Source organism: Ictidomys tridecemlineatus, chromosome 7 (assembly GCF_052094955.1).
Source record: "Ictidomys tridecemlineatus isolate mIctTri1 chromosome 7, mIctTri1.hap1, whole genome shotgun sequence".
Lineage (NCBI taxonomy): Eukaryota > Metazoa > Chordata > Mammalia > Rodentia > Sciuridae > Ictidomys > Ictidomys tridecemlineatus.
In genome coordinates, this window is record NC_135483.1 from 177,333,681 (window position 1) to 177,455,576 (window position 121,896).

At 35.4% G+C, this 121,896-nt stretch overlaps 1 protein-coding gene and 3 long non-coding RNA genes across 5 annotated transcripts; 2 read left to right on the top strand and 2 right to left on the bottom strand.

Moving 5' to 3' along the window:
* Nucleotides 1-23,399: 23,399 nt before the first annotated feature.
* LOC120892805 (uncharacterized) lies at nucleotides 23,400-31,519 on the top strand. The gene is made up of 2 exons (XR_005737579.2): nucleotides 23,400-23,675; nucleotides 31,085-31,519. It is a non-coding gene; the product is annotated as an uncharacterized LOC120892805 (long non-coding RNA).
* Nucleotides 30,088-31,163, bottom strand: LOC144365623 (uncharacterized). Its single transcript, XR_013424292.1, has 2 exons — nucleotides 30,991-31,163; nucleotides 30,088-30,368 (listed from the first exon to the last, which is right to left on the bottom strand). It is a non-coding gene; the product is annotated as an uncharacterized LOC144365623 (long non-coding RNA).
* Nucleotides 31,520-43,051: 11,532 nt separating the features above from the next.
* On the top strand, nucleotides 43,052-49,806 carry LOC144365622 (uncharacterized). Its single transcript, XR_013424291.1, has 2 exons — nucleotides 43,052-44,360; nucleotides 46,068-49,806. It is a non-coding gene; the product is annotated as an uncharacterized LOC144365622 (long non-coding RNA).
* On the bottom strand, nucleotides 46,471-119,173 carry Bard1 (BRCA1 associated RING domain 1). 2 transcript variants are annotated; one of them, XM_021730732.3, is made up of 11 exons: nucleotides 118,897-119,173; nucleotides 109,005-109,061; nucleotides 103,609-103,757; nucleotides 92,460-93,421; nucleotides 82,834-82,914; nucleotides 81,079-81,251; nucleotides 72,496-72,604; nucleotides 67,306-67,438; nucleotides 66,675-66,767; nucleotides 50,110-50,207; nucleotides 46,471-49,147 (listed from the first exon to the last, which is right to left on the bottom strand). In XM_021730732.3, exons 1-11 carry the CDS (start codon nucleotides 119,037-119,039, stop codon nucleotides 48,815-48,817), a joined length of 2,331 nt encoding a protein of 776 aa, XP_021586407.2. In that variant the 5' UTR covers nucleotides 119,040-119,173; the 3' UTR covers nucleotides 46,471-48,814. The 2 variants fall into 2 exon arrangements, with proteins under 2 accessions (XP_021586407.2, XP_040123694.2); XM_040267760.2 differs by lacking the exons at nucleotides 103,609-103,757; nucleotides 118,897-119,173 and having other exon boundaries at nucleotides 109,005-109,062.
* Between the last annotated feature and the right edge of the window lie 2,723 nt (nucleotides 119,174-121,896).

Here is a 121,896-nt window from a genome sequence, read left to right on the forward strand (position 1 = left end):
CTTCAGTATTGTTGTAAAACAATCAAATCAGATTCAAAATATTAAAACAAGACTTCTGGGCTGGGGCCATAGCTCAGTGGTGGAATGCTTGCTTGCACATGTGAGGCATTGGGTTCAATCCTCAGCACCACATAAAAATAAACAAATAAAATAAAGGTATGCTATCCATCTACAACTACAATTTTTTTTAATTAAAAAAAAACCCAAGACAGCTATTTATAAGCACTACTCTGTAAGCAAGAATGCACACTGAAGGAAGGAACCAAACACTCCTTCTTTCTGATATCAATATGACAAGCTTTGGTTGATACAATGGTATAGTCTGAGACCCTCTAAGATTTACATTGCGTTCAGCAGATTAGGAAATGGCATGATATTCATGTAATGATAATGAAATTTCATGGTGTTCTATAGGGAAGGAAATGGGAGATGGTATACGTTACAGCAAGCAAGTTGCACAGAGGCTATAAGAAAGGAGCATCGGTGACACACATTTGAAAGAGGGCTCAGGATTGTCCAAGAAACATCTAGTATCTATTAAAGGTCATTGTGATTGCCAAGACAAGAGGATACCACAGAGGTACAAAGGAGTCTTGATGTCTGTCCAGGAGGATAATACTAAGGATCCCTGTTACTTGAGATTCTTATCTTTTTGAAAATACAGTATGGAATTCTGTAGCTTGTGAAGTCTGCTTCTTTCTTCAGTTCAGAATAGGCTGTGAAGCTCATTTGATTTCTGAAGGGCAACATGTCCTCTCTCCTTTCTCTAAAGGAGACAGCTTCCATGCTCACTGTGTTGGGAGCTGTTTTGCTTATGATGGCTCACCCTCCCACGACCCACCCTTCAATCAGAGAGCGGTTTCAAACTGTCATTACTGAACTAAAGCCCCATTAAAAGACAGACAAAACTTTCTGTATATTTACCTGGCTGTCTAAATTGAAGTTATATTAAGAAATTGCTTCTCTCTTTCAAGAAGTCATGTTTTTGCCATTTAGTAATGAAACATAATTGCACAAATCAATGGTAATTTATGACAATGCAACAATTAAATATTGATGAAATAAAAATCCCTAGACTTTAGTAATGAGAACAGGCATTTAAATCAATTCTGTACTCTTACACCAAAGCACTATTTCCAAAACACTAACCAGTTTGTATTTCTTACTGAAAAATACATTTCTAGTTCTCTACCATTTGCACAAAAAAAAATTAATAATCCAAACTAATTAGCAAGATCAAATTTACCCTTAGCAGTTTTGTTCTTATTGCTCATCTCCCATACTGAAATACCGAGCTAACTCTTAGTTCCCAAATGACTCCATGCTATTTTATGGCTTCTTGCTTCCATGTTTATATTACGGTGGAATTTTCTTCTCTGATATGCATTCAGGAGGATGCAATTTGCCCTGAAAAAAAAAATGCACCCAGACCTCACTTCCTTCAGGAAATCTTTCAACTAACCCTTCCCTCAGTGCTTCCTTCACCCTGTCCTTTTTCCGCCACCTCTGCATTTCAATATGGCACCGTATTGCTCTTTTGTTTCCTTTACCCACAATGTCTGTCTTGTGGACTCTTTGGGAACAAACCAAGTTTTGTTTCACAATACTTCAATGACTCTTTAAATGCACTCTATAGACATTTAAATCAGATGGCACAATTTATTTGATAAACAAATGCTTAATATTTTCACAGAATCTGCAAAATCAACGCAAATACTAGTACTTCATGTTACATGGCTCAGATTTTATCAGTATAATAATTTACAAAGTGCGTAAGACAGATATTTTCATGGCATTAATACTTAACAGCCAGTAAGTAGAAATGTTAAGAGTCAGGGGCCAAGATTTGGACTCCTACATTGTTCCATACATATAAACTATTCTGAAAACAAAACATTCAGAGACTTCTGGTCAAATGCCCTGATGAAGATAATCCCTATGGAATGAATCCCCAAATAATGATGCTGACAGAATGAAGTCGTACAGTGAGGTTATACACCCTACAATTTAATTTGTAGATGACTCTGTGCTTCACAATTCCCTGCCTCCAGCTCCCCCCACACGCACACCCACCTAAGGAATATATAGTAATAACTGAGAATTTTTGGTTCTTAAATTGGGGTAGGGGTGGTACTTGCATCGGGTGAGTAGAGACCATGAATGGTAAAAACCTCCTGCAATGCACAGGAAAGCCCTGTACAGCAAACAATTATCTGGTCCAAAATGTGAATAGTGCCAAGACTGAGAAACTCTGTTTCAGGAAATACAAACTAATCTACAGTGATGAAAAGAATATCAGTGATTGCTTAGGGGTGGAAGACCCAGGAGGAACTGCAAGGAAGGAATATAAAAGACCTCAAGACAACTTCAGGAGTGATGGATACATTCATTATCTTGATTTTAATGATCATTTTATGGGTGTATACCTATGCCAAAACTAATAAGTTTGTGCATTTAAATATGTGCAACTCATTACTTGTCCATTATACCACAATAAAAAAAATTAAAATCCTAGAACAAAAACTGTGTTAGTCAGTTTTTCTATTACTGTAAAAAATACATGAGGTAATCAACTTATAAAGAGAAAAGGGTTATTCAGACTCCTGGTTTTAGAGGTTCCTGTCTATGACTCATTGGCCCTTTTGCTTTTAGTCTTGAGGCAAGTCAGCCCATCATGGGGGAGGCATGGGGAAGAGCAAAGCTGTTCACATCATGGCAGGGAAATTAAAGGTAAAGAGGAAGAAACTGGGGTTCCACGTTCCTCTTCTAGGTCACATCCTGCAACGATCTAAAAACTGCCATTAGGCCTGACCTCTACAAGTTTACCCTACCTCCCAACAGTGTGAATCTGGGGACCAAGCTTTAAACACGTGGGACTTCAGGGGACATTCTAGATCCAAACAGTAGCAACAAGATCAACAATAAAAGTATCTCTATGATTTGGGTCAAAGGTCTTGATAATCCTTCTCTTACTCAAAAATATTACACTTACAGAAGGACAACAATCAGGCTTCAAGATATCATCATGATCTCTTGAATAATCCATAAGCTTCCTTACCTGGCATCATCCTCAGCAAGGAATGACCCGACACTACTTCAGATGGTGGGGTGAAGTTGAAAACAGAAGAGTAGAATTATAAGGAAATTTCAGAAGCCAAGATGTGGGTGTGGTTTAGACACAAACAAATAAAAACAGAACAGAGATAATGAACATTTAATAGTGTTCATCTATCACTTGGGGTAAAGTCTGCTCTTCAAAAACCAAGTATTTTGTAAGTACCCATCAGAGTGGGTGAGTATTGTGAATTTAAGAAGGGCTCAGCTGTGGGAATACTCCATTGTCCCCTTTAGTTGGCCAGGATTTACACAATTTGACAGCTGAATAAAGCACTGAATGGGAGTAAATGATAAATCTCACAAAAATTCATTTATTCCCTTTTTGCTTGATCCAGCCCAATTGTGATAGCCATTCTCCAAGATGACCTTCAATAGTCTCACCTCCTAGTACTGACACTCTCATGTGGGCTCTTCCCGTGTTTGTGTGAGTGCTGATCTGTGTGATCAATAACATACAGCAGCAATGATGGTATATCACTTCCAACACAGCTTACATCTTACTCTCTCTTCCTCTTCTTCTTCTTCTCCCACCTCCATCTCCTCTCCTTCTGTCTCCCCTTCCCTCTCTGACACTTGCTTTGGGATAAGACACCTGCCATGTCATGACCACCCCTATGGAGAACCAAGTCTGCTGACAAATAGCTAACAAGAGCTGAGGCCTGCCCACACCCAGATGAAGTTGGAAGTAGAATCTCCAGCCCCAGTGGAACCTTCAGATGACAGCTTGACAAGAGCCCTATGAGAGATTCTACCAGGTAGGCCCATTCTACATTCAGGGCCTTCAGAAACTCATGAGATAATAATAAACATTTGTTGTTTTAATGTTCTAGATTATGGGGTAATTAATACACCAACCTACCCCTGAAGGCTGGGAGTTGGATATGGCCTACATTTTCTATTTCAGTGGTCTTAGGTAACCACACCTTGACCTAGTAATTATTTTTCAAGTGACATCCCATGGCCTTAAGATATCCAATATGCACTGTAGGTGATGGAAGAAACAGAGGAAGAAAATGAAGGTGGTTAAAGGAGCAAATATAATTCAGCGTGAAATTTCTGCATTTGTATAAAGGAACCAGGTTAAAACAAACAAACAAACAAAAAAAAAAACTGTCCCTCTGATCCAGAACAAGGACCTGAGCTGGTTGAGAAGTACAACATGGAACGCAGGTCTTTCTCATATTCCTGTCTCAACCAAATTCATAAAGCAAGTAGAGATGATTGCCAAACAATTTGTTTAGAATCTACATCATTAGATCCTCAGCTGTGGATAAAGGGGAAGGCATTATTTCCTGAAGATCTCATAATCCACACAGGCCATCTGGACAGGAGTAAGAGGCCTCTTCCATTAACCCATAGAAGAGGAGTTGGCTAATATTCGTTTTCTGCAAAAGACACAAAAAGAGGAGAATACAGATAAAGGTTTCGTTTCAAATGTAGTGCTATCAGGGACAGTTGATGGAAACATAGACAATATCAACAGCAAAACCAATATGGTAGTTTCCAACCTGATTTGCTTATGAATTTAACAAATTTGTCCTGCCTCTTTGAAGGTTAGGCCAGGCCAATTTAATGTTCTGGCTGTCTCTGTTTACTTGACAACTTCATCTCATCAAGCTATCAGTATTGTATTCCTCATTTCTCATAGTATCAAGCATGATGCTGACATTCTGTAAAGGCTAAAACAATAAAAGTTATTTGCTGACTGTTACTTCTTTTTTTTTAATTGCTTTTATTTTTTAAATACATGACAGCGGTATGCATCACAATTCTTATAACACATATAGAACACAATTTTTCATATCTCTGTTTGTATATAAAGTATGTTCACACCAATTCATGCTTTCATACAGGTACTCTGAATAATGATGTTATTCACATTCCACCATCATTGCTAACCCCTGCTCCCTCCCTTCCCCTCCCACCCCTCTGCCCTATCTAGAGTTCATCTATTCCTCCCATATTCCCTCTCCCTACCCCACTGTGAATCAGTCACCTTATATCAGAGAAAACATATTGTGACTTCTTTAAAGCTCTCATGACTATAGATCTGAATATTAGGGCAGAGGCTTTGTTCAGCAAATTCAAATTATTTGGACATCATAGTTGCTGGTCAAACTCAAGTCTCCCACAGACAAGTAGTGATGGTATAATAGGGTATCACCATTTGCAGCCACTGTAGTGCCACTTATTTTTATTCCCACAGCTATGTGACTCCATTAGCTTTCCAAAACACCCAGGGCTCCATTCCTCTTCTATATCCCTGAACCCCAAACCTGACAGACTTGTCTGCAAAGAGCTGGTCCTTTGGCTTTCCTCCCTCTTTCAAGACATTCCTAAGATCCTCAATTCTGAATGTTTGGGGATGTTGTTATAAAAAGAACACTGGGGAGTAAGCAAGATTGGGGGAACTTTCCAAGTCTTGAGAAGGAAAAAAACAATTATGAATCGAAAACTTAAGAAAATTACAGTTTCAATGTCATACAAAATGACCTTTAATTGTCAGGAGTGAAAAATTATTCCACACCCAGGCTCTTGTGTCTTTCAAGAATCTTTACATTGCAAAATCCAAGCTTCTGCTCTGTTTTAATAATGTCTTTAGACCTCAATTGGGAATTATTTTAATATACAAAGATGTTAATTGAGAACAAGGAAAGTATTTGAAGGATTTCATGACCCACAATTACTCTTTGGGAAAGTTGGATTTTTTTTCTCAATATATGAAAGTATATTTATGCTCTTCTTCTCTGGGCTAACTTCTTGTAGTCATAATTCTATCAGCATGAGCCTATTGTGCATTTTAGAAATTCAAAAGAGTTTCCTGTCAGAGGTGATGTCCCAAGACAACTTAATGAGGAAATAAAGGCAAGAGAAATGCAATTCTCTTGTGAATGCAAATAGCCAATTTAATGAATTACACAGTAGATTAAAAAAAGGAGAAAAAGCAAACAAGAATTGGGCTTTTCATTTAAGGAAGCACTTATACACACACACACACACACACACACACACACACACACACAGGCTCAGAGTTTCAAGGTTTTCTTTTTATCTCAGAGATAAAAAAGTACAATGATATAATTTCTTTTCTCAATAAAAGGATTTCTATCATAGTAATACCATATATTATTACACAGAGACCATTGAGAAGAGACAGAGGAAACTTATAAAGCAGTGTTAATTTTGTGGGGTAACATTTTATGCCTAAAATTTTATATTATAATAATTTGAACAGGGAAGATGCAAGTATTATGCAGTAATAAAGAACTGTTTTATTGAAGGATTACTTGTTCATATCCCCTGCTTGGGGTACATTTTTATTATAACATTTTACAATTGTATAATGAAAGTGTGGCATAGGACAACAGGACACACACAAAGCTATTAATTACTGTCTGTAACTGCAAATAAGTATGCAAAAACTTAACATCCATCCAACAGGAAATGTTTTAAATAAATTATGAAACACCTAGTCAATGAAATACTAGGCTACTATTAAACTAAGAAGGTGGTTTAACTTATTCTTATACGCTGGAGGAGTAGTTAATATTTAAGTGCACTAATCAGCAATCAGCAGTGAAATAACTATTAATAATAATTAGCATTTAAAAGTGTTGATCAAAAGCCCATTCTCCAAAAATAGGTTAATATAATTACATCATCAGTCTTATTTCCTGGTCAATAGTAAGGTCAAGTTAGTTTTTAAAAAATAGATTTTATCTATTTATTTATGTATTTAACAAATATTTATTGAGCAACTGCGTAATTATAGTTATCTTAGCACTTGACTGATATCGATGAACAAAACAAATATTCTTCTTACCCTGGAAGTGATCTAATATGTATATGTGTTTTATATCTTTATTTATTTTTATGTGGTTCTGAGGATCAAACCCAGTGCCTCTCGTGTATGAGGCAAGCGCTCTACTATTGAGCTATAGCCCCAGCTCCATAATATATTTTTAAAACTTTTTATTGCTAAGATTAGAAGGTATAACCTTTCTGTCCAGCCATGGGGGATTAAATAATATCTAACTTCCAACCAGACAAAAGCAATTGGAAAAGTAAACAGAATGAAATCAGAATTTATATACACCAAATAACAGAGAGCCCAGCACAGTAAACCAGAAATTCACAAACATGGAAAACGAGTGTAATTGAACTCTACAATCACCCTGCTTTCTTCACAGAAGCATTCGTTCCAGGCAGTAGCACTGGAATGGAGAAAACCCAAGCAAACCACAGTGATCCTGCTGACCAGAAGAGACAAAGAACAGGGTTCATGGAGACAAATGAAATTTGTAAGCAGAAACTAGAGAGTTATGCAAAAGAGCTTGGGAAATCTACATTGGAGTGTCTGAGTCAGTAACATTACAAGACAACTGCTAATTCCCAGTGCTCACCCAGAGCTGAGAGATGTCCAAGTTCCAACCCAATATTGTAGAGATTTCATTAAGGACACAAGGACATTCAATGGAGACTCCATAAGGGTCACACCTTAGCGATAGGGCTAACCTAGGTCTACAGGAAAGGATGCTTAAGACCCACATGAAGAAAGACAAAGAGCAAGCCTCAAAAGTATGGCATTATCTCAACTATCTGATAAAAATTAAAAATTCCTTTTTAAAAAGAAAACAAAAATCTTGATTCCTTTTTTCTTTTCTTTTCTTTTTTTTTTTTCAGTCAGTGCTGGGATGGAACCCCAGCCTCACCCATGCTAGGCAAACTTCTCTTCCATTGAGGTGTGTCTTCATCCCAAAATCTGGATTCTTGATGTGTCTAGCATTCCATCAAAAGTTTCAACTATTTGGAAAGGAGAAAACTACAACCCATAACCAAGAAAAAAAATATTAATCCAAAGTAAAGGTAACAGTAAGATGCAACGGAAAACATGAATAAAACAAAGAAATGGAACTCACAGAAAAGACCTAAATAGAACTTCTAGATATGAAAAGTACAGAGTCAAAAATGACAATTTTTGTTTCTTTGCTTAACATTAGGTCAGATACTACAATGACTTGAAGATACCGCAAAAGAAAATATCTAAACTGAGTCATAGAAGGGGCAAAATCCTGAACAAAATAAGCTAGCACTTATTTACTTATTCAACAATACTGAGAATTCTAGAAAAATTAAAACATTAAAATTCAAGAGTCAGAAAAAGGGTGGAGGAAGGTGGATTGAATAAATCATGGCCCCAAATTTTCAAGTTTAATGAAAGCTATAAACACACAGAGATCCAATGTGCTCAACTAATTCCAGTCACATCATAATCAAACTGCTGAAAACCAATGATAAGAAGACAATATTAAAAGCAACCAGAAGAAAAAAAGATGCATTATTTAGAGGAAAGCAAAATGAGAATTATGTGGACTTCTCAGTAGAAATTCAAGCCTAAAATAGTAGAATGACATTAAAATGTGTGTGTGTATATATATATCAAATTCTAAATCCAATGAAAAAAAAATTCAGAAATAAAGGAAAAATAAAGACAAAAACCAGACAGAATTATCACTGCCAGACCTGTACAGATATAAATGCTTTCTGAAGTGCTCCTGATTCCAGTTAAAAGATAATCCATGAAACTTAAATCTGCATCAAGAAATGAAGACACCTACACAAAGCTAATATGTGGATGGTGTATGGTTTATATTTTTAATATTTTAATTTATTAAAAATAATTATAAGACAATAAGAGTATTATTATCTCATTATAATAATAACATGGGAGTTATAAGAAGACAGAATAAAATAATTACAAAATAATAGTTTTTTATAATAATAACATGGGGATTTATAACAGATGAAGAAATGTAATGATATCAACAAAAGTAAATGAACAGGAGAAATGAATAAACACTCTTATAGAGCCTTAGCTTTTATATATCAAGTTGTGTAACATTTGAAAGTAGATTCTGTATTATAAGTACTAGAATAGCTAAGAAAAAAAAATATTTAAGTAAACCAATAAGTTAAATACTGGTGACACAGTGAAATAAAAGCAAGTAATTTATAATTTGTCATTATATGAAGAAGTGGCCAAAGAATATTGAGCAAAAAAGAAAATTATTGGGGAAAAAACTATCATAGTGATAAGCCAGGATGTTATATTATTCGTCTGAGTTTTGTGTTGTTTATGGGATCTGTCAGCTCTGCAGAGTTTGATTTGTTATGCTTTCTCTTCTCTTTTTAAATGAATATTCATTTTTATCTCCAGTTTTGTATTTGGAACCTTGTATTATTTTTTTTTTCTTAAAGAGATCTCTCAGAATTTAGGCTTATGGCTCCATCAGACCTTTAGACAGGGTGCTGCCAGAGGGCCTGTGACAACAAAGACCTGGCCCTTCTTCAAGCTTCCAGAACAAGTGGTGTGGGTGTTTTTTTGTGCCTTCTTGCTAATCTAATCTTTTATATATCACAAAATTGGGTCTAAGCCTTTTTACAATGTAAAATATTCCCTGGTAAAGAGATGGAAAGGGAGGAGACTAAAGCAGGGTAGCCATATAATTTATCCATCAAACAAAGACACTTTTAAGAGTTTAAACTACCAAACTGATGGGATGTAGGCAGGAGGCACTAGTGAAATCCAGCCCAGACACATGGACAATTATAACCCTCACATCTCTCTACTTACTAGATACTCCAGAGAGCTTCCAAAAAAGGATTTTTGATGGACCAAATGGGCTTGGGTCACTTTTCAATAGTTGACATTTAAACATGTACAAAACATGTTCATACTGTATAATTGTGCGTGTGTACACATAGAAAAGTAAATACACAAAGTCTAAGTTACAAACTCTTTTATGTAAGTATGTATATATGTATGATTATGTATATACACACATATAAATATGAACCATTACAAACTGTTTTGTGTATGTATATTTATGTTTGTATGTATGGATAAATATTTATTTTTCAGAAATCAAAAATCTGCTGCCAGGGCTTTTAAGTAGTAAATAGATGATCATTTCAGATACACAGTCTTTGGAAACAACTGAAGATGTGTTTTTAGCATTATTTCATATTGTGAAAAGACACAAATACTCAAGAACATGTTGAGGGATGCTTTTCAGGCAGAATAATTGTATTACTTGTGCATTTGTTTTCTTTATAGAATTCAGTTCTCTGTTATTTGTCACAGTAAGAAAACTACAGATCTCAATGCCTTTTCAAAGTACTGTCAAGGCAGAGGTGAGAATAGGTGGTAGAAGACTGTTGAGCCTGAAGGCAGGAGGTACATTACATGCTTTTGGCTATCTTCTCTTAATCCCAAACCTCCCTCTTTGTGTGTAATAATCCCCAAAAGGAATATATTTCAGGAGCACAACAAAATTCCCTTCACTATCATTTCATGAAATAACTAAATATGACTAGAATTCTCACTTTCTTCTATTTTGGTATGATTTCCTTAGAGTCTAGAAATTTTTTTAAAATAATTTTTTAGTTAGATGGACAAAATGTCTTTCTTTATTTTTATGTGGTACTGAGTTTCGAACCCAGTGCCTCAGGCACACAAGGCAAGTGATCTACCACTGAGCTACAACCCCAGTCCCCAGAGTCTAGAATTTGATACCAAACAATTGCCATCAGAATTTCTGATAATCTAAAAAATCATGAGATTTTTTTTTTTGAAAATCACATGCATCACTAACTGATTTTCTGCTTCTATGTGCTATCTGGAAAGAAATCTACCACCTAAGATTTCCTAAGAGTTGTCAATGGGCTTTCATCACGAGCTTGGGCACATGTCAGTCACATCCATGTTTTCAAATACAAGGTGACGGCAGAGTCACTCATAGAAAACACAGACTAGGTGTGATTTTTCACTCAAGTCGCTTGCTGATTTCTAGTGAGACAGGTCTGTAACTGGTGGTGAAGGGTGATGAGGGAAGACAAACCGGCTCAGCTCCTTAGTGTCTGTGATTGCATTAACATTTATATTAAAAGTGATTATTTTTTCAAAAAACTGATTCTTTTGCCTATGACTGTAGGGAAAAGAAAATTCAAAAGTAGCTTTCTCTTCGTAGAAGTTGGAATGCAGTCAACAGAATGATATGACAGTTCTTGAGGCTTTAATAAAAAGTGCAATGCATTTACTTCCTGGTTTTTTTTTTTTAATTTTTGATATTTGCTATTTCTACCAACACTACCAGTTGTTGCCATCCTGATTATTGGCATTGACAATGCTGACGGGAAGTTTTCTGCTGATTGAATGAATGAACAGGTGTAAGGATGATGGGGAGTTTAGGGAATTGAAAGCTGGAGACCTGCTCTGGGGGTTACTGCATTCCTGTGACTCTGCCTCCCTCCTCCCAAGACCTTTCTCCACTCTCTCTTTTGTTCTCCTTTCCTCACTTCTCTGCCCACTCATTTGGCAAGGTGCACAGAAACAAGCTAATGAGACGCTCAGCACACCACTGTCACTAGTTTCTGCACTTCTTAATTTGACTTCATTACCCTTTTTTGCCTCCCTGGCCCCACTCACTGTCCCCCTTCCCCTATATTTAGTCACCCATTTTGTTATCTTTCAAAAGTTCTCTCCTATACCCTCCTTATGTGTATGTAGATAAGTATGCATTCTTGAAATATGTTTGGAGGTGATATAACATTTCATTCATGATATTGAATTGAAATCTCATTTTAAAAATACTTTATACTGTTCTCTATTCTAGCCATATTGTCATTTGTTGATGTAGTTGGTTAATCCTGATATCAGTGAAGTAGATATCATAGCAGAGCTAAATGCCAGCTCCCCTAGAGATGGTCATTATCAAATCTTGCCCAACAAAAAGGTTGCTGTGAGATTCGTCCAGCATATCTCCTTGTGTGGTCCTTGTGGGAGTTTCTTAAACAATGGATAGGCTAGTGGGATCCAATATACATCCATATTTGATGTCACTAAGCACTGCCAGGATAGCCCCCAAATGACTGTGCATGAGAATTTCCTTCCCACAGTTTCCATCTCCTCAATGTGACTTTCTCATTTTTTATATTTGGCAAAATTAATGATAATCACAAATTCAATTTGCATTTCTTTTGAATATCTCTTTATGTACTTACTAACCATTTGGTTTCCCCTTCTCTAAATCACATATTTATTGTCTTTACCTAATTTCCTACTCGTTGTCCTTCCTTTTACCTGTTAATTTGGATATTTTCTCTGTATTCTAGAAATTTAATCTTTTCTTATATTTTAGACATTGCAATTATTTCTTATATTTTAGACAATTGAATTCAATCTGTACTTCCATCCTTTCTGATATTTTAGACACCATATCTTAACTTGGTTATGATAAACTTTATTAAACAGAAAAAAAAACACCCCATTTGTGATAAAAGGCAAATGGATGAAGTTTTTTACCTAATGGACTATACTTTGGAAATCTGATTTAAAAAAAAATATATCCTTTCACAAAATACAAGATCATAAAGATGTTTCCATGTTTTATTTTACTTAAACTTTAACATTAAGTCTTTAACTCATCTGAGAGCTGCATGATATTAAATTGTAACCCAATTTTTTATTTTTCTCTTCATAGAGGAATAATTTTTCCAATTTCTACTAAGAATCCACCCTATACCTACTGATTTGCACTGCCATGACCACATCTACGAAGTTCCCAAACGTCTGCACATCTAGGCCTTTCATACTGTTCCTTGGTGGTCTCCCTTCTCTAACGCCGGGTCTATATTGTTTTTGCTTCTCTGTAATAAATCCCAAGAATTGATATGATGCATCTCCTATTTTTGTTCTTTAAAAACAAAAATATTTTCCATATAAATTTATACATATTTTTTCATATAAATTTTAGAAAACAATTTTTTTTTAATTTCATGAAAGAATTCTCTAGGATTTCTAATATCAATAGCATTAAATTCAAGATTACTTTGGGGAAGAAGTTGGATCTTTTTTATGTTAGGTGATCTTATTCTTGAATATATGTCTCCCTTGGCTCATTTAAGGTTTTTTTTTATTAACTTTAATAATTTTAAGAATTTTTTCTACTTAAGATCTTACATTTTCTGTTGGGTTTATTCCTGAAGATTTATAGTTTCTGTTGCTACTAAGAAAAGTATCTTATGTTCTTGTATTTTCTAGTTTGGTTATTTCTTGCCCAAGAATGCTATTGATTTTTATATGTTGAACTTGTATTTATCATTATTTACTTAGAAATTTTCTCCATTCCATTTTTACCCATTCTGGGTATTAAAGAGAACTGACATTTCTAACTGAGCCCTTCATATCTCTTAATTTTTCTCTCCTCTGTCCATTTTTTAAAATCCATCTCTGATGCTTTCATGAAGAGTTCTTCAAATTGATCTTCTAACTTACTCTTTCTTCAATTGAGTTCATTCTGCACTTCAATCCTTCTACTGAGTTCTTAGTCCCAAACTCCAGACTTTAATTGAAGACCTAGTGACCCTAACTGACACCTCACAGTGTAAAACAGTCCCCTAACTGAGCTCTTCTAGAAGCTCTCACCCACAAAATTGTGAGATGTAATAAAATGTTTTCTTACATGTACCACTAAATTTAACATAGTGTGTTAACACAACATCAATAGATATCCAGATCATCATACGATGGTAGTAAATGAAGTTCCTACCTTGGGAAACAGATGACAAATGCCAATTTGGTTTTGAAAGAAAATAAAAAATGACCTAAAAATGGTATAATATACACTTTTAGAAAATAAAGGTGGCAGCCTAGACTGGTCCCTGTGTGGACCACATCCCTGCTTGTACTGCTCAGTGGGATCATAGGAGCCATAATATCAGAAAGATGCTGAGCTCCCTGGGGCCTTTGACATCACTAAACTGATCTGTGTAGCCCATTTGGGGGGCACTTCTGTTCATAGTGCTGCAGCCTGTTTATTAACTGAAGTGGCAAGCTCATTATGAACACATCAAAATGTGCTTGGGTTTGCTCTTTGGATTCGCAGAGCGATTTTTAAAACACCTTTTTGATATGCTAAGAGCCTCTAATGAGGACAGAAACTATCAATTCAAAAAAACATTAGGCTGCAAAAAGAACAGCTATCTCTCTTGCTGTTAGTTAACAGTCTACACATAGGAATTGAAGAATGAATTTTCATTCACCAGGAGGCCTCACTAAAGAAGGAAACCATCTAGTGACCTTGAAGGAAATAGACATGCATTTGCCTTTAATTTCCCCCAATTTTGTAATATTCAAAATCTAGTCACTCAGAAGTGGAGAAATAAAAGGGTAAAAAGTAAAGTTTTTCGATACAATAAGCTCAATGTAGCATCTTAAAAAGAGTGAAGAGATACTGGCAATTTTGTTTGTTCTCCCTACTTAGCCTCAGTTTTCTCATCCACGTGAGGAAGATAATAATGCCCAATATTCAGACCAATGTAAAACCTTATCTCTAAATTGCCTGCACAAAGATGCACTCAATAAATAGTAGTTGTAATTTTTATTATTATCATCATTGTTATCTTTTGCAAGGTGGGAATGAAGGTCAGTAATGCAAAACAGGGTTAAAACATAGATCACGGAACAAAAGCACTTGGACAAGTCGCCACTCCAAAAGCGGTGAGACTGGATATTAACTAGAAACACACATGCAGAGAAATAACAAAACTAAGTCACTTGGGGTAAAGGATCAGAATCCAGTAAATCAGTTTAAACAAAGTACTCAAACAGAGTCAAGTATACAAAGGGCTTGGGCTGGGTTGTGGCTCAGTGACAGAGTACTTGCCTAGCATATGGGAGGCCCTGGATATGATCCTTAGCACCATAGAGGAAAAAAAAAATGTATAAAGAGCTTACATACAGATGGCAAATTTTGACCTGTATAACCTTCCATTCTTGACACTATTTTTAAAAAAACCAGTGTGCCTTAATTAATAACCATTTAAATAATCAGGAGCAGGAAAAATATTTTTTTCTTTCTTTTTAAATTTTTAATTTACTTTTTAGAGCATTATAATTATACATGGCATTTGAGAACATTTGACAAGAAAATACACGCAAGGAATTTTATTTCAATTCCCTCCCTCACCTTTTTCCTTCCTTCCTCCCTCTCTGCATTCTATTCTGTTTCCTATCTTCTATTAATCTTCCTTTTACTTCTTTATCTATTTATATTCAATTAGTTACATATATATACACATATATAAAAATATATGTGTGTGAAATTTATTGCAATATGTATATGTGTATGAAATTATTTATGATTCATTCATATATGTATGTAACAAGCTATTACTATTGCTTAATTCATGCCATGGTTTTACCTATTTCCCTTCTTTGCTCCCTCCTCCTTCTGCTCTACCATTTTGTCTTATGTCTTTATGATTTCCAATCTATAGGGGCAGGAAAATCTTTTGATGAAGAGAAATAAAAGTAAAATGGAAGGGGAGATGCTGCCATCACTCACTATTTGGAAAGAATACTTGATAAGTGTAGCAGGCTCTGTCAAAGTTCATCCAAGGTCCTCTTGGATCCTTCTTTCTGATACTTCATGTCTCTCCACCTTAGATTTATTATGCAGTTGCCTTTCAGGGTCCACAGAAGTACCACTTCTTTGTGGAACTGCCCTCAGGTGACTGGAGCCCTGTGTCTATTCATTTCAAAAGCCTCAAGTATATGAAGGTTTCTAACCCTCTGGTTGCACACGTGACCCAAATTGACAATGCCAGAGCATAGAGGCCCAGCTTTCATTTCTCAAGTCACAAATTTTGATATGCAATTTATACCCCCTGTACTATCAAGTCAAGTCTAGGACTTCACCAGCAGATACCTTTGCTTGTCTTTCCTCCTTTTGCATTCTGCTTCCCTCACTCCTTTTCCAGCTTCTCATAGGAACACCTTAAATAAATTGCCTGCACTTGAGTCTTCACCTCAGAGTGTGCATTTGCGGAATCCAACCTAAGACAATGAACCACTTAATGTTAGCGGCAATTCTAAAGGGATGCCCAAGTAACCAAAGGTAATCACTCTCTGCTTCCTGAAATTGGCAGGTCCTGTTAATCAGAAGACCCTTTGTTGAAGTGGGTTTGAGAATATAAGTATCATAGTAGCTACTGAGACAGAGCTGGAAATTGTGTAATTACCATCCCCACCCCCACACATATATAACAATCACATCCTCTGTGAAGTACCAAGTAGAATGTACTTCACATTCCAAGGTGTTCATTCACACACCAAGTAGATTCCTTCATAGAATTGAGCCAAATGCTGAGTTCTTCATTGGTTGGGTAAGAAGGATAAACAGAGCTGGCTCTTGTGAGCCAATACAAGGACAAAGAGCAAGAACATATTTCACTGGGTTACTTGATAAGAAAACAAGATTTAGCTTGTGATCAACAAGGCAGAATGGGAAAATAGCAGTAATAATATAAGTTGAATTCTAATTCTAATCTTTTTTTGTCTATTTCCATCAACCCTTTAGTTAAATAAAATTCTTAAGCCATTTGTGCCAAGTTTCACATTCTGTTATTTAAAATTTAATATAAGTAAAACATTTCCTTTCCTCCTTCATTCAATGATCAAATGTGACGCTTGACCTTCCCAACCCTGGGCAACACTTTCCCACCTTTCCTGTCTCCCCTTCCTTTGGATGCCCTCCCATCTTCCCATAACCTAAGGCTGATGTCATCTTGAAAGAACATGCATTCTATTTTCAGAGGCTCTGTCATCAACACAGCTGCCTGGCATCCTGTCATTGCCCATTGCTGTCAGTTAATACAGAAACACAAACCTTCGGTGACATTATGCAAATGTGTAACCTTCCCTGGAGACTTTCTGCCTGGATGCCAATGTCTAAGTTGCACTGAAATAGCACATTGTCCATGTAGACAGCTGTAACCTAGTCTAATGGGTGTCACAAAAATAAAGAGGAATTATCTTGACCTTTTTTGCTAAAGGAATCTACAATTTCTAGACTGGAGTAGCATTCTAGACCAGAGGTTCTACAAGGAAAAATGACTTTAGAATTCTATAATCCCTACCATCTGGTAGGAGCCCTCAATAAAAGTAGAATTTAAAACTCACTGAGTGAAATTGCCACTCCTAGTGCTCCAAGATGCAATGCAGACTTTCCATGATCCATACCACATTCAAGCTGAAGAAGTAATGGAAAGTCTGCTCTTCCCATTTTAATGGAGTTCCCACCTCCTCTCTGCTTCTCTCCTTTCCTGCAAGAGGAAAAACAGAGGTGGCTTTTGTCATCTGATGGACATCAGACTAATGCAACTCATCTAGATCTACTGATTTCCAAGATACCAAGACATGTATTTATTCTTTCATTATTTAAGCATCCTAGTAGATTTACCTACAATTGTTCCTCATGGCCATTTTGGCAATATCCCTAGTATTCCATTCTATCCCTTTTTTCTTTATTCAACATATATTTCTTCACTACTAACTGTGATCAAACACTTAGTATGTCCTACAAAAAAAAAACCACATTAAATAACAAAGGGCCTATTCTCAATGAGCTTGCAACCCAGAGGGGGAACAAAGACATACAATTATTAAGGATCAGTGAAAGACTGTGCAGTGTTTTGGTAATCCAGAGGTATTTCACAAAGAAGGAGGTTTTATAAATGAAGATAGAGAAGGAAGTTGTAGTAATTTATTATTGCAGCTGTGACAAGTTACTGCAAATATGATGACTTAAAACAACACAAATTTATTATCTTACAGTTCTGGAGGTCAGAAGTCTTGGATTTGTCTAAGCTACATTAAAAGTCAGGGGAGTTGATTCCTTCTGGAGAACAATCCTTGCCTCCTGCCACTTAGAAAGGCTGCCTTGGCAATCATTAACTCATAACCCCATCAGCTTTTCCTAATCTGATCTCCTCTTCATAAAAAGACCTTCATGATTACATTAGGCCCAATTGGGTAATACAGCATAATCTCCTCAGCTTAAAATCCTTAACAAAATCTTAGCAAAATCTTCTTTTGCTATATAAGATAGTCAAAGGTTTCAGAGAGTAGGACATTGACATTTGTGGGGGTGAGGGGGAACAGATGCATCATTCATTCTCCCACAAAAATGTTTTTTGATCAACTTCATGCAAGCAAGTGGTGACGCCATCACCTGAAGTATGGCAAGATAAAGGGTGTAATAGTAGACATACGGAATTTCCATGTATGTAATTAAGCAGAATTCTGCTAAGGAGGCAGGAAATATTATTAGAGACACTGGAAGCAACCCAAAGTGTGAGTGGGAGATTCTTTTTAAGAGTTAACATGATAGCAGTATACAGAATGGTCTCATATGTAAATATTACAGAGGCACAATGGATACCTTAAGTGAGTGAAATGCTTTTAGTGTAAGAACTCAGGCTTGGCAGCACGCGGGAGAATAGAAGAACACAGACTCCATTCTAAAAAGGACAGTACTGGGCAGCACAAGCCAATCACTGCCTTGAAGAATGTGGATACAGTTGGTATCATAGCAACAGATTTTTCAGAAGAAATGGGAAATCAGAATTTTTTTGTATTTCTTGATATTAATAATTATTCAACATAAAAAATGTTCTAATATTGAAGCAGCATGTCTGTGGGCCCCGCATAGCCACATTTGGTACTCTGCAGACTCTGGCTTAAGAGAAGGCAAGACTAACCAACAACTTTTTCCAGTGCTCAGGACCCATCTCTGCTCTGTAGGCAGAAATGCAACTGAGATTGGAAACATGGATATACACTTAGTCCACAAATAGCCCTTTTCTTTTATTTTCACCCTCCAAAATATCCATCTGGCATCCATGTTGGGAAGCAGAGCATAGACATGAGAGGACAATTGACTCTAAAAGGTCAGATGTGCTAAGTGTCAGTGAGCATTACATCAACAAGTGCTACAAAAATCGAAAGGACACTATGACAGTTTTGGCTCAACCAAAGGCCATTTGGATAGATCTCAGTGACTGGGGCCCAGTTCACACATGGACAATCAAAGCCCTTCAATTCTGTAGCAGATGTGACTGTGGCCTACCCTATAGCCAAACCCATCCCTGGATTTTTCTTGTTAACAGGACCTTGATTCTGCACAGGAGTCTGTGTCTCTGTGTTTCAGAGCAAGCTCAGGCTTTCCCCAACTCTTGGGATTGAAACTTGTGTAGTATATGCCAGTTGTGGCAACTTCATTCCCTTCCCCTGAAAACAATTGCAGAATTGACCCAACAATGCAGTTCTAACCATAGACATGTGAAGGGAGTAATATTCCATTGTGTGTATATACCACATTTTCTTTATCCATTCATCTACTGAAGGGCATCAAGGTTGGTTCCACAGTTTAGCTATTGTGAATTGTGCTGCTATAAACATTGATGTGGCTGTGTCCCTGAAGTATGCTGTTTTTAAGTCCTTTGGGTAGAGAACGAGGAGTGGGATAGCTGGGTCAAATGGTGGTTCCATTCCCAGTGTTCCAAGAAATCTCCATACTGCTTTCCATATTGGCTATATTAATTGGCAGTCCCACCAGCAATGTATGAGTGTGCCTTTCCTCCCCCATCCTCACCAACATTTGCTGTTTTTTGTGCTTTGATACATGCCATTCTGAGTGAGATAAAATCTTATAGTAGTTTTGATTTGCATTTCTCTAATTGCTAGAGATGTTAAACATTTTTTCATATATTTGTTAATTGATCATATATTATCTTCTGAGAGATGTCTGTTCAGTTCCTTGGCCCATTTATTGATTGGGTTATTTGATTTTTTGGTGTTTAGCTTTTTGAGTTCTTCATAAATCCTAGAGATTAGTGCTCTATCTGATGTGGGAATGGTAAAAATTTGCTCCCAGGATGTAGACTCTCTATTCACCTCACTAATTGTTTCTCTTGCTGAGAAGCTTTTTAGTTTAAATCCATCCCATTTATTGATTCTTGATTTTAATTCTTGCTCTATAGGAGTCTTATTAAGGAAGTCAGGACCTAATATAAGTTGATAAAGATTTGGGTCTACTTTTTCTTCTAATAGGCACAGTGTCTCTAGTTTAATTCCTAGGTCCTTGATCCATTTTGAGTTTTGTGCATGGTGAGAGATTGGGGTTTAATTTCATTTTGTTGCATATGGATTTCCAAGTTTCTCAGCACCATTTCTTGAAGAGGTTATCTTTTCTCCAATGAATACAGATAAATAAGATAACTATAATTATGTGGTTTTGTCTCTGTATCCTCTATTCTGTACCATTGATCTACCAGTCTCTTTTGGTGCCAATACCATGCTGTTTTTGTTACTATTGCTCTGTAGTACAGTTTAGAGTCTGGTATACTGATGCTACCTGCTTCACTCTTCTTGGTAAGTATTGCTTTAGCTATTCTGGGTCTCTTATTATTTTTCCAGATAAATTTCATGACTGCTTTTTCTATTTCCCATGAGGAATATCATTGGGATTTTGATTGTAATTGCATTAGATCTGTATAGTGCTTTTGGTAGTATGGTCATTTTGACAATATTAATACACAATGGAATATTACTCAGCAATGCTGAGTAATCTGAATGTCTTCTCCGTTATAAAGAGGCTGATTCATAGTGGGGTTGGGGAGGATTAGAGGAACTCTAGATAGGACAAAGGAGTGGGAGGCAAAGGGAGGGGGTTTGGGGGTAAAAAAGATGGTGGAATGAGATGGATATCATTACCCTAAATACATGTATGAAGGTACGAATGGTGTGAATATACTTTGTATACAACCAGAGATAATGAAAAGTTGTGCTCTGTATGTGTAATATGAATTGTAATGCATCCTGCTGTTATATATAACAAATCAGAATAAAAATAAATTTAAAATAAAAGAAGAAATGTGAAGGGACTGCTGGGTTAACTTATATAGGTGAGTTTTCTAGGCTTTTGTAAAGGGATTGAACACTGGAACTTGCCTTGCAAATTCTTGAGTTCTAGAAGCCAGTTTTTGTGCATACCAGAGCAAGTATAAGAACCACCATATGGAAAAGCGGATGCCCAAAAGATGGCTTGACCCAACATCCTCAGTGATGCTCAAAATTAGACATGGGAACGCTACAAATGATGGCAGGTGCTTGTTCGATTCAACAGAAAGGAAGGAAATACACTGACTTTTTCTCAAACCAGATTAATGGAAGACCAGCAAGAAAACTGAGAAAGAACATAAAAGTAGAGGGGAGGTGTGAAGGAGGTATTGAAGAGTTTTGAGGCATCAGTAATGGCAGCAGGTCCAGCACTGGCAGGAGGGTGCCAACCATAACACAGAAAAGGGGTAGGCATGCCTGTGTCAGACCATGGGAGCATCTCCAAGAGCAGCCAGTCCAGCCAGCCTGGCAATCTGGGGGAGTGGTTATTGAAACGAAAAGTTTGTTTTTGTTTGTTTGTTTTTAAAGAAAAGTCCATTAACTGCCTAGAGAACCTGAAATGAGTGTCACACTGAAACTTTGCTACCTGTTAGCAAAATGTGTAGTGAATGGGCAAGTTAAATTCTGGTCATTTAGTAGCAAGTTAAAGTCTATGAACTCAAACTCCAAAAGAGCTAAGATTATGGTGGTTAAAGAGGTCACCGGAGGTGATATGTTAAATGATAATGCAGGGTGATAAAATAATGGGGTACACAAGTGTATGTTCAAAGTACCAAAGCAAAGACAAAAAGCCATAGAAGCTGTACTCATCTAAAATAGAAACTTGAGATAGTTATGCTATTTAAATAGGATAAAATGATTTATCAATAAAATATGACCTCTTTGAAATGATCTATAGATAGAAGAAAAACAGCTAGTCAATCTGTGAGAATTATGGCCAAGTGAAGGTAACAAGAAATGGTCTATCAGAGAATTTGAGCACCTTCGCCACATTTTTTATACATGATTCTCAATATAGAGTAATACTCTTTGACCCTGCTTATTGGTAAATAGAATTATAAATTGTGCTTTTATGCATTTTTCCTAATATGTACTTTCTAAAGGTGCTGACAGCCTGAAAGTGCAATACAATTTTAAGAAGCTTTATGTACTTAGAGAGGGAACTATTAGCAAACTATGACACTGCTAAACCGTTTTTCAACTTCAAACAGAAACTTAATACTCTGTGGTCTGTCCATTTCGCAAGGGAAAACGCAATCTATTTTAATGACTACTTTGCCAAAATGCTTCCCTAGCAGGGATCAGTGAATTAGGGAATTTGACCAACATGAAATGGTCACTTGCTTTAGGTGTCTCAAAAATATAATTTAAATACTTAAGAAGTTTTCATGACATAGAAATATTATATTTGTATTCACCAGATAGGTATTATCCTAAATGCTTATGCTAGTGGGGTTCTTTCTCTCATTCTCTCGCTCTCTTCTAATATACATACGTATACACAGACACACATATGTAGATATGTATAGTTTAAACATATGGGATGGATAATGTTCACATTCCCATGATTACATACATTTTGTTTAAACAAAGAAATAGCTGGGACCCAAAGTATATTTAAAAATAGTCCCATGGATGGAATGTGTATATTTATTTTTTTCTATTTAATTTCTTTCTTATTATAAATTTACCCATTTGGCAAAATTAAAAAAAAAAAATCAAATTAATTTGAATTTCAAGTTACATGAATTTAAATGATTCATAGTCCCTGAAATAGTATCTATATATTAATAACAGTTGCACTCCAAGGAGAAAGTTTTGAATTGTGTACAATTTCCACCTAGGTAACTAATAATTGCAATTCAAACTTTATTGTCCATACCATAAAATAAATGAGAAAGATACCCCTGAGTCCACCTTAATTTTTAACAAAAATTAAGTATTCTCATTAGTAACAACTGAGCTGTTCTTGGTTTACAAACTATTTTATCATACATACACAAACATGGCTTGACATGATTTTTGAGAATGGCTAGCCTATTAAATAAAAAGTAGTATGTGTTTGCAAGGGGAAAAATGTGCAATTTTATATGTTTGTTCCTTACTGTGAAAAAAATTTGCTCAATATATTAATTCTGAGTCATTATAGAATACCAATTTGGATAGTAGGGTCAGTGCATATTAATAATTTTTATGGTTTTGAATCTCCCAAAGTCACTGCCTTGATTCTCTCTGTGGATCAGAGTTTAATAAAAATATGAAATGTTATTACAGAAGAAACTGCATAAGAAAATTCACTCTTCATGCAGGTCCCATACATATTTTTCCAACCTTATTATGACCTTATGTAATTTCTGGGTTCCTTGTGCTAGGTGATAGATAAGGCAAGAGGTGGGAGGAGGGAAGCAGGGATAGTGGGGAAGAACTGCCTTCAAGGACTGGGGCATTTGACCTTACAGTGAAGCTCAGTATGAGTCAACAGTGGCAGGGAGTGATCAAGACAATCTCACGACCTTTATTAGAAATGTTATATCCAGAATGAATTCTTTTCTCTGCCTCTTAGACAACTCTTTGGATTAATATGTGCTGTCCTGGGCCTCGCCTTCTTGAGTCGGGTATGAGCAAACAAGATTCACAAAAGATCACCTGGGATTGGGGAAAAAGCCGAAAATCCTGTCACCAAAGAAACCGCTTGAGAACATTATGCCAAGTCAGTCACAAGAAGACAAATTCTGCCTGATCCAACTTCTATGAGGTACTTAGAGAGGTTGAATCACAGACAGCAAGCAGAATGGTTGTTGCCAGGGGCTAGCGTGGGAGGATGGGGACTTGCTTAAGGGGTTAAAGGGCTGCAGTTTTGTAGGATGAAAGAGCACTGAAGATTGGCTGAACAACAATGTGAAAATATTCTAACACCATTGAACTATGTACTTTAAAAAGGTGAAGATGGTAAATTTTATGTTATGTATATTTTGCGAAGATTTTAATTTTTTTTTAAGAAACTGCAATTTGTATTTGGGGTAAAAATGGGAGTTCATAACCCACTTGAATCAAATGTATGAAAGATGATATGTCATGAGCTTTGTAATGTTTTGAACAACCAATTTAAAAAAATAAAAATAAATAAATAAATAAATAAATAATCAGATCTGTCCCCCCCCCAAAAAAAAAGAAACTGCTGAAGGAACCAAGAGTATTTAATCAAGAAAAGATAATCGGGGAAAGAAAATAGAAGAAAGGGGACAGATCAGTTAATGAAGAGTCATTAAATAGAAAATAAATATCTTTATTTTGTGATTTAAGGAAAAGCTGGCAGTAACCTGTGTTAGTGGCTAGGCTACAATTTCAGCTCAACATAAGAACAATTTGATAGAATATAAGAATAGAAGATATGTAGAATAAACAATGGATTGTGGTTATTAGTAGCCCCCAAATAATGCTTTATTCCAGGCACCAATTAGTAGCAAGACAGGTGTCATGTAGTAAGAAAGAGCTACTTAAATCAGAAATCTTTCTTATAGGGAGCCACCTCGGAAAACACTATAAGTTCAAATTCAAACAAAAGAGATCTTTATTTAACTGGCCAGGGACTGTCTCCCACCGGTAGACACTGATGCTTTGTGGGAGAACACCAATTTCCTGGCCTGTGTCTTGGGAATTTAAGGACAAAAAAACCACAACTCAAGGGCTTTTCTCAGCATCATGCAAGCAAACAAGGTACAGAAGCTTGAGTTTCAGCTGAATGGGGGCGATAATCTATTTTAAAGTCATGTAGACCCATAAATGTACTCAAACCCAGGAAGGAGCTCACCACGACCACCACTGTATACTGAATTGGGTACATTCTGTGGGGTACAAAGTACAGAAAAACAGTTTTTTAAAAGAAGACAGCTTTCGTTTCTGTTTCTCATAAATGGGTCATGCAGTTCCCTCTTCACAGGAGCAGAAACAGAAAAACTAAGATGGAGTCTAGAATAGCTAAGACAGAGTACCTACGGCCATGCTTTTTGTTCATATAGCCACAGTGACTCCATTCCCGCTATCCCGGTGCTAGTAACCTATTTGATGCTTGCAGTTATCTCATTTACTCATCATTTTTACTACTGATACCTATAAGCCCTATGTCTGCATGATCAAGCTAATCCAATTGTTCACAACTATATTGATTTAACCTTGTCTATATCTATATTAACCTATCAGCCTACATTCATCTATAACTATACTGGCATATGACTTAACGCCTTTCACTGCTCCATATCTTTTTGCCAAGGCTTAAATCCTGTGTCTTACAGTTACATGATCTTATTACTATTACTTAGGCTTATTCCTGATGAACTTATCTATGAACTTATGTCTTACTGTTGCTTATCTATGTTATCTTAACTTATTCTAATAATCTATAACCTATGTCTATGACTTATTGATTATATTGATCAGTTCACACTACAATATTCTTCAGTCTATTTTGGTCACTTTCTAGTGTAAGTCTTTATCACTTATCACATCTGGAGGCTGGACCTCTGAGATCAAGGTGCTGATAAAGTTGGTTTCTTCTGAGGTTTTTCTCCCCAACTTGCGGAAGGTCACCTTCTGTGACTTCCCTCTCTGTGCCTATGTCCTATTCTTTTCTTATAAGAATGTCAGTCTAATTGAATTCAGACCCACCCTAATGACCTCATTTTAACGTTATTACCTCTTTAAAGCTGCTTTCTCCAAACAGTCACATTCTGAAGTACTAAGGGTTGGGATTTCTATACGTGAATTGCTGGTGGGGAAAACACAATTCAGTGCATAACAACTTAGAAAGGATTTCCAGGTTAAATGGCAACAGAGATGGACATTTAATTCCACTTCATACAGATCTATACTCAAGAGATCTAAAGAAAGAAAGGGGTATGGGAGTAGGAAGGATAGTAGAATGAATGGGACATTATTATCCTATGTGCATACATGACTACATGACTGGTGTGATTCTACATCATGTATAACCAGAAGAATGAGAAGTTATTCTCCATTTATGTATGATGTGTCAAAGTGCATTCTATTGTCATGGAACAAATTGTTTAAAAAGAAGGAAAAATATAACTGTCAGAAATTAGGAAACCTTTGGCAAATACAGTGAAAGAAGATTCCAGATGCTTCTTGGTAAGAATCTGCTTCTTACCAGTTAGCAAACATCTTAGCAAATAGAAGCCGTCTTGGAAAATCTCATTATCAAGCTAATTTAAAGGAATCAGAGCAGAATTCACAGCTGATTCTTGGGAGAGATCCACTTGGGATAAACTTAAAAAAAATTGGTGCCTTATGATTATACGTAGCAGTGGAATTTGTAGTTGCATTCTTGTACATTCACACTGGAATAATTTTGTCATTGCAAAACAGTCATAGGTCAGCTGTCCAAGATGGAATTCAATTATGCATTTGCTTGTCTCCCCTTTTTATTGGCCCCTTTTCAAATGACACTAAATGATTGAAGGGCTATGACACTAATTGAAGGCTTCAGCCCATGAGCCCTTTCAATATATTTGTAGAAAAGAAAAAAGCATATGAAATAGAATTAACAAATGAGACAAAATTGTGACATTTGTAGTTCATGAATTGAAAGATCTAATATTGTTAAGATGACAGTACCCACTGAATTAATCCACAGATTCATAGCAATCATTACCAAAATGCTAGTTTTCATATAGTTTTTCATTTTTTTCTTTTTTATTCCCTCCTTCCTTTATTTTGTTTTTCTTTTTGCAGAAATGAGCAAATTCATATAGAAATGTGAGATGTAGAATAGCTGAAACAATATTGAAAAGGGAGGACAAAATTGGAATATTCACAACTTACAATTTCAAATCTTACTATAAACCTATAGTAATTGATACAGTGTGGTGCTGGCCAAAATAAAGGGAAAACTAGTCATATAGATTAAGAAATAAAATTGAAAGTCCGTGGATAAATCTTTACTTTTACTTTTTTGGTCAATTTATTTTGACAAGAGATATCAAGACCAGTCACTGGGGAAAGAATAATGTTTTCAACAAAGAGTTCTGAGGCAACTAGATAACTACAAGCCAAAGAAGGAAGCAGGATCCATACCTCAAACCATATGCAAAAATCAACTCAAAATGAATCACAGACCTAAAAAGATAAATAACCCAATCGAAAATGGGGCAGGCAAAGGATAGACATTTCTGTAATAAAGGTAAATAAATGACCAATAAGCACATGAAAAGATGTTAGATATTATTAATCATCAGGGAAACACAAATACAATCAATGAAATACCACTTCATATCTACTAGAATGTCTAAAGGCCTGACAACAAGTATTATGAAGTATATAGAGAAATCAGATCCTTCATGCGTTGCTGTTGGCAGTGTAAAATGGTATAACCACTTTGGGAAACAGTCTGACCATTCCTAAAATTATCAGCTCATAGCATTAACATATGACCCAGCAATTCTACTCCTAGTTGTATACCCAAGAGAAATGAAAACCTATATCTACACAAAAACATCACATAAATGTTTGTGGCAATATGATTTATAAGAGCCAAAGAGTGGAAACAACTCAAATATTTATCTTCTTCTTTTTAAAATTTTTTTATTCTAATTTGTTATGTATGACAGCAGGAAGCATTACAAGTCATATTACACATATAGAGCACAATTTTTCATGTCTCTGATTATACACAAAGTAGAGTCACACCATTAGTGTCTTCATACCTGTACTTGGAGTAATGATGTCCATCTCATTCCACCGTCTTTCCTACTCCCATGTCCCCCCCTTCCCCTCCCTCCACTTTTCTCTATCTAGAGTTCATCTAATCCTCTTATGCTCCTCCCAACCCCATTATGAATCAGCATCCTTATATCAGAGAAAACATTCGGCATTTGGTTTTTTGGGATTGGTTAACATCACTTAGCATTTTATTCTCCAACTCCATCCATCTATCTGTAAATGCCATGATTTTACTATCTTTTAATGCTGAACACTATTCCATTGTGTATGTATACCATATTATTGTTATCCATTCATCTACTGAAGGGCATCTAGGTTGGTTCCATGGTTTAGCAATTGTGAATTGTGCTGCTAGAAGAGCAAAACAGGTGGCATCAGTATATCTGATCTCAAACTATACTACAGAGCAATAGTAACAAAAACAGCATGTTTTTGGCACCAAAATAGACTGGTAGACCAATGGTACAGAATAGAGGACACAGAAACAAATCCACATAACTACAGTTATCTTATATTAGACAATGGCACCAAGAACATACATTGGAGAAAAGATAGCCTCTTCCACAAATGGTGCTGGGAAAAACTTGAAATCCATATGCAACAAAATGAACTTAAACCCCTATCTCTCACCATGCATAAAACTCAACTCAAAGTGGATCAAGGACCTAGGTATTAAACCAGAGACACTGACTAATGGAAGAAAAAGTAGGCCCAAATCTCCATCATGTTGAATTAGGCCCCAACTTCCTTAATAAAACTCCTATAGAGCAAGAATTAAAATGAAGAATCAATAAATGGGATGGATTCAACTAAAAAGCTTCTTTGCAACAAAAGAAACAACCAGTGAGGTGAAGAGAGAGCCTACATCTTGGGAGCAAATATTTTACCACTCCCACATTAGATAGAGCACTAATCTCTAGGATATATAAAGAACTCAAAAAGTTCTAAACACCAAAAACAAAAAAAAAATAACCCAATCAATAAATGGGCCAAGGAATTGAACAGACACTTCTCAGAAGATGATCAATCAATCAACAAATATATGAAAAAATGTTCAACATCTCCAGCAATTAGGGAAATGCAAATCAAAACTACTCTAAGATTTCATCTCACTCCAGTCAGAATGGCAGCTATTAAGAATACAAACAACAATAAGTGTTGGTGAGGATGTGGGGAAAAAGGCACACTTATACATTGCTGGTGGGACTACAAATTGGAGCAGGCAATATGGAAAGCAGTATGGAGATTCCTTGGAAAATTGGGAATGGAACCACCATTTGACCCAGCTATTCCACTCCTCAGTCTATACCCAAAGGACTTAAAAACATCATACTTCAGGGACACAGCCAAATCAAATATTTTTCTTCTAATGAATTGGAAAATATCCTATATCCATACAGTGGAACTACTCAACCATAAAAAGGAGCAAAGTGCTGATAAATACTACAATATAGATAAAACTTGAAAGCATTATGCTAGTCAGAAAGATCACGTTATATGATATATGTGATATGAAATAACCAGAACAGGCAAATCTATAGAGACAGAATGGATATTGGTGTTTGGCAAAGGAAGGAGTAGGTCTAAATGGGGAATGATTGCTAATGGGTAAGAATATTTGCTCTAGAGAGATGCAAATGTTTAGAAATTAAATGACGGTGATGGATGCATAGTTCTGTGGATATACTAAAGCTCAGTGATTTGTATAATTTAAAAGAATGAATTTTATGGTTACACGTATTATATCTTAGTAAGTCTTCTATTTAAAAAGAATGAGTACTATGAGTGTAAATCACAATTCTAAGTTCAGAGCAGTATTAAAAATATTACTATATATAAAAAATGTTGCATAATTTTCTTTGTACAAATAATGGATGTTATTACTCATCATACTGATATGACAATAAAAATACTTTCTGGAGATGTAGCCCAGGAGTACAGAGCTTGCCTAGCATGTACACTATCCAGGGTTCATCTCCAACAACACATACACATATGGAGACATACACATACACACATGGAGGTGCACGCATACACACACACATTCTACTTGATTTGAATTAGACTTAAGTCGTTTCCTGCTTCAGACCCTTAGTAGTGCTGTGATCATCAAGGCAACAAACACAAGAATCAGCTTTCTTTGGTGTAGTGTTTAGCCAATTATGACTTGGCAAGCAAGAACCAAAAACTAATCTGATATCAGTTTGGAAAAAAAGATTCCTTCATTTTCCTTCCATGTAAATGAGTACATATGCACATGATAGTGGTGTTATGGTTTTTTTAGTTTGTTTGTTTGTTCCCTTAAGGGCACTAAATCACTTAGTGCCAGGCCAAAAAGACCAAAAAAAAAAAAAAAAAGTATGTGTGTGTGTGTGAAACAACAAGAACAAAACCTGAGAACCATGTTTAACATATCACTTATAGAGAAGATAGTCATCAACACTGACTGGATTTTATTTAGTTTAAGTCCAGGATGGAGGACTTGCTTATCAGGTGGATCAATTTGGATTAGGCTTGGTTCCTTATAACAAAAATGTCCAAAGTTAAAGTAGTTTATGCAAAACAGAAGCTTACCTCTCTCACATAAAAGAACCTCAGTGTTGGCAGTTTTGGCCTGGCACAGATGCACCACTATGGCATCAGGTAACAAGATTCTTTTCATCTTCCCACTGGGTGACATCTGGACAGGATCCTTGTCTAGCAGTCCCCTCCCCTTTAAACAGTGACATGAGAGAAGACAAAAGGGGCTTATCAACACTTCCTATGACTGAGCATTGTCACTCTGTCACATAACTAACTCCATGGACACTTGGAAGTACAGTCTTAAGCTAAAAATGTATAAATCTACACTAAGAAAGGAGGAGAAAACAAATAATAAGAGACACCTAGGAATCTGTGCCATGAGGAGTATGTGTAACAATACGAACATTTCTGTCAGTCCACCAAGTCTAACTACATGGTGAGCACAAACAATTTGTATTTATAAACTGCACTTAGAAATTTGTTATGAGCTCTCATGAGTTAAAAGTAAAAGTTTGAAGTTTTCCTTCTATTTTTATGAACTTATGTTAATTATTCTGCAGCGTTTTTACATACATATGTAAATGTATGTGTGTGTGTGTGTGGTGTGTATGTATATATATATATATATATATATATATATATATATATATACACATTATTCCAAAGCCATGTGAAAGATCAAAAAATCATAATGTTCTATGTATATAAAGAACTCTGCTTTGAATCTTTATGCTCTGAGGTATGATAGTTAGTCCAAATATCTAAATGATAGGGTGTGAATCAATGTATAGGAGGTCATGACAACTTCTCACCAAACATAAAAGCTTTTATCCGGTAGCAGGTTGACACTGTTGTCAATTCTTTGGCCCCTCCTTCCATTGATCTTGACTCTGTTTCCTCTCTCAGGAACTTGTCTGACCCTGTGACATGCTTCAATCAACAGAAGGCAGCATAAGCCATGCTGTGTAGCTGCTGAGTCCTAAAAAAAAAAAAAAAAACATTTTCTTCCTTCACTGCTCAAAATGCCTACTTTTGGAAGCCAGCTGCCATATCTTACAAGTCTAAGCCAAGTTGAGAGACCACGTGGTGAAGAATCAATGTACCAGGGGCTCATGCAGCCAATACAACTGCTGGTCACACGTGTGAGCTACATGGGATGAACTTGCACAGTCAGATCTACAAATGTCAACCACCCCAGTGACACCATATGGAGCGCAACCCTCCAGCTGAGCCTGTCAATCCAGGTTCGTGAAATACAATATATTTTTAAGACATTACTTCATTATACAATAATATATAACTGATACACCACCACCACATTAAATCAGTGATAAAATATAATTTGTTTTTTTCTGACTTTAACTAAAGTATTTGTTGTCTTTTCAAAATAATTTTTTAAACTTGTCAATTCATAAGGAAATGCCAATTTCTTCTCCTGAATCAAAACTATCCCATCTCATCTTCAAATTCATACTGCCTTGACTATCAGTGGACCTAGTCATTATGTAAATATTTATTGAGGAAATGATGCTTTTCAAGAGATATACATTTATAATGTCAAAAGTAAGTGAATGTATAGAGAATGAAGACTTTTTGATAAGCAGTAAGAATTTCAATAAAAGATTTATTCTTCTGGAAATTATCTTGAGCATTTTAAGAAGAATGACATTTACAGATAGAATGTTTTCCTCCAATAATAAAAGAAAAAAAGGAAGGAAGAAAAAGAAAATCACTTTTGGTAATCTCTTATTTTGTTAGTCATATTGAATTGACCTTTGATTTCCGACTACTTTTCAAAACATATTTCCTGTACTGTTATGTAGCATTTTGCAAGTGTATAAGTTCAGAGCCAAATTTGAATTTTACATATCTTTACTACCTTGTAAAGAACAAACCTTCAGAATATAGACATTATTTAGATTCCTCTCATGTGATTACTTCATGAATTTAATAGTCTGTGCCATTTATAGCCCCCCTTTCTAATTTGTAAAAGTGATAGGGAATCTATGCATGCCTAAAAATCTACTAATCTTGATAGCAATTTATGATTCCCCTAAACCACTGAAGTAATGTAACTATGAAGAATAGCTCAAGAAAATATTCTCTATCTTCTGTGAGACTAAAAACATTATGAGGCTTAGGAATAAAAAGAAATTTCATCTAAGAATATCTTTTTTATTTAAGAATGGAAACCATCTCTCTCAGGCAATTACTTACTACTATGAAATCATCTATAAGAAGGATAACAAACACTTCAAACTATTATCTGAACTACATAATAACTATGCCTTTGTGTACAACAAAAACATTCCATGATTTTAATACAGTGTAAGGCATTTCCTAAAGATACTATTGATTTTATTTACCTTCAATTATCTGGTGTCTTTGAAGCATTTCAAATATAGGTAGGTTGTAAATATTATAACAATAATTTCAATTATTGCAAATCTATACTTGACTTTGGGAGCTGCTAGAAATGCTATCTACCTCCAAGATATCAGACCTCAGACCTATATGACATCAAAAACTCTTCCCATTTCTCGCAACAGCCATTTACTTTGTCTGCCTTGACTGTGTACAGCTATCAGCTACATTTTTTTAGCTTAGTTGGAATAAGCCCTGAATTTACAAAGGGTAGGAGAGTGTCAAAAGCCTCCTAAGCCATAATTTCATATATCTATGGAAGCCTAGCAATTTATACATGCATTATCTTACTTGACGTCAAAGCAACCTCATGGGATGCCTAGAGATTGTTATTTGTGAAATATAAGTCAAGAAAATGAGATGCTGAAAGGCCTGGCCAAGCCAACAGTAAATAGTCTAATGGGGATTCCATATAATTTTCAACAACTGGTCTACCTTGCTTTCAGCTCTACCAGTCTGCTTTAGAACACACAATACACTTTGAATTGAGGGATTGATAGCAGAGTCCACAACTGCTGTCTTTATAAGGAAAGTGTAAATTTATTTTATGTTGTATTAGAAATTACAGAATATTGTAAAAGACAGGGATATAAAGTGTGGTTATTGTCGAAAAGAGCCTTTGCAAAAACAGCATCTCAGAAGATCATATATTTCTTTCCTGTGTGTCCTCTGATTCATGTCTGCTTAGTTTACTCAGAAAAATAAATATTTTACTACCACCTCCCCTGCAGAACCAATATTGCTACAGAAGAGCAAAATGCCTGCTATTCTGCCTCATGAATCAAAAGTATTGCTGACTAAACTCTGATTTCAGAGTCACCATCATCAGCAATGATGCACAAGGCAAAAGGAACTTTTCCTTGTTGGAAAACAAAACAATGTTTTAAGTGTCATGCTCTAAATATATAAGATAAACATAAATACTGGGTAAAATGTTAAATTTGAACCCTGTTTCAGAAATGCTGGGATTTATTCTGATAGAGACAGAAATACTTGACATCTCAAGTCGTGGATATAAGAATGTGCTCTGATATAAGAGTGGCAGTCACAGATCTCATTATCAGGAGAAAGAGATTTAATTTAATAAAATCCTTGACTTTTATGTGGCAGAAATATGTAGCAAAGCTCCAAGAAATTGAGAAACATTGTGTTGGCCCAATCATGCCTAGCAGTGATTTAAAATTAGGTAAAGCAGAATTCTTCAAGGCATGGAGAGTACATCTACATAAATATCACGGGCCTAAGGATGATTGCATCGGCCCTTATCTTTATAATGGCAAAAACCCAGCAGCTGGAGCCGGCAGACTCAATCACTGCCACAGTGAAACAGCTCGACTCTTCACTGCAGGACACAAGTACTCCTCCAAGGGCAATGACAACTCAAACCTACACACTTAAGACTTGGTTCTGGGCTTCTGGAAAAACCCAAAGATTGCCCAGCACTTGAATACTTCGCCAAATTATCTAATGTTCCTTTTGAACCAGATGGAATACATTATTTTTCTGCATATTTTGGTAAGTAGTCTAACTTAATAGACAAGGTAGATCTCTGGAAAGGCCCATCATTTAAAAAGGCAAAAATAAATACCAGAAGAGAGAAAAATGTGTATTCTTTCTCTTTCTCTCTCACTCTCAGTGGTAGTGTGAGCTTAGCATGCAGGAGGCAGAAGGCCCTGGGTTCAATTCAGAGCACCAAAAAAAAAAAAAAAAAAAAAAAGAAGAAGAAGAATACAGGCAACTATACTTTCTTAATATCAGGTGTATTGAAATCATTCTACCTTCATGTTTTAAAGAAGATGAGAAGAATCATAGTTACCCTTTTCATCCAGTTCATTTCCCAACATTATAAGATATTTACTATAAGCAGTGAACTTGAACAGTATCCTTCATAGGTTATATTTTCTTTCTATTTCTATTTCATCCATCTTCCATTGGAATGCATATAGTTTCTTTTATTGAATCCATTATTTGGGTTTTAAAAATCTCATTTACCTATTATGTGTAACCGTAGCTATTAAATATTGCCAACTGGATTAAGTGAAACTCAATATTATTAAAATGGCCTTGCTCTGTAAAGTTGCCATTTCCCTGTTTTATCTTAACCTTAGAAATGTGCTTAGAATAACTGAATCTGCATTTGTCGTCAGGAGAGGCTAACTTCATAATCACAATTACACCTAAATGCAATGTAAATGTGATCTGATCATGTGCTCAGGATGAGACTAACCAATGAAGCCTAGGCATTGAAAGTCTATTTTCCAGCATAGATCAACTAGGCTAGTTGCCACAGACCGGCTGCAGAAAAATAACCGGGGGGTGACCAGCAACTTGTGTACATTGATATAGCAGGAGTGGGAGCCATTTATTGTAGGACATTAGGGTATATATATATATATCTTACACACAGTATCTTAATTAACATAAACTAGATACAGCAGTCAACCAATAAGGAATCTCCACACTTAATGGCGTTACTTCACAAACCACTCCCTCTGGCAAAATGCCAGGCGCCATCCTGACTTGTTTACAAACCCTAACAGCTAGTGAAATCAACATCCATGGGGTGAATGACAACAGATTCACTAGATCACCTTAGGGCATAGGACACCTTCAAAGAAAGGATAACTCCAGAAAAGGATACACTGATGATAAATGGGTTCCTTATGACCCCTATACTCCAAACCGACTATATGAGGTCCATCATCATACACTAGCTCTTGTCTTTTATAGTAAAGACAAGGCTATGGCCATTTTCTATTAAGTGAGTGTTCCGTAGTTTTGCTTTGCTTTTCCCATGGGAGTAGGAAAGGTTGAGAGAAGATTCCACATTATTGCCTGAACTATACTCACTTACAAAGTTGTCCAAGGATAAAGGATAAGGTGACAGGTAGTGAATCGTTGTGGAGTTCAAGCCCAGCACAGAGGGTTTGTTATGTCTCTGTCTAACCAATTAAAGCAATTTCCAAAGACCTGAATGTAGCCTTCTTTTTTCCTTCTTAAATATTTGCATGTCATTCTTTTGAAAGGACTGTGATCCTTTTTTTTTTTTCTACATTAATTACAGTTAACATATGTAGCTGAAGCATCTTCTCATTCTCTTTCCAACTTACTCTCTCTGGCCCCTCTGTCCTCTACTAGCTGCTGCTACTGGGGCTGGTGGTAAACCTGTTCTCCTCCAGCTTTGTGTTTGTTTTTTTTTCTCCTGCTCTTCTGGAATATAATATACATGTACAATCATCATGTGCATACACATCCAGACATGCACACCCACGCTCTCTAGCACATTTCTTCCTTGCTAACAGCTCCATTTTTTGTTGTTGCTGTTAGAGTCAACACTTTGCAGATGGAATGACCATGTGACTTTCTGGCCAATAGACATAGGAAGCAGTTTTGAGGTGTGACTGCAGAGTTGGTGGGCTCTTTAGACCTCTCCTCCTAAAATACAGAAGTGACAGAATTTTAGTGGGGTTCTTGTAACAGTGTCTAGGGTTACCCTGTAACAATAATGAAAAATAAAGAGGCAGAGCCACTGGACCAGCCTTGGACCACTTGCCATTGGACTTCAGGTTACATAATAGAAAAATAATTCCTTGTCTGGTTTGGCCACTATCTTTTAGATCCATGTGACTGATCTACTCCTTAAACAGACACCATGTTATTTATTGATCTCTTTATGCCACCCACTTTATAGGTTCCATTTAATCTTTAGGGCCCTTCAAGACATCATTTTCCCCTTGCACAGACATGAAGTTTCTTGCCATGATCTTTCAAGTTAATATTTCTAACTTAAATTTTGCCCATCATTAACCTCTATGCCTGTTTTACTGCCTTTCAGACTCTTGAGACCTTGCGCCGGAGAGCACCAAAGACTCTTTGATAACCACATCTAGGTTCAGAAATGTTGTCGATAATGAAGGTGGTAGTTCATAGTTTGGGCTATTGAGTCATCTCTTGGCACGACTCTGTGTGACTTGTGTCAAGTTACTTGAGTCTGTTTTCTCATCTTTAAAACAGGACAAAAGAAGGCAGTTAAAGTTGTGAGAATCACTATCATATATAACAATGAAAACAATATTGGTGTTAGTCAGCTTTATGTCACTGATAGGAATAACTTAAAGAAGGAAAGATTTATTCTGGCTCTTGGTTTTAGAAGATTCAGTCCATAGCTGACCAGTTCCCTTGCTTTGGGCCTGAAGTAAAGCAAAAATCAAGGCAGACAGGTGTAGTGGAGGAAAGCTGCTTACTTCATGGCAGCCAGGAATAAGAGAGAGAAAGAGGTCAAAAACAAGAAGTACCCTTCCTGGAAATGTCCCCAGTGACCCTCTTCCTCCAACCATACCCCAGTACCTACAGTTTCCACCACCTCCCAGTAATGCCATTAGATCATGAACCCCTCAATAGATTAATCCATTGATAGTCAGAGCCCTGGTGATTCAATCACTTCCTCAAAATCACATCTCAGAACATTGCCGCCTTGAAGACCAAGACTTCAATACATAAGCTTTTAGGGGACATTCCAGACCCAAACCATAACAGTATCTGATCCCAGCAGACCCCTGTGGGGAAAACATCCACTGCTATCATTGCTTCACAGTCCTTGCTTTAAGAAGCTTATACCAACTTGATCACAGAGCCAAGGGCCACTGATTCTCACCTAAAAATAAAAATTTTGGTAAAACTTTTGAGAGCAGTTCTGAGTGAATGTTGAAGTCAAATTCTGGGGAGAAGTGAGGGAGAGAAGAAAGGAATCTAATAATTTAAAAGGCAAGTGAAATAAAGAAGTAGTAGTGTTCCATTCATGGAAGTAGGTTAACTTCTGAAGGCAATGCCAAGAATCTTGTAGAACCCTTTTTTCCTCTGGGATGAAAAAGCTGAAAATGATTGAGAGAATATAAGCTCAGAATTTTTGAGACTGACTGCCATTGAACAGTCAACAAGGGTTTAAAAAAAAAAAAGAAAGAGAGAGGAGAGCAAGGGAGTGGTGGTATTAGTGTGAATGGAAGCCTAGCAGAAGCAGAAAACAACAGTAAGCCCAGGACAATGCAATCAGCCTCCTATTCAATATGTAAGGACCAGCATGAAGGCAAAACCCTTTCTATTAGGGAAGACCCCATTTAAAATACCTAGTGACTGAATTAGCAAGAAGAAAACACCCCAGTACAAGATGGAGAACAAAAGAAAATCCAATAATCAAAGGAGATAAAAGTTGGTGCTCCAATTGTGTAGCCTTTTAGCTTACATGTGAGATAACATTTTAAACAAGATGAGAACTGAAGCAGTATGCTATTTTTAGTGATCTTGATGTTCACCTACAAATGGCAATGATTTATAAAGGAATACAATTTTGGAAAAGTTTCAAAACAAGAGAAGGAAATGGCTCAGGATCAAGAGTTTAATTCATTTTTTCCTGACACAAAGCACAACCTGACAATTTTGGTCAGAATGATCCCATCAAGGACATTTGCATCCTTGAATTCCTCCTTTATGCTCTATGGATTCCTTTCTTTCAAAAATCATAATATAATATTTATAGTATTCCCCATAGATTACCACCTAAATATATTTTTTGGGGGGTGTGGGGTATTGGGAATTGAACTCAGGGGCACTCAACCACTGAACCACATCCTCAGCCCTATTTTGCATGTTATTTAGAGACAGGGTCGGACTTAAGTTACTTAGCACTTTGCTTTTGCTGAGGCTGGCACTTTGAACTCATGATTTTGTGCCTCCACCTCCTAAACCATTGAGATTACAGGCCTGCACCACGGTGACTGGCTTAAATATGATATTTCTACAGATTATTTAAGACCTAAAACAGGCTAATTGGTTTATTGCTCATAACTCCCACAATGTGCACATATAATGAAATTTGAATGGCTATATTTTTTTTTACAGATGAAAACCACGAAACCACAAGTTTATCTTGCAGTAAAGAGAAACGGCTTATTTGCCAATTCTTGAGAAATTAAAGACTAGCAGTTATACATACTTCAATTTTTTTGTTCCTCCTTCTTCTTTTTCCCCTCTAGTAGGTTGGTTAGGTTTCTACTTGATAATCCATTTTCCAAAATGTCCAGCTGGTCATCTACTGATTGACTTATCTTTTTGTGTCATCATTAACTGAAAATTTTCTCCTTTTATGCTTTAAAAAAAAAACCCTTCATTTCTTACACCTAAATGACTTACATTTGCATTTGATCAGATTTTCTGTGAGTGCTTCCTTAACTTTTGAGTTATAATTACAAAATTTATAAATCTCAACCCAGTAATATTAGCTCAAGGAAGGTAACACATCAGAAAAAAGGCATGCTACTAAAAAGATTACTATAAACATACTGATATTTTGTATGAAGAATATGACTGATATAATCACTGACCTTTTCTTTTCCTTTTTAAGAGACAGAGAGAATTTTTTAATATTTATTTTTTAGTTTTCGGTGGACACAATATCTTTATTTTATTTTTATGTGGTGCTGAGGATCGAACCCAGCGTCCTGCGCATGCCAGGCGAGCGCACTACAGCTTGAGCCACATCCCCAGCCCTATAATCACTGACCTTTTCTAGGCGGGGGATATTTCAGTCATTTACAACCATCATGCAAAGGTCCAAATGTTTGCTAAGATTTGTTAGCAAATTGTCCCAAGCCCCATATACCTAACTTGCCTTGTTTGGTCAAATGTTATTTTAAATAAGTCTATGCCAATTATTTCCAAATGGCAGAAGTAACCATTAAATACCTAAAAAAGGTAAAAATTTCTGATTTTCAGAAGAATGAGTATGAACATTAAAGACATTGTTCCTCTACTGCCACTTTCTCTGTCTGAAAACTGTACTCTAATAAAATAATAAGCAACCTAATGTAATCCTCCACATCCAGTGGATAAAAATAAATGATGGCAGTAAGGTCAAACCCAAGTGCCAGCATTGGGTGGGGGAACACAGATAGGAAGAGGTGATTCATCCTATAAAACCCTACCATGAGAAAAAGTAATTGCCCCTCAGAATTATGTAAAGTCAAACAGATGTGATGACAGAATGAAAACCTTTTTCACATAAATATTTACTGATTATATTCTTTCTCATGAGCTACTAGAAAATAAACTCCAACAAAATACAGATGTAAAGTAGAAAACAAGAAATCCAATAGAGAAGAGAAGGAATTGATTCCCAGGGTCTGGGAAAGGGGAGTCCAAGGAGGAAAAGTAGGCAACAGATCTCACAGGCAGCCAGTCCACATGGGAGAGAAAACGGAGGGCTTCAGAATGGATATGTCCAAGGAAAACTGAAAACAATCTATTATTTTAAAAGATTTGTTTTGCTAAAAATAATGAGACTTTTTATAGAGATGTCAGAATTAATAAAGGAAGATTTAGATATACATTCAAACATTGAAATGCAGATTTAAAAATTCAAGAAAAACAAAGGTTTACAAGAAATAAATGCAATTATCACAAACAACCTGAAAGAATAATATATATTTCCATATATACCCATAGAAATAATGATGAAAACTCTGAAAAGAGATTTATTTGAATTACCTCTTGGTAAGACGGGAAGACAGAGAAGGAATTTTAGAGTGCCCAAACCATCTACCACAATAAGGAATCAACAGGCATCTAAAACGAATGCATCAAGAAAATATAATAGAGACATACTTACTATGTAGAGGGTTGTTGAGAGCCACAGACAAGTCAAGATGGCACCTGGCACTTTGCCAAGAGGAGTGGTTTGAGAAGTAATGCCAGGGAGCCATTAAGATGATAGAGATTCCTTAATGACTGACTGCTGTGTCTAGATTATGTTAATTAAGTTAAGCTGTGTGTAATCATTAAGATGATGAGGATTCCTTATTGGTTGACTGCTGTATCTAGTTTATGTTAATTAAGATAAGCAGTGTGTAATTAGTTAGGTATATATACCTCTGCTGTCCTGCAATAAAGCGGCTCCCACTCCTGCTCTATCAACCTTCATAAGTTCCTTGTCACTCACCCTCCGGGTTATTTTGCCCAGCCAGACTGTGGCAGAGGGTAAATACCAAAACAGACTATTAAAATTGTACAAAGTGGTTGTTTCTGGGCTCAGGTTATGAGAGGTATAAGAGATACATTTTTAAAATATCTTTATTTTATTATTAGGTGGTGCTGAGAATCGGACCCAGTGCCTCATGCATGCTACGCAAGCATGCTACCACTTGAGCCACATCCCCAGCCCCAGAGACACATTTTTAAGTTTAAATCTGTATGCATTATTGGACTTTCAAAACATGTACACAAATTATTTTATTACATAATAATTTTTAAATGCCAACAATCCATTTTAAAGCTATTCTGACATTAAAAAACCCTTCCCTTCTAACAACTATATCTGAATTCATAGAAAATTAGTACGAATATTAAAAAGATGCATTTTTTTAAAGTAGATGAAATAAACCTGGATAGATTTAACTACTGTTTAAATCATCATCAAATTAAATTTGCTAACTTAGCAAATTAAACATGAATAGCAAAAAAAAAAAAAAACCCTCATTTTAAATTCAGTTTCAGCAAGCTGCAGTTCCCATTTCTGACTTGAATTCCTAATTGAAGGAAAAAAACCTCTAATAAAATATTGATAAAATGTCATTCTTTTCTGCAAAAACTACAAGTATCATTCAAGAGAAAAAAATGTTTAGCCCATATTATGGTGAATATTAATTTACCTATTTTTAAAGTAAATCTTAGGTACCTTTCCCAAAATACCTGATTATGTCCAGAACAATCACCTGTTGGTTCTTTTAGCTAGTGCATCAGGTACAGCAAGGTAGACTGCTAAGGGTGTCCTGACCCACTAGTGTGCAGGTCTCTTACAAGGCATTCCTCCTGGCTGGTTAACTGGGACGTGCTTTACCCCAAATAGCACCTATTGGAGTGTAGTTAATCCATTGAGGACTGTGGCCATGTCTTATGTAAGTCTGATGATACCCAATAGGAGGTTCTTGATAAATATTCAATGAATCAATGTACAAATTACTCAGTGGATCATTATCAGACTCTTATTCAAGTTCCTTTTATAAATGTAAAACCAGGTCTGTCTTTTTTAAAAGGATAAAATGCATATGTAAAATGACACATGAATCTCTACATGGCACTTTAAATAAGAGGACACTTACTGAAAAAGTCAACTGCTTGCTCTTTATGCTGTCACCTATCTGCAAAGGAAAGGTCAACAGAAAAAAAATTATCTCCATAGACTTCATTTACTTTTCAGAATTTATGAACTCTTTTAATATAAATTAAACATCAAACATGATAATCATTACTTCCACAGCCAGAAAAATAATCTGAATTTACCACAAGGTGTCAAAATTTCAGCACTCACATAAAAGGGGAAATGATTATTAAAATAAGAACAGTAATGACGTTAAGGCATATCATCACATTGTACAGCAAATTCCATATATCTTCACTTTAGATATGTCTTGGGAATTAGATGCTTTGAATATATAATATGTGGTTATATTTAGCCAAACACACACACATTTTGCATTGCAACCAATGCTAGAATCTGAAATGTAATTTCTAAATGGTGCAACCATTTCACAGGTAATTCCAACAATAAATGAAAGTATCTTGCAATTGTGGTTAAGAACAGCCATTAAGATCACCAGGAGAACTTTTCAAACCATATCCTTCTCTGCATCCTCTTAGCTTTTGAGGGTGTGTGTGTTATGGTTTAAATATGTGGTGTCCCCCAAAAGCTCCTGTGTAAGACAATGCAAGAAAGATTAGAGGTAAAATGATTTGGTCCCAAATAAGTGCATTCATTCCCTGATTATGATTAACTGTAGGCAGTAGGATGGGGCTGGAGGAGGTAGGTCATTGGGGACACATCTTTGTGGTACATATTTTGTTAGCTGAGCTTAGTCTCTGCTTCCTGGTGCCATATCTTTCCTCCACCACGCTCTTCCACCATGATGTTCTGCCTCACCTCTGTCCCCAAAGAATGGGGTTGGCCATATATGGACTGAGACAGCTGAAACTGTGATCCACAAATTAAACTTTCCCTCCTCTGATTGTTCTTGTCAGGTCTTTTAGACATATAAGTAGAAAAGCTGACTAAAACAGTTCACTGTGCCTTCTACCAACAACTAGGGAGCATGGCCTCCTATGTGAGACATTTACTGCTGAGTCACAGTAATTGAATGGAGTGTATTCTGTACTTCCTGTGAGTTGCAGAGGAAAGCAACACACACAAAAACCTAAAAAATTGAGTTTTCAAAGATGGCTTAATTTAGTGATGGTAAATAAATTCTAGCTAATAAATCATCAGTTGGTTGTGTCTGAGCAGGTTTTTTAAAAAGTTCTAGTTTTTTTCCTCATAATCAAAGTACAGTGTTTTTAATGTTTATTGAAATTGAGATGAATTTACAGCAAATATGGAATACCATCTCCACTTCTTACTGTCCCAGGCCTAAGTTCATGCAAGTGGACATTGGATCACAGACTCACTTGATTGCAAATGCTTTTAAAGACCCAATATGGGGCTGGAGATATAGCTTTCCTTGCATGCATGAGGCCCTGGGGTCAAGTCATAACACCACCACCAAAACAAAACCCAATATCCTCTTGGAGGTGGTGTGGCAAAGGGAAGAGAAACCTGTATTTAACACAGGCCCTGGCATTAGTGAGCAGCCCAACCTTGGGCAAGTCACTGGGGGTTTTTAGGCCTAGATTCTCATCTTAACACAGAAGCCCCTCAGGGGCAGATTGATTTGCAGGTCACTACCAAAGAAGATGATTTCTTTTCTTCTTTCTGATTAGTTTCTAATCTATAAGGGCTATGGTGTTCTGAAGCTTCCAGGTAGTCTCATCAACTCATGGCAATCAATTAAGGCTCATTTTCTAATTTTTATATTTTAAACATAATTATAGGTCTTAAAATGTGTAGCACATACACTGCATTCTGCACAAATGACAGATGCTGACTTTGGTTAACATTTAAAATTTATTATATAGACGTTCTATACAGATTTACTATAAAGGAAATAATCCAAATATTCAATATCAAGGACTTGGTTAAATAAATTAAGATACATTCTTTTGATAACTTACTATTCAATTATTTGAAAATTATGTTTAATTACATGATAAAATACAGAAAATAAAAATGTAGCCGGACATGGTGGAACATGCCTGTCATCTTAGTGGCTTAGGAGGCTGAAGCAGGAGGATCATGAATTCAAGGCCAGCCTCAGCAAAAGCAAGGTGCTAAATAACTCAGTGAGACCCTGACTCAAAATACAAAACAGGGCTGGGCAGTGGCTCAGTGGTCAAGTGCCTCTGAGTTCAATTCCCAGTACTACCCCCCATCCCCCAAAATAAAAGTTTTTTAATCTCTTAGTTATAAAAGCTATATGATTAGTCCTCCATATTCATGAATTCTATACCCACAGATTCAACCATGGATGTAAAATATACAGAATAAAAGAACCCATCTGTACTGAACATGCAGACTTTTCCCTATCATTATGCCTAAACAAGACAGTGTGACAACCATTGCCATTGTACTGGGTATTGAATTAATCTAGAGATGGGTACAGTATATGGGAGAGTATGCACAAGATAAATGCAAATACTATGCTTTTCTTTTTTCCAGTATTGGAGATGTAAGGCACTTAGTTATGTTGCCAGCCTTTTTGAGACAGGACCTACTAATTTGCTGAGACTAGCCTCACACTTGCAATCCTCTTGCCTCAGCCTCTAGTCACCAGGATTACAGGTACGTGCCACCACATCTGTTCTTTTGTTTTTGGAAATAGGGCCTTGCCCAGGTTGGTCTCAAATTCATGAGCTCAAGTGACTCTCCACCGGACTATGGACTATGCCATTTTCTGTAAGATACTTGGACATCTATACATTTTTGTTTTCAAGGGGATCTTAAAACAAATCCCCAAAGATACTGAGAGCTGACTGTATAAATACTTTTTTAAAAAGACAAGAATGTTAATTGTTGTTATTCCTGAGTTGTGGGTTAACGCAATATTTAATTAAATAAATAAATGGAATGGAGAGAGTAAGCAGTGGTTGGGACTGTGGCATGGAGTATCTGTGCCCTGTCAATGGTGTTCAGTATTTTTAAATACTATGAAGGCCACACAAAACTATCAGTTTATGATCCCTGGACATGGGTTGGCCACATTATTTTAGGCAGTAGGCAAATGGGGAGTGGTTTTTGACAAACTAGTATTGAGTGAAAATGCAAGTCTCACAAATTATAAACCAGAAGTAGGAAAATAAATAAATCAACCTGCTTTATTTATTGTTAGAGGGAAGTATAAAGTCAAGTCACCCCAAGGGCAACCATCATAATAAGGGCTCAAGCTGAGGTGGCAGAAAGGTTTTGTAACTATGCTGACAAAAGTTATCACAGGGCTTCCTAAGGTACATTACTCAAGTACGGAGGCCTAAGCCATCTTGGTGTCCACAGTAAATATTTTCAGGGCATAAAAGCAACAGAATTTGAGTTGAATGGGCAGAGGAGGCTACAGATGGCTACAATAGCACAGATGGATGAAAAAACATCAGAGATAGAAGCCAACCAGACATCATGAGCTGCTTCTAGCGACATTTATGAACTGTCCTGGTCTCAGAGTCCTGAAGGGTGATCCTGCAAGTGCCTTGGATGTGCTCAGCATAGAGGACAGTGCATCTTCCACTTTATAACTTTAGACCCAAGTTAGATAAGCCTGCGCAGGAAACCCCCACCTCAGAAGCTGGACGTTAGTAGTTAATCATTGAAGCCAAGTCAAAGTCAGAATAACCCAGGGCTTTTTTTCCCACCTCACCAGCATCATCATTTAGAAATTCTCAGGTACCAAAAAGTACACCTCATACCTTAGGAAGTAAATAATGGTCAATTCCTAATTCATAAGGGAGCACGCAGCTTAATTAGCCAAACATACTAGACAGACTTAGCTCTCAACTGAGCAACTGCTCTATCTTCACTCAAAAGGTAGTCTGATCACATATCTTTGAAAGAGGTTGAAATAGACTCATACATTAAGTTTATAATTTGTATTTCACCCTAACTTCAAAAAACTAGTGGCTCTTAGTTATTAAATAAGCATTATTTCTTGTCATTTTAGTTTTTTCTGGTTAGGAAACAGAATAGACATTTGTGACTATAATGAGTTCCAGGATCCTTTAAAACATAAATTATCTCTTTTTCTACCCCGACCCACTCGCCTACTCCTGAGTCTTATTCCCACAGGAAATAACAGGCTTCCCAAAACATAACCTTCATCTATGCAGAGGTCACGTAACTATTTAATTCACAAAACAGGCTCAGAAGAAGTTGAGACAGATGAAATAAATGGCAAGATATGTCTATAAAAATTCAAGTATCTAGCTCAGGTCCATCACTACACCTTCATATTATTTTTGTCATAACTCTAATATGCTTCCTATCTGGTTTCCATTATTTTAGCAAGTCAGAAGAAAAGAATTACCAATTAGATATGATAAAGCATTTGTAGAGACAGATGAATAATTACAAAGCAGCGGTGGTCAGGGGAAGAGGAAAAGCAGCACAAGTCGGCAGAATGCACGTGCAGGAAGCCTTGGCAGACAAGGTGAGAGGTCAAATGACTCCAACGGAACCAGGAAGAAACGGCTGTGTGACTGGTGCTCTTGAAGATTCCAAACCATCAGTTACACTCTACTCAGAATAATTTATTTAACATAATGAAGGATCTAATATACTTCACTTAAAAAGTAAAATTACTTAAAAAGTATTAACGTTCAAGAAGCTAAAAGATTTCCTCACAAGTCACGTTGAGTCTCAGTCTTCTCTAATAGTGCAGAATAAATCACTTTACAGAAGACATACACACATGGAAACACAAATAACTTTAATGATTTTTGGTAAATAAAAAGGAAGCTTAGATATGATTGAAAAATGAAAATAATTACAAGTATATCTATACAATAACTCCAGGTTTCAAGAGCTTAACATAAACCAACTGCTGTCAAGATAAATATTTAAAGAAACCAAAAATATTACTTATTAGAGGAGGAGAAAGAAAGCAGAGAGGGAGAATAAATCTAGAAAATGAATGAAGGAATGTGAGCAGGAAACTCCAAAGTGTTTTCACAAAAAAGGAATTCAGATGCGAGGAACAGATACAAACCTGTCTGGGAATGTGACCTAGGATCATAAGCAACAGAAAGTGACTTAAAATAAGTTATAAATCCAAAATGACAACCGAATCCCAGAGTATAAATTATTTAGGCCAGACATTATCCAATTCGTCAGATTCATTTGGTGCAATGATGTTCATCATTCTCCATCAGAATGAAATGTGGAACAAACACATTAATGGCCGTAGAAAGAGAGAGAGCTTCAGAGCTAATTCACCCTGTAATGTCAGGGTCAGAAAAATATTATTTTTGTTCACCTAACACATATGTTGACATGAAAAAAGTAATATGTCAAAATAGGAACTGACATAAAACATATCTTCAAATTATCAGCAGAATCTCCAAGTTTCAAATAAGTGGTCTCAAATCTTGATTAGCCTCATAGATTCTCAGTATTTAAAAATTAGGAATATTATATTCCACTGTTATCAAACTGTTCTCTTTGGCTTGTGAGACCAAAGTGGCAGTCTCATAGCATCTCCTTCTCCAAGCCTGTAATATTTTAAGTACATTCAATTTCTAAGAAAGATTTCATAAAGAATCCTGTTTTTTCTCCTTTTTCTTTTGAGACAGGGTCTCACTAAATTACCCAGGCTAGGCTGGCACTTGAGATCCTACTGCCTCAGCATCCTCAATAGCTGGGATTATAGGTGTATGTCCCCATAACAGGCAAAAATTCTGCTTCATAAAAAATGTTTTAAAATCATGTATTCTATTCAGACTATATAAAGCAAGCTCCCCAGGTTGGCCCTAACCCTGACCACTATGCAAAACAGACTGTTTTGGTATCGGGAGCAATCCCTTCTCATGCTTACCTACACATTTAATGCTATGCCCTTTCGTATTACTTGGGGGGAAAAATCCATTCTAAATCAAATAATCTCCAACTTTTACCCTACATGCCAACCTAAAATTTTTATTTAGACTGGGCTGGGGGTGTATCTCAGTGTTAAAGCACTTGCCTAGCATGTTCAAGGCCCTGGGTTCAATTCTCAGCCCCGCAAAACAAAAATAAAAACAACAAAACACAAAAAATTATTTTAGCAATACCTAGCAAGGTCTTCCAGGAAAAAAAAAAATACTTCTAATCTAAGGTAATGACATCTGATTGACAATTTTGTGGATTGGTGGCACCTTCTAAGGAATGCTGACACTAAAATATGTCAGAGAAAATACTCTATATACACATAGACAATAGATAACAGATAGCAGATAAACAGTTATAAAGTGATAGTTAACAATATGTACAACAGGTTTAACATTGATTTTCACTACCCAAAAAACAATGCTGCCATGGTTCAAAGCATGATTTCCTGATGAATATACAAGATTTAAAAAGGGATAAAAATTAAGAAACAGATATTCAAGAAAATTATAAGAAACTAAATACACACAATATAAAATGAAGACAATTGCAGATCGAAGGATTTAACACCTATGATGGCATATTTAGACCAGGTACTCTCTTTTAAATGCAGAAAAAAAAATCATTTGACAATATTCTGCTTAATAAAGGATGGAAAGTAATTTTTGGTGATGTCAGGTGTGGACTTTTTACATCAAAGAATATTAAAAAATTGAGAGTATGATGATATCATTTACAGATTTAACCAACAGTTATCATAGTCTCATTAATCTTTGACAGCTGATAGAGTAGAAGCACATGATGAATCAAAAACAGGCATCTTAAAAAGAAAAAAAAAAAGTGTTTTTCAATGCTAGGGAATCAAATCCAGGGCCTTGTGCACACTAGGCAAATGCTCTACTACTGAGCTACTGAGCCACTGAGCTATAATCCTAGGTAAAGAAAGAAAAATTCTTTAAAAGTGGTCCCAGCATCTAAATGCTAAATACAGAGTATGAATTCCTAATCTGGAATCTTTTTTTTTTTTAAACTAAAAAAGTAGTAGTAGTAATAGTAGTAGTAATAATGTGAATGACTCTACCTATCTGTAAAAATGTGAATGATCAAAGATTGTGCTAGGTTCACACAACTGTGCAACTTCAATTTGAAATGTTCATCTGGTATGATATTCAGCTGTCAAGAGGAAGCAACTCAAAGGACATCACACAGTCTATAAACCAGCTTGAAGGAGCCATCCAGACTTTGCCCTGACGAACCCTTTCTGGGCGATAATTAGACAAATCCTCATAGATGATATACTGTGTGCAGAAGCGCTGATCAGAATCGGGCTTGGCATGGTACGCAACTGTATTGATGGTTTGAGTCACATCACTGTCTGGCTTAGGTTTTCTACTGAGGATCTGGCCCCCTGCTGCAGTGACAAGCTTTATAAGGTTGTCTTTTGGGTGATGTTTGAAGGTTCCCCCAAAATAGAAGTAACATCCATCAAATAGCTTTGGCAACTGAAATAACAAGGAAAATTTTGTTAAAAGCTGATTGAAATATTTAAAAACACTGCACAGGAATAAAGGATAAAAATAATAGTCAAGAGCAGCTAAGATACTACTTAATGAGGTGCTGGTACAAGCTGTATTTCAACTGAACTAATTGGATCAAGAAAAATACTTATGCAAATAACGGTTTCCTATTTATAATTTTTTCTCTAACCAATCAGTCACTACCATCTCAATTCCTTTTCACTCTCCTAAAAGCTTAAGTGTGTTTTGTATTTTTTTAAACAATGTTCATCAAACCTCTTTTATCAGCATACTTAGGCCTAGAATATCTGAGATATGCTTCAGGGACACTGGACTAAACTATAAAGACCATCCAATCCTGCCCACTCATATCAGATCCCTGCATAATTCCAACATCAGATCCTTAGGACAGCCATAGTATAACCTAAGAGTTCCAGAGATTATGAAATGATGAAATGATGACTAGGAACCTAATTAGTTACACGACATACTTCTGTGTGCTTTATAGAAAAATAGTTTCACAATTCCCTCCACTAAATTTTTTTTGTCATTTCTAATACATTTATATATATATATCAATATGATAATGGAATATTACCCATTAAAACTGCAATATGTAGCAATAAAGACATATGGTAACTAAATCCGAGCAGCAGCTGTAAGTCTTCTTTCAAGCTACTTCCTGTATCTGAGATTTACCTCAGATTCTGAAAGGTTTATGGGAATGTTCAAGATGCCAAAAATCCATTAACAGTATGAAATTATTACCTTCTGGATTTTACTGCACATCGTGATCATCTTTCAGAATCAAGTGCTTGAAATAAGCACAATTAAAATTTTAATCAGTCACCTGTACTTGCTGAAAGGGCAGAAGAAGTTTTTCTTGATGGTGATAATAATATGAAGTCATAATAAGAACAATGAAAGTAGTATGGAAAGAAAAATACCAGCTGTTCTCTGTTGAGCCTGCTTCTCTGTGGGCCTTCAGGAATTTCATACTTTTCTTCTTGTTCACATACTTTGTTTTGTAGAGAGACCTTCACCCCTGACAAAATATAAGAACAAATCAAAATAAATATTAAGTGAACACTATTTTTCTCTCATTGAAATTAGACGATTTACTAAAGTTTTTTTTTTTTTTCCCTTTTCATGGTTGTTCACAGTATTATTCTGAAATAGAAACTTCATTTAGGCCAAAATATAGCAAAAATGATATTCCATATAAAGAAAATATAAGAAATCCTTCCTTCAGGATTAAGCAATGAGTTAGTACTAAACAGTAATTTTAAACTCCTTTGTGAACAATCTAAACCAATACACAATTTCAAAAACAAGAAAAGATATAAACAGTTTTACTAATAGCAATTACCCAAATTAATGTGAATAAAAAAGTCCATCACACAGCTATTCAGAAGGCTGAGGCAAGAGGACTGCAAGTTTGAGGCCAGCCTGGGTAGCTTAGCAAGATCCTGCCTCAAAATAAATAAAAGGCTGGGAGTTCACTCAGTAGCAGAACATTTATTTATTAGCATGCATAAGGAAGGTCCTGGGTTCAATCTTTAGTACCACAAGGGGGGGTGGGGTGGGATGCAGAGGGCTGTGGCATCATTGAGTCCAGCACACAATAATCTGAACTAAGCACTTATCATCTGACTGCTCATTTTGGCTGTTAGACTGCAAAGAATTCAACATCAGGAAAAATGCTTAAGTCCACAGAACCTACATAGCTAGTCATATGACAGAGGTTCGACAGTACCTGTTAAAATAAAAAAAAAAAAATAAGCAGCGTTTATTGCCTGGGATTTGACATTGAAGTCACTAGTTTAGAGAATATTTGGTTGGGCTTCACAAGAAAAAGAACAGTCTTCTGATGGCTTGCATACGTGTGCTCAGATTCAGTTTATAAAGCAAGGGCAACCAGTGCCCAGCATGATGCTACCTAAAGTCATTCCTCTAATGGGCTCCTGGGAGGAGAAGTCCTAAGCAGGACCACCTGCTAACAGCCAGCACCAACTGTCTAGCTAAGTTTGGAGATAACAGGAGTCTTCGGGTGCCAAAGATCATCAGATGGGAGTACCCAAGCAGCTTAATCTAAAGACCACATCTTAGTGTATTGAAAGGCACCATCAATGATAAATATATATACATCAATGCCATGTATATATATTTACCATACTCCTAGGTTTGATGGCACAGAAAAAACTCAATTTAAGATTTGAAGTCAAATGACTTTGTTATCCCAATCATTTTCTTTGGAATATTATTTAAACTCTTTAACCTTAGTTTCCTTGCCTATGAAAAGAGAAAAAATGAAACTAACAATATCACCTACTTCATTCACAGAGCTTCTTGTGGATAAAAACGCAAGAAGTGTTCTAGAAACTAAATTGTGTAATAATTACCTTCATGATAAAAATAAATCCTTCAAATCATTTGTTATTTGTCTTTGACATTATTGTGATCAATAACCTCAATTTTATCATTGAGGAAATTCCATGAGGATTTGTAGGAACAAAATTAAAAAAAAAAAACAGCATCTATAAGACTTCAGAATTATAGTTCAAATTCTTAGCTATTTTTAAGTTTTTTTTATGTAAAAATGTTGTATCTTTTATCACTTGATATCTACTAGCTTAAAACTTAACCAGAAAAAACTAACAGCTACATAAATATCTACTTTCAATTGTGAATTATGCATATATGCTGGAAACAAATTGATTTAACATCATATTAGAAAACCTGAAAAATGTTGGTGATAAAATTCTGTCCAGGTAATCCCTACTCAATTCAAAAGTAGAGTAACTCCAATGTAGAAGAAGAATCTCTTAGCTTATAAATGGTATATATCTGTAAAAGGGCTCCTTTCTGAACTGAAGGGTGGCCCAGCAACAAAAGATAATCACTCAAAGCATCAGAACTGTCCCAGATTGCATTTGAGTATGATAAAAGGCCTCTTGCCCTATGTTACCTTAAGAGCAAATCTGATGCTAAATAAGACAAACTCAGTGCTTTGCAAAAGTCAACATCTCACTTTAGGCTGGGCTCGACTTTATGAGACAACTCTTTTTAAACTTTCTTCTCTATTATCCTAAACTCACAAAATAATGAAACTTCATAAATGTCTACATGAATCAATCTGTAGAACTTGCAGTAAGAGACAAAAATTGAAAAAACTTAATACGTTTTGAGGAAAAATGGGATATTTGAAACCTATTTATTATATTTATTCCAAAGTCTTCCTTGAACACTTGGATTTTGAAAATATTTAAAATTATGGAATTAAAAGACCTAGAAAATATCCTAATGGTCTTGCCTAACTTTCTTATTTTATTGATTTGAAAAGTCAAGTGCAGAAGCATAAAGTGATTTGTTAAGATCACTGGTAATATGGCCAAATTGAAGCTAACTACTTCCTAACAAAATAGCTTTTCACTGTAGTGCTCTTCCTGTACCTTAATTATTAAGTGCCTATTATGTACAAAAGAGTTAGTCTCTGCCCCTAAGAAGGGAAGTGTTACTCATTTTTTATATTCCTATTGTTTCCTGCCACTCTTTAATTCCATAATCTAACTGATCACTTCCATTAAAATCGAAAGGCTTTATTTTAACTGGATGCTTAAAGTGAAATTTTATTGCTTTATTTTCATTTATTGGTAAGCAATTAATCCATTATCAAATTTAGTTTTTCATTAAAATTTGTGCTAAAGATGTTAAGGATGCCACCAAGACAAGCTCAAGTCAAGGTACATAAAACAGCAAAGGAAAGAAAGACATCTGAGTGTAAAATCGTTTCTAAAAATAATGTAGGACCAATTTATCTTCAATATTTAAAATATTCTAGAAGTATTAGTGATTTGGATGTAGGTCTTTATTATTTATGGTATTAAACAACAACAACAAAAAATTCAATGTTGAAAGAAAAAGCAGAATATCAGTAAGAAAATATGGAAAGTCAAGTTTTTTTATTGTTACTTCTCTAGGCACAAACAGTAGAATGTGAACAAAATTTACTTGCTTATTTATTAAGTTTATTGTTCTTACACTTGTAAATCCTCTAAGACAAAACTTTCTTTTTTTAAAAATTTTTATTGTTGGTTGTTCAAAACATTACATAGTTCTTGACATATCATATTTCACACTTTGATCAAGTGGGTTATGAACTCCCATTTTTACCCCGTATACAGATTGCAGAATCACATTGATTACACATCCACTGATTTACATATTGCCACACTAGTGTCTGTTGTATTCTGCTGCCTTTCCTATCCACTACTATTCCCCCTCCCCTCCCCTCCCCTCCCATCTTCTCTCTACCCCATCTACTATAATTCATTTTTCCCCCTTGTTTTTTTTTCCCTTTCCCCTCACTTCCTCTTGTATATAATTTTGTATAACCATGAGGGTCTCCTTCCATTTCCATGCAATTTCCCTTCTCTCTCCCTTTCCCTCCCACCTCTCCTCCCTGTTTAATGTTAATCTTCTTCTCATGCTCTTCCTCCCTACTCTGTTCATAGTTACTCTCCTTATATCAAAGAAGCCATTTGGCATTTGTTTTATAGGGATTGGCTAGCTTCACTTAGCATAATCTGCTCTAATGCCATCCATTTCCCTGCAAATTCCATGATTTTGTCATTTTTTAATGCAGAGTAATACTCCATTGTGTATAAATGTCACATTTTTTCTATCCATTCATCTACTGAAGGGGATCTAAGTTGGTTCCACAGTTTAGCTATTGTGAATTGTGCTGCTATGAACATTGCTGTAGCAGTGTCCCTGTAGTACGCTCTTTTTAGGTCTTTAGGAAATAGATCGAGAAGGGGAATAGCTGGGTCAAATGGTGGTTCCATTCCCAGCTTTCCAAGAAATCTCCATATGCTTTCCAAATTGGCTGCACCAATTTGCAGTCCCACCAGCAATGTACAAGTGTACCCTTTTCCCCACATCCTCACCAGCACTTGTTGTTGTTTGACTTCATAATGGCTGCCAATCTTACTGGAGTGAGATAGTATCTTAGGGTGGTTTTGATTTGCATTCCTTTGACTGCTAGAGATGGTGAGCATTTTTTCATGTACTTGTTGATTGATTGTATGTCCTCCTCTGAGAAGTGTCTGTTCAGGTCCTTGGCCTATTTGTTGATTGGGTTATTTATTTTCTTATTGTCTAATTTTTTGAGTTCTTTGTATACTCTGGATATTAGGGCTCTATCTGAAGTGTGAGGAGTAAAGATTTGTTCCCCGGACATAGGCTCCCTATTTACCTCTCTTATTGTTTCTTTTGCTGAGAAAAAACTTTTTAGTTTGAGTAACTCCCATTTGTTGATTCTAGTTATTAACTCTTGTGCTATGGGTGTCCTATTAAGGAATTTGGAGCCCGACCCCACAGTATGTAGATCGTAGCCAACTTTTTCTTCTATCAGACGCTGTGTCTCTGATTTGATATCAAGCTCCTTGATCCATTTTGAGTTAACTTTTGTGCATGGCCAGAGAAAGGGATTCAGTTTCATTTTGTTGCATATGGATTTCCAGTTTTCCCAGCACCATTTGTTGAAAATGCTATCCTTCCTCCATAGCATGCTTTTTAGCCCCTTTATCAAATATAAGATAGTTGTAATTTTGTGGATTGGTTTCCCTGTCCTCTATTCTGTACCATTGGTCCATATGCCTGTTTTGGTACCAGTACCATGCTGTTTTTGTTTTTTACTATTACTCTGTAGTATAGTTTGAAGTCTGTTATCGCTATACTGCCTGATTCACACTTCCTGCTTAGCATTGTTTTTGCTATTCTGGGTCTTTTATTTTTCCATATGAATTTCATGATTGCTTTATCTATCTATTTCTACAAGAAATGCCGTTGGGATTTTGATTGGCATTGCATTAAACCTATAGAGAACTTTTGGTAATATCGCCATTTTGATGATGTTAGTTCTGCCTATCCATGAACAGGGTATATTTTTCCATCTTCTAAGATCTTCTTCTATTTCTCTCTTTAGGGTTCTGTAGTTTTCATTGTATAAGTCTTTCACCTCTTTTGCTAGGTTGATTCCCAAGTATTTTATTTTTTTTGAGGATATTGTGAATGGAGTGGTTGTCCTCATTTCCATTTCAGAGGATTTGTCGCTGATATACAGGAATGCCTTTGATTTATGCGTGTTGATTTTATATCCTGCCACTTTGCTGAATTCATTTATTAGCTCTAATAGTTTCTTTGTAGACCCTTTTGGGTCTGCTAGGTATAGAATCATGTCATCTGCAAATAGTGATAATTCAAGTTCTTCTTTTCCTATTTTTATGCCTTTAATTTCTTTCGTCTGTCTAATTGCTCTGGCCAGTGTTTCAAGAACTATGTTGAACAGAAGTGGTGAGAGAGGGCATCCCTGTCTTGTTCCAGATTTTAGAGGGAATACCTTCAATTTTTCTCCATTCAGAATGATGCTAGCCTGAGGCTTAGCATCGATAGCTTTTACAATATTGAGGTATGTTCCTGTTATCCCTAGGTTTTCTAGAGTTTTGAACATAAAGGGATGCTGTACTTTGTCGAATGCTTTTTCTGCATCTACGGAGACGATCATATGGTTCTTATCTTTAAGTCTATTGATGTGGTGAATAACATTAATTGATTTCCGTATATTGAACCAGCCTTGCATCCCAGGGATGAATCCTACTTGATCATGGTGCACAATTTTTTTGATATGTTTTTGTATCTGATTCGCCAGAATTTTATTGAGGATTTTTGCATCTAGGTTCATTAGAGATATTGGTGTCTGTAGTTTTCTTTCTTTTAAGTGTCTTTGTCTGGTTTAGGAATCAGGGTGATGTTGGCCTCGTAGAATGAATTTGGAAGTTCTCTCTCTTTTTCTATTTCCTGAAATAGCTTGAAAAGTATTGGTATTAGTTCTTCTTTAAAGGTTTTGTAAAACTCTGCTGTATACCCATCCAGTACTGGGCTTTTCTTAGTTGTAGTCTTTTGATGGCTTCTTCTATTTCCTCAATTGATATTGGTCTGTTTAGGTTGTCTATATCCTCCTGACTCAATCTGGGCAGATCATATGACTTAAGAAATTTATTGATGCCTTCACTATCTTCTATTTTATTAGAGTATAAGGATTCAAAGTAATTTCTAATTATCTTCTGTATTTCTGAAGTGTCTGTTGTGATACTGCCTTTTTCATCCCGTATGCTAGTAATTTGAGTTCTCTCTCTTCTTCTCTTCATTAGCATGGCTAAGAATCTGTCAATCTTATTTCTTTTTTCAAAGAACCAACTTTTAGTTTTGTCAATTTTTTCAATTGTTTCTTTTGTTTCAATTTCATTAATTTCAGCTCTGATTTTAATTATTTCTAGCCTTCTTCTTTTGCTGTTGTTTTGCTCTTCTTTTTCTAGGATTTTGAGATGAAGTGTGAGATCATTTATTTGTTGTTTTTTTCTTTTTTTAAGAAATGAACTCCAAGCAATGAATTTTCCTCTTAGAACTGCTTTCATTGTGTCCCATAGATTCCAATATGTTGTGTCTGTGTTTTCATTTATCTCTAAGAATTTTTTAATTTCCTCCTTGATGTCTTCTATAACCCATTGATCATTCAGTAACCTATTGTTCATTCTCCAAGTGATGCATGATTTTTCCTTCCTTCTTTTATCGTTGATTTCCAGTTTCATTCCATTATGATCAGATAAGATGCATGGTATTATCTCTACTCCTTTATAATGTAAGACAAAACTTTCTTCCCATAAATTCTCATTAGTGGAGAACCATCATGGCAGCAGCACTTTATATAAACTCTGAATCTGTTACATTAATACTCACGCTAGGAGCAGAATGCATTATTGTACTAGGAATGTGTAAACACTGTCTAATACTCAAACATTAATTGTCCACAAAACATAATAATCACAATCATAAGTTCACCCAAGTAATTTAAAAAGAATATATATTTTTTAAAAGTGTAGAAAATCTGCTTAAATCATATACTCATAACTTTCCGGTTAAATTAAAGGAAAAAAGGAAAAACAAAATTAAATCCCAATTTATTCCATTATACTTTCTTTTTAAAATGACTTCTCATTTAAAATGACCAAAGATACAATTATTTGTTCTAAGGAAAGACCCTGATAAAAATTATTACAATAACTGCTACTGAGTTGTAGGCATTTAGAACATTCCCCCAATCCAGCAAGATTGTTAAAGTAGATATTCATTATCTGCAGCAGTCATGGTTCTATAAAAATGCTGAGGACACTGAACTATTGCTCTTAAGAGTAAATACAGGGTTAGGCTCCTATAATTGGTCCCAACATTTTTGTTTACTGACCAAAACTTAATCATGTTTTATGTGCGTTTGCGATTTGTTGTTGTTGTTTAATATTGGGGATTGAACCCAGGGACACTTTACCACGGAGCTATATCCCAGGTCCTTGTATTTTTTGAGAGACGGCCTCACAAATTTGCTGAGGCTGACCTCAAACTTGAAAAAAAAAAAAAAAAACTCCAGAGGTTTAGTCTACTCAGTAGCTGGTATTACTCAGGACAATGTGTTTGTGTTTAAAAAAAAAAAAAAAAAAAGACTTAGTCATTCTATTTTTTTTTTTATCCATAAGTATTAACTCAAGCCAAGAGCTCTACAATTTGGACCGTAACAAAGTTTTTCTAACAAGTGTTTTCTCTGAAAGGTTGATTCTTGACTATAGGAACACTGGTCAGCATAGCAACACTATATTTAGGGGCCATTTTAAACAGTGAAATTATAAACAAAAATGAACAGAATTCTGAAAACCATGCACTGTTTAAAATTGTGAAAGGGATACTTCATTGTTTAGAGTAAGAGCTGAAGAAAGGTGGCAGAACATCTCTGACCTTAGCTGGGAACGTGCTCATTTGGCAACTCAAAAGTCTAAGCTACTCTGCCTATGCCTACAAAAGCAACGCACTGATTGTGGAATTACAAAATTTTAGAAGTATACAAATTCAAAAATAGAAAGAATTATTGAACAATGAGGATTTACTGTATATTATTTCTATTTCAGGGGAGAGAAATGAAGCAAAAGAAGTTAAGTGACTTAAACCATTAGCTAGTAAGTGGTAGAATGGGACTGGAACCCAAGTCCACTCAGTTTTCTAATGCTTGTGGCATTTAGAATTAAAATATAACTTTCTGGTACACAAATAAACCTTCTAAAAGACATGACTGTGAATATGTCCAAAGCTTTAAAGCTGCTTTAACTGACGATTCCAAAATATTGCTTAATATATAATATCAGAAGATTTAAAAACTTAATACAACATGTCTCAGAAAACAGAGCTCTGTCAAGAGATTGTTTTTCCTTAACTTGGAATGGTTAATATATATTCCAATATACCCAGGACATTCATAATTCCCTATCATGTGAGTCTTATTTGTTGGTTTTGCCTATGTCATAGGGCTCAAATCTGTTTCCCTCACTGTTTTTAATAGAATAATCATATCACCTGAATTTGCTAAGATGAATTTTCGAATCCTAGTATTTGCAATTTATAAATATTCTATAAATTGTTTTTTGCACATAATAAATTTTAGTATCAAATTTTTTAATAACTAAGTAAAAAACTAATGAATCTAATATAAAAGATTTAACTCTAACACATATTGAGAATGAAACTCAAAATAAAAATTTTAACAAGGTCAAAATACCATCCTAGAAATATTGCCAGTGTGCTCAATGACATTACATCATATACTGTTTCTATACTAAATACCAATCCAAAAGGTACTACCAATGTAGTAAAATCATTAAATTAAACTCATTATTTTACATGTGATAATAATTTTCACTTCTTCTTCTCTCTCTCTCTGTCCGTCCTAAGGATATTTACAGAGTATCTGCAACAGTTTCTTTAGGTGAATGAGTACACCAGCACACAGAGCCAAGGACCAAACACTAAACGCTGCTCTGATACCTACTATATCAGAAGTAGCTAATATCTAATTATAGAAATAAGAAAGTGGTTTGTACCTATGCTGGTTGCTTATCCATTTTATGGGTTCATCTGGTTGGTTATTTAAACTATCACAATTAACACATTAAAATGATGTCAACTGATCCTAACAACGTGTGCCACCAGCCAGTCAAAAGAATGTAGCCTGAACAAACAACAGAGTTTGGTTAAGTATGGCAGCAAGAGAAATAAAATGGCATACATCAAGAGAGCCACGTGGCACTTCCAATGGGAAGGCACTGCTACTTTTATAGTGTGCATATGCCTGCATTCATACAAATGTCAGCTCTGTGGCAGTTGAAAATTTTCTGTAAGGGTCAGAAAAATCCAGTACTCTAGTTATATTTACTAAACCAAAAAACTCTGCTGATACTATTTTACTATAAGTAACAATCTGTCAACTCCTTATGCTGCCTAGTAGCAACTAAAGATGAATGAAAAAAAAATAGTTCTTTCTTTCCCCCCTAAAAACTAAGAAACTATTTCCTAGGTCTAAAGCAACATGTTTGAATGGTGACAAAGTATTTTGGTAGAGCTGCTGTCATAGCACAGAAAATCTTAAAAATTTTTTGAAAAGTGAGAGTGAATCTAGTCCAAGGGTTGCAACTCGGATGCCTACAGGGATCAAATAGATTCCATAAATCATAAAAGATTTGAGCAGCTTTCCCAGTGAAACAACTGAAATGAAAACTCATATCCTCCAACTCCTGAGCCATTTTTTTCCTTAAATCTTTATTCTCAATCATAAAAAAAACAAAGCATCCAAGGAACTATTAACTTCTCTTACGATAAATCACATAAGTACTTAATAGAAATAAAAATTATTTTTCAGAGATTAGCCAAAAAGTATGCCAAAAATGGCAAAAACTGCTGACTACTTTGAGGGGGAAAGGATGGTAGTGAGAGGGATAATGCACTTGGCTTTGCCTCTGTGGATCAATGAGCTCATTTAACTTGACTGATGCCAAAGCTGCCACTCTAACTTACACCCTACAGGTTTCAGAATGAGGACATACTCCTCAGTAGACATTATCATAGTCACAAATCTATACAACTTCCAATGAACCTCCTTTGAAGTAAACCCACTGAACTAATTTACTAAGTGAGTAAAAAAAGAAAATGAGATGCTTTAAAATTAACTGACAACAGTTTAAATGATGACAGATTAATATTAAATGAAATGGAAGAATCTACCAGTCAAACACTACATATTTAGCAGGCCTAAATAATGGTTATTTTAAGGTTTTATTAACTCAGTAAAAGCTAAGCAATCTGTAACAAGAATTCTTAACCTATTTCCATTTAAAACAAAATATGAGAACTTTCACAAATTCCTAATAATTAACTCATCTAAGGTATAGTATAAGATTTTAAAACTAACAAAATCATTTTATACCAATTTAAAATACTTATGAAACTAAACTGAACTATTTAATATTTGTAATAAATGTTTTAATGAAGTACACAGTTATTCCATCATCTGCTACCAAAATATTTCAGCAGAAAGACAGACTCTTATTCTCCCTTTTGAAGGAAAAAAAAGCAGCAAATGCAAGGTCACATTTTTGTTAGCTGTCTCAGCTAGTGATTTCCAAAATGAAATGACTACATGAGTAAGTAATGTTATTTATGAAAACATAGATTTCTTCATATGCCAGAATGATACATACTTTAAAATGTGTCAAAAAAGCCATTTTCTTTATAAAATGTATGCTTTATTTCATCTTTCTTTTCACATGTTCAAAGATTTTGACTGAAAAACAAATAATAGTAGCAACAACCTAGCTACTGAAATGAAGAGATTCTTCTAGCCCAGATTTATTCCTTATCATATCCATCATTTCATGTAAACTTTCCTTACCCTGGGATCTTAATACTTTATATGTATATATATACAAACCCAACATACTACTTGACTCAAAGTCATTAACTTAAACTCATTAAGGCAGCTTTGGCTACCTTCACAAAGCCTAGAATATTTGCATATTAATGTAGCTTAGAAATTTCAGGGCTGTACAATTTTTTAAAAAAGAAACTTATACTGTACAGAGAGGTATTTGTTTATTCTATTATCACTAGTAACCACTCCTGCCTCCTACCTCATAAAAGCATATTTTCCATTTTAGCAGTGTGAATCACTAATGATGTTCTTGGATTTATATTAAGCCTGGTTACTTCTAGTTTTAGAAGGGGAAAACAAAAAGGAACATACAACGCAGAGGGAATAGGAAAAAGGAACTCATGAATCCACATCTATGCAATATGATCAGAGAATAAAATGAAGATGAAATAAAGCTTCAAAATAAAGATCTGTTTCAAGTATCCAAAAGGAAGGGATTAACCCTACATAGAAGGTCACAGAATGTACTCATTCTCTTCAAAGGCTAGAACAGTATATAAATATTTTAACAAATTGTTGTTGTTTTGGATCTGCCAGTTATTTGTAACTGAAATAGCATCAGTAATCAGAATTAAGTATCACTCTTGGATAACAACAAATGTCCTTTAAAAAAATTTAATCAAACATCACTTCATGGCAAAACCAAAAGTCCTAATAAAACATGTCATTAGATCCAAAGTAGGAACTTATGTCATTCAAAATAATAGAATATAAGTAAAATAAACAGGAATTTCTCTTCAGAGTCTAATCATAATCAATATCTGGGTTGTAAAATAAAATAATTTCTTTTTTTGCAAATGTTTTTACATTAGGTTTTTAGCCAAGTAAACTATGAAACCACTAAAGTTTAGAAAAAAGGAAAATCACAAGAAACCTACAATAAAGAAGAAAACAGAGAAAGAACAAATATACCATCACTGCAATTTCTGACAAATTGGGTACCAACTAAATGAATAGAGAAATAAACACAGTATACAAAATCCTGAAAGAACACAGTGTCAGAAGACAGTAAAATGAAGGCTGAAACTGTAAAATAAAAGCTAAATGTTCAATTCACTCCATCATAAACATCTAGTTTGAAATATCACAGAAATTATAGTCATGGATCAGTAGATTTTGTGATTCCATATAAATTCTATTGAACAATTATTTATTTTAGGCTACTTCTTAAGCTACTATTCTACTTGTACATATATTTAGTATATAAAATACATTTTCTTTTAAGATAATATGCTAAGTTAATTTTACTTAATGCATACTAAGAAGTAAATTGTATCACTAAAAATATATTACTATTATAAAATTTTCTAAAGCAAAACTTGAGTATCAGTTTTCCCACCTTATATAATAAATACTACCAAAATTGTCTGTTTAAAGATGTCATTAAAGTCTAATGACAACCTCATCAGTCTAATGTCCCAAACTCCAACAATTGAAAACTTATGTTCATGATTCTTTGGAGGTGATATATTAAAATTCTGAGTATAAATTTCTAATCTTAGATTAGTAAAATCATATGAAAATGTATTTCTAGGCCTGAATTAACAAGTATAAAAGATCTGGTATATTAATTAAGTTGTAGATATCCACAGATGCAGGTTCTAATTTTCCTTTTTAAAGACCAAAGCCCTTACCTATTCAATTAATTGCTGGGAAAGACTAAAAAGAAAATATATTATCTAATATATTAGAACTTGAAATTCTGAATTTATTTTTACAGAATTTGAATTTAAACTAATAGGCACACACTGTTTTCAAAACTCTTAAAAACAAATGAGCCTCTTTAGTAATGTTCCAACCTACTATACTTTTCTTCTTTTGCCTACAAGGATTCATAATTTATGCTGTAAGAAAGACATAATTGGTTTTATGTTTTTTTAATTTAAAAAATCCTGTTTTTATAATACTTTTGTTTTACTTGTATAAAAATACAAACTTTTCTCAAAGAATAACTTTAAAAAAAATAAAGAAAAAATTTAACCTTTTCATTTATTTGTTTTTTTTTTTTTTTTGTGGTGCTGAGGATCAAAACCAGAAAAGAATGAATTTGTTAAGCTGATTATGAGGTTAGTTATAATCCCGCGATGTAATGATTGTCTGTTAGGGTCCATTGCTACAAAGACAAAAACAAAAAACGGCCCTTCCTTGGTCAGACACAAGTCCAATGCAAAATGTCTGGCACATTCCCCTAGCAACTCCTTCAGGTGCTAAGACTTTTAAAACTTCCACAGCTGCAATTTTATTTAAACTTAGATGAGAAAAGGGGAAGAGGGAAAACATTAAAGATGACAGCCATCTGCTTGCCTTTCACAAAGAGGTGAGAAACGAAGACGCAGAATTCAATTTTTTTAAAAGAGGTTAAACCAGAGAAATGTTGAAAATAGTGTACTAAAGAAACCGGTGGGTAAAAAATACTTATTGAAGGTGTAGCCTGCACTTTTTGGTATGCAGTTTCAACTTATTATTCATAATAGATTTATAAAATATCTTATTTATGTAATTTCTATTCTTTTAGTCATGTCATTTGTTTAATTACCAAAATTCACCTTCTACAAAGGTGGTTATTAGAAGCTTATGAGGAATTAGCATCCATACTACAACAGAGGCAGAATCTTATCCACAGATCTGACATCTTCTTTTTCCCTCTTTTGGTGGTTCTAGGGACTGAACCCACACCTTGTACATGCTAAGTAGGTACTTTATCCCGAGCTACATCCCCAGCCCTCCCACAATTATGATCATAATGAAGGATCTTTCCCTATTTATAGTTTCTGCAAAATATAAGATAAAAACTATCCCGTAAAAAACCTGTTAAACAATATGATGAGACAGAATGGCTGGTACAACAGTATAATGAGGGCCTAGTCTCAGAATCTTCCTGCTAAGTCTAATGACTATGCCTTTCTAAGACACACACACACACACACACACACACACACACACACATACACAAACACATATATGGAAAATAGATATAATATATAAAATATTTACATATGGAAAATAAGAGCTATTAACAAAATAAGGCAAAACAGAAAATAGTTAAATTCTGAACTACTGGATCAAAAAGTTTTGAATAATTCTTTGTTAATTTGTAAAATTAGTCAAGTATCTCAAGAAAAAAAATTGATAATAAAATTCCTCTTGAATTATTTGATTTATGGGAAAATACAGGTTTCTCTACCAAAAAAGCTAGGGCCTACACTCAAACTCGAGACTTAGTTTTTATTAAGTCATACATCTTTACAATTAATTTTGAAAGTTTTTGTCCACTTCTTTTTCTTTTAATTTAAATGATTTTCAGAGAGTTTGAATAGCTCTGAAACACTTTTTCAAACCAAACTGAGATGCTTGACACTAAGAACAATATAGAAACTGTGAGAAATATATATATATATATATATAAGAAAAAAAGGTACTTGAGAGTTTTTGCCTTCTTTTTATAAACCCAGTGACTATTTAAAGTAATTGTCTCAAACCTTCAGCCTACTTCACTTTTGACTTTATATTAGAAAATATAAGAATATGAACTTCAGTAAGATATTCCAACTACCCTCTATCCTAAAAAGATCATTGATATTAGAAGATGTTAATCAGTACTGGGAGAATCACTACACAGCACAATATTAGGTGAGCTTGAGTTCATCAGCAATTTTATGAAAATAACATGGCCAAGCCAATGAAGTGACAAAACTCACATCTCCAAAAGAAGGTAGATTTTATAGAAATGTATTGTGTAGCCTGTTTATGTAACCAAATACCAATGTTCAGCATATTCTCAAAAACTAGACTCAAAGTGGAAAACATCTTAACACTCAAAATTTCACATGGCCTTTTTATTACTGAGACTTTATCATTATGCAACTCTATTTCTTCTTATAAGTACTGGCAAAGTTTCCAGCACAGGAGAAAAGAATACATAGTCATGGTGTCATTTTAAGTGAGTTTTTTAAACATTCAGGCTCAATAAGACCACAGATTTGGAAGAAAAAAGAAAGTTCAAATGTAAAGAGACATAATAAGAAATCTTTTTTTCCCCTATGCAAATGATCAATTAGTTCAATCACTTATTTCTCAAACTGGTCAGAACATGGAGGAATTAATAACAGAGACTAATGAGGATAGATGGAATGGAATTGCTAGTTACAAGACACTTTGGTGGGTTCAACCACATCAGCGGGAAACAGCATCAACGAAAAGAGAAAGTAGAAGCCTCATTTGAAAAGGACATGAACACAAAGAAAACTGTTTACAAACCAAAGAATTTCAAACTCAGATTAAATAATACAATTAAGATCTTTGGTAGCACACGCCTGTAATCCCAGGGACTCAGGAGTCTGAGAGGCACAAGGATCATAAGTTCAAGGTCAGCCTCAGAAATTCAGCAAAACTCTGTCTTGAAATAAAAAAAATAATGAGGACTGGGGATTTAGCTCTGTGGTAAAGTGCCCTTCGGTTCAATCCTGGTACCAAAAATAAATAAATATATTTTTTTTAAGTTTTTAAAATCTTGATAAATTAAGCATTATACCATGAAGTCTTCAAAGAACAAAGCCATAAAACAATGTTTTTTTAAATGAATTTTATTATACTATTTACTTCTTAGAAAGAAAGTTTCACTAATTATATCCATTATTCTTTAACTTTTTATTTTGAAATAATTAGTCACACAGAGAAGTTCCAAGCTACCTTCCCTCCAACAACTCTAGCACTATCAACAACCCTACATCAACACAATTCACAGCAACTACATATGCACTAGTGTGTGTGTGCATGTAACTATGACACTTTATCACACATGCAGGCTTGTACCATAAACATCACTATGATCAATATCCTAAACTGTATAATCACAAGACTTCCCATGGTATTCTTTTGCAACCACTAATCTTTTCTAAACAATTTATTAACAAAGGTAGGTTAATCCACTGTCCTACTTCAGCTATTACATCAAAGGTAGATACTTAGCTACTGAGGAGTAGAAAATAACCAAGTATGAGGTTTCATTTTTTTTTTAAAGTCCTACATGAATGCACAAAAAAAGCATACATGTGACAGCAGGAGAGATGGAGGGCAGCTTAGAAGTGCTGATGTTTGACTGACAATAACAAGGAAAGAGGGCCATATTTTCAATGGAGGTTCTGGTTACACCTCATGTATTTACCCCAGACCTGGTAGTACAATGCAGTCTAAATTTCTCAACAGCTACCTAAAAATGATGAATTAAAACTAAGAGAACAAAAAAGAGTCAGGTAGGTAATATTTTAGAAATCTTAAAGGGAAAGCAATAAACTACTTTCATTTCATAGACCTCTTACGCAGTATATTTAAAACAGGAGTATGTTAAGTTAAATACATCATTTAACAGTAATATGGAAAGTCTACAATGTACTCCATTTACTCCTTACTAAAAAGTTGGTATTATAGAAAAAAAGACTTGAAAATCACAATATATTTGTGGACATTTTATTAAAAATATATACATAATAGCATTAATATCAGAAGCTTTTTCAAAATACAGAAACTAACAAGAAGTAAGAAAAGTAGCATATGTTCCTTAAATAATTAGGCACATTAATAATGCACTTTGAAAAGTAAACTACATCGGTTCATGCATGTTGCAATTCTCCCAAATCCAATACTTACATTCAAACTTTAGAATCCAGCATCCATTAAGAATTCCAAGCATACACTTCAGAGTACTCTGAACTTCATCACCAGGTACAATGACATGAGTTACTAAAACACAAATATAGTAGTAAGAAAAACAGAGATATAAACCAAAGTAATTAATATCCTTTAAAAAAATAACCAGTTAGTACATTTTATTAACTTATACCTGAACTTTCTTCAAAGGTCACAATTTTTATACACAAATAAAGGACTTTTTATATCATTCTCTAATCTGACCATCAACATGAAAAATTAGATCAATAGTTTACCAATAGTAAAGTTGAAGTCACATTAGCAAATGCAAATTTTCTGTTATTTTCAAATTATAACTGAGGAATTACTGCATTACATAGCATTCTAATGTCACTGGCAAACCCATAAATTTGTTCTTCTGACATACTTTCCTAAAACATGTATAAGGTTTCAAACTTCACATTTTGTAGTAACATTAAACCTGTAAGTAATTTATTACAACAAAAACATTTTAGGTTGTTACAAGATACAAAGTATATATCTCAATGGTTAAAGCATATCCAAGTTAATTTTCCAAAGTGATTACCTATTTAAAATTTTTTTCTGCTAAAAATAAAATCAAAATCCTCACCTGTACTGTCAAACTCAGCACATTTTTTAGCCTTAAGAATTGTTGCAAGTTCACTGAGCATTTTCTGTTGTTCTGAAGAAAGTCCACTGCCTATAACCACAAGTGGTCCATCTCTACGCTGCCCAGTATTCACCTGTTAGTGAAAAAGGAAATGCCACAGCAGTAAAATTTAGAAAGAGACATTCAACAGGATGTCACCTGATAAAAGACTGAATTTCATTACTTCACTTACTCTATTTAATAATTCCCAAAAATGTCTAATGAATCTACACTCACGTCCCTGATGCTCAACATATTTGAGTAACTATTTTTCTGTTCCTTTATTTTCCTCCCAAGAAAACATAAATTGGGCTAGTTCTCTTTACCCAGGACATCGTTCTTCCTTGTTGTCAAACCAGATCTCTGTAGGGTTTAAAATTTTAGTCTGTCACTGGTAAACCCAAAGTATCAATTAAAATGATCAATTCTCTTTGCCTCCTCCAATTATTCAACAGAGTTAAACTCAATTTGCTCAATTTAGTTGAAATTGAGATTATCTATAAAGTCAAAGAACACGGAAGCTTTATGGCCTCAAAGAAGACAAATGTTTATTAAAGCTAAGGAAAAATGAAAATAGAAAAAAGAATTCAAGTTAGGAGATTGGATCCATAACAGTGAGAAGTCCATGTCACTCATGAGAGAGGAAGTAGTACTCTAACAAAGACTTACACTTTTATTTTAACAATTATATTTAGAGTTTAGGAGACAAAAAGATACAAAAATAAAGAGAAGACACCAATGTATGTCATTAAAGATTAGAAATGGAAGATGCAAAGAAACAATGACAAAGTGGCTAAAGAACAGCTAATAGAAATTTAGTAAATAGAATTAGAATGAATTTCCAAAAGCTACCTGATGAAACAGAAGTAATAATCCAGTGAAGAAGAAAAGTTAAATCAGTACTGCTGTATTAAAGGATAAAATGCCAAATGCAATACTGTCCTTTTCAAACATGAGACACAGGGCCCTTTGTGTATGTATGTATATTGGGCATCTGGGCTTTCCAGAGCTCTGAAGTACATGAGAAGAATGATGAAGGCACAAGCCCACAGAGCTGGGAGAAAGTCAGTATTCACTTCACACAGCACAACAGTTATAATTCATATTATACCTAAATCGTTGGCTACATCTATAAATAGGCTAATTTCAATAATTCAGTATTCATTCCCTCAAAAAAGATTAAATGAGATTCTACTATGTATTAAGCAAGCATATAAGTCAGTTTTTAAAATATTTGCATAGATTTTGTTTTAAAAATAATAGTATTCAGTAAGTTCAACTAGCATACTTACTTATTCATTGCAAATTCCAATAGCAACAGTTTTACTGGGCATGGTACATATTCCACACCAATTTACAATCACATTTCTATAAGCATTTTTCCTAGTCACTAAATTATAAAACAATGTAAACATGACTAAACACTGTAAACACCCTATAACATGAAAATGTTCAGTACACTCAATATACTCTATAATTATTCAATTACTATATGATGATAATATTAAAAAACAGTATGTCAAAAAATCTTGAGTTAGGCAAATAAGTGCCATAAAACTAGCTCTAAATAGAATACATTACTCTTCAACTTATATAACTCTAAATTAGTTCACTGCACAAAACACAAAAGTAGAAAGATATCATATCTAAATATAGCATGTTATACTATCTGTACCAAGAAAACTACCAAAGTGGGTCAAGCATTTTCCTATCATAGTTTTTAAAATCTCCATAAAAAACGGAAACTGAAACTAATTTCTCATAGTGAAGGAATGCTATAATAAAATATAAAGCAAACAGCTGCCAAAGCCATACGTTTGACTTAGGGAGGGACTGAGCATGGGGGCTGGGGATTCTATTTGAATAAGAAAGGGTCTCAGAACCATGAGGCTCCAAAGAGGTTCAAGAAATAATCCAAGAGCTCAATACCCTGATTTTATAGAAATTAGACATTTTGTTCAGCGGCATTAAACTCACTCTTACTCAAATAATAATTCAATGTGGTACTTTTCTCAGATAATTATTATTAGTGATGAGTTTATAAAAATGAAGTTAAAAATCTGGAAAGAATAAAAAAATAAATGTGCTGCTCAAAAGGGATCATGGGCAGAGAAATCCCCAAATGAACATGGCCAGCAGTTTTGTTGGTCTTTAAGATCAGAGAGTATTTCTCAAATTCAAAGCAATGTATTCAAATAGTTATTAACTAATACTTCTCAACCCTTCCCTTCACCTGATATTCCCTGAAGCAGCTTCTTGGAAAGGATTCCAGACCCAGCCACCAAGCACTTGTGCTCATTTTAGGGACAAGCATGCCTCTAACAGGGCACTACAGTGCTCCTGCACACAGTCAATAAATACTTATTAAGCCCTTAATATATGCCAGAAACTGTTTTCAATGCCAGAGTTAATATAGTAAATAAGACATTCAGTCCCTGCCTTCACAGAGTTTATATTCTAGTTGGAGCAGGGGGAAAAAAACAATTCAGTAAAAACATCTGATACCAGATAATCTGTGGTATGACAATACAGGGGGAGCGGAGCGGGTGAGCAACCTTGGGAGATACTCTTTCACAGGCAGTGGCACAGTCAGACTGGAAGGAAATGAGAAAATAGGTCACATGAACATCTGGCTCCCGACATCTGTTCCTGGCAAAGAAAACAACTAGTGCTAAAGACCTAACAGAGAACATACTTGGTGGACTCAAAGGCAGCCCATGTGGCTTAAAAAGGTGAGCAGAAAATGCCTGGGGGCAGCAGATCCCAGAGTTCACATCTTAAGGGTTCTACATAAAGAAGCTATGCTTTCAACTTACACTTGTGATCAGGTAATGGTTTTTCTTCAGCCTCGTTATCAACCATTAAGACAGTAAATAATGATACTCACAGGCCACATCCACATGACAGTACAGATTCCTCATATTCCATAATAAAAATCCTTATTTTCTGAAGGCATTGCCATCCTCAGACTCCAAGAATACCATAAAGATATCTTTATTTCTGACACACTTAATGTGATCCTTCTTCAGCTTTTACATAAAAGGAACACTGACAAATGACAACTTTGATAAGCTGTGTTCTGCCAGGAGAGTTCAAGTATAAATGAATAAAATAAGTAGCATTAAGTAGTTATTAAGTATGGTGGAACTGAATGAGAACTGACCTAAGACTTAAGAAATTTGAGTTCTAACTGGTCCATTAAGAAATATTTTTTTTAATGTCTGGTTAATAACCCCGGGCAAAGCAACACCTCTCTAGGTCTCAGTTTTCTCATTTGTAAAAGGAATAAATTAAACTGCTGACTTCTAAGTTCTCTTCTAGCTCATTTCCAAAACTATAATTTGGAGCACATTTATAAGGTTGCAATCTAAAGCAGAAGATAAAGAGCTTGCAACTATAAAAGAAACTAGCCTGTGATGGAACCTATGACCACATCAAATTGTAACTACCTCAGCCATCTCTGTAACTTCAACAAGGCATCAATCACTAATCCATTGCCCTTCCTAGACAGGAAGTCTCCTGGGAATGCTGTTTCCTTCAGTTTATCCCCTTCCCTCATCTGAGCAGTTACCAAGATACAGCAAGTCCATCAACTCTCTTTCTCTCTCAAACTCCTTCTTTTCTCCATCTCCACATTATTACCACCACCCTCAATTCCAGGCTTCACCATTTCACACCTGAACTCTACCACAACAGTCTCTCTGTCAGCCTCAATCTCTTCCTTCTCACAACTGGGTCCTCCAGACCACCCCATTCCAGTTAAACACAGTAAAGGTCCCCAGTAAGTCTAAAGTCCCTATCAAGAAATTCAAGGCCTTTCACAGGCTGATCCCAACCCAGTTCTTTAGCCCAAATTCCACTTTAACAAACCTTAGTTCCTCTCACCCTACACTGTACAGTGCCTTGAATTTCTAAGGTTCTTTATGTCTCCTTTCCTCCTAGCAGTTGCTCTTTACAATTGAACTACTTTCTTCACGATGTTAAGATTAATAAAAGTGAACAACGTTGTTGTCCAGACAAAACCCATTCCTCACTGCTTCCACACTACCAAAAGTCCAGGTATGGACCTTTTAAGATCTGACCCTATTTCCAAGCCCAAGGTATGTCAAAACAAATTTAGTACTGGTTCTGACAAATCAGACACTGGGGAAATTAACAATAAGATCCCTGGGAAAAGTTTTAGTGACTCTTTTACAGGTGGCCACTGTCACATCTGAAATTGTGGCGATGATCCTATGACCACTAAGGGGACACAGCTTACAAATATAGGATGGCAAAGCAAATAGAAAGAATTTGGGTCCTTGGTACAGTCCTTAACTGCTGTGTAAAACAATGCAGAGCTAGCCTATGGTGGGATCACCTTTAAGATAATAAATTAAAAACTTTAATCATTTGTGTAAAGTTTTTCTAATATTTGTATCTAACAGCATTCTAACAGATAGCCTGCTAAAACTCTTACCTTGAAGACTGAGACATCTTCTGTCATCTTCTCTGTGAAGTTCTTCCTGAACCCTTCTGAAGTTTTCTTTTACGTTCTCTATGATTCTATTGTACATTTTTAGTGCTTCTATTATAAATTTACTACAATGTGCAGTAAAATTTTTATATCTGTATTCCCTACTTAGTTGTGGGTTCCTAAGGAAAAGGCGTTCTTTCTACTTTATCTCTTGTATCTTTGTCACTTGTGCCTTTCTCCTTAGCTCCAAAATCACATATCCAACAACCTACTCTGTTTGATATAAAATTGGTGTACACTACTACAGATTCCCTTCCCCATAATACAATATTTACACATTCACAGTCTATCTTTCTTCTCTATCTCACACTAGCAGGTAAGTCCCCTGAACTTATCTATTCAATCTGTCTCTTTTCTGCTTCTCACTAGCAGGCAAGTTCTTTGAAGTAAGGGTTTTATCAGTCATATTCATTGTTGTATGAATGCTGCCTTAAGTACAGAGAATGTTCAATAAATATTTCTTGATAGTCTTACTCTGATTGTCTCTGAATCCACCGTAGCTACTACTAAGAAAGTGCTCAATAATTGTTTGGTGAATGAAAGCCATTTGCTAACTGGAAATTTTTCCATTATGTTCCTTTCATAACCAATTTCAATAAAAGATATAAATGTCCCAAAGCTAAATCTATACTTACAACTGAGCAATGGCTAGTTGAGGATGATTCATTCTTCTCTGGTAGCAGCAATAATGATTTCATATTTTCATTGTCTGTATAATCCACAGGCCGCAGACCAAATATGTTACTGGTAAAATAAATGCAGATGGGTCTAAGTAAATAAAATGTGTGACTTGATTCTTAACAAAATGGATGTACTGGTGGAATAATTGTTTTAACATCCTTAATGATACACAATGTTAATGAAAATAAATGACTCAGAACTCACATTAGGCACATGGATCCAGTATCAAAAGCTACTGAATTCAATGAAGAAAGATGTGAAATTTCAATATGACACCAAATCATTACACAGAGTATTTTTAATTGAATATGTTTTAACTCATATTTGAATTTTTCCACAACTCTCGTTTTCTGTATTCATATTCACATTTTAAAACATGGTTTCCTATTCATTAATCACTACGGGTGAGATGCTTTCACATGCAAATATACATCATTTACTATAGCTATTACAGGCTCTATAGTCTGTATAAACAAATATAAAATTAGATAACACAGCATAGGCATTTAGATCCATTAGAAGGAAAACTATGCTGCATGACAAATAATTTAATAAAGCAGAAAATATGGCACTTTAAAAATTAATTTTAATACATATATATACTCTAATCTATAATAATCACAGCCATCACAGAACAAACCATTGTGGTCCAGAGAGCAATTTGATGTAGACTTCTCAGCATGCACTGATTCATAAGATACAGTGTTACACTGAAGAGACTTTACATCACAGTAGGAGCCCCTTATTTTATAGACAGGAAAATAGAGAAGAACAGTTTCCAATGACTAGACTAAGATAACATGCTCTTGTTCTTTCCAGTAAGATTCAATGCTGTCCATCCACTTCTCTCAATTGTAAGTAATTCTTACAACCTCAGGACTCTTATCTATTCCACTTCTTTACATATGGTCTGTAATCAGCTTGGAAAATATTCATGCATTCAATTTCAATAGCTATTTTTTTTTTTTAATGTACCAAGAACTCTTGCAAGCTCTAAAGAACCAATGAGATAAAAGGTTATTCTACCTTCACAAAGCTCAATGGGCAAAATACAGAAAAGCAAATAGAAGGGACTTTGCAGTCTGGTGAAGGTTCCAAGGTCTGAAAAGGGAATGAAGAGAAGGTAGAATAAGAATAGAAAAGTGTATGTGAAGGCCTTTAAACAAGGTAGCACAGTAAATCAGAAACAGAAGATAAGAAAAGAGAAAGTGAAGAAAGAGAGTAAGACAAGGACCACAGGGAATGAATGGGGTGATGGGTAAACAGGCGCTCTGGAGTGTAAGCTGCAGCCACATTATGTAAAAACAAAGGGGTGGTGTTTAAGAACTGAACTTCCACCTCAGAACAGTTTCCTAAGCAGCCATAAGCAGGAGAAAAGGCACTACCAGAGTACGCTGGTTAAGTGCAGGGGTTGCAGAACCCGACTGCCTAAACTTAAATTCCAGCTCTGCCAATCAAAAGCTATGTGACCTTAGACAAATTAAGCCTCTTGTGCCTCTGTTTCTTCACCTGTAAAATGGAAATAATAATATAGCCTATTTTCTAAAATTACAAGGATGAAATGAATTAATACATCAAAACCACTTAAAACAGTGCTTGGCAGACATATTGTCTGCGTAACTGCCTTAACATTGTCAAAGTGCATTTTTAGAAGACAGATTAAAAAGGAAAGTAAGGGAACATAGTAAGTTATATCTGAAGTATATCATTTCCCTCGATTTTACAATATACTTCATATAGGATTTATAATGATAATTTGCATGTTTAGTAAGGGAAAAGTAAAGAAGCATGTGTTCTGAATACTACAATGAGAATAAATTTTCATTTTCTGTTTGGTACAATCTAAAGAGTATAAGGAGGTAAATGAAAATCCTTTTCCTAACAGGATTCTTTCTGATCACCAAGACTGATAGAAAGGAAGGGTTAAGCTGAAGTGCTTAATGTTTCAACTTTGCCCTAAGGGCAAAGTTCACAATGCAGGTAAAACCCTTCAAAGTCCTTTTCCCTACAGGAATGACACAGTAGAAACTGCTTGCAACAGTGCACTGAGTGAAAAACACCACAAGTAAAAAGGGAAAAGTACAAATTTAAACTTTTACTCAAACACACAGATCATCCAATCTGCAAAAGCAAATACAAAAAAGACATTTTTACTAATGCTAAACCCATCACCCATGACAGAAAGCCAACATGGTCCATAAATGAAATCCTTTATGAACAAGTACAAAATTGCAAATATAAAGATTTAATTTTTCAAGTCATTTTGCCTATTGTGAACAGAAAAAAGTACAATCATTGAAAAAAGTTAACATGTTTTCTTAAAGCTGTAAAACATAAATTATCCTTGTTGTAGGTGATTTCATTTTTTAGAGAATTAACTAGCACAGGAAGACAATTAATAGGTCCAATGATCCATATAATATTTTCTAGCTAAGAATTCAATGTTCTGCCAAGGAAAAGTCTGTTAATAGCAGACCAAATACCGAATTCTAAATCCTACATAGCTGTTATTTAAAAAAAAAAAAAAAAAAAAAAAAAGCATTTGATATTTTCCACAAGGGTGAGAACTTTAGTCCTGGGTTTGCACTGGGATATACATAAAGAAGTGGGGCAGACGGGTGGCCAACAAGATTTTGAACAGTTAACAATACAAAAATTCCCAGATAATAAATATTATAAAAGATATAAAAATTTTTCTCAATATCTGAGATAAAAATAGAACTAATCTTCCCTCTTGGGCAATGAATTCTTAGCTCAGAAAGGTAAATTACTTGAGCAAAAAACAAGTAAATTCAGAGTTAAATGAATTAGCATTATTTAAAAAGTTTACATAACAAAAGCTGAAAATACATTAAAAGCTATTAAAGTGTGACTTCACAGTAAAATGGAAAAATGTTCAAATTAATTAAAAAAAAAAGATAAAATCTGAAATAAAGACATGACTTTCTACTGCATGGTCATTCCCTCCATAACGACTCAGGGCCCCAAAACCTTGCAATAAAAAAATTCAACATCCGAGCATAGCCTCTAAGGGAAAAAACTGGGTTGGGAAGACATCACTGAGAACCTATAAATTACATAAGGAAGATGGCAAATAAAGAGTGTCGACTATATTTTTAATTTGTGTTATATATGGTTAATTCTTGGATATCATGCCTTATAAGATTTCAAAATTTCCTCCCTATATTCAAGAAGTTTTTTAATTCAATTGGCTTTGCAGTGATAATATTCCATTCTTTCTTTTCTTTCTTTTTTTTTTTTTATTTAATATCTGGTCTTCCGTTAACAGTTACCTAAATATATTACTGAGCTGTTGACTCTCCCCACTTTCTGGGCTACAAAAAGGTTCTCAGTTATATTTACAATTTATAAAACACTACTGAAAAGACAGTTCTTAAGCACTGCCTCCACTATTAGGGTCATGTGATCTGAGCATCACTCATTATAATCTAATTCCAGAACCTTAAAATTTTCTAATCTGGCTCCCCTAGTCCTCTTCTAACAAGTTTTTCTCTCTCCTAAAGACATCTAAAATAACTCGAGGCTGATTTTGTCTTTTTTTTTTTTTCCTTCTCTCTCCCCCAGAACTATATTACAAAAATTTTATTCCTTTCTATAGTTTGGTTTACCTCTAACTGAAATAATTAAAACTAAAATTCATACAGCAGCAGAAAAGTTGTAAAGTATAATGAAAATACAGAAATGCACTACATAATGCCATTTTGGTCAACAAATGACCACATATATAACACTGGTCCTGTGAGATTATACTGCCTAATGATGTCACAGCCATCTTAGTTTATGTAGGACAGGATGCTCACACAACAATGAAATCACTTAACAAGGCCATTTCTCAGAATGTATCCCCATTGTTAGGTAAAAGAAGACCATGTACCAAATACTGAGTAAAATCTTCACATGGTGTGAGGATATGGTCCTTTTATCAAACATGCTCTCAGCAGAATTATTGCTTCCTTATATATTTGGTGTAACAAAAATCAAAAAATATTTTAGCTACAGGGCCCTGAAATATGTGAAAACAGAAACAATATTGTTTTAGCATTCAGTATACAAAAAGACTACCACAGCATCTGATTAAAAATACATAAAGAAAGACTTCAAGTTTTAAGGGTTTGTGATGTCAACATTATACATGTGGGAAATAAAACAGGGATGGTATTTCCTTACAGACCCTGTCTCATTGCTGTGTTCAGTGCTAACCACCAGTACAATAATCTTCTTGGGCATCCTTCTGAAAAATCATAGCCTCAGATAAAATTGCAAAACAGGCAGTTTGTTTTTATAGTCCCACAGGAACTATGTAAGCCTAAACTTAGTGGGATAAAAAAAAGTCCATCTTCTCTTTAATGCCTGATTCCTCTATTAGTTAATTGTTATTTCAGAGTAATACCACTAATAACAAAATTGGAGAGATCTCTAAAAATCATATAATATGTAAGTTATCAAAATAGATAATGTTGTACCACCTCAGGGTACAAGCTTATTTCTGCAAGATATTCTATTAATGATCCAGAAGAAAAAAGACTGGAAGCATTCTGATTATTTTTTAAAAACTAAGAGTATAATTTTGATATTAAAATCTGAAGGCAAAACATGAAAAATCTCAAATTATTCTAACTTATAATTATGCGAAACTCCTAGTAAACTGACATAAATATTTGTTTGAAGAAGCTGTGTGCCAAGTACATGCATACAGTCCCAGCTACTGAGAAGGCTGAGACAGGAGAAGAGTTGGGCCTAAGAGTTTGAAGCCAGGCTCAGCAACTAGGAATCTGAAGCTAGTCTAAGCAACATAACGAGGACTGGTCTCAAAAAAGGAAAAAGAGAAAAAAAAAAAATAGAATAGTTATGATGATAAGAATAACAACAATATACCACACCAAGTTTATCTTAAGAATTCAAGAATGGTTCAACATTAAATATATGAGATGTGGTCTCATGTGTTTGTGACATCACCACACAAAAAGTACAGGATCATTTCATATAATATGAAAGTCATTTAATATATACAGACTTATTAAAATAATGGTAAACAACTAGAAGGAAGCTTCCACAGGACAATAAAAAACATCAATATTTACAATAACAACGTCAAATTGATTGTAAACCTACAGTCAGAATTTACAAAAAGGACAAAGCAAACAAGCTATCACCATTATTTTACAATAATTCTTCTAGATGCTTGGACAATTGTAGTAAGAAATGAAAATTAATAAATCATAATGATATTCTTAATATAAGGTGTTGGCTGGATAGAAAAGAAAGGGACTAAAATCAATAGTTTTCCTATATATCAGGAGTAAGTTATATTTATTAATAAAGCATTAAATTAACTAGGTCATCAAAAGAACTAAATATCTAAAATAACCTCAAAAAATAGTTATGTGTATCTGTATACACACACACATACACACACATATACAAAAGATTAAAAACTTTGTAAGATATATGAAACAGAAGACTTAAAACATACTAGGGTCTTGAATGAAAAAGTAACCTTAATAATCCACTGCAATCTATATTCCTACTCAATTTCAACCAAAATCCTAGTACAATATTTTTTAAACTTGAGAACACTGACAAATTGGAGAGGGGGATAAAATGGCCTTAAAAGTTGTAATACTACAAGAATTGCCTTGGGCAGTCACAATCCCCAAAAGATAACATGCCACAATGCCAGAAGGGCAAGAGAGGAAGAATTCTCCCTGGGAACACATGATATTTATTCAAACAAGCACCAGGAACCAGATCCTTTACTATTAAAAAAAGAGTATTACTTACAGAAACTTGGTTTTCAACATACTTGTCACACTTACAGTAAAGCTGATAGCAAAAGGAGGCAATTTCTCTCTTATCTCATCTGACTTTTTATCAAAAGAGGAAAAAGTATACCACATCTCCATTTGTTCAAACACTTGATGATTCTCTCCACACAAAATTATATGTATAGACTATATTAGGCATTTGACTGAGCCTGGAAGGGCAAACATGATCCCTGATCCATAAAACATGCAATCTAAAAAGAAGATAATATAAAGTAAACACACCAGCACTTAAACTGTGTGACCAGGGAGAACCACTATAGACAAACATGAGGAATCAGGAAAAGCAACCAAAAGGAAGTGCTATCTGAGATGAAACTCAAAAGAATGAGAAATTGATTACCAAAATGAATACTCCAGAGGAAAAACTAAAAGCATATGTTAAGGCTTTTTTTGTTTGTTCATTTTTCCACAATAGCCTGGCACATTTTAAGGAAATAAAAATTCAGAAAGGCTAGTGAAAAAAAACTCTTATAGGAAAGGGGGACAAGAGGTTCAGTGGTAAGACAGACAAGGTTGAAGAGGTAAGTAGTGCCAGACCACACAGGGTCTTAAAAATCATACTTTGGAGTTTAAAGTTTATTTTAAAAACATTATGAGGAAGGAAGCGAAGAGTTTTAAGCAAATACTTAATCTGACAGAACTTGTATTTTCTGAAAATACTCAGGCAGCAGAATGGGTAATGAATTAAAGAAAACCAATCTGAAAAGGAGGAGGCCAGCAGGACACTGGTAAGACCAATTAGGTGAACAAGAACTACTATCAAACAAAAAGTAAAAAACCACAGGGACAGTATTTCAGAATGATAATCAATAGTCTACAAAATATATAACAATGTTTAGAAACAGAGACCATACTATTATGCCCAAGAACTACATTAACAACTGCATCTGACTTTTGACTGAGACCTTTTTATCCAGTATCAATCCTATCTTCTTTTGTTAAATAAACCCCTCTTCCCAACTGTATCACATGTAACTATTTAATTAAAAATTAAATACATTTTCAAGTACAGTTTCTCAGTAGTGATAGCTAATTTTCAAGTGTTCTATATCTACAGATGGCTACTGGCTACTGAATGCCCAGCATTGATATAAACATTTCCATCACCAGAGAAAGGACTACTGGACAGTGCTGGGCTATACATAAACCTAAGTCTGTCACTTCTTTAGGTAAGTATATTTAAAACAAGTGCTTGTCCTCTCTGAGAAGAAACCTGTGAAGGCAGGCTCATTCATTGTCTCATACCCACTCCTTGTATATTAATAAGTCCTCACACTACAATGAAGAATCATGGTGTACAAACCACAAAGACAGGCTCTGTGTTTTGGCTCATTAATCCTCACTATGCTTTGAAGAAATAGAAAAGCAGCAGGCATCACCCATGTTTTATAGGTGTGGACACCAAGGCATAGAAATTAACCTGCCTGAGGCTATAAAGTCAATAATGGAGTCACAAATAAAAGCTGGATTCCCTAACAACCTGACCAGTGCTCCATTCATTATAGTAGTCATGGCTGATTTAAGAACCCCAGGATGGAAACTATTCAGTTTCACCTGACCCAAGAAACCATTTGCTTTATCAAATGGCCTGCTACACCCTCAAGAGGGTCAAATCTGTTAGGTCCTTATGTAGACATAGATATCTCTATTAGATTCATGTATATATACACACACACACACACACACAGAGAGAAAAAAAAAATATATATATATATATATCCCTTGAGTATGCCCCAACCCCAAATATCTTATGACTTGTGAAAAGAAATAAAGGAGATTAGACACACTTATTGAAACTAACAGCACTAAGGTATGGTACATTCTTGCATTATTATTTTGTTTTTCAATTATGTTAAATTGTTACCTATAAAATATTACAACTTAGAAGCTCTATATTTTCCAATTCTTATTTTCCTCTGTAAACTGGGTAAGCCTGACTTTTGTGTGCTCTTTCAAAACCTATAGAAGCAACTGGGGCACCGAGAGGCAATTCTGACATTTTCATTTCAACTACCTAATTAACTGAAAAGAGTAAAATAATATATAGGGAGAAATGAGCCAAGTTACAGATTAAAGATATAAAATCTACATACGGCATTTGCTTGTGATACTCTTGACAATAGCAATTTTAAAATGCAGCCGCTAGCATTCACTAATGTGCCTCTGTGCCCTGACACTGCAAAACAATTTACTCAGAGCCTCATTTGAATAATGTGAAAAATCTAGGAAATAATTCTACTGCACTTGCCTAATATCTGAAATCTTATATATTTTAACTGTTGTTATACTAAATATGCAGAAAAAGGCATGAAGAAATGAAATATTTAAACTAATTCTAATGAATCTGAGAGCACAAAAAAATAATTAAGTCTATAAATTCTTATAAATAAGCATGAATCAATCTACAGAATATAAACACTAAGAGAATTTGCCCATAAAATAAAGTTTCCAAAATGGAAACTATTGGCAACTGTTTCTGAAAAAATATAGCAAATCTCCAGTATGTAAAGTCTCATCAAGATAAAGAGCACACATGCTGATTTGAAATATGGAACCTAATGGTCACATCTAACTCTACTTTTAGAAAAGAGAGGAAAACATCAACTTGGGTAGAACAGTCTTTGCTTTATCATGTACCTTGATTTGAGAATACAAGTCAATTTAAAAACAATTTTTAAGAGGACTACTTACACCGCATTCCGGGAGGCTCCACAGGACAGTAACAACCTGACTATATCCACGTGCCCATTCCTGGCTGCATCATGAAGTGGTGAGTCATTCTGGTAGCCAGTGGTGTTCACCAATGCCTTATGTTGGAGCAGCAATTCCACTACCTTCAGGTGCCCATGGTTGCAGGCTTCATGCTAATTCAGTTAAAAACAACAACAACAAAAAACAAAGTGGGGGCAGGGGGAAGGATGAGGAAAAGTGAAGGATAATATAATACCACCATACTTAGAGAAATAAATGGAAATCTCAGTCAGTAAACTTATCCTTACCTAAATACTCATACAGACTATAGGGTTGATGGAAGAGTAAAAGTCACTGTGAATAAATCATCTTTGTGGTGAGATATGTGGTAATCAAAAATCTGTGCAATTCACAGAAAAGAAGAGCCATGGGTAAAGCACTCTTCTTTGTTGTTGTTGTTGTTTTAAAGATAATGCAGCTTTAAACCAACTATAGCTCCTCAACTGTTCCACAATACTTTTAGAGCACTAAGGAAAAAAAGACTTGGTATTTAACAACCAGAGCATGTATAAAATCTGAAATTCTCTAAGGCTGAAGAAAATGCACTGTATCAGGTCAATACTAAATGGCAGATCAGCACACAGACACATGCACCCAGTAGAGTGAATGGCATAAGAGTTATTTAAAAGACAAGTTCTCTGCTAAAGTTAGAGTTGTCAGTGATAACAGAACTAACACAGTAGGCTTTCAAAACAGCTTACTAAATAACAGAACAGCTAACAATGGAATATTCAAAGATATATTACATGCAAATCTTTCTTTATGTCTAATGAGCTTCCAACAATTTCACTATATTGTATTCTCATAAATCTCTGGTATATTGTGCTTTCTTTAGCACATATCAATTCATAATAGGCAACACTACATTCAACATGTCTAAGTCTGTAACTAGGAAAAAGGAACTCAAACTAGGCATCAGATCCTTGAAATTACCCACTGACCTTTACTACCATTTGCCTTAGTGGCATTAAAAATAAATAAATAAATAACTTTTCTTTGAAAAGTTTAGCCAGCCTTTGGATTCTAAACAATAAAGTGACTGTGATCCAGACTAAACCCTCCCAGTTTAAGAATTTGCTAAGGAAAAGTCATTATATATACCTTTCAACCTTTTCTGCATCTAGCCTAATGACAGCCTCCTACTTTCTGTGCTTAACTTCTTGTTTAAAGGATAAAGAAAAACCCTCATTTGCTGACACTCTATGCTTTCATTCAAATATCATGCTTTTGTCTTAATGTAATTAATGCATATAGCAATTGTTTCCAAGTCTTTTTACCATTCTTTTTCCAAAATATTCTTCACATTGCTTTTATAGTAATAACAAGTAAAGACTTAAGACACTTAATTAGGTTCCAGTGACATGCTATGCTATAGAACGAATCCTGATGTTCATTAACTCTATACATTAGTTAAATTCAGCAATGTAGTATAACTGGATTCCTAAATTTAAAGGTAGTTAAAAGGCAGCCAATTTCTTGTCTGTCAAAACTGAAAAGTTAAGATGGAAAATAATTATTTTTTATACTTAATAAAAACATAAATTCTTCAGTTTAAAACGAGTATAGAGATGGCAGAGGCTTATATATGGACATCATAAAACTATAAACTTTAAGAACTATGAACATAAAGAGAAGAAGAATAAAAAAAAGTAGATACCCGGCACCAGAAACAAACAAAACAAACTAGAAAACTACCAATGGTGTCCATCCAGCATGGTCTTTAACATTCGGATCACTTCCGTTTTGCAGGAGGTATTCAACAGAAGCAACATCACCCTAGTAGAACAATGAAAAGAAAAACATATTAAAAAATATCAAAAACTGGGGGTGTAGTTCAGTGGTACAGTGACTGCCAAGCATTCAGGAGGCCCTGGGTTCAATTCCCCAGTACTGCTGAGAGGGAAAAAGGTATCAAGAACATAAGGAAGATACTTAGGGTTTTGGGCTTTTTGTTTTTTTAAAGATTCCATCTTCTTCAAGAAAAAGTTAAGCTTAAATCTTTTCTCTACTATCTATTGCTCAAGAACTAAGAAATATTAGGCTATGCATGTATGAATAGTACCAATATATTGCATTATACTGTCTATCCTTGAATATGGAGTACAAAATTTTTTATTAGCAACCCATATTCAAAATTCATCTCAAGATACTATATAAATAATCCTGGCCAAAGACCATCTGATCATGATGAAGTTTTTAAAGTTGTCATTTCATTTGTGCAAAAATCCTTTTTGCGCATACATGAAAATGATATCTGAGTATTATTTAAAACAAACACTATTTATGGCCAAGAAAGGTACTGAGTGAAGCCAATGTTAAACTGCCAAAATCTGTTACTTTATTGGCACTTACTTTATTTATCCTAACACATTAATTTAGTTTATGTTCACCTTATTTGCTTAGAGGTATTTCATGGCAGAAGCAGTAGCTATTTAAAATGGCAAAAAAGGGATCAGAAGAACGTATTCAAAACAACACATGAAATAAACATTCGATGTTTATTCCCAAGTTCAAGATTTAAAATCATCATCCATTATCAATTAACTGAATTACAGAAAATAAATTTTGACAAATCTATGATATTTCTTACAAAATCTTTCTTACTACACAAAAGGTTTTCAATCCTTATTTCAACACTCTGGAAGTATATGCAATTATTTTATAACATCAGCTCACGGATATAGTGGAGAAAAAAGGAAAAAAAGATATAAATAAGAAAAACATTTTTGTAATCAAAGCCTGTTTTTGAAAAAGATGAATAAATCAAGAATAGGTGAATTAAATTAAGGCACAAGATAAGGAAAACAAATTAAAGGCAGACAATACTAATTCTATCTTTAAGTTATTAAGGTACTTTTCATTGTTAAATGATATTAAAATTAAATCCCTTTCCAATTTTGAACTTTCTGTGTCTTATGTATCCTGATCTAACTAAATCCGAATATAAGTGAATGGAACTAAGAAGCCATCTTTTGAAAAAAATAAATGACATAGCTTGGAAACTATGTTGCCAACCTCCAATGAAAGTGAACCCTGGTAAATAAATTAAGACTGAAAGAATTAATCTCAGGAAATATCTCATCTCACTCTTATTTATTTATTTATTTATTTATTGGGGGGGGGGGCTGAAAATTGAACCCAAGCCCTCACACATGCTGGGCACACATTCCACCACTCAGCTATAAACTAGGCCAAATTTCTACTGTTCCTTTTCCCCAAACTAATACCTTAATATAATATGCAAAGATATCTGACATCTTTCTTTCTCTCTTTTCTTCCTCCCTCCCTCCCTCCCTCCCTCTTTCTTTCTTTCAGTATTGGTCAATTCTTAAAGCCTTCTTAAAAAATCTGTAGTTGGGGGGCTCAGTGTAGAGTACTTGGCTAGCATGTACAAGATCCTGGGTTCAATCCCTAGTACTACCAGAAACATCTAACTACAAAATAAAAGTTATCGCCTCTTTTTAAAACAATGTCAGGCTTTAGGAAGAAAAATGGCATTTATGCAGTGAGATGAAGATAAAATTCTCTTGAAATTACACCATTTCAGGTCACAGCAAATACAACTAAATCTGTTCTTTTAGGATTAACAGGAGAGGTATAGTTTAACTAAATTCACACACACCAAAAAAAAAAAAAAGAAAGAAATCACTGAATTTTTTTGAAGAAGGCTAAGTAAATAAGTTACATATGACAGAAAAAACATATACAATGTTGTTAATTATTTTGTGAAACACTTCTTTAATGGAGATGAAATCTCCTACCCCCAATACTTTTTAAATTTATGTGTGTGTATGTGTGTGTGTGTGTGTGTATGTGTGTATTTTTTTTTTCCTATTGTGCATCAGGGATTGAACCCAGAGGTGCTCAACCACTGAGACACATCCCCATCCTCCATAATTTTCTATTTTGACACAGGGTCTCACTAAGCTGCGTAAGGCCTGGAACCTGCTATCTTCCTGTCTTAGCCTAGTGAGTCGCTGGGATAACAGACAACCATGCCCAGCTTAATTTATATTTTTTAAACTGAGACATAAAACATAAAAATTATACTCATTTATGGGGAATGATGCTTTGGTATATGTATACATTATATAATGTTTAAATTTAAATAGACATATCTATCTCCTATCATTTCTTTATGGTGAAAAGATTAAAAAAATTGTGTCCTATCTTTTTGAAATATATAATACATATTATCATCTTCTATACTCATCCCATTATGCAACAGCACACCAGAACTTCTTACTCTTATCTAACTATATTTAGCCAATACTCTTGAAATGAAAATTTTCCTCTATTTGGTGGATGTGTACAAGTCACTAATCCCCTAAATATAATTAACATTTGATTTTTAAGAATTTTTTGCTTTTTAAAAAATTATTCCTATTTTCATATTTTGGCTACTTCTCAAGTACAGAACTGCTGAGGGCCATTACCAAGTAGGATTGACGCATCGAAATTTCCTTGCCAAGCGTACCCCATGCTGCTTAGAGGACATTCGATGGGACATTGCAGGCATGCTTTAATAAGGTGACCTTGCTCAAGGACCAAGGCGGATCCAGGTTTAGAGCTGATCAGGTTTGAGGAAGTAACCGGCTCCTTGAGTTTAAGGCGTTGCCAGTTTAAGATAATGGGTTTTAGGGAAGTTGGAAGTTGAAGATTATTGCTGGGATTAGGGTGTTCCTGCTGCTTGTTCCCGTTGAGTTCTCGTGAGATAAAAATGGGATTTGGAGAGAGCCTTGTGGAGTAGGTGAATTGTGCGGGAGACGGCAGAACGCATTTGCCCCTGGACCTGTGTGGAGGCGGTGTGAGAGCTGGAATAAAGAATTGCTGTTTGAACCTACAAAGCTGTGAGTGCCTTGTGATTCTGGTGCCAAGCCGAGACCTTGGCACAGAACCTTTAGAAGGTAGCTTAACGTTTTAAAATAAATTCACACGCATCATGTTTTTATTGTCTTAAATTAAAACAAAATAACGTTAAAGGTTTAACCGACCTAAAAGTAAGCATTATATACGTTCCAAACTGATTATCCTAGTTACAAAAACCCCTCACACTTTCCCAAAATCCCTTAGCTTGCAAATTCTGTTCTTCCAGTATAACATGTATTTAGCAACTTTTGTTCTACACCCAAGTCAGTTCCAAATGAATTCAGGAATATCTACCAAGAAATAAATTTGAATTATTTTAAGCAATCCCCTGAACACCGAAGAGATAAACATCCAGAACCATACACATTCCTTACCTTCAACATAAAAGTATCCACAAAAATACACATGCACACACAAACCCTCCTCAAAAGTTCCCTTGCTTTGATTCTACATGGTAATAACAAAAAGTATAATCTAAAGAAGTCCAGAAAATATAAACACAAGTGCAGAATGGAAGTCATACGGAACATTAAAATAGAATAGAAACAGAGTGACAGTCTGGAGAATACAGAAATTTCTTTTAAGTCACTATTTTCTTTCATGTCACCTCTTCATACTATTAAAGGTGTCTTCTATTAATATTTCACCCCTTGAAATGTATAACTGATTAGCAAACTCCTTACTTCTTATACCCAATCTGCTTTCTCCTCTCTAGTACTTAAAAGTTTGTCACATTTTCATCTTTCTACTTTATGTAAATTTATAGTCACACACATAAATAAAATTATGATAATTAGATAGGGTCCAATGTAACTGGATAGGCTTGAACTGATATGAAGTTTCCAGGAAATAAATTAACTTCTGCTTCACATTTCTTTAAATTACTTTCTTCTCTAGAAGAATATTTTGAGTAAGAAGCACTCACTCTTATTCCTCATAACTTAGAAGAATAATTGAGGTTTCCATAAACCACAGCTAAAAAGGGGGCGGGAGGGAAATCATCCAAGCAAAGAATTTACAAAGGCTTATAAGAAATTTAAAACAGATTTGGTATTTTCAAGTAATACTTTAAAGGCTGAGAATGTATCCACTGAATTTTTATATGCTAACTTTTCAATGAAAGGAAAAATTCTTCACATATTCTCACATATTACAGATTTGTGCATATTTTAGCAATATAAATTAGCTTTCCAAAAATACAAACAAAATTATTTTCCATGTTACAAAGGTAACTCTTCTGAAATATCACTAATAAAGATCTTCATAAAATCAGTAGAGAACATTACAATAAAAATTACTTACCCAGCATAGTTAAACATTTCCACAAAAAGAAACTGGACAAGTAGCTAAAACTTCTCCTTTTAGCAATGAGATGTTATTTTAAAAATAAAAAAGCCATCTAGGATAGCACTATAAAATGTTAAACACTTCTCTAACTTCTTAGAATTTACTTAATAATTTCATAAATGATTCTGACTACCTACTCAATATTACAATAAATCACTACTATTATAAAAGCAGACTTGCACGTGAATGGTGGGAGACTCACTGGAAGATGTGAATGCTGACTCCAAGGTGTTCCACAAATTAAAATCGTGAACATATCATAAATGCCAGTTTACTTTCATGTCCTTTACTTTCTCAAGAAGCTAGAATGCAGGACACATAAAAATGATGTGAGTATAGTGAGTTTCAAAGTCAAACCCGGAAGGAGACACCTCCCTAGGGATTTGCTCAGCTCTACTCAGCAGATCTCCACCAGCTTTGTTACAGTTTAAGCAGACCATGCCTCTAAGTTGACTTCAAAATATAATCTATTATGTCTGAATCACAAATACATCATGGCATGCCAGCTTTGAGCCATTCTATCTCATTTGTTCAGTGCTGTGGCATGATTTACAAGTAACTATGGCCATGTTAAGAATCTGTGCCAGAGAACCTGGGATGACAGCGATGTTAACTCCAGTACTTACAAATTCCCATGCACTACTATGTCATCACATAATAGAAAATGGAAAATTTTCTTTATATTCTTAGTATTTTATGTTTTACTAAATCAAAAGAATGAACAATATGAGTGTTAATCAGTCTCTCATAATATTATGTTTTCAACAGCATTTTAGGTCTAAGTGACAGATATTCAAATAAGAACATGGGTTATAATGATATAAGAAGAGGGTTATAGAATTATGGGGGTGTGCAGAGAAGCCAAGTTTTGACTCTCTGATTACTCTAGTTGTCATGCAAATATAATAGGAAAGCAGTGCAAGAAATTAGGGAGCTAACTCTGTGGTGTTGTTCCCCAAAATGACTTCATGCTAAACCTCAATACCTGTGAATATATTAACTTACATAGAAAAGGAACACTGCAATGTGACCAAGGATGTGGACCTTGAGAGGGGAGATTCATCTGTGCTAGTGGCCCCAATCTAATCAGTCTTTAAAAGCACAGAACCTTTCCTGGCTACTACAGAAAGAGCATGTAAGGACTCAGCCTGTTATTGCTGGATCTGAAGACAGAGGAAGAATACCACCAACTGAGGAATTTGACAGAATCTAGAACCTGGGAACAGCCTTCAGATGAAAGACAGAAACCAAGAACTCTGCAGTTCCTGCCAACTACCCAAATAAGCAAGGGACAGATCATTCACTAAAGCCTCTGGTAACACAACTGACAGACTCATTTTAATCTGATGAGACTGATACCAAATTTCTGACTCAAAGAACTGTAAGAAAATTAATTTGCACTGTTTTAAGTCACTAAAGCTTATTATACAGAAAGCTAACACAAGTGACAAAAGACAAAGGGTAATGCCAAACATGATGCCTAGAGATAAGTTTGGTACAAGATATTAAAGAATGTTAATGTTAATAAGATTCCCAAGTTCAGAGATCATTCTGCAAAGTCCTAATTGCAGCAGAGGAACCTAAACAACCCAACATAATAGTACACCTACTGCTATATTCTGTGCCCTCTCGATACACATACCAAGTATGCACAGGCAACCACACCTCCTGAACCCAAGAGAACTACACATAACTATGAAAACTGCAAGTCTACCAATATGCTTTAGGGAAAAACAACCACCAAGAAAAACCTTATCTTTTGACAACACAAAACCTGCTACTTTCCTTCATTTCCTTTGGCTGCCTTAAGAGTCACCAAATCTAAATTCATTATGCAGTAGCAACTCTTTCCTTTTTCCCTGCTCCCTGTTCCATTTTATGGTAGCTTTAACTTTAAAGCCCCTTCAAATCCTTTTCTAAAGTAGGTGGGTAAAAAATATAACTGAGATAGCAGAATTACAATATTTGGTTTTCTAGTACACCCAGATTGGTCACTCTCGGCTACAAATGAGAAAATCAGGATAAGAATAAGATGAAAATATTTTTCTACAAGAATAAATATAATGACAAATCCACTGTTTTTCCCAAGCATATGTCTCACTGAAGATCAAACTTAGGTGGGGGATATGCATTCTGTTTACAGTAATGAAAAAAAAATAACAAAAAAAACTATTGTTAATTCATGATTTTAAAACAATAGAAATGAACAAACTTCATGTACTGTATCAGCGCCTTCCAACTTATAAGAAAAACAGCATTTAATAATTTAAGTTCAAAAGAACAAAATGGGTAAATCTAATTCTAGTAAGATTCTAAGTAAGCTGACAAAACTCACACGAATCAATCATGAACATATCAACAAAGAAAGTTCACGAAGACAGGATCATGCCACTATATTTTCCCTATCTTAATAATTTTCTATTGCAGCTTTTTTCCACGCCTGGACCAAAAGAACACAAACTGTGGCTTGTGGGCCAATCTGACTTTGAGTATAATGTTTAATTGGTTTATATATTATTGTCCATGGCTGCTTTTGCTCTAGAATGAAAGAGTTGATCAGTCATGACATAGACCACATGGCATGCAAAGCTGTAAATATTTACTCTACCTCCTTAAGAAAGGGTTTATTAAAATGGGTGCAGTGGAACACACCAGTAATCCCAGCTATTCAGAAACTTTTCAAATTTAAGGCCAACCTGGGCAACTCTGTCTCAAAATAAAAAATGGCTGACAATGTAGCTCAGTTGTGGAACAATCCTGGGCTCAGTCCCCAGTATCACACACATACGCGCACACACACACACACACACAAAAAAAAAAAAAAAAAGGAAGAAAAATGAGGGGAGTTGAGGTACCAAAACCTAGCGTAGCCTAGACCCTAGGCTCAGAATACCCTTATTAATAAGAAAAATTATTCTTAGAATCAGAAGAAAAATTCTCTACTAACATAAGTGGATGTTTGCCTGGTGGTTTGAAAATTTCCAAAATGCAAAACACAAACTAAAGTAGGTTACATTCCTATCTACTGGTAAGAAAAATGAACAAAAAAAAATACTATTACAGTAACTACTTATGTCTATGAAGCACTAACAACACTGTAACATTAAGATTATAATTGATCATGTGCATAGATATAATATGCATACATATGAAAACAATAACCCCCCCAAAACCCTGATTTTATAAAACCTAAACATAGTAAATGTCAAAAATCTTGAGTTGTCTAAAGAATATGAGATCCCTAACATGGTGATTTGCAGGTCCCCTTCACCCAGCCCCTGAAGGGCAACAGTAACAAAGTAGTCTACATTAATATAAAAGTAAAGTATGGCAATATGTAAATCAATGGAAGTGTAACTGATGTGATTCTGCAATCTGTATACGGGGTAAAAATGGGAGTTCATAACCCACTTGAATCAAAGTGTGAAATATGATATATCAAGAACTATGTAATGTTTTGAACAACCAACAATAAAAAAAAAAGAGAGATGAAAAATAAGGGAAAAAAAAAGTAAAGGGGAAGAAAAACAATTAAGAAATGCTCATTTTGTGCTTTTCCCTTTCTCCACACAAAAATACAGGAACTGCTGGGCATACTCAATGTCCACAGCTTGTTTTTCCCAGATGATTTATGCTGCCCACCAGCTTCATGTTTAGGAACCTCCAAAGGAATCCTTCTACACCACCCAGTTCTCTATCCAGCTAAAGATTTCATGAATTTTCCACGTGAAGTTACTGAAAGAACATAAGAGTTCCTCTAATTTAGGACTAAGCTCCACACATTATTTTTCCTATCACTTACTTGCAAGAAATCAGAGCAGTCTATAAGACTACTGAGTTTACTATCCCCTTTTATGGGCAGTACTGTATCAACACAAGTGCACCTCATTCTCAGAAAGCTGTCCAGGTTCCAAAGAATAGCACTGCCATCCCAGGTACTGAGGCAATAATTAGAAAATTAATTTGATGAATGGCTAGTAAAAGAAATGGCTGACTGTGAGGCACAGGTAGCTCCTTTGTGGCAAACTTCCGAAGTTTGTTTTTGTTCTGTTTTCTGATACTAGGACTTTAACCCCAAGGTGCTTTACCACTGAGCCACATCCCCAGTACATATTATTTTTTGAGAAAAAGTCTTGTTAAATTGCCCAGGCTGGCCTGGATCCTCCCGCCTCAGCCTCTCAAGTCACTGGGATTAAGTATATATCACCATGCCCACCTATAGAGCCATTTGTGATAGTCAAATGCCCAGGGTCACTTGAAAATATATACATCTTTCAATGTTCTGGATTTTGGCAGGGCCCACAAGGAGCATCACAGACAGAAGCTTGTCCCCTCTCACACAGCCTCCAGATCTTTTGCTAGGTAAAAACATCTTGCCAGCAATAACTTAGCTATTGTCTATATTCATTAAGCTTGGGAGGAATGGTTAAACAAAATGATGAAAACAGAACCAGACAACAGCAAAAGTACTTGGCAAAGCAGAAGCTGCAATATTTGAATACTAGTTTTCTCCTATAATATAAGATCATACTTCCCAGACCCAAGGATCACTGCTCTAATTGAGGTGAAGAGACAGTCCCTGTCAACTTCGCTTCCCCAGTTCTGAAGAAGTATGGTATCTGCAGTAATATCCTAGTAAACCTAGGATATTTTTCACAAACCCCAAAGAAATTGCCTTAAGGGTGGTCTTTGCTATAGTTTGGGTCTTCAATGTGCCCCAAAGGTCCATGTGTTAGAGGCTTGGTCCCCAGTGTGATAGTATTGGAAGGTGATGAAAACTTTTGAGTAATGGGGCCTAGTGAGCAATCAATCTTTAGGTGACTGGGGGTATGCCCATAGAGGGGACAGTGAGACCACAGCACCTTCCTCTTCCTCTTTCACTTCCCAGCCATGAGGTGAAAAGCTCTGCTCCACCACACATTCCCACCATGCTATAACACCACAGGCCCAAAGCACTGGGGCTGGTCCTGAACTGAAACCTCCAAAACTGAAAGCCAAAACAAATCTCTCTTTGTAAGATGATTACAGCAGGTATTTGTTATACAAACAGAAAACTGCCTTACACAATTTCACTCCAAGATTGCACTTCAGAGTAACCATCCTACCTTGATAGAAGCAATATGAAGCAAAGTTTCTCCTCTATGGTTTCTTTTCCCAACCATAAAGCTACCAGGCAACAGCTTCCTCGCAGAGGGGCTCAACATCATTCGTCTGTAACTTGAACTATTCAGTGTAGATGGTGGTGTACATGGTGAAAGGCTAATGGACTCATCTGATGTATTACTGTTTTTCCTCTTCGTCATGTCATCCCCTTTAAGTTTGCTGGGAGGTGGGGAGGAACAGTCAAGCAATGGCATGTTTTCTGAGAGAACTGTTTGCTTAACGAAATCTCCACTGGTGCTTGGAATGCTGCTTTTACATCTCTTAGACGTGGAGCCAGACAACCTGCGACAACACCCACGTTTGCCAGGGAGACCGGAGACCAAATCTGCCTTAGTTGTAAGATCACTGTCAGTGACCTCTTTCTCCTCAGGAGTCATCTCATTCTTCCCCTCAAGGTCTGGAGACTCTATATGCTCAGCCAATGGTAAAAAGACCTCAGTTAAGCTTCCAAAGCTTTCAGATTCTGTTCCAGAGCCACTTGCTAATAAGTCTATTTCACCATTTATCTGTGGACTAGTGATAACTGATGGTGAGCTACAGAAGGATACCACCCTTTCCTTAAATTCCTCTTTGGAGTCAAGTTCACCAGCTTCTTTTTCCACTTCTAAATTCCATTCTTGGTTGATTTCAGCTAAAGTTTTCTTTTTTTGCTTCTTTGCAGATGTTGTAGAAGCCTTTTTAGCCCTCTTAGGAACAACTACAGGAGGACTTGAAGAAACAAATTCATACATTGATGCTTGCTGAGTTCTATCATCTTTTACTTTTTGAGGCTGGGTCTGCACTGAAACTTTACTCACAACATATCTGACCCTCTTGCTTCGAGGACTAAACCACATCTTTATTGAATTCTTCTTGTTTTCCGAATCATTGAATATATTTGTTCTAGATGTATCATCTTTCAAATCTGATAGAAAAAAGAAAAAGATCTGTTATAGGGACTAACTTTTCCCATCTTGAGCTAACAAAGAATTTTGTTTATAGTTCTTCTAAGGTACATAAATTTGTATTTGTGTACCTCTTTTCTCATTCCTACACTATGGACTCTTTGCAAGAAGGCAGACGCTCATTCAACAAGCATTTGCTAAATCCTTCTTTATGGTAGACACCATAGTAGAAACTAGAGGAAAAGCGAGAACTCAACATGGAACTGAAGGGAGACAGAAAAATAAGTGAAATACATAGTATGACAGAGGGCGATAAAAGATATGGAGGGAAATACACTCATAAAATAGAGAAAGAAACAACTGAGTATGGAATTGAACACCTGTAATCCCAGAGATGTGGAAGACAGGGGCAAGAGGATCACAGGTTCAAGGCCAGCCTCAGCAACTTACCAAGACCCTGTCTCAAATTAATACTTAAAGAAAGGAAGAAAGGGAGGGAAAGAGGGAGGTGGGGGAGGAAAAGAAAAGAAAAGAAAACGAAAGCAAAGAAGAAAAGGACAGATGTAGGATTTAATAAGCAGAAAATAATTAGTGTTTAATGTTTCAAAAATTGCAAATCAATATAATTTATTATATCAACAAACTAAAGGAAGATCATGTGACGTTCTCCATAGATACAGAAAGAAAAATTTGATAAAATTCAACATAATTCTTTCATTTTCTTTTGAAGACTTGGTACCAAAAAAAAGCTAAAACTAGACTAACACATGAACTAGTTGTTCCACCTTTGGGTATATAACCATGGGATATCCAATCAGTACAACAAAGAAATGACTATTCACAATAGTTAAGACATAAATTCACCCAAGAAGTATCTACAACAGACAAATGGATAAAGAAAGTACAGTATACATACACAATGGAATATCACTCAGTTGTTTTTTTTTTTAAAAAGAGAGAGATAATTATTTGTAGAAATATGAATGGAACTAGAGAATATTATGTTAAGTGAAATAAGCCAGGTATTAAAAAAAATATGTTCTCTTTCACATGAATAAGTTTAAAAAAGTTGATTTTATTGAAGTAGAGAGTAAAAGAGTGTAACTACGAATTAGTAAGGGTAGAGGTGTAGAGATAGAAGATTGGATAAGGGTATCAAAATACTATTAGGAGGAATATGATCTAATATTCTACAGCACAGTAGGGTGACTACAGTTGACATAAATTTGTGATATATTTCATGAAGAGCTAGATGGGACTGAAAAATTCCTAAAACAAAGAAATGATACAAGTTAAAGAAAATATAAATACAAATTATCCTGATTGGAAAATTATTCATTGTATACATATATTGAGTTATCACACAGTTCCACCAAAACATGTACAATTTTAACAAGTAAAATAATTTTGAATGAAAAAAAAAGGAGTAAACCTTAATGTAAACTATAGACTAGTTGAGAATAATGAGTCAACATAGGTTCATCAATTACAGCAACTACACTACTCTAGTGGATGTTGATAATAAGGGAGACTCTGCATGAATGGGGGCAAAGGGGATATAAGAATTCTGCACCTTCTTCTTAGTTTTGCCGTAAACTAACTCTGCTCTACAAAAATAAAGTGTTTAAAAAAATTTTAATAAAAAAGACTCAGCAAATTAGTAATAGAACTTCTTCAACTGCTTCTACAGCATAAAATATATCCTTTCTTTGCATTGGGTTGGAATGAGATCCACAATGCCTTGTAGATTGAAAAAAAACCATTCATTCATTCATTAAATATTTTGAGCATCTACTATATGCCAGACATTATTCTAGGCACTAGGGATATGGTAAAGAAGAGAGGAAATTTTTCCTTCATACATTTTATGGTTCTAATAGAGAATGAAAAGACATAGAAATCTATGTAAAATGACAGGGTTAAAATCTGTAAGTTTAGAGTATTAGGAATAAGTCTCAAAAAATGTGATAAATTCACTGAATAAATTTGTGCCTAAAAGAGTATAGTAAAAGTTTTTCCTATCCAACAAATTGTACAAACCACCCACTTTTCTGATTCTGACAGCCAGCTTCCTTTTTGTCTTACTTTGTTTTTGCCTTTGATACCATTCATTTTCTTAAAAAAAAAAAAAAAAAAATCTCTTGGGGCTGGGGGATAGCTCAGTGGTGGAATGTTTGCCTAGCATGCACAAGATGCTGTGTTCAATGACCAGTATCACATAAATAAACAAACAAACAAACAAACAAACAAAACCCAGCGAATTTCTTTTTTCCTTGAAGTCACTCTTCCTGCCCCTCCTATCCATATTCACATACATAAAATCAACCCAGGTCAGGCAGCACAGTGTTGAATACAAGGATAATGCCCAGTATATATTGATGAATAAATTATTTGATTCCCTCTTCAAAATTGAAAAGTATTTATATAAGAGACATTAGAATTAATTTAAAGGCTACAGTTGCAACTCAGTGGTAAAGCATATATTTTTAGCATGCATTTGGGATATGTTTTATGTGTCCTATTAAGAATTTTAAAAGGAAACTACTTGACATGTTTTCCTCCTCAGATGTCATTTGTCATTCAAGCCAAGAATTTTGTAAACAAACAAACAAAAAAGAAACTCCTACATTACAGAACCAAAAAGAAAAAAAAATTAATAGAACGGAGTTCTAAACATTAGATTCTTTAAGAAAAATGCCAACTGCCACACTTGGTGCACCTCATTCTTAAGGACTAATAGCAGCTACTCTGTGTGAAATGTGCTAAGTAAAATTTTCAAATGGGGTTATTCTTAAGAACTTTCGTTACTTTAAAGACACAAAATAATTTTAATTTTTAATTTTTTTTTGAGAATAACTCTTTTCAATGTTCTCATTATTATGGTTTTAGATATAAGAGGTATCCACCCAAAGCTCAATGCAAATGCACAACCAGGCAAGGTGGCTCATGCCTGTAATAGAAGGGATTGCAAGTTCAAGTCCAGACTCAACAATTTAGCAAGGTCCTAAGCAATTTAGGGAGACTTTGTCTCAAAAACAAAACAAAACAAAACACCTCAGCAGTTAAGTGCCCCTGGGTTCAATCCCAGTACCAAAAAATAAAAAATTTAAAATTAAAAGAGAGAGAGGGGGAGAGAGGAGAGAGGGGGGGAGAGAGAGAGAGAGAGAGAGAGAGAGAGAGAGAGAGAGAGAGAGAGAGAGACTGTGTGTGTGTGTGTGTGTGAGTTCAGAGGTAAAATGATTGGTTAGGAGAGCCTTAAGCTAATTAGCGCATTAACCTACTGATAGGACTAACTGCGTGATGACTGTAGGTAAGTTGTATGTGGCTGAAAGTGTGGCCATGGGGTTTATAGTTTGTCTCTGGTAAGCAGAATTCTCTCTGATTCCTGATTGTCATGTCCTGAGCTGCTCTCCTCCTCCAACCTTTCCCTTTCATGGTGTTCTGCCTCACCTCAAGCCCAGAGCAGTGCAACTGCTGTAGGAACTGAGACTTCTGAAACTGTGAGTACCAAATAAATGTTTCCTCTAAAATTGTTGTTGTTAGGTCTTTTGGTCACAGTTGCAAAAAACAAACAAAACAGAACACAACTATAAGCATTCATGTCTAGAAATACTACAAAGTATATTATCATTATCATATATTTTTATTTCCTTCCAGTCACTCTTTATTCAGAGAACCCCATGGTTTTATTGTTTATCAATTTAAAATTATTAATACACCAGCTAGAGACAGTGATACATGCCTGTAATCCCAGCAAAGTGGGAGACTGAGAAAACAGGAACATTATTTCAAGATCAACCTCAGCAACTTAGCAAGGCCCTAAGCAACTTAGTAAAAAAACCGGTATCAAAATTAAAAAAAAAAAAAAAAGGTTGTAGATGTGGCTCAGTGGTAAAGTGCCTCTGGGTTCAATCCGCAATACCATGAAAAAAAAAATTATTACCATATCAGAAGATTGTTTCAATTTATATAAAATTCAAAGTCACTTCTTTTGTCTTATGTCTTTTACCTCATAATCCATGAGTACAAAAGTTCCATCTTTATAGACAGACTTACCAAGTAAACGGTAAGAAGAAATAAAAAATATTTGATTTTGAGAAATAGATAATTACTCTTTAACTCAGTAGAAATTTCAAATCTGATCCCTACCTAACCGGAAAGGGGAAAAAAAAATAACAAGTATACTCCCAACAGTGACTACTTCCTTCTGGTGAAAATGAAGCATTTCACTGAAGACAGAAAACCAATAACTCACCTAGATGCAGAAGTATGTATCTGAATAAGGAAAGACCTTCCTAACCTTTCTATCAGGTTACTGATTGATTGATTGCAGTACTAGGAATTGACCCCAGTGGTACTTTACCACTGAGCTGCATGCCCAGATAGATAGATAGATAGATAGATAGATAGATAGATAGATAGATAGATAGATAGATTTTTTTTTTTTTTTGAGACAGGGTTTTAAGTTGCACAGGGCTGGCCTTGAACTTGCAATCCTCCTGAGTGGCTATGATTACAGTATGTACCACAGTGCCAGATCAAATATTTTTTTAATATCATAGTTGAACATCATATGGTCCACAAAGTGTTACTAAGACAGGATCTTGGAACTAAAACAATCAAAATGAGGCATCCGTTCACAATGTGATTTTACATCTAAATTCAACAAGGTCTTTTCTTTGCACCACTAAGTCGATTTGAAAACCAAGCCATTTCTGATATAATCTCAAGACTAGAGGAAAGGTCAAAAGGAAATGTTACCAGGACTACTTTTAAAGACAGACTCAGGATTACAAAGATTTAAAGGTTAACCTTCAGGTAATCTGTAAAAACCTGTATTTGGGTCTTTTAAAATTTGTTTCTTTAAACACAGATGATGACATTTTCAATAAAAATAAGTCAAATCCCAAAGTCTTCAATGTTTATAATCTTACAAAATGCAGAATTGAGTTTTTAAAAGAAAATTAAGGTTTACAAGTGTACTAACACACTCAGCTGACTAAAAACACTAAATCTAAAAAGGAAACAAATTTCCTTATCAGATGTACATACTTCATAAACTTATAAAGAAATGTATGACAAAAGTATCTATTTCTGCAATGTATACAAACACAATAATTTTATTGATCATCTTGTAATAATTACTTTGCTCAAAAGATTTTAATTACCTAATTTGGTATAACTAAGCAAGAACCACAACTGCTAACATGACCGTAGATTGGTGACTTTTACACAGCATATCTAAGATAAAACTGTAAAAAGCAACTACAATACTACCACCAGAATATAAATCATACAATTAACAGCTATAACTGTTTTTATGGGTGAAGGATTCTAAGCATGATAAATTATCATCTAAAGAAAAATATTGGTCCTTTCTCTACACAGCAAATTTCTTAATGATGACAGTTAAAAGAATTCTATTCTCTGAATTTAAATATTTCAGAGCACACCACAAAATATACAGGAACAGAGATGCACATGTTACTAAGGAGCTGCTTGGCCAAGTTTTTTCTTAAAATTTAATAAAACTATAGAAAAGAGAAGCAATTAGAAAAATGTGATTTCACTATCATTAATCCACATCAAAGGATTATAATGATGTACACTGTGTGCCTTTCAAATTATTCTCTATTATAAGTTTCACAACAAAAGTTGAGAAATCTCTTTGACTAACTAGTCCCTTATTAAAAAATCAAAGGAAAGTATTTTTCTTATCATCTGTGTGACATTAACACCTTCACCAAAGAATGATTATTTTCTAAGAAGTATTTAGTTTTATTAAAAAACAACAGCAACACAGCTATTAAGGCCCTCATCTTCATCTATCATAAAAAGTTACTGCACATATGAAACATTACATAATCACTCCAGAAAGACTGGCATCTCTCTCTAAATTGGAAAACTGTGAATCCATGAAAGCTTGATCAAAGCATTTTTTTTAATGTTACCAACACCAACATGTTTCATAAAACTCAACCAGCACCTGCAAGGTCTAATTTAATATGATAAGGCTCAAGGGAAAATAAAAACTTTAAAATTTTACTCTATTAGTACAAAGAAGATTATGTTATAAAGAATAAGATAAAATTATCCCTAAATGGTCATCAGAAAAATATGAAAGACAACCTCTTCTCTTTAATGTACACTGAACCAAGAAAAATCTGTTGGAAGCTCATTTAAGCAAGTATTACTATAAATCAGGCTTCTTTATCTTCAATATACCATACACTATGTCCATGATTTGACAAGTTCTTCCTAATTACCCACCTTAATTACAGTAATTATATATTTTATAGTAAATGCAAGTAACAAGGTTCATTTGGATGATAAATTGTGAACTACATGGTTTTTAAAAAGACAGAGAAAAAGTGAGAAATGTTTAACCATTCTGCTTAATTCATCATCTTCAGCACGTGATTTAACAGAATTATACAATTTTGGAGCTAGACTTTAAGAGTCACTTAATCTAATACCCTTATCTTATAATGAGATCATTTTCATATAAAGAGGACTGACATCATTTGTTTGCAATTACTGTCTCCTTTTAGCTGCTATATGGTATACCTTATTACCATTTCAGTTTTAAAAGTACTTACTGGATAAACTAACACAGAGGACTGCAGTAAATGTACCACCGAGATAAACTACAAGGAAATAAAGAAATATACTCCCAGAAAAAAAATCCCACATACTCCTAAAGGCCAGTATATTCCGGGAGGACTTTAAGTAGACAAACTTGTAATGATGCAATTTACATTAAAATTTTAAAAAGCTTTGTACATGGAATTAACATACCTGGATACATTTCAGTTTAATTATTCTATGGGTTTACTATCTATCAAAATAGCAAAAAAGGGTATTACATTATACAAAAGGAATCATGTAAACCAAAATATCAGAATTTGTTTTAATATTATTTTACTTAAGTTTAGTCTCTATGATATCAGTAATAGCACTGCCATTTTTCACCCAACTCAGTTCAACAAAAAGTTCTAACAAAAAATTGCACTAATTGGAAGGAAAAAAATGGTCTTCAGTCTATCACCTACAGGATGAGGGAATTAAAGATGATTCCCTATTCTCCTAAAATACTGGTTATGCTTTATCTGAAAGAGTGAAGTTCTGATTCATCTTAAAATAAGGTAATGTTGAAGACAGCATTATTAAGTTCTGTCAAGGATTGAAGGGATTATTACCTTTTCCTTTTGGTGCTGGCAATGGAACCCAGGGCCTTGCATTTCACTCATCATAGTAAGGAAAATAAACACAAAATGCCTTCAGAAAAGGAATTACCATTAATTCTCTCTTCCAACTTCACCTACACTTAGATGAGACAATATTTTTGGCCTCAGATGTCACTTAGAACCTTGTTCTAAACTCAATTTTCCTAAACCTTTTTTAATAATGAAATATTAGAGCATTTCATATTGCATAGTCTACAAAATATGAAAATTATACCAATGACTCAAACGACTCAGTACTGTAAAATTTCTGGAAGAATGGATCTTGTTCTTTTTTGCACCCCAAGGTCCCCAGGATCTCCGTATGCCATAATTGAGGGCAATTAAGGTTGCATGGTCCTCGTCTCATTTTATCACTATTAAAAATGTCATTGTTACTTGTTATGGGTTAAACTGTTGTCCCTTACTTGTCCCCTAAGTTCTTTGTTGAGGACATATACCCTAGTGTCTTAGAATATAACCTTCGTTGGAAACAGGTTCATTGTAGATGTAATTAGTTAAATTCTGCTGGGCACAGTGGTGCAAACCTGTAATCCCAGTAGTTTGGGAGGCTGAGATAGGAGGATCGCAAGTTTAAAGCCAGCCTCAGCAAGAGTAAGGTGCTAAGTAACTCAGTGAGACCCTGTCTCTAAATAAAATACAAAATAGGGCTGGAGATGTGGCTCAGTGGTTGAGTGTCCCTGAGTTCAATCCCCAGTACTCCAGGGGGGGAAAAAAAAAAAAGGGAAGTTCTTTTCTTTCCTTTGGTACTAGAGATTGAACCCAAAGGTGCTGTACCAATGAGCTATATCTCCAATCCTTTTTATTTCTTATTTTGAAACAGGATCTCACTAAGTTGCCCATGCTGGCCTCAAATTATGATCCTCCCACCTCAGTCTCTTGAGTCAATGGGATTACTAGCAAGAGCCACCACATCTGACAAATGGAAATTTGATAAACATTCATACAAGGAGAGCATCATGTGAACGGGAAGACAGCCATTGCTGAGCCAAGGAGTCAATCCCAGAACAGATTCTCCCACACAGACTTCAAAGGTAACCAACTCTGCATATACCTTGATCTCATTCTCCTATCCTTGAGACAACCAGTTTCTCTTCTTTAAGTCATCCAGTCTGTCACACTTTGTTACAGTATCTCTAATAAATGGATACATTACTACACAATAACTAGAAGAGTTTTGTCTAAGAGTCTCAAAGTATTTTCTAACAAAAGAAACTTGCTTGTTTGGTCTGTTTTCTGTAACTTTTGCTAAATACTTTATACATTTTTTAGGTTAAAAAGCTGTGTCTCCTGCTAGCATCCCTCACCCCTGGTATCAATGTGTTTACGTCACATTGTATATCCTTCCATCCTCTGGCTGCCTAGATCAGTAAATAAAACTGATGTAATATAATTTATAAGTAATACTGTTGACATTCTGATCCCAATGGAGGCTATAACCTGCCCCTCTTCAGCCCCTCCCCATGCCCTATAATAACATCCATGTGTATTAAAACTGAAGAAGTAAATGTTTAAAGAGTTAAAAAAAAAAAGTTCAAGATAAAACCCAAAATGTGAATGCACAGCAAATTATCTTAACATATTACACACTCTTAAGAATCTTATGAAGCCACGTTCACACTAACATAAAATTTGTTCATATTGTACAACTGAATCAAGGGGCTCACTGATCCTTCCTGACCAACTCCAAACACTGCTTAAGATGCACAGACCCTTGCCTGAGAATCCCTGCATCAATCCACAGTGCCTACAGGTGGGGGACTATGGTGAGGGAGGCAAGATCACACACCAATCTTTCCAACTAGAAAATAAACACATCGAGCACATCTTTGAATAAGGAGAAAAAGAGCCCCAGAAAACTAATGACAAAACTTTTCCCCTCTATATTCTTAAAAGAGGTTTATAACTATAAAGAGCATCTCAAAAAAAATTGTGGACAACTATATCTGAAAATAAGAACTTTATCATCATAGCATATTTCATCATAAAAAAATGAAGTCTAATACAATGATCCAGATAATGAGATGAAACTCGTCAAAGGTAGACTATGATTTAAAGTCTTCTTAAAAGTATGAACATTACCTATTTAACTCATTTCTTTATTCTCCAATTTCACGTTTATTAACTGACAATAACATATCATGACAGAATTCAAAGATCAAAAGACTGAAAAACAGATATTTAATAATTTTATATGAACATTATCAATCATTAATGGCATCCTGCCAAGCAAGAAAAGGTTCTCCTATAAACACACACTAAAATGACATGATATGGTCAATAAAAAGATAACTCCAATATCCAATTATGAAGATTCAAAACACTTTCCTTTCTTTTCACAGCTAATTAGTTCTCAGTAGAAAGCTCAACGGAAAGATATATGGTTAATACACAGAGACTAAGAACAATTTGAAAAACATTAACCCCCATTTAAATAGAAAAGAAAATGAATATTAGATTTTTGCTCTTTCAAAATGTGTTCATCTAATTAATTCAGTCTAGAAAAGTGATCCACAGAAGAAAGCTGTATTCTATCTTGCAAAAGTATATTTAAGTGAACTAGGCATTATTAAGGCCCAAATCACTATTCTATATATATTCCACAGAAATTATAACTATAAAAAGCAGCCAATATGAAGTAGTAAAAAAAGTTACTGGACTGACAATCAAATGGAATGGACTCTATCTTTCCTGCTTTTCTTACCAACTACATAAGTGACTGAAAGCAAGATCACTTAACCTTTCTGGACCTTGGTTTCCCATCTAAATCTAAATAAGGGATTTAGATTGATCATCTCTTATGTTTCCTATCAATTATCAAAATGATTCTCAAAAAAACAAAACAACAACAATCACCATAGATCATAAAGTCTGAAATGTCATTCATAATTTCTGGTAAGATGCTTTATGTGACTAATACCAATTCATTAGTTGATTAACCAAGGAAGAGGGCGATTTCTCACCTGAAAGCGTATTGTTATGTAGCAAATTCCGAAGCTTACTACAAAGCTGGATCATGCTATCCAACTGTCTGTTGATCTTGACATCTAGTATCCAGGCTGGAGTGTAACACACTGGACATCCAGTTCCAATACAATCACTTACACAATCACTTAAATTAAAAAAAATAAAGAAACATCAGAATCTGAACTCCAACAAAACAAAAACAAAACAAAATAAAAAAAACTGGATTTTGAGCAGAAGTAAATAGCAAAGGTTGTTCTAACATGTAACAGCCAATTTGTTCAATTAGTGTTTTAGATAGTTTCAAACACACATACACACACACAAAATCTAAATCTAAAGCTGTTGATGTAATTTGCTATGAGAGACTTGACTTTGACTGACATTGATCAGGCAAATAAATCTACAGCTGCTAAAGGATGAGGTAAAGGGAAGATGTAAATAAATAGATCCAGTATCTAAGTCAATGTAGCCATGCATCTCAACCTCTCCTATCCTACAGATGAACACTCTACTTCATGGAAATGCCTAAAACTAGTGCAAAGAGACTGAAAAAGTATCTTTAGTTTCATTTTTGGACAAGTATGTTAAGGCTTTAGTTTGTGAGAAAAGATATTTGGTTCTTTCAGATAAGTTAATCTGTAGATTCAATTACCTCAATTGTCTGAGTGTTATAGTCTCAACATTAGGATAAAAGTGTTTTTCTAACTTTTGGGATTACAAACCCTCTGGAAATTTTATGAACATAAATACAGATTCCTTTAAAAACTTTTAAAAAGAGTAATGGAGCTTGACAATGCCCCCTGAGGGACATTTTTGAACTCCAGAATCCTATAAATCTACTCCTTCTTTTGCCTCATCAAATAGGTGTTAGTTAACATGGGAGTATAATAACTGTAAAAGTCAGGTCTTCCCCAAGCACTATACTGCCATGTAACCCATTCATTTATAGGCACAAAGGATCACTACAATATGAACTATCCTTAGACAAAACCTGTGGTATTTCAATTTTTTTTTTTTTAATCCTTGGTTCTTAGCATTATTTTTGACACAAAACACCTCCCCATCCACCAAAAAAAAAAAAAAAAAAACTTTAAAAATGAATCTGTGACAACTATTCTGGAACTGGAAGAGATCTTTGAGATAATCTAATTCAATAAATGCCCAAATTCTTTACCAAAGCAACTCCGTAAGTTTGTTTGCTTACACTGCTTAACTTGATCCTGGTACAGCAGTGTGGACTTGTAGTCCTAGATACTCAGGAGGCTAAGGCAGGAGTATCATTTGAGTCCAGTACCAGTCTGGGCTACATAGTGAACACTATCTCAAATCAGAAGAGGAAAAAAAAAAAAAAAAAAACAAATTTACAAAATAAAGAAAAAGAACTCTCTTGATCCCAACACACCCAGGCAATTTAAATAGATTTTTGTGTACAACATTTGAGGAATACCAGTAAAATACAATCTGAAATCCATTCCTTAAGAACCATTGCCGTGTTTTCAGATGAAGCCAATGAGATCCAGTTAGTTAAGTCACTTTCCAACACTGCAATACTACTTAGAGCAGGCTATTTTATATTTTAGATATAGGTTAAGCATCCCTCATCTGAAACCAGAACTGTTTGGAACCAGAAGTGTTTCAGAGCTTGGAGTTTTAGGACTTTTGGAATATCTGTACAGACTTTATCAGTTTAACATGCCTAATATGAAAATCTAAAATTTTTTGAGAATCATGTCAGCACTCAAAAAGTTTCACATTTCAGAGCATTCTGGGTATCAGATTTCTGGATTAGGAATGTTCAATTGTATTCTGTTTTATAACTTTCTCAAATTATTATATAAACATCAATCCAGAATTCTGAAAAATACATCATTTCTCAATAGATCTACTTAATGCAGTGAGCCAAAAGATCAATTCAGAGTATTGGAGAAACCAATGGAATTTAATGCAGACAGTCCAAAAACATATAGCTTCAGATTCTACTTGTCGAGTTTTGGTATAGTTTACCTAAAAGAGCTATTAAAACATGACTTTTTCCAACAACAACTATACATAAGGTGAGATATTCCCTACACATTTGAATCAAAATGACACACATCAGAACAGAATAAAAACTATACCAAACATGAGAATCTAGTTGTCATCTATTAAGCAAAACATTAAAGAGATTTGCAAAAATGTATAATAATTGGATTATAAAATAGTTATTTTTAAAGTGTTATTTATGTTAGTACATAATGGGCTTATTGTTATTTTAAATAAATTATTATGTTTAAAAGTCTCCATTTTATACAATCAATTCATACACAAACACACATACACAAAAACAAAAGCTCTTTATGCTTCTCAATTTTGAAAAGTATAAAATGATCTGAAACCAAAAATTTGAGTATTTTTGTCACATGCCTTAAATTAATTATACCTTAAAGAGAGCACATGAAATACTTTATCAGGGATTGGCACAAGCATATAACCATCCCTCAATATTCACAGGGGATTGGTTACAGGACTTCTGCAGTCCCCTATACCCTGTGGATACCAAAATCTCTGAATGCTCTGGTTCCTTATATAAAATGGCATAATATTTGCATATAACCTATACACATTCTCCTGTATTCATTCTTTCTTCATGCTAAGTTGCTGAGTTCTGACACTGGCCTGGAACTTGCACTCCTCTGCATGCCACCCACTCAGCTTTCCCACATACTTTAGATCATCTCTATTATTTGTAATACCTAATACAATGTAAATGTTATAAAATAGTCATTATTAAACTGTACTATTCAGGGAAAATGAAAAAAATCCTGTATATGTTTAATAGGAATGAAATTTTGTTTTAAATATTTTGATCTGTTTGATTGAATGTAGGAAAGAGAACTGTGGAGAGAGTCAGCCATACCTTGAAATTACCACAACACTTAATATTAAAATCTGTACCTCTTCACCCTGACCTACCTCTATTTCAGTTGAATTATATCAAAATCATCTTTTAAAACTCACTGGTCATCAGTTTTATGAAACTTAAAAAATCTACAAAGAATCTAAACACCTGCCCTAATGCTTGGCATAATCTAATCACAACAAATCCTAACTGCACAGAATGGATTCTTTCCTCTGTTCATGTTATATACACAGAATAATTTTCTCTTTCAAGATATTCTCATTTCTCTCTTAATCTTTTATTGGCCATTTTAAGTTACAGACCCCTTAGAATCTGATTAAAGGTATAGATTCTTTCTCCTCACACACATTTTACATATAATTTCATTATGTTCTACTAGTTTTGTTGGTGACCTATTGTACACAGTGACCAAACCCATGGTGCATTAACTGAAATGATGTGCTTGCTACAGAGTGGGGACAGGGAGTGGATGAATTCTTAAGGGGATCACAGAAGGTATTTTAGGAGGCAGTGACAGCTCTGCTGAAACATAGCTCATGAAAAGTCAGACTCAAGGTATATTCCACGTGGAAGAAATAACAAGTGCAAAAGCCCGAGTTTACAGTGTTTAAGGAGAAAGTGGCTAGAATAATGTGAGTCACAGGGAAATGAGGTCCACAAGACAGGCAGGATTATAGTTCCTTGTGAACCTGCATACAGAGATTGGATTTTATTCTAATTGTAATAGGAAGCCACTGAAGGATTTTAAGGAGGGCAATAATATGGATATGATTTACACATTTAAAAGAACACTTGACAAGAAAGTAGAAATGGCCAGGCACAGCACACCTATAATCCCAGTGACTTGGAAGGCTGAGACAGAAAGATCCCAAGTTGGAGGCAGGGTCCTGCCTCAAAAAAATAAATAAATAAGTAGGGCTAGCAATGTAGCTTGGTGGTAAAGCAGCCCTGGGTTAGATCCCTAGTACTAAAAATAAATAAATAAAGTAGAAAATGGAGAAGAGGTAATGATGCCAAAAAGGAAAATCCAGGTATGAAACTATTACAACAGTCTGGGGAGAAGGAAAACAAAAAAGATTTTCAGTGGCAAATATAGAAAAAAGTAGGAAAATTCATGATTCAGCCCACATTTTAAGGTGCAATTGATAGAAATTAATCATGTGGGATAAGGTGAATGAGTAATCAGGTATGAGTTTCGGTTTTCTGCCTTAAGCAAAGACAGTCTTCAATGAAGACTGCCCAGGCAGGAACAGGATGAAGGGAAGATTATCAAGAGATGTGCTGTGAACATAACAAGTTTGAAATTCGGTTTCATTATACAAATGGAGATATCAGGTAGGCAATAATACCATCTCCTAACCCCTCCTCCTACTGTATGTACCCTCAAGTAATATGGATATATTTCTAGAAAGAAAATGAGACCCCAAGCATACTGCCTCCCACATATCCTCAAATCACTGAATTCGCATATTAAATTGTTTTCATACATATTCAAACTTCAGATTATAGTTTATTCATGCCAGACAGTCACTCACATAACTAGAAATAATTAAAAGACTCATTCAAAGGAGCCTATATTATATGCTTAGGTCAAGACATTAAACTCTGCAACTAATTTCTCCTGACAAAGAAACAAAATGAAATAAAAATATAATCTTATAAACTATAAACCAGGGCCTTTCACATTATAACATGGATATGATTCCATACAATTATATGAACTGTGTTCCCTCAAAAGATGCTGAAGTCAACTCCCTAGTACCTGTGAATATGACATAGTTTGGAAACAAGGTCTTTGTAGATGATTAAGATGAAATTATTAGGGTGAGGCATAATCCCTAGAACTGGTATCCTTAGAAAAGGGTAAATGTGACCAGGGAGAGAAATATGCCATGCCAACAAGGGAGAATGCCATGAACAGGAAAGCAAAGAAGGAAGAGAGAGATACATCTACAAGCCAAGAAACTGCAAAGATTGTGAGCAACCTTGAAGAAACAAGGAGGGGTCAAGAATAGACTCTTGAGAACCTTAAGAAGGAATAAACTCTGTCAACACCTTGATCTTGTACTTTCAGCCTCCAGAACTCTGAAGACAATAAATTTCTATTGTTCTAAACCAATCCATTCTTGGTTCTGTGTTACAGCAGCCCCAGGAAACTAACACAAAAATTCTAAGAATTAGACTTTCATAATTTATAAGTCTAGATTAAAAAAAAAGGGCATTTGAATTATATAAAAGACATTAATTCTTCCCCCAAAAGTAGCAAAGCAAAGGACTAAGCCTTGTGACTTTGGACAAGTTATACTCTTGAAGCTTAATCTTTATTTGTAAATTAAGTCAGTTATAAGGATCAATATGAGATTATGCACAGTAAGTTGCTTTGTAGGCTATGAAAGTTACACAGACATGAAGTACCATTATCAACATGATTATACAATGGTTACCTATTTAAAAATATAGTTACATTATAAATATCAAGGCCTAATTACTTACCTACAGAAGATGTGCTCACACCCTCCTAAACACACGGGCTCCCTCAGAATATTAGTGCTGTTTGAACAAAGGAAAATAGTTAAGACTTAAGAAATTATGAACATTTCATGCCCAACATTTATTTCATTAAAAACAAGGCCCAATACCACAACATTTTTCCTTTCACCAAATAGAAAGAAAATATTAAGAATAAATTCATTTAAAAAGCTTTTATTCCCCTAGTTAAATATGCTCATAGTATGACTGCTGAATTCAAATTGAAAACTATCAAAACCCAGTGCAAGTGGTAACATTTTTTATAATGTAAGTCAAAGGAATGACCTTGCTTAATCATCACTAAACCTCTAAACTTCTTGGTGATAAAACTAACCATTGGTATCTTCTTTCACCTACTAAGGTCCATCTTCACCAAACAATAAAAACAATATGGTAAAGACCACAAATCTCAAAATGTGACCCAATAATCACAATGACATAATGTATCATCCAACGGAGAAATTTCTTGACAATTAAATTTCTTGGGTGGTTGATAACTGTAACCAACAAATGCAACCTAGGACTGTTCCAAGAAAACTAGGACATATAGTCACCTTGACCATAAGAATCCACAGATTCCCCTAAGCAAACATGTATTTCTTTTTTTAGAGAGAGAGAGAGAGAAAGTTTTTAATACTTATTTTTTAGTTTTCGGTGGACACATCTTTATTTTTATGTGGTGCTGAGGATCAAACCCACTGCCCTGCGCATGCCAGGCGAGTGCGCTACCGCTTAACCCACATCCCCAGCCCGGCAAACATGTATTTCTGACAATTAAGTAGCCATCTATTTCTCACAGATGTCTTGTCCAAAAAAAAAAAAAACAGTCACTCTCAATTCACAGCAAGTTGATTGCTTTGTTCTTTCACCAACTGCAAACAGAAATCATCAAGTTGGCAGTCCATAGACTAAAAGACATTCACTTCATTTAGAGAAGACAGAAACAAAATATTCCCAATGTTGTCCATCAAATACATGCTAACTTTGATAGTGCTAAGAAGCTGCCGGTACTACCTAATAAACACACATCAAAAACACACATCACTACAGCCAGTACATATTATCCGGCAGGAGCACCCAGAGAAGTAAGGCTGTGAATGGATGAACATTATGTGCACTAGGTTTATAACGCCAACCCCAGGATCTCCAGGTATTTATACTATCATTATTCAATTACCTCTGCACACATACCACATATCAATAAAAATAGTCCTGCCCATTTCTTGAAAGATCAAATGCAACACACTGCACATTTTAATAGATATAAACATTAAAGTGAAATTGAGCTTTCAGAAAAAACACAAAGAACTGAGTACACAGCCACAATATTATTTCTCAGGCTACTGAAAAGGGTGCTCACTGACATTATAAAACCCATTACTTTTTAAAAACTCAGAATAACTGATTTTTCCTCCACACTACATAGAACATATAGATAAAAATATGACTTCTGTGATTCTGGCAATTAAGATCATCTTTTTTATACAATGTTCAAACTGCCCTAAAATTTTTGCTCATTATTTGACCTACGAAAACTAACCCCTTTTTTTCAATCGAGTGTGCTGAATTTTACTTCACTGTAAGCTTTGCCTCTTAAGGTCTAAGTGTGATATTATCACACTTTCTCCTGTCACAATACCCTTCCTCTTTCTCTTTAATTTCATCACTCTTGCCAATCCCAATTGCTCCCCACCTGAGAAGGTTCTGTTCAGCCTAGTAGTTTCCTGCATTCCCTATCCAGCACAGGCTGCAAGTTTAACTCCTCAGAACCATTTTTACCAGTACTTTAATACCGCTGAGCTCTTCAACACTGATGAACACCAATCTCCAAAGCTAGACAAGTTAGAATCTATTTCTTCCTTGCCTGCTCAGGCTATGAAGAACCATGATAAAAAGAAAGATACACAAATTTATCCCTAAAAAACTGGCATCTTCTTCAACTTTATATCTCACCAAAGTGATGTATTAGATGAATTAGATGATTCTTGAATAAACAAACCAATAGATACCTATTTAAAACAATCACCATGCTTCCAAACCTCCTTAACCTTACTGGACTCAATGGTATGAGCTTGTGACAACTTAGACACATTTCTATGACTTCACTAGTAATATTCCCTTTCCCCAAGGTCTTCATTCATTCTTCCTTCTTCAAATGGAATACTTTGTCTCTAGCTTCCAAATCTTCCATGTGTCCTAAAGGAACTCATTATCATTAGTTATGCTTCTTCTTTCACTCATACCTATATATGCACAGATAATCTCTCCCCCTACCTAAAAACCACTTCCTTTTGATTCTGCCTCCCATTCTACCTTCTGACCCAGCTCCTCCCAGTCTTGAACAAATAAAAGCTCTAAAGTAAGTGCTCTACACCAGCAGACTCCATCTCCTTCCCATTTTAGCTTTTCCTTAGCTGCTACTTTTCCTACCTCTGGATGTCAGCACACCCACCTCCATGCAAGCTCAGCCTCCTGGCTTTCTCTGTTGATTCTTCATTCAGTGCCTTGATTCTGCTTCCAAAACTTTAAATTGACTTCTTCAGATGAGTCTGAACCCTTTATCTATAGTTCTTACCCTTCACCCTAGCAATAAGATGCTATCATGTAATTAGCAGTGACTTAATATCTATGAATAACTGATCAGTAGAACTAATTATTCTAATTAGTGAGCTAGATGACTTTTTTGAGGTTGTTAATAGATGAGGGAAATATGATTGAAAACATATGCATATCTGTATGCTCGGGACCAGGCAGAGACTGGGTAGTGCCAATTCTCAATGGCGTTCAAGAGAAGATGATAGAGGGCAGACAATGCACAGAGGTGGCGCCAATCTGTACCAAAGCCAGACTTTTTGAGAATGGCTAGGGCTTTTAGCTGAGAAGATGCCATGAAACAAAAGAACTTTTTTTTTTTTTTTTTTTTTTTTTACAACTAGGAGTTACTGACCAAAATTTTAAATGCAACCAACTTTATTTTTCTGCAGTGGTGGGGACTGGCCTTCTGCATGCTAGTGGTGGGGACTGGCCTTGAGCACTCTAACACTGAGCTACAACCCCAGGCCAAATGTAATTCAACTAATTCCATCAGGAATTTATGTGTGTATTATTTTCACTTTTTAAAAATTTAACAGTAAGCCAGGCATGGCAGTGCACACCTGTAATCCCAGCTACTTAGGAGGTCCTGCAACTGGGACCCTGTCACAAAATAAAAAATCAAGAGGGACTGAGGGTATAATTCAGTGCACTCCTGGGTTCAATCTCCAGGACTGGGAAAAAATAATGTAACATTAAAATTTTCTTCATAATCACTAACACTCTACCCATGCCATCTTTTCTGTCACTGCTCCTTAACAAAAGTTCTACTCTGGTGAAACCAGTGTCTGCAACAATTCTCAAGTATCTTATGTTCAATTCCAGCCCCAGGACTTGCCAACACATTACCCACTTAATAAAAATGATACTAAACAAATAAGCACAGGAATTCTTGGGGTTTTGTTTCCATGCCATCATTTATGCAAAATTAGCATCAGACGCCAGAGAAAAATAAAGATCATGAAGTTGACTATGTGTCACTCTTTCCTAAGGAAATTGTAATCTAGCTGGATGGTTATAAAAACCAAATTAATGTATGACTTGAAAGGAATAAAACATCATAAGGTTCCAAAAATATGAGCAATAGCATTCCATTCCATGTCATTATCAATTATCAACTAAGTTGTTGGGTTTTTGTTTTTTTTTTGTTTGTTTTAATTTTAACTGATTCTCTATTTTCCTTATCTCCAAATAGATTATAACCTTTCAGACAAGAAACCTTGAATTTCATTTATCTGAGCTCCCCAACCCAACATTACCTGCCCAACATGGTGCTACATGAGAGCAAATTTCAGTAAATCCTTAATGAATAAACCAAATAGAAGACTACATACAAAAATGTTTTTGTATTAGCAATTCCTTTTTATCCTTAATCTATTTTTCTGTTTTATATACACAAATATTAGAATAAAAAAATCCAGATGAGTAAGACTTTACTTGCATGAAACAGGATTTCTGTACCTTCAAAATTCAACTAAACCACTTTCTTCCCATCTTCAGTCATACTTCTATAAGTTTTTAAGTTGATTTGGCTAGATCAGTGCAGTCAGTGGATTATAATTTAGGGAAGAACTAAGTTGTGAGAACAAATAATTTAAAAAAAAAAGATCCTACTGATATAAAATTTTCCTTGAAAAGAAAAAAAGACTCAGTTTAGATTACAAGACTGAGAATTATTTTTTAACTGAATGGCTCCCTAGGTTCCTATAAGAAATCAAATGCTATTTAAAATTAGGCAGGACAACTACCTCAGTGCTCTTACATTTTAGAGAATCCCCAAAGTATTTTTAAGTCATGGACCAATGTGTTTTATATGAAAATGTACAGGCTCTCCAAACCAATCAAATAATTTGTTATATTTATCTTTAGGAGAATAAATACACAAAGTCTTTAGTAAGTATGGTGATGGATAATGACATGGAAGCATATTGTTCAATATACTTATTTTTTACATAAGATTCAAGTAAATCACATGGGAAAATTCAAAATCTTATCAAACTGTTTAATGTCAATAAATGTTGAATGATAGAGTCAAATATCCCAAAAGTCAAATGGGCAACAGAAGTCTGTCTTTTAACAGGAAATTAATATAAAATCTAATTACTATAGGAGAATCTACTATTTCAGTCTCAGAGAATACCATGTATGCCTGACTTAAACAGTATTGGCTATTCCGTCTTTTATTCTCTTTTCTCCAAAGTAAAGCAATGTCTAAGTAACTGCTCTTCTTCCTGATCTTTTAAAGCCCCATCTCTTCCACCTGACATTCAAATATTAAGTGTACATGGCTCACACCTAGGCATTCCTCTCTACCCTTCTCCCCCTTAAAAGTGGTCCTTCAATCAGCATTTATATGCATCAAACTTCCTGCTGCCATCCTAAAATCTCTCCTGAATCCAGACTTGCTTAACAATAACTTCACTTGTAAAGTCATTTCCTATGCTATGGAGGACAGTATAAAGGGTCATCAACTGAGTGCAGTGGCATGCACGGGAGTTCAGGAGTTTGAGACCAGCCTAGGGAACACATCAAGATCTATCTCAAAATAATTTGTTAAAAAAAAAAAAAAAAGAAAAAAGAAAAATTTAAGAAAGGGTGTCCACATGTCTTGTATGTTTCTCCAGCAGTCATGCTAGCTGGGTGTTCACCCATTACAGAACTGTGGGTATGGTGGATTTAGCTCTAACTCCCAAAAGAAAGACCTAGATCTACAAATGCCCTGAGGCCTAAGTCTCTGCTCAGTGTGAGTAATTAACCCCAGAAACCTCAGAAGGATTCCTACAGATTCAGGTGAATTAACTAGGTCATTCTGGTATTACCATTTTGTAACTGTGATCCTACCTGATCTAAATTTTTTCATGATTTAAGAAACACTAAAAAACTACATGTCTGGCACTGTGGCAAAAAATGTAAACCTGTCTTTATGAAATATTTAGTATAATTGAAGGAGACAAACATCAATCAAAATATCACATAAATAAATAAATCCCACAAAACATTAAATTCAAATTTGGAGGATATGATGCAAACTGAACACCAACAATGTGTGTGCTCCTTTTTTGTGTACATTAATATTTTTTTGGTTGTTAATGGACCTTTATTTTAATTTATTTGCAGTGCTGAGAAACAAACCCAGTGCCTCCCACATGCTAGGCAAATGCTCCACCACTGAGCTACAATCCCAGCCCTACATTAAATTTTGATAAAAAGTTTTACCAATATTATACACCCAATAACACTAATAATTATGAAACCTGCAAAGTGCAGACAGGATTTAAAGGTAGCTAGTCCCTGTTCTTCATATTATAGAGAAAGACAACAGAGTCCAGGAAAGCTATGTGAATTATTTTCTGTAGGAAATTAACTACATGAACAAATGGAACAATCTGTATCAATCTGATCCTGTCTTAGCTTCATTTATCCTACAATTCTTTTTAGCACACTGTCATTTGTTAATAATCCTCCCTCTCATTATTAAAAATGGCTCCATTTATAGAAATCTATCCATACCTCAAAGACTAATTCAGAAGTCCATGAAGCTTTCCTGCACTGGACCCCCACCCAAAGTATGCTTCTCCACATCCCCTTGGCCTTCATCACAATATACCCTGAACTGTGTGTACATTTTACCCCTTAAAATTAAGTATACATCCTGTAAGGGTATAAAATTCATCAATGCTAACTAATATACTGCTTCAGTGATTTCCTATTATTCTAATGAATAACCAGCACCAGAGCAAACCAAGGGGAGCAATCATTCCATTAAAGGATCACTGGCCCGTTAAGAATGCCTCTGCACATTCAAAACTCCTAAAGAAAGATAAAAGCTGAATGCTGGAATCAGGAAATCTATCCTTTATTTATGAGTATTAATTCATTTAATTCCCATAACAACTTGGCAAGGTAAAAATAATTACTAGCTCATTTTGCAGATAAAGAAAAGGAAGCATACAAAGATCAAATAACATGGCCAAAATCATTGAAGGATTTTAAATCAGAGTCTGATTCTAGAATCCATGCTCAAACAACCACTGAACTAGGCTGCCTCAAAATATAAAACAATACAAAATTAATTTTGGTTGCCTTTTAAATGACAAGGGTGATTTGGGGGAGGGGGGATCCACCTACTCTAAAAGTTATAAAATCACACTTTAGCTTTTTACTAAAAAAAAATTTTAAAGCCCAATATAGCATTGGGGATGAAGTTCAGTGTTAAGAGCGCTTGCCTAGAGCACATGAGGCCCTAGGTTCAATTCCAGCACTGCAAAAAATAAAAACAAAGGCCCAAAACACAATGATCGTAAGTCCAAATCACCCTACCCACAATTTATGACAAGAGGTACTTAATTAATTCACAAAACTCCACCATATAACGCCTGGGGCTTTTACAGGGCAGCTCCTATTACTATTTCCTGCTTCCTGTAGAAATACATTATTACTATGCTCTCTGCCAGCCTCTCAAATGATAAGGTCTTCCTGCCTCATTTTTCCAAATCTTTAAATAGCTTCTATCTGGTTGTGAGACTTGGCCCTAACACAAATGTCACATCTGGCCTCTTGAACACTTTCATCAGCTTCACCTTGAAGCTATACTCATGTTAAAGGTCAAGAAAGGATGCCCTGTAATGTAGCCAATTCACCCTCACCAGCAAGTAATGCTTGCTGCAAAACAGATCCAATGTGCTACACAAGACAGGTGACAGCTGGGAACACCAGATAGATGACAGCTGCAAGCTGAATGTGAGGGTAATCGGGGTAATCACTAGCCCACTGGATAGAACTTTGAAACTCTGTAAAAGGACATACTGACACAATTTCAAATAACATGACACTGCTTTGAATGGTGGCAAATGAAAGCAAGAAAGAAGCGGGCCACCCTGAGTCACTACCTTCCAGCAATAATGTCACACAGCTACTAGGGCAAAGACAGAGATAAGAAGAATATATTTTCCCCCTAAGGTAAGGTACAACAGGCCATCTTTGCTCACTATAAGTAGTTCCAAACTTTCAATAGGGGAAAGCAAAATCACTTCTAAATATTAAGTGCCATGTGATATAAAATTTTAGATCAAAAAAATTTTTATATTTAAAGATATTTTTCCTGTTAAAACTGAGATGGCAAACTATATTGCCTGTGGGCCAAATCAAGCCAGCAGCCTGTTTTCATACAACTCCCAAGCAAAGAATGGTATTCACATTTTTAAGGGATGTAAAAAAACAAGAATAGAAACAAGGGCTTCAAAGTCTAAAATATGTACTGACACTTTACAGAAAAAAACTGTGGAGCCTTATGAGAATATACACTCTAAAAAAGTTACAGTTCATCCACTGGTGGTTTATAATATTAAATTTTAAAAAAAAAGGAATTCAGTATTATTCTCTCACCAACTAGATGAGAGATATTAAAAAATCTGGGGCTATCTCTCCCCCTAAAGATGGCCCACATTCTCCCTGGAGTGCGTATTCCTTGCTTTACCCCAAAGGCTTTTCCTTTTTATGAGATTTATTCATTCTCCCTTGAGTGTGTATCTACCTTCCTAAATAAACCTATGTTTAAAAAAAAAAAAAAATCTGGGCCTAGGTACTGATGGCTACCATCAGACCTTTGGCTCTTCCTGTTTAGTTCATTCAGAAGTAGAGACATCTTTTTGTACTTTTATGACACTTATTAGTTATCATTTACTCTATGATAATCACCACTCAACAATTTACATGTATAATTTCATCTATTTTCTCCCCTCTCCACACAGAATATAAGGTCTATAAAAGTTGTTTGTCTGCTTTGTTTATTACAAAGTCCCCAGAGCAGTATCTGGCACCTTGCAGGTGGTCAATAAAATTTATTATAATTATTATTAATAAATTCTTGCAGGAGAATGAGCTCATCATTACTTACACACAGAGAATGGACTTCTTGGCTCATTCAATAGTGTCAAAGCTGGAACATGAACTCAGGCAGTCTACAGTCTAAGTAAGTGAAATGCTATGTTTCCATTCAGAAACTGGTCATCTAAATGTTTAACTTAGAGTACTGACTATTAGGGTGTGAACTACAACTGCTTCTATTATTGCAACTAGAAATGCTACTTTTAAATTTGTTATTCTCAGATGAATGACCCATATGTTTAGGGAAAACAAAGACACACAACTCAGAATATCCTCATAGATTCATTCTAGCAAAAATGCCACTGTTCTTAGGAGCCTAATGATGTCATTTTGTTAGATATAAAGTTTTTGTAAAACAAAATATTAAGTGCAAATTTCTGTGACAGTTAAGTCGTTTTTATTTTTAAAGAAAAAATATCTGTGCATGTAACACAGCAATAACTGAATTCTACAAGTTGGAAATCAAAGGGAAAAAAAAAAATGAAAACGAAGTCCAAAAGGAAATACTGTTGTGACAGTTAAAAGCAGAAAGTATGCCAGGATAATCCTGATGCAGAAATACTCAACTGTGCATACAACAGTTGCTTAATAAATGCTTTTAAAGATGAAAAAGCCCTTGTTGGAACTCACAAACCTTCTTGGATTCTATACTAGAAAGAGCGACAGGAAAAGCAGCAGCAAGAAACACCAGTCGTTTAAATGATGCCTTTGGAGCGAATACGCAGTCTAAGAGGGGAGCTGGAAATGTGGCTCGGTGATACAGGATATCCCAGGCCTTTGATCCAACCAAGGAAAGGAAAATTAGAATAGTGGTGCCCATCACATCGTCATTGTCAATAAGCCCCTAACAAGCGTCTCCAACACTCCACTCTATTCCCCTAAAGTTGTTATGAGGAAAATGTCAAAAAGGCCGGCTCAGCAAAGACTAACTACCCTTCAAACTTCAAGTTCCTCAAGAGCGGCCCCAGCCCTGGGCATTCCGGGTTCAAGGGCGTCCCACCGTTCCCGGCACCATAAAACGCGCCAAAGCCTTAGCCCCACCCAGCCCTACAGGTTCAAACCCCGGAGGTGGAGCCAGGGACCCACAATTTTGGCCACACCTCCAGGCACTTCTGCAGCCCGCTAAAGTTCCAGAACTACCGTTTTAGTTCGGTTTGGAGCAAGAGGCTGAAAAGCCGGCAGGAGAGGATGGGAATGGGGACCTGGGCGGGGACGACTAAGGCCAGATCGCTGGGGCAGGACTAACTCTGCACGCCGGCCCGAAAGCCGCTCGGGAACCTCAGGAGGAAACGGGAAGTGGGAGAGGACCCTCGAGGGTCGACCATGCCCCGAGCCAATGCCCCCGCGGCCATCCCCTTGAGCCAGGCTCCGTCTTTACCAGCGCGAGCAGCGCAGCAGCTTCTCCAGGCGGTCGAGCGCGGCGCGGCTGTGGGCCCAGGCCCCGTCACCCGCCGGTTCCATGTCGGGCGCGGGGCGAGGCTCGTTCCCGGAGCGGACCCTCGGCTGCCGGCTGCGCGGCATCGCCTAGCTGTCGCCGGAAAGGCTCCTTGGGGGCCGAGGGGCCAGGCGGACTCGAGCAGCGTGGGGCACACTGCTGGCCCGGGAACCGACCCGGTCGACCCGTTCCCGCGTCTGGGCGGGCGGGACGGCAGGGGGCGGAGCGGCCCAATCGCGCTGAAAGTCCCTGCGCGCGGGGCCAAGGGGCGGGGCCGCGAGGGCACGCTGCGGGCCGGGTGGGAGGGGCCACGGAGGCGCGCCTGGAGTTGGCGGGAAGTGGGGCCGGCCGCTGGGAGAGGTGGAGCCCAGGATCTTTGCCAGTCCAGGGTTCCCTCGCCCAAATTTAACTCACTGAAAATCACCAATGGAGAAACTTTTCGTTGCCATTAACTATAAAGAGTGCCCCTTAGGACGGGAGGTGTAGCCTAGGTAGAGCGCTTGCCTAGCGTGGACTTGAAGCACTCTTGATTCCCAGCACCACAAAGAAAAAAAAAAAGTTTTGCCGACTGTTGAACTTGGAAAAGCTTTGCCCGTGACAATGCAGATAGCACTCTCTTTTTGCCCAAAGAAACTAACTTTTTCTTTTCTCCCTCTCCCTACCCCAATGTGGAGTATAAGAGCCAATTAAAAACAAGGAAGGATTCTATCTCATTTTATTAAACTAATTGCAAAAATCTCTTCAAATGCATGTTTAAGAAGTTCTGGCTTACTTTACAATATGACAAAATTTCAAAAAGCATTTTGCTTATTAAAGAGTGTGTTTACCTTTTCCATAAGGGTCATGTTTTACAAATAACACCAATGGAGCACCTGTCCATTCTCCACCCCAATTCATCACCAAGTCCATGTTTTTTGTTTTTTTCCCCCAGCCTTCTCTTTAATGCGCCCACTTTTTGTGTCTCTTCTGCAGCCCCAGTTGTCTCATCGTCACATGTGCTGACCTATAACACTTCAACTGGCACCTGCTTGTCCACCCAAGATCCCTCCTATCCTAGGAAATATCTAAAATATTTCCAAATGCAAAATTCATCTTGGCACTTTATTCAAACTCTAAGGATATTTCCCTGCCCTTTGATTCACATGACCTATGATGCTTCTCAAAACATCCCCCACCTAATAGTGTCCCTTCAAATAAGGATCTGGCTGCCTCTGGGTTTTTGCACAAAGATTCAATTTGGAATCTGGACTTGTCCTCTACCCCATGTTGACCAAGACTCATTCTACCCATCTCAGCTCCCAACACAGCCCTTCAGACGCTTTCCTGGTCACTCAACTAGATTCTTTCAAGTGCTTCCTATCATTATAATCTGCATACATAGACATATATATGAGTATATGTGTTTCCCCCTCCAGTCCAAACCCTCCGAAAGACTGGTTGTCTGACCGGATCCCCGGTTAGCAACAGCCTGTAACATGTAGTGCACGACTCTAAATAGGTCTTAAGGATTGGAATCACTGGACTACATTTACAGCAGGCCTGCTTTGCTCCACCATCACCACCACCACTACCACCACCATAATATCTGCTTTAAGCCTCCAAGGAACACTATGAGTGAGTATTGTATCTGTTTTGAATTGAATATTTGGATTTACCTCAAATTTACATGTGTACATCCAGCCTCCAGAATTGTAAAAAATACATTTGTTTTGTTGAAGCCATCAAAACTATGGTATTTTGTTATAACAGCCCCAACCAAGATAGCATACTTGCCAGGCACAGCCTGTAATCCCAGCCAGACTGAGGCAGAAGGATCACAAGTTTAAGCATCAGCAATTTAGTTAGACCCTCAGCAACTTAGCAAGACCCTATCTCAAAATAAAAAATAAAAATGACCAGAAATGTAGTGTAATGGTAAAGTGCCCTTGGATTCAATCCCCATGTCAGGAAGGAAGGAAGGAAGGAAGAAAGGAAGGAAGGAAGGAAGGAAGGAAGGGAGCATCCTTTATAAGAGGATACAGGTGTAGCTCAGAGATATTAATTGATTTGAGGCAGAATTTTAACCCAGACTTTTTTGATTTTCAACAGCTCCACTAAATTATGAAGGTTCAACAAGTTTAAGTGGCTGGATCGAAATCATCCAGTTGTTAGTGTAGGTTCAATGAACAAAACTAAATTAGGTCTTTTTTTTTTTCCCAGTACTAGGGATCAAACCCCAAGTCCACCCATGTTATGGACAAGTGTTTCACCACTGAGATATATTCCCGGCTCCTAAATTAGGTCTTACAAATGTTTTAACTAAACCTATGAATGTGTATAAACTAGCCATGTTATGGTGAGATTGCAATAAATTTGAGTCAATTTTAAAGTAGGAGATGGAACCATCTTTATTCACCAGAGCTGGCAGGATGAGGGCAAGCTGCAAGCCTGCATTCTGTGACCCCTTCCAGGAATTAGAGCATAGCTTTTATAGTTTAAAACCACAAGTAAAGCCTATCAGTACATTAATCATAAGTGGCTGATGTCATGATTCAAAGCCATAAACAAAAATCATAAGATCTAAAATCATAAGCAAAAGGAGAGGTGGGTCAAAAGGAACCTAATTGTGTAAAAAGTCAAAGAATGGTTACTAACTTCTAGACAAACATTAACATTCTATGTGGTTAGGGTACATTGCCCAAGAAAAATGATAACCAAAAAGAGAACAATTTTACATTGAATAAGAAGAACAGAAACATTTGCATTTCTAAGCAGGGTATGCTAAGCAGGCTCAAGATGGCAGAGGCAGAGTTTTCTCATGGAAGAAGCATTTCATTACATGACCTGGAGTTTCAAGGTAAAATGGAGTCTGTTTGGTCATTGCCCATATAGCCTGGCCCATAACAGCCAAATAACTTTTTAAAACTCAGAGGTACCTAAGAAGTTGTTCCTTGATTATTAACC

What these genes read in the sequence shown, in the direction of transcription:
- Bard1 (XM_021730732.3), bottom strand. Translation starts at nt 119,039, where the DNA reads ATGCCGCGCAGCCGGCAGCCGAGGGTCCGCTCCGGGAACGAGCCTCGC. An exon ending in TGCTGAGTTTGACAGTACAG is followed by an intron (nt 66,768 to 67,305) that starts GTGAGGATTTTG and finishes TTTGTGTTTTAG; the next exon opens with TAACTCATGTCATTGTACCT. An exon ending in CTGGATTCTAAAGTTTGAAT is followed by an intron (nt 50,208 to 66,674) that starts GTAAGTATTGGA and finishes ATATTTTGTCAG; the next exon opens with GGGTGAAGGTCTCTCTACAA.